This window comes from Tachyglossus aculeatus, chromosome 21 (assembly GCF_015852505.1).
Source record: "Tachyglossus aculeatus isolate mTacAcu1 chromosome 21, mTacAcu1.pri, whole genome shotgun sequence".
Taxonomy (NCBI): domain Eukaryota; kingdom Metazoa; phylum Chordata; class Mammalia; order Monotremata; family Tachyglossidae; genus Tachyglossus; species Tachyglossus aculeatus.
The window spans coordinates 60,106,899-60,226,964 of record NC_052086.1 but is presented as its reverse complement, the minus strand read 5'-3'; the positions used below and the strand labels follow the sequence as shown (position 1 = coordinate 60,226,964).

General features: G+C 47.5%; 2 protein-coding genes and 1 pseudogene across 2 annotated transcripts; 2 read left to right on the top strand and 1 right to left on the bottom strand.

Moving 5' to 3' along the window:
* Positions 1-12,162: 12,162 nt before the first annotated feature.
* BRAT1 (BRCA1 associated ATM activator 1) lies at positions 12,163-33,081 on the top strand. Its single transcript, XM_038762873.1, has 14 exons — positions 12,163-12,222; positions 17,876-18,019; positions 18,989-19,143; positions 22,401-22,548; positions 24,051-24,423; positions 24,780-24,899; positions 25,825-25,916; positions 27,038-27,150; positions 27,263-27,449; positions 27,757-27,830; positions 28,994-29,096; positions 29,340-29,438; positions 29,746-29,921; positions 31,563-33,081. The coding sequence occupies exons 2-14, from the start codon at positions 17,893-17,895 to the stop codon at positions 32,298-32,300; spliced, it is 2,505 nt and encodes an 834-aa protein (XP_038618801.1). The 5' UTR covers positions 12,163-12,222; positions 17,876-17,892; the 3' UTR covers positions 32,301-33,081.
* LOC119942140 lies at positions 32,735-64,349 on the bottom strand (annotated as a pseudogene).
* Positions 64,350-89,426: 25,077 nt separating this feature from the next.
* On the top strand, positions 89,427-119,303 carry AMZ1 (archaelysin family metallopeptidase 1). The gene is given in 8 exon segments (XM_038763192.1): positions 89,427-89,507; positions 104,344-105,050; positions 106,293-106,460; positions 107,997-108,125; positions 109,163-109,326; positions 112,620-112,796; positions 118,253-118,504; positions 118,506-119,303. Coding segments are annotated over 7 exon segments (1,512 nt in total). The 5' UTR covers positions 89,427-89,507; positions 104,344-104,746; the 3' UTR covers positions 118,824-119,303.
* The last annotated feature ends 763 nt before the right edge of the window (positions 119,304-120,066 follow it).

The window sequence follows — 120,066 nt, the reverse complement described above, 5'->3', positions numbered from 1 at the left end:
GGCCTCCCGCCGCCATGGCAACCCAACGGGCACGCGCCGCCACTTCCGGCTTCCCGCCGCCATGGCAACCCAACGGGCGCTCGCCGCCACTTCCGGTCTCCCGCCGCCATGGCAACCCGACGGAAGCGCGCCGCCCCTTCCGGCCTCCCGCCGCCATGGCAACCCAACGGGCGCGCGCCGCCACTTCCAGCCTCGCGCAGCCACTTCCGGCCTCCCGCCGCCATGGCAACCCAACGGACGCGCGCCGCCACTTCCGGCCTCGCGCCGCCACTGCAGCCCAACGGGCACGCCACCACTTCCGGCTTCTCGCCGCCATGACAACCCAACGGGCGCGCGCCGCCACTTCCGGCCTCCCGCCGCCATGGCAACCCGACGGGCGCGCGCCGCCACTCCCGGCCTCCCGCCGCCACGGCAGCCCGACGGGCGCGCGCCGCCACTTCCGGCCTCCCGCCGCCATAATAATAATAATAATAATGGGATTTATTAAGCGCTTACTATGTGCAAAGCACTGTTCTAAGCGCTGGGGAGGTTACAAGGCGATCAGGTTGTCCCATGTGGGGCTCCCAGTCTTAACCCCCATTTTACAGATGAAGGAACTGAGGCGCAGGGAAGTGAAGTGACTCGCCTAAAGTCACCCAGCTGACATGTGGAGGAGCTGGGATTTGAACCCATGACCTCTGACTCCAAAACCCGGGCTCTTTCCCACTGAGCCACGCTGCTACTCTACTCATGGCAACCCGACGGGCGCGCGCCGCCACTCCCGGCCTCCCGCCGCCATGGCAACCCGACGGGCGCGCGCCGCCCCTTCCGGCCGCGCACCGCCCCTTCCGGCCTGCCGCCGCCATGGCAACCCAACGGGCACGCGCCGCCACTTCCGGCCTCGCGCCGCCACTTCCGGCCTCCCGTCGCCATGGCAACCCAACGGGCGCGCATGCGCGCCCGAGGAGGAGCGGGAGTCCCCTTCATTCAGTCCTATTTATTGAGCGCTCACGGTGCGCAGAGCACTGCACTAAGCGCTTGGGAAGTACAATTAATCCATCAATCAATCAATCAATCAATCAATCGTATTTATTGAGCGCTTACTGTGTGCAGAGCACTGTGCTAAGCGCTTGGGAAGTCCAAGTTGGCAACATCTAGAGACGGTCCCTACCCAACAGTGGGCTCACAGTCTAGAAGGGGGAGACAGGGAACAAAACCAAACATACTAACAAAATAAAATAAATAGAATAGATATGTACAAATAAATAAATAGAGTAAAAAAAAAAACAAAAAACATATACAACATATACAACATATACAACCTATAGAGACGGTCCCTACCCAACAGTGGGCTCACAGTCAAGAAGGGGGAGATAGAGAACAAAACCAAACATACTAACAAAATAAACAGATATGTACAAGTAAAATAAATAAATGGAGTAATAAATATGTACAAACATATACATATATACAGGAATACATATATACAACGACCTACAGCAGCGTGGCTCAGTGGAAAGGGCCCGGGCTTTGGAGTCAGAGGTCGTGGGTTCAAATCCCGGCTCTGCCCCTTGTCAGCTGTGGGACCTTGGGCAAGCCACTTCACTTCTCTGGGCCTCAGTTCCCTCATCTGTAAAATGGGGATGAAGACTGTGAGCCCCCCGTGGGCCAACCTGATTGCCTTGGAACCTCCTCAGTGCTCAGAACAGTGCTTTGCACATAGTAAGCGCTTAATAAATGCCATCATCATCATCACATAGCGTTTAACAAATACCATCATTATTGTTAGTATTATTATTCATTCAATCGTATTGATTTTAGACTGTGAGCCCACTGTTAGGTAGGGACTGTCTCTATCTGTTGCCAACTTGTACTTCCCAAGCGCTTAGTACAGTGCTCTGCACACAGTAAGCGCTCAATACATACGATTGATGATGATGATTAAGCGCTTACTGCGTGCAGAGCACTGGACTAAGCGCTTGCGAAGTCCAAGCCGGCAACATATAGAGACGGTCCCGACCCAACAGCGGGCTCACAGTCTAGAAGGGGGAGACAGACAACAAAACAGATTAACAAAATAAAATAAATATGTACACATAAAATAGAGTAATAAATCCGCACAAACATATATACATATATACAGGTGCTGTGGGGAGGGGAAGGAGGTAAGGCGGTGGGGATGGGAAGGGGGAGGAGGGGGCTCAGTCTGCTGCATCAGCTGTGTGACTTTGGGCAAGTCACTTCACTTCTCTGGGCCTCAGTTACCTCACCTGTAAAAATGGGGATTAAAACTGTGAGCCCCCCGTGGGACAACCTGATCACCTTGTAACCTCCCCAGTGCTTAGAACAGTGCTTTGCACATAGTAAGCACTTAATAAATGTCATTATTATTATTATTATTATTATTATTATCCTAAAGAAAACTGGGACAGATGGCATTCCCAGTGGAATCTACTGGAGCAGAACCCAGCAACTGACATCTGTGGTTTTAAAGCAAATGTAGGCCTAGCGTCATCCAGTGGCCACGGAATAATTGTCTTTCAAGGTTGCAAGCCTCCCTTTTCTTTTCCATCCTTTAATAATAATAATAATAACAATAATAATAAATAATTATGATAGTTCTGAAGCACTTACTATGTGCCAAGCACTGTTCTAAGCACTGGTTTTAAAACAAATGTAGGCCTAGCGTCATCCAGTGGCCATGGAATAATTGTCTTTCAAGGTTGCAATCCTCCTTTTCTTTTCCATCCTTTAATAATAATAATAACAATAATAATAATAATAAATAATTATGATAGTTCTGAAGCACTTACTATGTGCCAAGCACTGTTCTAAGCACTGGTTTTAAAACAAATGTAGGCCTAGCGTCATCCAGTGACCACAGAATAATTGTCTTCCAAGGTTGCAAACCTCCTTTTCTTTTCCATCCTTTAATAATAATAATAATAATAAATAATTATGATAGTTCTGAAGCACTTACTATGTGCCAAGCACTGTTCTAAGCACTGGTTTTAAAACAAATGTAGGCCTAGTGTCATCCAGGGGCCACGGAATAATTGTCTTTCAAGGTTGCAAGCCTCCCTTTTCTTTTCCATCCTTTAATAATAATAATAATAATAATAATAAATAATTATGATAGTTCTGAAGCACTTACTATGTGCCAAGCACTGTTCTAAGCACTGGTTTTAAAACAAATGTAGGCCTAGCGTCATCCAGCGGTCACGGAATAATTGTCTTTCAAGGTTGCAAACCTCCTTTTCTTTTCCATCCTTTAATAATAATAAATAATAATAATAATAATAACAATAAATAATTATGATAGTTCTGAAGCACTTACTATGTGCCAAGCACTGTTCTAAGCACTGGTTTTAAAACAAATGTAGGCCTAGCATCATCCAGTGACCACAGAATAATTGTCTTTCAAGGTTGCAAGCCTCCTTTTCTTTTCCATCCTTTAATAATAATAATAATAATAATAATAAATAAGTATGATAGTTCTGAAGCACTTACTATATGCCAAGCACTGTTCTAAGCGCTGGGGGAGATACAGGGTAATCAGGTTGTCCCACGTGGGGCTCACAGTCTTAATCCCCATTTTACAGATAATAATAATAATGGCATTTATTAAGCGCTTGCTATGTGCAAAGCACTGTTCTAAGCGCTGGGGAGGTTACAAAGTGATGAGGTTGTCCCACGGGGGGCTCACAGTCTTCATCCCCGTTTTACAGATGAGGGAACTGAGGCCCAGAGAAGTCAAGTAATGTGCCCAAAGTCACACAGCTGACAATTGGAGGAGCTGGGATTCGAACCCATGACTTCTGACTCCAAAGCCCGGGCTCTTCCCACTGGGCCACGCTGCCGGAGAAGTTAATAATAATGATAATAAAAAATAATGGTATTTGTTAAGCACTTGCTGTGTGCCAAGCACTGTTCTAAGCGCTGGGGGAGAGACAGGGTAATCAGGTTGTCCCACGTGGGGCTCACAGTCTTAATCCCCATTTTACAGATAAGGTCACTGAGGCATGGAGAAGTTAATAATAATGATAATAATAGTATTTGTTAACCACTTGCTATGTGCCAAGCACTGTTCTAAGCGCTGTGGTGTTTACAGGGTAATCAGGTTGTCCCATGTGGGGCTCACAGTCTTAATCCCCATTTGACAGATGAGGTAACTGAGGCTCAGAGAAGTGAAGTGACTTACCCAAGGTCACACAGCTGACAAGTGGCGGAGCCGGGATTCGAACCCATGACCTCTGGCTCCCAAGCCCGGGCTCAAGCATTCCGTTTCCCGTAAAAATCCCATACTTGTTTTTTCTTCACTTTGAACGTCGCTTAAATGCCCATCCCCATTCTCGGGATCGAGTTCATTACATAGAGAAGCAGCGGGGCTCAGCGGAAAGAGCCGGGGCTTTGGAGTCAGAGGTCGTGGGTTCAAATCCCGGCTCTGTCAATTGTCAGCTGACTTCGGGCAAGTCGCTTCACTTCTCTGGGCCTCAGTTACCTCATCTGGAAAATGGGGATGAAGACTGTGAGCCCCCTGTGGGCCAACCTGATCAGCTTGGAACCGCCCCAGCGCTTAGAACAGTGCTTTGCACATAGTAAGCGCTTAATAAAGGCCATTATTATTATTATTATCATTATTATTATTATTATTTCCACTGAGCCACACTGCTTCCCTAACTGATTTGCCCAACATTACGCAGCTGACAAGTGGCCGAGCCGGGATTAGACATTTGTCTGCTGTGTGACCTTGGACAAGTCACTTCACTTCTCTGTGGCTCAGCTTCCTCGTTCGTTTCCTCATTTCCTCAGGGGACAGGGCCGGTGTCCAGCCTGATTTCCTTGTATCCAACCCGGCGTCTGGTACAGTGTCGGGCACACGGTAAGCACTTCACAAGCACCATTACAATTATTATTAAAATGGCGATTAATCAATCAATCAATCGTATTTATTGAGCGCTTACTATGTGCAGAGCACTGTACTAAGCGCTTGGGAAGTACAAGTTGGCAACATATAGAGACGATCCCTACCCGACAGTGGGCTCAGACCATGATAATCAGACCATGATAATCATGATATCAGACCATGATAATCAATCAATCAATCAATCAATCGTATTTATTGAGCGCTTACCGCATGCAGAGCACTGTACTAAGCGCTTGGGAAGTCCAAGTTGGCAACTTACAGAGACGGTCCCTATCCAACAGTGGGCTCACAGTCTAGAAGCGGGAGACAGAGAACAAAATGAAATAAATAGAATAGATATGTACAAGTAAAATAAATAGAGTAATAAATATGTACAAACATATATACATATCAAGCAGCGTGGCTCAGCGGAAAGAGCCCGGGGTTGGGAGTCAGAGGTCACGGGTTCTAATCCCCGCTCTGCCAAATGTCAGCTGGGTGACTTTGGGCAAATCACTTGACTTCTCTGGGCCTCAGTTCCCTCATCTATAAAATGGGGATGAAGACTATGAGCCCCACGTGGGACAACCTGATCACCTTGTATTTCCCCCCGCCAGCGCTTAGAACAGTGCTTGGCACATAGTAAGCACTTAACAAATGCCAACAGAGAAGCAGCGCGGCTCAGTGGAAAGAGCCCGGGCTTTGGAGTCAGAGGTTATGGGTTCCAATCCTGCCTCAGCCAATTGTCAGCTGTGTGACTTTGGGCGAGTCACTTACTTTCTCTGCGCCTCAGTTACCTCATCTGTAAAATGGGGATTTAGACTGTGAGCCCCCACCGTGGGACAACCTGATCACCTTGTAACCTCCCCAGCACTTAGAACGGTGCTTTGCACACAGTAAGCGCTTAATAAATGCCAGTATTGTTATTATTATTATCACTATCCCCACTGCTGGGCAGGGACCGTCTCTATATGTTGCCAACTTGTACTTCCGAAGCGCTTAGTACAGTGCTCTGCACACAGTAAGGGCTCAATAAATACGATTGAATGAATGAATGTTGCAAACTTGTACTTCCCAAGGGCTTAGTACAGTGCTCTGCACACAGTAAATGCTCAATAAATACAATTGAATGAATGAATGAATGTTGCCAACTTGTACTTCCCAAGCGCTTAGTACAGTGCTCTGCACACAGTAAGCGCTCAATAAATACAATTGAATGAATGAATGTTGCAAACTTGTACTTCCCAAGCGCTTAGTACAGTGCAGCATGGCTCAATGGAAAGAGCCCGGGCTTTGGATTCAGAGGTTATGGGTTCAAAGCCCGGCTCCACCAATTGTCAGCTGTGTGACTTTGGGCAAGTCACTTCACTTCTCTGGGCCTCAGTTGCCTCATCTGTAAAATGGGGATGAAGAATGTGAGCGCCCCCCCCCCCTCCCTTGGGACAACCTGATCACTTTGTAACCTCCCCAGCGCTTAGAACAGTGCTTTGCACATAGTAAGCGCTTACTAAATGTCATTCTCATCATCATCATCACAAAGTAAGCGCTCAATCAATACGATTGAATGAATGAATGTTGCCAACTTGTACTTCCCAAGCGCTTAGTACAGTGCTCTGCACACAGTAAGGACTCAATAAATACGATTGAATGAATGAATGTTGCCAACTTGTACTTTCCAAGTGCTCAGTACAGTGCTCTGCACACAGTAAGCGCTCAAAAAATACGATTGAATGAATGAATGTTGCAAACTACTTCCCAAGTGCTTAGTACAGTGCTCTGCACACAGTAAGCACTCAATAAATGTGATTGAATGAATGAATGTTGCCAACTTGTACTTCCCAAGTGCTTAGTACAGTGCTCTGCACACAGTAAGGGCTCAATAAATACGATTGAATGCATGAATGTTGCCAACTTGTACTTTCCAAGCGCTTTGTACAGTGCTCTGCACACAGTAAGCGCTCCATCAATATGATTGAATGAATGAATATGAATGTTGCAAACTACTTCCCAAGCGCTTAGTACAGTGCTCTGCACACAGTAAGCGCTCAATAAATGTGATTGAATGAATGAATGTTGCCAACTTGTACTTCCCAAGCGCTTAGTACAGTGCTCTGCACACAGTAAGTGCTCAAATACAATTGAATGATTGAATGAATGTTGCCAACTTGTACTTCCCAAGCGCTTAGTAGAGTGCTCTGCACACAGTAAGTGCTCAAAAAATACGATTGAATGAATGAATGTTGCAAACTACTTCCCAAGCACTTCGTGCAGTGCTCTGCACACAGTAAAAGCGCTCAATTAATGTGATTGAATGAATGAATGTTGCCAACTTGTACTTCCCAAGCGCTTCGTACAGTGCTCTGCACACAGTAAGCGTTCAATCAATATGATTGATTGAATGAATGAATGTTGCCAACTTGTACTTCCCAAGTGCTTAGTAGAGTGCTCTGTACACAGTAAGCGCTCAAAAAATATGATTGAATGAATGAATGTTGCAAACTACTTCCCAAGCGCTTTGTACAGTGCCCTGCACACAGTAAGCACTCAATAAATGTGACTGAATGAATGAATGTTGCCAACTTGTACTTCCCAAGCGCTTAGTAGAGTGCTCTGCCCACAGTAAGCGCTCAAAAAATACAATTGAATGATTGAATGTTGCAAACTACTTCCCAAGCTTTTAGTCCAGTGCCCTGCACAGTAAGCGCTCAATAAATACGATTGAATGAATGTTGCCAACTACTTCCCAAGCGCTTCGCACAGTGCTCTGCACACAGTAAGCGCTCAAAAAATACGATTGAATGAATGTTGCGAACTACTTCCCAAGCGCTTCGCACAGTGCTCTGCACACAGTAAGCGCTCAAAAAATACGATTGAATGAATGAATGTTGCAAACTACTTCCCAAGCTTTTAGTCCAGTGCCCTGCACACAGTAAGCGCTCAATAAATACGACTGAATGAATGTTGCGAACTACTTCCCAAGCGCTTCGCACAGTGCTCTGCACACAGTAAGCGCTCAAAAAATACGATTGAATGAATGAATGTTGCAAACTACTTCCCAAACTTTTAGTCCAGTGCCCTGCACACAGTAAGCGCTCAATAAAGACGATTAAATGAATGTTGCCAACTACTTCCCAAGCGCTTAGTCCAGTGCTCTGCCCACAGTAAGTGCTCAAAAAATACGATTGAATGAATGAATGTTGCCAACTACTTCCCAAGCTTTTAGTCCAGTGCCCTGCACACAGTAAGCGCTCAATAAATACGATTGAATGAATGAATGTTGCCAACTACTTCCCAAGCTTTTAGTCCAGTGCCCTGCACACAGTAAGCGCTCAAAAAATACGATTGAATGAATGAATGTTGCCAACTACTTCCCTAGCTTTTAGTCCAGTGCCCTGCACACAGTAAGCGCTCAGTAAATACGATTGAATGAATGTTGCCAACTTGTACTTCCCAAGCACTTAGTAGAGTGCTCTGCCCACAGTAAGTGCTCAAAAAATACGATTGAATGAATGAATGTTGCCAACTACTTCCCAAGCTTTTAGTCCAGTGCCCTGCACACAGTAAGCGCTCAAAAAATACGATTGAATGAATGAATGTTGCCAACTACTTCCCAAGCTTTTAGTCCAGTGCCCTGCACACAGTAAGCGCTCAGTAAATACGATTGAATGAATGTTGCCAACTTGTACTTCCCAAGCACTTAGTAGAGTGCTCTGCCCACAGTAAGTGCTCAAAAAATACGATTGAATGAATGAATGTTGCAAACTACTTCCCAAGCTTTTAGTCCAGTGCCCTGCACACAGTAAGCGCTCAATAAATATGATTGAATGAATGAATGTTGCCAACTTGTACTTCCCAAGCGCTTAGCACAGTGCTCTGCACACAGTAAGCGCTCAATCAATACGATTGAATGAGTGAATGAATGTTGCCAACTTGTACTTCCCAAGCGCTTCGTACAGTGCTCTGCACACAGTAAGCGCTCAATAAATGATTGAATGAATGAATGTTGCCAATTTGTACTTCCCAAGCGCTTAGCACAGTGCCCTGCACACAGTAAGCTCTCCATAAATACGATTGAATGAATGTTGCCAACTTGTACTTCCCAAGCGTTTAGTCGAGTGTTCTGCCCACAGTAAGCGCTCAAAAAATACGATTGAATGAATGAATGAATGTTGCCAACTACTTCCCAAGCGCTTCGTGCAGTGCTCTGCACACAGTAAGCGCTCAATTAATGTGATTGAATGAATGAATGTTGCCAACTTGTACTTCCCAAGCGCTTAGCACAGTGCTCTGCACACAATAAGCGCTCAATCAATACGATTGAATGAATGAATGAATGTTGCCAACTACTTCCCAAGCGCTTCGTACAGTGCTCTGCACACAGTAAGCGCTCAATAAATATGATTGAATGAATGAATGTTGCCAATTTGTACTTCCCAAGCGCTTCGTACAGTGCCCTGCACACAGTAAGCGCTCAATCAATACGATTGAATGAATGAATGAATGAATGTTGCCGACTTGTACTTCCCAAGCGCTTCGTACAGTGCTCTGCACACAGTAAGCGCTCAGTAAATATGATTGAATGAATGAATGTTGCCAATTTGTACTTCCCAAGCGCTTAGCACAGTGCCCTGCACACAGTAAGCTCTCCATAAATACGATTAAATGTTGCCAACTTGTACTTCCCAAGCGCTTAGTAGAGTGCTCTGCCCACAGTAAGCGCTCAAAAAATACGATTGAATGAATGAATGTTGCCAACTACTTCCCAAGCTTTTAGTCCAGTGCCCTGCACACAGTAAGCGCTCAAAAAATACGATTGAATGAATGTTGCCAACTACTTCCCAAGCGCTTAGTAGAGTGCTCTGCCCACAGTAAGCGCTCAAAAAATACGATTGAATGAATGAACGTTGCAAACTACTTCCCAAGCTTTTAGTCCAGTGCCCTGCACACAGTAAGCGCTCAATAAATACGATTGAATGAATGTTGCCAACTACTTCCCAAGCGCTTAGTCCAGTGCTCTGCCCACAGTAAGCGCTCAAAAAATACGATTGAATGAATGAATGTTGCCAACTACTTCCCAAGCTTTTAGTCCAGGGCCCTGCACACAGTAAGCACTCAAAAAATACGATTGAATGAATGAATGTTGCCAACTACTTCCCAAGCTTTTAGTCCAGTGCCCTGCACACAGTAAGCGCTCAGTAAATACGATTGAATGAATGTTGCCAACTTGTACTTCCCAAGCGCTTAGTAGAGTGCTCTGCCCACAGTAAGCGCTCAAAAAATACGATTGAATGAATGAATGTTGCCAACGACTTCCCGAGCTTTTAGTCCAGTGCCCTGCACACAGTAAGCGCTCAATAAATATGATTGAATGAATGAATGTTGCCAACTTGTACTTCCCAAGCGCTTAGCACAGTGCTCTGCACACAGTAAGCGCTCAATCAATACGATTGAATGAGTGAATGAATGTTGCCAACTTGTACTTCCCAAGCGCTTCGTACAGTGCTCTGCACACAGTAAGCGCTCAATAAATATGATTGAATGAATGTTGCCAATTTGTACTTCCCAAGCGCTTAGCACAGTGCCCTGCACACAGTAAGCTCTCCATAAATACGATTGAATGAATGTTGCCAACTTGTACTTCCCAAGCGTTTAGTCGAGTGCTCTGCCCACAGTAAGCGCTCAAAAAATACGATTGAATGAATGAATGAATGTTGCCAACTACTTCCCAAGCGCTTCGTGCAGTGCTCTGCACACAGTAAGCGCTCAATTAATGTGATTGAATGAATGAATGTTGCCAACTTGTACTTCCCAAGCGCTTCGTACAGTGCTCTGCACACAGTAAGCGCTCAATCAATATGATTGATTGAATGAATCAATGTTGCCAACTTGTACTTCCCAAGCCCTTCGTCCAGTGCTCTGCACACAGTAAGCGCTCCATCAACACGATTGAATGAATGAATGAATGTTGCCAACTACTTCCCGAGCGCTTCGTCCAGTGCTCTGCACACAGTAGGCGCTCCATCAATATGATTGAATGAATGAATGAATGTTGCAAACAACTTTCCAAGCGCTTCGTGCAGTGCTCTGCACACAGTAAGCGCTCAATAAATGATTGAATGAATGAATGTTGCCAACTTGTACTTCCCAAGCGCTTAGCACAGTGCTGTGCACACAGTAAGCTCTCAATAAATACGACTGAATGATTGAATGAATGTTGCAAACTACTTCCCAAGCGCTTAGTCCGGTGCTCTGCACACAGTAAGCGCTCAATAAATACGATTGAATGAATGAATGTTACAAACTACTTCCCAAGAGCTTCGTACAGTGCTCTGCACACAGTAAGCGCTCAATAAATGATTGAATGAATGAATGTTGCCAACTTGTACTTCCCAAGCGCTTAGCACAGTGCCCTGCACACAGTAAGCTCTCCATAAATACGATTGAATGAATGTTGCCAACTTGTACTTCCCAAGCGCTTAGTAGAGTGCTCTGCCCACAGTAAGCGCTCAAAAAATACGATTGAATGAATGAATGAATGTTGCCAACTACTTCCCAAGCGCTTCGTACAGTGCTCTGCACACAGTAAGCGCTCAATCAACACGATTGAATGAATGAATGAATGAATGTTGCCAACTACTTCCCAAGCGCTTCGTCCAGTGCTCTGCACACAGTAAGCGCTCCATCAATATGATTGAATGAATGAATGAATGTTGCCAACTACTTCCCAAGCGCTTAGTAGAGTGCTCTGCACACAGTAAGCGCTCAATACATACGACTGAATGAATGAATGTTGCAAACTACTTCCCAAGCGCTTAGTACAGTGCTCTGCCCACAGTAAGCGCTCAATAAAGACGATTGAATGAATGATTGACTGACTAGTAAGGCGGGAATACATGAGGCGCGCTGATTGGCCGTCCGCCTGATTGACGGGCCCACGCACCAATCAGAGCGCCCCGCGCCGCGCAATCCCACTGCGCCGGGAGTGGGGGGGGGATCTCGGCCTGTTCCATTAGGGTCCGTCCGGCGGAGGGGGGGGGATCTTTCCGAGAGAGGCGGTTAAAAGTGGGAAAACTGGGATGCAGATTTCCAATAAATGGATGAGAAGTCGTTATAAATGATGGATAAATCGTTCTCCATCTATAGAATCGGATTTGGCGGGGGAGGAGGGGGGGGATGTAGTTGGTGGAGGGGGTGGCGTCCCTTGGTGGGAGATGGTTTGGGCGGAGCGCTGGGGACAGCACCGAGGGGCCGCTTCCATCCCTCTCCCCATTCCCAATCCTTTTCCCTATCCCATTCCCGATCCCGATTCCCCGCCCGGCCCCGGCTCCGAGGCGGGGGTGAGCAGCGGGACGAGCCCCACAACTCCTCCGGGGGCCGGGGGGTGGGCCCAGGACAGCACTGGGGTGGACGCCCCCCCCCAAAAAGGCGCTCACTACGTGCCCAGCACTGCTCTAAGCGCTGGGGAGGATGCAGGGTGATCAGGTTGGCCCACGTGGCGCCCACAGTCTTCATCCCCATTGGACAGATGAGGTCACTGAGGCCTAGAGAATAGTAATAATAATAATAATAATAATACTGGCATTTGTTAAGCGCTTACTAGGTGCCAAGCACTGTTCTAAGCGCTGGGGAGGATGCAGGGTGATCAGGTTGGCCCACGTGGCGCCCACAGTCTTCATCCCCATTGGACAGATGAGGTCACTGAGGCCTAGAGAATAGTAATAATAATAATAATAATGGCATTTGTTAAGCGCTTACTAGGTGCCAAGCACTGTTCTAAGCGCTGGGGAGGATGCAGGGTGATCGGGTTGTCCCACGTGGCGCCCACAGTCTTCACAGATGAAGTCACTGAGGCCCAGAGAAGAGTAATAATAATAATAATGGTGGCATTTGTTAAGCGCTTACTAGGTGCCCAGCACTGTTCTAAGCGCTGGGGAGGATGCACAGATGAGGTCACTGAGGCCCAGAGAATAGTAATGATAGTAATAATGGTGGCATTTGTTAAGCGCTTACTAGGTGCCCAGCACTGTTCTAAGTGCTGGGGAGGATGCACAGATGAGGTCACTGAGGCCCAGAGAAGAGTAATAATGATGGTATTTGTTAAGCGCTTACTAGGTGCCCAGCACTGTTCTAAGCGCTGGGGAGGATGCACAGATGAGGTCGCTGAGGCCCAGAGAAGAGTAATAATAATGGCATTTGTTAAGCGCTTACTAGGTACCAAGCACTGTTGTAAGTGCTGGGGAGGATGCAGGGTGATCAGGTTGTCCCACATGGGGCTCACAGTCTTCACAGATGAAGTCACTGAGGCCCAGAGAATAGTAATAATAATAATAATAATAATAATAATAATAATAATAATAATGGCATTTGTTAAGCGCTTACTAGGTGCCCAGCACTGTTGTAAGCGCTGGGGAGGATGCACAGATGAGGTCACTGAGGCCCAGAGAATAGTAATAATAATGGCAAATGTTAAGCGCTTATTAGGTGCCAAGCACTGTTGTAAGCGCTGGGGAGGATGCAGGGTGATCAGGTTGTCCCATGTGGGGTGCCCAGTCTTCACAGATGAAGTCACTGAGGCCTAGAGAATAGTAATAATAATAATAATGGTGGCATTTCTTAAGCGCTTACTAGGTGCCCAGCACTGTTCTAAGCGCTGGGGAGGATGCACAGATGAGGTCGCTGAGGCCCAGAGAATAGTAATAATAATGGCATTTGTTAAGCGCTTAGTAGGTGCCAAGCACTGTTGTAAGCGCTGGGGAGGATGCACAGATGAGGTCACTGAGGCCCAGAGAATAGTAATAATAATGGCATTTGTTAAGCGCTTAGTAGGTGCCAAGCACTGTTGTAAGCACTGGGGAGGATGCACAGATGAGGTCACTGAGGCCCAGAGAATAGTAATAATAATAATGGCATTTGTTAAGCGCTTACTAGGTGCCAAGCACTGTTGTAAGCGCTGGGGAGGATGCAGGGTGATCAGGTTGTCCCACGTGGCGCGCACAGTCTTCACAGATGAAGTCACTGAGGCCCAGAGAATAGTAATAATAATAATAATGGCATTTGTTAAGCGCTTACTACGTGCCAAGCACTGTTCTAAGCGCTGGGGAGGATGCAGGGTGATCAGGTTGTCCCACATGGGGCTCCCAGTCTTCACAGGTGAGGTCACTGAGGCCCAGAGAATAGTAATAATAATAATAATGGGATTTGTTAAGCACTTACTATGTGCCAAGTACTGTTCCAAGCGCTGGGGAGGTTGCAAGGTGATCAGGTTGTCCCACGGGGGGTTCATAGTCTTCATCCCCATTTTACAGATGAGGTCACTGAGGCCCAGAGAATAATAATAATGATGATGGCATTTGTTAAGCACTTACTATAGGCCAAGCACTGTTGTAAGCGCTGGGGAGGATGCAAGGTGATCAGGTTGTCCCACGTGGGGCTCATAGTCGTCATCCCCATTTGACAGAGGAGCAAACTGAGGCACAGAGGATAATAATAATGATGGCATTTGTTAAGCACTTACTACTACTACTACTACTACGAATAATAATAATAATAATGATGGTATTTGTTAAGCACTTACTACGTGTGAAGCACTGTTCTAAGCGCTGGGGAGGTTACAAGGTGATCAGGTTGTCCCATGGGAGGCTCACAGTTTTAATCCCCATTTTACAGCTGAGGTAACTGAGGCCCAGAGAAGTGAAGTGACTTGTCCAAAGTCACACAGCTGACAGTTGGCAGAGCCAAGATTTGAACCCACGACCTCTGACTCCAAAGCCCGGGCTCTTTCCACTGAGCCACGCTGTACTATGTGCCAAGCACTGTGCTAAGCACTGGGACGGATGCAAGATGATCAGGTTGGCCCACGTGGGGCTCACAGTCTTTATCCCCACTTTAATAATAATAATAATGATGGCATTTGTTAAGCGCTTACTATGTGCGAAGCACTGTTCTAAGCACTGGGGAGGATACAAGGTGATCAGGTTGTTCCACGTGGGGCTCACAGTCTTAATCCCCGTTTTGCAGATGAGGGTACTGAGGCCCAGAGAAGTGAAGTGACTTGCCCAAAGTCACACAGCTGACAGTTGGCGGAGGCGGCATTTGAACCCACGACCTGTGACTCCAAAGCCCGGGCGCTTTCCACTGAGCCCCGCTGCCCCTGCTCACGTTAGGCACCAAGCCTTGATGACTTGGCCCAGCCCCACAGGGAACCATCGCTCTCCCTCCCTGGTGCCCAGCCAGGCCGCAGACAGACCTCCCCACCCCACAGGGCCAGAGGGGTTCGTTCATTCACTCAATCCTATTTATTGAGCGCTTACTGTGTACAGAGCACTGTACTAAGCGCCTGGAGAGTACAATTAGAGAAGCGGCGTGGCTCAGTGAAAATAGCATGGCCTTGGAAGTCAGAGGGCATGGGTTCTAATTCCGTTTCCGTCGCTTGAGCCCACTGTTGGGTAGGGACTGTCTCTATATGTTGCCAGCTTGTACTTCCCAAGCGCTTAGTCCAGTGCTCTGCACACAGTAAGCGCTCAATAAATACGATTGATTGTCAGCTGTGTGACTTTGGGAAAGTCACTTCACTTCTCTGAGCCTCAGTGACCTCATCTGGAAAATGGGGATTAAGACTGTGAGCCCCACCTGGGACAACCTGATCACCTTGTATCCCCCCACCCAGCGCTTAGAACAGTGCTTGGCACATAGTAAGCGCTTAACAAATGCCATCATTATCATTATCTTTACAATTTGGCAACGGATACAGGCAGTCCCTACCCAACAATGGGCGCTCAGTCTAGAAAGCGCTAGGGTAGATACAAGGTGATCAGGTTGTCCCACGTGGGGCTCACAGTCTTAATCCCCATTTTACAGATGAGGGAACTGAGGCACAGAGAAGTGAAGTGACTTGCCCAGAGTCACACAGCTGACAAGTGGCAGAGCCGGGATTAGAACCCAAGACCTCTGACTCCCGAGCCCCTGCTCTTTCCACTAAGACAGGCTGCTTCTCACAGGTTCTGCTCCTGTGGGCAGTGACACGTGTCTGCTTAGAACAGTGCCTTGCACATAGTAAGCGCTTAATAAATGCCATTATTATTATTATTACCAACTCTGTTATCTATTGGGCTCTCCCAAGCGCTTAGTACAGTGCCCTGAAAGATGGATTCATTCAATTGTATTTATTGCTAATCATCTACGAGGAAGGGACACCACTCACTCGACAGAATATTTTCCCATCTGAATCTCTGTTGCCCAATTGTACTTTCCAAGCGCTTAGTACAGTGCTTGGCACACAGTAAGCGCTCAATAAATACGATTGAGTGAAGCACTTGCAGGACCCAGGCTCTGTAGATAGTAGATGGGCAAAGCACTGTACTGATAAGGCCCTCCCACCGTATTTTGTTTGTTTTCTTCGAATGGTACTTGTTAAGCGCTTACTATGTGCCAGGCACTGTACTAAGCGCTGTACAAGCAAGTCGGGTTGGACACGGTCCCTGTCTCACATGGGGCTCCCAAGCCTCGACCCCCATTTTCCAGACGAGGTCACTGAGGCACAGAGAAGTGAAGTGACTTGCCCAAGGTCACACAGCAGACAAGTGGCGGAGCTGGGATTAGAACCCATGACCTTCTGACTCCCAAGCAGGCTCTCTGTCATCATCAATCGTATTTATTTAGCGCTTACTATGTGCAGAGCACTGTACTAAGCGATGCCTTGCTGCTTCTCATCTCCATTATATATCGAACGCTCCCAAGTGCTCAGTACAGTGCTTGGGGCACAGCGGGCTCTCGATAAATACCGCTGGACGATTGATTTACTGATGAAGCCCTTCCATTTCCCAGGCTTTTTGACCAGCACTCAATCACAATAGTTATTATCGCGGTATTTAAGCGCTTACTATGTGCCCAGCACTGAACTAATCACCTAATGGACTGGTAGAAATTCGACGAGCTCCCGCCCAACAGGACAGGGGGCCGGGGATTTTCATCATTTGGGGAGAGTTTAGGGAAATGCCTCGGATCTATCGCCCACAGATCATCATCATCATCATCAATCGTATTTATTGAGCGCTTACTATGTGCAGAGCACCGTGCTAAGCGCTTGGGAAGTACAAATTGGCAACGTATAGAGACAGTCCCTACCCGACAGTGGGCTCACAGTCTAAAAGGATCAAAGATCAAACCAAAGATCAAACCAGCTCCCGTAAATTGGAAGGTCCCACTAGTAGACGACGAGCTCCCGCCCGGATTTTCATCATTTGGGGAGGAGTTTAGGGAAATGCCTCGGATCTATCGCCCACAGATCATCATCATCATCATCAATCGTATTTATTGAGCGCTTACTGTGTGCAGAGCACTGTACTAAGCGCTTGGGAAGTACAAATTGGCAACGTATAGAGACAGTCCCTACCCAACAGTGGGCTCACAGTCTAAAAGGATCAAAGATCAAACCAAAGATCAAACCAGCTCCCGTAAATTGGAAGGTCCCACTAGTAGACGACGAGCTCCCGCCCGGATTTTCATCATTTGAGGGAGGAGTTTAGGAAAATGTCTCGGATCTATCGCCCACAGATCATCATCATCATCATCAATCGTATTTATTGAGCGCTTACTGTGTGCAGAGCACTGTACTAAGCGCTTGGGAAGTACAAATTGGCAACGTATAGAGACAGTCCCTACCCAACAGTGGGCTCACAGTCTAAAAGGATCAAAGATCAAACCACAGATCAAACCAGCTCCTGTAAATTGGAAGGTCCCACTAGTAGAACAACCTGAATTTATGCCGTGTCTTTTTATGGCATTCGTTAAGCATTTTTACCATATGTCAAACACTGTTCTAAGCGCTGGGGTAGGTGCAAGTTAATAAGGTCTGCCTCGCCCGGGGCTCGCAGAGTAAATCTAAATTACACCGTTGTTGAGAGGGTCCTGCGCGGTTTTCCGATCGATAGATGTGCTTGTCTTGCTTCGGTATTCAGGTGGAAGGATCTGTTTGTCTCCTTTCATTACCAGGGACCGTCGTACACATCATGGACATCGAATGCGCCCGACTTTTACCTCACGTGTGTTCCGTTCTTGCGGATCCAAGGTGGCCTGGGGCAGATGACACTTGCTTGGAGAAACTACTGGACTGGTTTAAAACAGTATTAGAAGCAGGTAACTTTGGGGTTGGCTGTCTCTTGTTCCTCTCCCCCTCGTCCCCCTCTCCATCCCCCCCTTCTTACCTCCTTCCCTTCCCCACAGCACCTGTATGTATGTATATATGTTTGTGCACATTTATTGCTCTATTATTTGTACATATCTATTCTATTTATTTCATTTTGTTAGTACGTTTGGTTTTGTTCTCTGTCTCCCCCTTTTAGACTGTGAGCCCACCGTTGGGTAGGGACTGTCTCTATATGTTGCCAATTTGTGCTCCCCAAGCGCTTAGTACAGTGCTCTGCACATAGTAAGCGCTCAATAAATATGATTGATCGGTGAGCCGCTGATTTTGCCGCTACAGGAGTATTTAGAGAGTTGTGAGTGGGTTGAAATAAATGAATGAATGTGGACGCTGCACCGGGGGTGATTCCAAGCAGTTCGGCAGAAGCAGCTGAATCTGTGGGACAGAAACGAAATGCTCGCCGGACTCCTTTTCAGTTTGTCGAAGGTGACGAATCCAGTTGTGGATAGACTTGCTATCAATCAATCAATCAATCAATCGTATTTATTGAGCACTTACTATGTGCAGAGCGCCTGGGAAGTACAAATTGGCAACGCATAGAGACAGTCCCTACCCAACAGTGGGCTCACAGTCTAAAAGGGGGAGACAGAGAACAGAACCAAACATACAACAAAATAAAATAAATAGGATAGAAATGTACAAGTAAAATAAATAAATAAATAAATAGAGTAATAAATATGTACAACCATATATACATATATACAGGTGCTGTGGGGAAGGGAAGGAGGTAAGATGGGGGGATGGAGAGGGGGATGAGGGGGAGAGGAGGGAAGGGGCTCAGTCTGGGAAGGCCTCCTGGAGGAGGTGAGCTCTCAGCAGGGCCTTAACGTCGCAAGCCAAAGAAGAGCTCCGAGAGGGAGGTTGGGTGTGATCCCATCCCGTGACTGATGTTTCTTCCGCAGAATCTAGCCTGGTGGTGTTGCAAGAGAACCCGTGCCTAACAGAGCTGCTTCTCCATGTGCTGAAACAACAGGATGCGAGGTGCAGCATCCTCTCGTTCAGTCTGCGGCTCGCAGGGATGTTTGCGGCCTCAGAGAGCTGTTTCCAATACTTTCAGGTGAGTTTCTGGACCTTTGGGCATGCCATACGATCGCACAATCCGATCCAATCAGTAGTCTGTCCTGATTGAAACACCGTTATGATCCATGTCCTCAAGAACTTCATAGACCAGACCAGTGTGACCAGCAAAGCACCTGATTTAAAACAGGGCTTCTAAACTCAGGTTTCCCACAGCACAGGGATTCTGAGTTTGTAAGTGGGAAAGACGTATTTCCCAAAAGGGATTTGGGGGGAACTGGCATCGAACGTGTCCAGTGTGACTGCTGGAACCAAAGGGATTCCGATGCAGGGGGTTGGCGGTGGGGGGAGGAAGGGAGATGGAATAAATAAAGAAAAGGACATCATTCATTTATGCAGTCGCATTTAGAGTGCTTACTGTATGCAAAGCTCTGTATTAAGTGCTTGGGAGAGTACGCTACAACAATAAACGGACACATTCCGTGCCCACAACGAGCGTTCAGTCTAGAGGACGAGCTTATCGATGAGGTGTGTCGCACCCATCTCTCATTAAGTCCCTGCACCTCTTCCAAATGGTGTCGGTTAGAGAAATGAGGACTTCAGAATCCGGACGGAGACGCTTTTAGAGAAATTAACGGTAGTTTGTGACCAGTGGTGTGGGGATCAGAAACCATCTGTAGAGCCTCTGGTTTGGGAGGGAGGAGAGCTTCAAAAATGGGATTAAAAGCAGCGTGGTCTAGTGGAAAGGGGGCTTGAGTGTCAGAGGGCTTGAGTAATAATAATAATAATAATGACATCTATTAAGCGCTTACTATGTGCAAAGCACTGTTCTAAGCGCTGGGGAGGTTACAAGGGGATCAGGTTGTCCCACGGGGGGCTCCCAGTCTTAATCCCCATTTTACAGATGAGGTAACTGAGGCCCAGAGAAGTGAAGTGACTTGCCCAAGGTCACACAGCAGACATGTGGCGGAGCTGGGATTCGAACCCCTGATCTCTGACTCCAAAGCCCGGGCTCTTTCCACTGAGCCATGCTGCTTCTCTAATCCCTACTCTGCCACTTGCCTGCTGAATGACCCTGGGCAGGTCACTTCATTTCTCTGTGCCTCTGTTTCCCCATCTGCAGAATGAGAATTCAATACCTGTTCTCCCTCACTCTTACATTTTGAACCCCGTGGGTAAGACTGAGACCGTGTTGTCTGATCTGATTGTTTTGTATCTACCCTGGTGCTTAGTACAGTGCTTGGCACATAATAATAATGGTGCTTACTATGTGCAAAGCAGTGTTCTAAGCCCTGGGGAGGATACAAGGTGATCGGGTTGTCCCACGGGGGGCTCACAGTCTTAATCCCCATTTTACAGATGAGGGAACTGAGGCACAGAGAAGCTCAGTGATTTGCCCAAAGTCACACAGCTGACAATTGGCGGAGCGGGGATTTGAACACTGGACATAGTAAGCATTTAACAAATGCCCCAATTATTGTTAGTGTCTTTTAAAAGGGGTAGGCTGAGAAAGATTCCCTTTCCAGGACTTGATAGAATAGAGTAGTACAGGCAGCCCTCCTGATAGCTTCAGTTCATCAAAGTTGACAGCAACCCTAATCCTGTTGTTCACTAGGTTTGACCCAACCCTTAATTTGTAATTTCCAGCATCTGCTCATTTCTTTCTTCATGTAGGGCCTATAATCTCTCTTAATAGTCATTTTGGCATTTGGGGTAGATGCCATTGTTAGAGACAATGGATGTATTAGGTCACCTAAATTAATCAGAATCGCAGAATTCCTCTGCCCCACAGCCCAGTTTCTAGATTGGATCCCCGAATAGGGGTGAAACAATGAACAGTTGTTCAATTGATATTCATTAATTATCAAATATCAACTGATATTAATACGAACAATTTAAGGGAAGGAAAAGGCCACTTGGGTACCCTTCTTCAAGTTCCATTAACCCATCAGGGCTTGGACATCCAAGCATAGTGTAGAGAAGTGTTCGTAGATCTTTCGTGTCCGTTATTATTACAGATGCCCCTGTGTAGTTTAGCCATCACATTTAATCCTTCATCATTAAGTAAAGGACATGTGCTTTGAAGAAAAGAAAAGGAATGTGATGTGCAAAACATTATCTTAGAAGCACAACCTATAATGGAGATAGATGTAAAAGCAGCGTGACATAGTGGAAAGAGCGTGGGCTTGGGAGTCGGAGGTCTTGAGTTCTAATCCTAGCTCTGCCACTTGTCAGCTGTGTGCCTTTGGGCAAGTCACTTAACTTCTCTGTGCCCTCAGTTACCTCATCTGTAAAATGGGGATGGAGACTGTGAACCCCACGTGGGACAACCTGCTAGTCTCGTATCTACCCCAGTGCTTAGAACAGTGTTTGGCACATAGTAAGCGGTTAACAAATACCATCATCATTATCATCATCATCAATCGTATTTATTGAGCGCTTACCGTGTGCAGAGCACTGGACTAAGCGCTTGGGAAGTCCAAGTTGGCAACATATAGAGACAGTCCCTACCCAACAGTGGGCTCACAGTCTAAAAGGGGGAGACAGAGAACAAAACCAAACATACTAACAAAATAAAATAGACTAGATATGTACACGTAAAATAGAGTAATAAATATGTACAAACATATATACATATATACAGGTGCTGTGGGGAAGGGAAGGAGGTAAGATGGAGGGATGGAGAGGGGGACGAGGGGGAGAGGAAGGAAGGGGCTCAGTCTGGGAAGGCCTCCTGGAGGAGGTGAGCATTATCATTATATACATCTGAGGGAATGGCTGTTTTGCAGTGAAGTTTAACGCACTTTATAGTTCCCTTCCCCAAAGCTTCTCTCTACCTGTAAGAAGGTAAAGTTAGCCGTGGAAGGGCAGTTTGCAGTTTGGTTTGTGTAAATAGGTGATGATGATGATGATGATGATGGCATTTATTAAGCGCTTACTATGTGCAAAGCACTGTTCTAAGCGCTGGGGGAGGTACCAGGTGATCAGATTGTCCCACGGGGGGCTCACAGTCTTCCTAGTTCATAGTACAGTATGTTTACTATACTATGTAATGTTTACGTTTACTATATATGAAGCACTGTTCTAAGCGCTGGGGGGGATACAAGGTGATCAGGTTGTCCCATGAGGTGCTCCTCTTCAGAGTGAGAGGTGCATTTGTGTTCTCTCAGCCACGATAAAGACAGTTTTCGGGGTTGCTGAAGCCAGCAGGTTGTCAAGGGGCCACACCTCAATTTCGCGCATGCTCCTGCGATTTCGGGGCTGACCGTCTCGTCTTTGCTCCGGTTTTCGAGTCAGCAGGGGGACCTGCTCGTCAGCCTCTTCGGAGCGCCGGGGCCGCTCGGCAGGCCCGCCTGGGATGACCCCTCCGTCCGCAGCGGCTGGATTCAAGGCGTGCGCAGCATGGTCCGGCATCCCAGCGCCCTGCCTTTCCTCTGCGACTCTGGTGAGTCCGCCGTCGCTCCTTGAGAGCTTGAAGTGGGGTCCGGTCGTGTCCCCGAGAGCGAGCGGCTCGTGAGAGGACGGCTGTTTGAACTGGAAGGGCGCTGCATGAGTTGTAGTAATTAGCGGAGGGCCGTACACCTAGTTCTATGGGATTAAGCGCGTTCGAGGGGTCAAACACCGTTGGAAGCGCTGGGGTAGGTGCAAGTTAATTAGGTCGGACACAGTCCCCGTCTCGCAAGGGGTTCACAGTCCAAGAAGGAGGGAGAACAGGTATTTAATCCCCTTTTTACAGCTGAGAGGAAATTGAGGCCCAGAGAAGCCAGGTGACTTACCCAAGATCACACAGCAAGCAGTTAGCAGAGCTGAGATTAGAACCCAGGTCCTCTGACGCCCAGGCTTGTCATCATCATCATCATCAATCATATTTATTGAGCGCTTACTGTGTGCAGAGCACTGCACTAAGCGCTTGGGAAGTCCAAATTGGCAACATATAGAGACAGTCCCTACCCAACAGTGGGCTCACAGTCTAAAAGGGGGAGACAGAGAACAAAACCAAACATACTAACAAAATAAAATAAATAGAATAGATAGGTACAAATAAAATAAATAAATAGAGTAAAAAATATGTACAAACATATATACAGGTGCTGTGGGGAAGGGAAGGAGGTAAGATGGGGGGGATGGAGAGGGGGACGAGGGGGAGAGGAAGGAAGGGGAGGGGGAGAGGAAGAGCTACTCTCTTCACTAGGCCACACTGCTTCTGTTGAACGTATTTAGCAGTAAAAAGGAATGTGATGTGCAAAACATTACCTAAGTATCTGACGATACTTAGACTCTAGACTGTAAGCTCGTTATGGACAGGGAACGTGTCTGCTAATTCTTTTGTACTGAAATGGTAGCCAGATGGGACCTCTGGGCCTTATTTTTGGCCCACCCACGCCAAAGACACTCCAGGTGTCTTTAAGACGCTGGGATACCTGGACTCGGCTGCAGGAGGCTGGGAGCGTTGTGGGAGAAAAGGAAACGGCCATTCACTCCCAAGAGTAGGATGAGGGAGAAGGGGTTTCCCAATGAAAAATTTAGAGTCAAACAATAGTCGATGGCAAGATCCGGAAAGGTAGTGAAGTGGATTGCCTCCGTAGAGCAGAATTAGGACAGTTGTATAAAACAATCAAATTGTATAAACTTTAGGATTTCAAAGTAGAAATCCAAGGTGTTATAAAATTCCTAGGCTGCCACTTCTCGAGGTAATGGCAGTATGTGGGTACATGAGAAATTGCATCATTAATTAACAATTTGGTTCTCCACCTATCTTGTGCTGTTTATATTGTTGAAATGCTTTTCTTTCCCTTTTTAACCCAGTAATTCCAGTATTTATGCCTCCAGTTTTCACAGAGAAGCCAGAGATTAGGACCCTATTTATTGGTTTCAGTTTAACATTCTCTTGTTTTTCTTTGTTGTTTTTTTTTCCTCCTCCCTCCTCCCCTCTTGCCTTGCACTCAGGCGCAATCGACGTGATCTTCTCATTGCAGGGAGATCCCAGCCTTTTTGTTGCTTCAGCTGCCAGTCAGCTTCTAGTTCACATCCTGGGCTTCTCCATGCAGTCAGCAACATCCGAACCTCCCAGCCAGCAAGACGCCGACTGGCCAGTATGCGTTCAGATGATCACGGGTCACGTAGAAGAATCGCTACGCTCCAGCGCTTCGTCCCGGATCACACAAGCGTTGAATATGCTAAGCACGATGTTTGGGCGCTGTCACGATCCATGGACGGAAGTACTGTGGTTGAGGATGAATCCACTGGTGGTGTCTCTGCTGGAGAAACAGCCTCCCCCAGCCCCTCATTCTCTGGTGGATCTGTTCCTTAGCGTGGCACGGTAAAAGCTTTAAGAGTTAGGCACCCCGGGCCCTCGTAAATACGATTAAAATTGACCAGTTGCAGCGGCCGAACCCACCCCCGTGAGCTTCAGCTAGTGAACCACCCTCACCTGGGCATCTTCAGCAGGAAGCTCTAGGCTGAGGTGGTAACCTCAGAAAAAACCTGCCAGAAAATGAAACTTCCAAATTTTTTTTTTAAGTGAACATAATTGAAAGCTCTGGCTCGAAAATTGAAATACTTTTTATCCATTCAAAATAAGGATCTCTGGATACAGGAGATTTTAAAAAAAATGTGTTTTACTCATCTCTGTAGAGAGAGAATGAGTTAGGCTCTCCTCTCTTTCTCTCCTTGCAGCTCTCCTGTGTTTAGTCACTCAGAATGTGACCTGTGGCCATCGGCAACACGAGCCCTGAGCCGTTTACACCCCACACAAGCGGGACCGTTGGCATTAGGGATCCTGAACCTCAAAGAGTGGTAATGATTATGTGGTTTATTCTTCTTATATCCTTTTATCTAACGGAGTTCCTCACAGTGCGAATCCAGGGTCTAGAGAGTGACCACTCCTGCTTTAGTGGGAAGCGTGACAGAGTTTGCACTCTCCCTCAGACAACGAATTTCGGGAAGGTGACGGGGAATTTTCACATTTAAGTAATCCAAGGATGAGCGACAAAAGTAAATCAAAAGACCAGAAAATTCATCCTCTCTGGGAAGTGCTGGAGGAAGGGATTTCTAACTTCAACAAGAGAAAACTTAAAGGATGACAAGTCTAATGAAGTACATAAAGTGTCATCACAAGGAGGAAGCTGACAAGGTGTTCTGCATCTCTTCGGAGGTGTGAACAACAATAAATGGAAAGTGTTTGGCTAGACTTAGGAAGAAGGTTTTACTTATAAGGACAGTGTCTTGGACTGGTTGTGGAGGGAGCCCTCCATTCCAGGAGGGCTTAAAAACAATAATAATAATTGTGGCATTTGTTTAGGGTTCGCTTTGTGCCAAGCACTGCACTAGGTGTTGGGATAGAGGTGGGGTGATCAGGCAGGGATACAGTCCCTGTCTATATGGGGCTCAGTCTAATGGGGTGGGAGAACAGATACTTCACCCCCATTGTACAGATGAGGAAACAGGCACGGGAATGCCAAGTAAATTGTCCAAAATCAGATAGCAGGCAAGTGGCAGAGCCAGGGTTAGAACTCAGTTCCTCTGACTCTTGGGCCCAGGCCCTTTCCACTCGGTCACACTAGGTCATCAGTCTTGGGTGGTTTAGGCATTTACTAACCTGGGGTGAACCAGATAATTTCTTCAGGACCCTTCCCGTTCTGTAATACCAAATTGTTCCGAGGTCATTCATTCAACGGTCGGTGACAGAGTATATTTTTAGTTGTCGTTTTGTTTCTGAAAGCCCATCGTCATTGAAGAGCCAAGCCCTTAGTGTCCTCCTTCAGCCACTGGCCTGTGTTTTGAAAGCCACCGCTCAGCCGTCTGGTTACTCAGGTATGCTCTGAGGGGAAGCGGACATAGAATACTCTGGGAGGCAGATGTAGCCAGAAGGGCAAAAAATGCACCGCAATGGCAGACTGGCAGATAATGGGAAAGATTTGGGGGAAACGCAATGTCGTGGAATTTGAAATATCAGAACAAGCCAGACCATATCATTCAGGTTACATTACATGCATATTGAGAAGGGCATACTTTCAGAAGTGCTGCTGGAAAGCCTTTGGGCTAATAATGATAATTGTGGTATTGAAGCACTTAACACGTGCAAAGCACTGGCACCAAGTTTATGTACTAAGCCCTGGGGAAGATGCAATATTAACAGATCCGACAGAGTCCCTGTACTCCATGGGGGTACATCCAGTCTGATGAGGGAGAGTGACCCTCAATTTACAGATGAGGAAATCAAGGCCCAGCCAAGTGAAGTGACTTGCCTGAGGTCACACAGCAGGTAGGTCTCCTGGCTCCCAGTCCCATACTCTTCTCAGAAGGCCACAAAGCCACAGGGGGATGTTGGGAATGAATCCGAGAAGGTGGGATTTTAGGAGGGCCCCGAAGGTGGGGAAGGCTGTGGTTGGGAAGGGTGTTTCCGGCCCAGGGAATTGTGTGAGCAAGGAGGAGGGGGCAGGTGAGCAGAGGGAACGGTTAGAAGGTGAGCGGAAAAGGAATGAAGAATAATTTCAAGTGTGTGAGATGGAGAAACTTGTGGAGCACCTTAAAGTCGAGGGTTAGGGGTTTCTGTTGAGGTGGAGGAAGATGGGCAGCCACTTGAGGTTTCAGGGGAGTGGAGAAAGGTAAGGAGGTGGATGGACCTTTGATTTGACTTGGTAATGATATTTCCTTTAGATCTGATTTCAGTTTTTGATTCAACAAGAACCTGGGATAAACTACTTTATCTGTGCGTTGATTCCCTGGTCTGTTCAAAGGGATTGTACCTGCCTCTTCTCTGAGGTACAGTGACGGTAATGCTCTTTGAGATAAGTTAGTCTCAAGCTTTTTATGATAAGGGGTGGCGTACTTTTCACAGGGGCAGTGTACACTTCTGCCTTCTCTTTTGGGTCAGGAACAATGGCCATCTTTCAATCTTAGCTGATGGTGTTTTCCTTTCCTCCCCACCCAAGGTTTCCTGGATGAGACTGTGTGTGATCCCACTGATACACTTCTTTCCTCCAAGTCAGCTTGTGCCGGTCTCTTGTGTCAAACTCTGGCTCACCTGGAAGAACTCCAGCCCCTGGTATGAGATTCAGGGAATTGGTTCATAAAAAAGGGGTAAAGATTCATGTTTACGATAAAATCCACATTTGTGCCAGAAAGCGCTAATAGGAACTTTCTCCTGCCTACTTCAGGCCCACTTGACAGGGGACTGGCCTCAGGTCCTCTTGCTAAATGCAACGGTGACAATCTTACAGTTCTGCAGTGGCCTAGCAGCCCCAGCTTCCAGTGTGGGAGGCAGGCTCTGTGGGATCCTCATCGGTTGCTTCAGAGTTCAGAGGTCGGCGCTTGATTTCCTGGGAACTCTTTCTCAGGGAGCAAGTAAGTGAGCTTTTCCTCTTCATTACCCGGCTAAACACACCTCCCTTCTTCTGTGACCCTGCTGGACTTGAACCCAAACGTAATCCTTTTGCTCACCCCTTACCTCCGCCTGAGTCACAGATCCCCAAGTGACTTTTGTTGAGTTTCTTCTCTGCTTTTTATCATCTGGTAGCCAGCAAGAATTGGGCTGAGTGATCGGAAGTGCGAGAAGGCACTTGGTTAAGACTGCACCATCTTACGACGGTGTGATTGGGGGGAGGGAGGATCTGGCCCGTTGATCCGTTTCTAACTTAATTGTCTCTTTTAGGCCCCAATGATTTGGTGAGACAAGTGTTTGACATTCTTCTTGTGTACCTCAAGAGTCCAGATTCCAGCCCTACAGTAAGTGCAGGATATAAGGACAGAGCTAAGGGGAAAAAGAATCCAGAAAACTCTGGATTCTGGTAGGGTGGTTATGTGGGCAGCTTTCTCGAGCAAACTAGTTGCAGACCAAACTCAGACACAGTCTACAAAACACACTTCTTTAGTGTTAAAGAATCTCTCCTACCAACAGCTCTGAAAAGAAAGTACAAGAGCACATGCCACCGGGGATTTAATGTTGACCCCTTTCTGGGTTTTCCAAGGCAAATTAAGCTGGAGCCATGAAGCAATAGAGAGCAGAATATAGTATAAATTCACTATTCCCCTGAAGAGCAGTCCTGAAGCTACATATCCATGTGGGGGATATTAAAATGGCAGGGGCGGGGGGAGTAGAAATAGGTTTCCAAGAGTCTTCTGCATCATTAATTTGTGGGGCCAGGGTTCACTCCAGAAGACTACTGCACAGCAGCTCTTTTGGCCTTGTTGCTTCTTGAAACATCTTTGGCTGAAACAGCTTTCCATTTGGTGCCAAATGGAAAGGTTTCAAAATAGAAAAAAAACCAAGTGAAAGATTCTACATTTGGGCTAGGAAACTGGAACAGAGGTTCTAGAATTGTCTTCAGCCCCACCTCATTTTCACAGAAGACGCGGCGGGGAGCGTGGCCGACCGGAAAGAGCACGGGGCTGGGAGACGGGAGATCCGGGTTGTAGCCACCGAGCCGGCCATGAGACCTTAGGCAAATCACTTGTTCTCCCTGGAGCTCGGTTTCCTCCGCTGTAAAACGGGGATTGTGAGCCCTGTGCGGGGCAGGGATTGCATGGGATCTGATTATCTTGTATCTCCCGCAGCGTTTAGCACAGAGGGAGAGCTTAAATGCTGTAAGAATTTGAGGTGGGAAGGGATACGTTAAGGTCTGATTCAGAAAAAAATGACCTGTCTGTAGGCACTTGGGTGGGCTTTGTACGAATTGGCATTTATTCTCCCTCTGCCTTTCCGATCTTCCGTCCCTCACTGCCAGATCCAGTTCCTTCCGCTTATAAGGGGAAGCGAGAGCCCCCGCTTCACTTCCAAACCACAACTGAAAACCAGCTGCACAGGGGAGGCCCCTGGAAGTGCAGCGTAAAACAGCAGAACAGCATGTCCCTTGGAGTCTCTGGTACAGCCACACTTTCCCCTCTTCTAGGTCCTGAAGAAGGCATTTCAAGCCACACTCAAATGGCTCCTCAGTGTGTCGGAAACCTCCTCCTCCAGCAACCTCTGCCCACAGACTCAACATTTCCTCAGAGGTAAAGAACCGGTTCGTCGTTCGTGGGGCCGGGACCTACAGAGTTGAGTAGTGCCGAATGATATCAGCCCACCTGCTTGACCAGTACCACCCACTTTGAATTCCGGGAGGTGTGGACTGGGCCGGCGTGGGGTTTAAAGGGGCGGCGATCCGAAAAGGCGGAAGGGGTGAGGGTTCTGGCGGGGGTCTAGAGCTGTCTCACCCCCAGGATCCCGTCCTCCAGCGTGGGTTCTTCTCCTTGCAGCTCTCTTCCCGGTGCTGCAGAAGCGCCTGTGCAGCCCTTGCTGGGAGGTGAGGGACTCGGGGCTGGAATTCCTCACCCACCTCACCAAACACTGGGGAGGTAAGTGCCAAGGGGACGTTTAACCTTTCGATGCCAAGTGGCGTTTCCGCAGCGGGACGTTTAGCCCGAAGTGCACGTTGAGCCCGCTCTGAAAAATCAGCCCTTGGACTGAGGTTTCACCCGGTTTAGCCTCAAGCCCCACGGAGCTGCATGCCGGGGCCAGCCGCCGCGCAACTTGGCTTCCGGGCAGCTGAGCCCGCCGTCCGGAGGGAGTGTCCGTGAGGGTCAAGAGCCTGTTTGCGTTGGAAGCCGCGTGGGCGGGTGGCCCAGTAAGCCCCTGTGCCCCTGGCTGGCTGTGTATTTACAGAGCAGGCTGGATTCAGACAAGCCGTCCTGTCTTCGGAGGTACCGGAGCTGGCAGAAGCGCTGCTCCGAGACCCGGAGAGTTACGTGCGCGCGAGTGCCGTGACCGCCGCGGGGCAGCTGGCCCTCAGAAACCTGCATTCCAACCCCACTGGCACCGGGTTCGGAAAGGATGAAAAGGTAAGCGCCATCCAAGCGAAGCACAGGGAGACCTCGCCTAGCCCACAGACATCCAGCCCACCCCAGCTGAATGGCCGCTTGTTTCTCCTCACCTCGTTGCAGAAGCAGCGCGGTCCAGTAGATAGAGCGCGGATCTGGGATTCAGAAGGACCTGGGTTCTAATCCCGGCTCCGCCGCACATCTGCCGGGTGACCTTGGGCAAGTCACTTAAATCCTCTGGGCCTCAGTTACCTCATCTGGAAAATAGGGATTAAGACTGCGAGCCCGTGTGGTGCCAGGACTGTGTCCAACCTTGGCTCGGTGGAAAGAGCACGGGCTTTGGAGTCAGGGGTTTGAATCCCAGCTCTGCCAGTTGTCAGCTGTGTGACCTTGGGCAAGTCACTTAACTTCTCTGTGCCTCAGTTCCCTCATCTGTAAAATGGGGATTAAGGCTGTGAGCCCCCCCATGAGACAACCTGATCTTGTAACCTTCCCAGCGCTTAGAACAGTGCTTTGCACATAGTAAGCGCTTAATAAATGCCATTATTAGAGAAGCAGCGTGGCTCAGTGGAGAAGAGCACGGGCTTTGGAGTCAGAGGTCACGGGTTCAAACCCCGGCTCTGCCGATTGTCAGCTGTGTGACTTTGGGCAAGTCACTTCACTTCTCTGGGCCTCAGTTCCCTCATCTGTAAAATGGGGATTGAGACTGTGAGCCCCACATGGGACAACCTGATCGCCTTGTAACCTCCCCAGCGCTTAGAACAGTGCTTTGCACATAGTAAGTGCTTAATAAATGCCATCATTATTATTATTACTCCAGCGCTTAGAACAGTGCTTGGCACATAGTAGGTGCTTAACAAATACCATCATTATTATTAAGTTGCTGGCCAGTGTCAGCTGGGAAGCGACAGTGGGTGGTACCAGGGCTGTTCTGTTGCTGTCTATAAACCAGACCACTTAGCAGGAATCTGCTCCAGGGCCTCCGACCAGGTTGGCTGTTAGCCTAAGCCGATCTCTGACTGGACTGTCCCCGATCTTGTACAAATAGGGTACCAGAAGCCTCTGGCCCCGGCATTTTATTTGAAACGCCCCGTCTCCCTCCCCTTCAGCCCCCGTGGTGTTCCTGTTTACGGGGAGGGGGATGCGGCAGCTCCCGAAGTAAAGGAGGGCGTTTGGGGTCGGCCTGCCCACCTGGAAAGCATGCTGGGGTTGTGGACAGAGCATGGCTTCTAATCCCAGCTCCACCTCTTGTCCGCTGTGACTTTGGGCAAGTCACCTGCGCCTCAAAAGGACCTCATCTGTAAAACGGGGATCGAGACTCTGAGCCCCACGTGGGCTCCTTTTAGACTGTGAGCCCACTGTTGGGGAGGGACTGTCTCTATATGTTGCCAGTTTGTTCTTCCCAAGCGCTTAGTACAGTGCTCTGCACACAGTAAGCGCTCAATAAATACGATTGATGATGATGATGACAGGGACTGTGTCCATCTCGATTTACTTGTATCCACCCCAGCGCTTAGTACAGTGCCTGGCACAGAGGAAGCGCTCAACAACTACCATTATTATCATTCTCTAGAATCTGCCAGTTTCTTCAAGGAGGTCTTTTTGTGACCTATCAGGTACCCTGCATCGTGTTCATAATGTAACTTACGCTGCTCATTTTAGAAAAACCTGGTGCTGGAGCTCCTGGACATCCTCTCGGCCGACTCGGAAGGTTTCCCTAGGAGGGCCGTGATTCAGGTCTTCACCGAGTGGCTGAGGGAAGGCCACGCTGACGTGGCCAAGGACGCCGAGCCGTTTGTTACCCAGGTGCTCCAGATCGTGAGCCGTGACTTGGATTGGGAGGTTAAAGTTCACGGACTGGAACTGGCCCTGGTCTTCGTCGTCCAGACCCTCGGGCCGCGCGAGGCCGACTGCCCGTATGCCGCCGCGACATCCTCCGCCGTCCCCTCCGTCCCGATCGCTCGCTCGCTGCAGCCGCTCTGCCGCGCGAGGCTGTTTGAGTTTGCGTTCGGCGCCTTGTGTGACTGTGACAGGCCCGTGGCGCGGAAGGCCTGCGATCTCCTCCTCTTCCTGAAAACGAAACTGGCTCTCCACCCGCCAGGCCACGAAGGGAAGGAAGCCACAGCCGCAGCTCTGGACACCCGTGGCTTAGCCTGGCTTGAAGCAACTTTGAGGGGGTGGAGGTCGGGTGAGCAGGCTCCGGCGGGAGGGGATGCCACCAGAATTGGTCCCCAAGAGCCGGACGGCGTGCTGGCTATCTTGGGGACGATGGACCTGGAGGGTCTGCGAGGGACGCTAGCCGAGAGCAGCGACCACATCGAGAAAAGTCCCCAGTCCCTCTTGCAGGACATGTTAGCCACCATGGGGGCTGATGAGGAAAATGAGGCCGATTGCTATTAACCACCGCAGGAAATAGCCTCTCCCATGCTGAGCAAACAGTAGTCAAGCCTCCCCACAGCCAGGTGCAAGCCACGTTCCAGTTGCTCGCAGCTAGGAGAGGCGGGACTCCAGCCGGATCCCCGGAGTAAGCCCACCGTCCTGCTGCCGCAGGGAAGCTTCAGACTCAGACTTTACACAAGCCATGAACTGAACCTTCCTGCAGAAGAGGAAGGAAGCACCTCCAAGGCAGGGACCAAAGGGAAGAGAATTAAAAAAAAACGCCAGAAAGATGCAAAAATCCCAAAGTGTAAAAATTTTCGACTTTTGCCATCGAAATAATTCTTTTGAAAACAAAATAAGGTCTTATTACGTATAACTGCATTGCTGTCAAAAGCACAAGACTTGCCCTTCTCGATCCAGTTTGCATCGATGACTTTCTTGATCGAGATTCATCTTCACGGGTAATGGTGTGGGGCTCATAAAAGGCCATAGGTGCGAAGAAGTGCATCTGGGGAGGGGTCGCGACCTCTGAACTTACGGAATACCTCCTGTGGGGAAGTGCTGCCTCCCAAAAAGCTCAGGACTGTATCTCTGTACCTAGGAGCAGAGGTGCACGTTAGCACACTTTCATTTTGTTACATTGTAGTACTGCAAGCTGGAAGAAGCTATGTCCTCTTTTTTTTTTTTTTCCAGCCCCCGGAGGGAGTTGGGAAGTAGAGAAGCAAATCAGATTAATGCTGTTGATTAGTACAGGCATCTTTGATATTGGGCAATATTAAATCGTGTTCTTGTGTTCATTAAACCCTTGTTTCCAGCCAGATTTAACACAACTCCCTTGGGGCAGAGAAATGAGCCTAAGTGCTCCCTCCCTCCTCAGGACTGGGGGGGATCTGGGTTGCGGGGGAGAGGCGGGGAGCCACCACATGAAGCACAATCAATCAATCAATCAATCAATCAATCGTATTTATTGAGCGCTTACTATGTGCAGAGCACTGTACTAAGCGCTTGGGAAGTACAAATTGGCATCACATAGAGACAGTCCCTACCCGATAGTGGGCTCACAGTCTAAAAGGGGGAGACAGAGAACAGAACCAAACATACCAACAAAATAAAATAAGTAGGATAGAAATGTACAAGTAAAATAAATAAATAAATAAATAAACAGAGTAATAACACAACCAAAGCTAGTTATCTGTTCTAAGTCCTGAGCATCTGAGCAGAGTCATCTGGCTTCGACCACCTCTTCCTCTAGGAGCCAGGCGTAGGGATAGCTCGAAAGAGTTCAGAGAAAAAAGGCGTCTCCTCCCCAATGACATAAGCATTCTAAAGCAGTACTGAATTTAAATGCATAAAGTTGGCAAAGCCATACAGCTGCAGCAGGGCTTCTTTGCCCACAGCCCTTCCCAGGCCCAGGATTAACCCTCAGCTGTTGTTACATGTTCCATCTCCCCGCAACCCTATACCAGAGATGCAGTGTCCTTGGGGAGCCAGGTAGAGATTCTCCTCTTTGCTATACTATCTGAAAGTGGATGTGGCCAGACTTCTTTCTAAAACACTAGAAACATCATTTTGAGTGGCTGTTGGCGGTACTTAGGGTAATCCCAACTATTGTAAAACGGGCCCTTGTGCTCTACTTCTGTTCTTGGAATAGGTTTTTTGTCTTGAGCCATAGGTAGAGGGTTGGGGTTCCCTTCCCCAGGTAGAAGCCACAACTCAAGAACCTAATGCATTCTTTCCTCACGCTCATGAAGGTGGGGAAGACTGACTGTGCCCGGCTCCAGTGCGGCCCAGCCACGGAGGTTGTAGGAAGTGGGGTGCCCCATAACACCCAAATGGTATCCGGGTTTAACCGGGATCACGTACCACCACTCTCACCCCACCCGCTCCCTTCTAACTCTCCCCTCTGAGCTATAAGGAGGCAACAGATGAACTAGAGTTGCTCCCTTCCCACCCCCAAGATGAGTCACTTAATACCTCCGTGCCTCAGTTTCCTCATCTGTAAAATGGAGAATCAATACCTGTTCTCCCACCTCCTTAACGTTTGAGTACCATGGTGGGGCAGAGACTTTGTCTGACCTGGTGATCTTGTATCTACCTCAGCACTTAGTACACTGCTTGGCATCTAGTAAGCGCTTAAATATACCAGTTATTATTACCAGTTACATATTGAGAGAGAAATTGAGGTTATTCATTCCCAGCACCTTCCTTGGAGCTATCAAGCATCTTTAAGATACACTATCCATGGACCCCTTTGATTCACCTAGGGATAAAGACCTAGATCTCCAGAGAACTTTCACTTTGTACTTTGAAGATGGCAATCTTGCATAACAGGCCTCTACCGTCTTCACACCCCAGGCTGAAGCCCTGCTGCGAACTAACAGCTATCATTTTTCCTGCTACTTCCACTTGTGAGGTTGGCCTCCGGCACTGCCCAGAGACGACGGCTTTCACGCCCTAGTTTTTGTACCCGCGTCCCACCTTGGCGCGCCTTTCTCGGTTTCGTAATCCAACTTCCGTGAAGGCCTCAAACTCGTCCTGAGCCGGCAACTCTGCCCACATGTAAGAATAATATCCCGCGGCATAGGAGTCGTCCCCAAAGATGCGGGTGAAGGTACACAGGATTCAGTCCTCCTGGGGAGCAGAATCGGGGAGAAAATGCATTGACTGGAGACTGGAACAGAGTCTCCTTTCAGGCAGGGCCTGCTCTGTGTTCAAGCAGTAATGCCCACCGGTCTAACTGTGAACTATGGAAGAGCAATCAGGGGGCTGAGGTCCTCCCTCTTTCCAGGGACTACAGACCGATACCGTGGTCACCGTGATGGTTTATGTCTCTGGAGACCCAAGCTAAGGGTTGATTTCTGAGCAATGGCTGTGGGACAAGAATCTGCCAAGTTACCAAATTCACTGTGGGATTGTAAATGGTGTCAGTAACGTTTAGGTGATTTTCAATAAAGATACCAAAGCGTTGCTTGAGTTTTTGTTGGTTTGTTTGGAGGAGGATCTGTACTTAAATCCAGGACCTAGGTTTCAGGGACTTTGTCAGAGGCTGATGGCACACATTTAGGACAAAACTCAAGTAAAACAGCCCCTCTGGTGAAACCGCTGCTGGAAACAAAATGAAAGGTTCTATCGGCCGCAAGGGAGACGACAATTACCGAAAACGGTGGTTAAAACTGACAAAACAGTATTCTACAGGGGCCTCTCCGGGAAAGTCGTGAAATGAAGTGACGTCTGCTCCCACTAGAAAGCAGCAACTTCCACTTAAAACGTTTACCTCTAACTTGTTTCCTAAATAAGCCATTTTCAGTCAATCAGCCCCCTGTGCAAGACACTCTCAGCCCCATTAAATCAGAATCAGCAGTGAGAAAGAGAGACCAGACAGACACATAGGAACAAAAAGTGCCCTTTACTGAGTCAGATCAGTGTTCTACACACTGAAAATCCTGTCACAATGGCAACTGGTCAGCACTTGGGAAGTACAACAGTTAGCAGACAGGTTCCCTGCCCACAGCTGACAGTCTAGACATCCATCCTAATGGGTAGAGATGTACCATCTCAGCCCTACTGAGAGCTCACCTCCTCCAGGAGGCCTTCCCAGACTGAGCCCCTTCCTTCCTCTCCCCCTTGTCCCCCTCTCCCCCCCACCATTTTACCTCCTTCCCTTCCCCACAGCACCTGTATATATGTATATATGTTTGTACATATTTGTTACTCTATTTTACTTGTACATATCTATTCTATTTATTTTATTTTGTTAGTATGTTTGGTTTTATTCTCCGTCTCCCCCTTTTAGACTGTGAGCCCACTGTTGGGTAGGGACTGTCTCTATATGTTGCCAACTTGTACTTCCCAAGCTCTCAGTACAGTGCTCTGCACACAGTAAGCGCTCAATAAATACGATTGATGATGATAATACTGATACTAATGGAATGTGGTAAGTGCTTATGGGCCAAGCACTATCCTACACACTGCGTAGACACAAGATAATCAGGTTGGACAGAGTACTTGTCTCACACGGGGCTAACAGTCTAAGCCGGAGGGAGAATACATATTGAATCTTGTCGTGGGCAGGGAATGTGTCTACCAACTCTGTTTTGTTGTACTCAGTAAATACCACTGATTGATTACCCGAATCCCCAACATGCCTCATATTTCCCTCTGCCTCCCTAACTTTCCTTTCACTACATTAACTGCTCCTCATCCCAAACCTCGTAGTGGGAGTGGTTTGCAGAAGCAACTCCACTAAACAAGGATCGCCCCTAAATTCAAGAACTGTATAAGGACCAAAAAACCCAGTCACATTAGTAGTGGCAAACCAGAATACAAATCTTACAGCAGAAACAGGAGGGATGATCAGCCCAAAGGACAAAGGAAATCCTACTTAGACCTGTGAACCCCATGTTGGGGCAGGGACTGTGTCCATCCTGATTATCTCATCCTATTCCACCTTGTTTATTGTATCAGCCTCCTTGCTGACCTCCCTGCCTCCTGTCTCTCCCCACTCCAGTCCAAACTCCACTCCGCTGCCCGTATTATTTTCCTTCCAAAACGTTCAGACTGTTTCCCCACTCCTCAAGAAATTCCAGTGGTTGCCCATCCACCTGTGCATCAAATAAAAACTACTCACCACTGGCTTTAAAGCACTCAATCACCGGACCCGCTCCTACCTAATCTCCTAATCAGAGAAGCAGCGTGGCTCAGTGGAAAGAGCACGGGCTTTGGAGTCAGAGGTCATGGGTTTGAATTCCGACTCCACCGCATGTCTGCTGTGTGATCTTGGGCGAGTCAGTTAACTTCTCTGGGCCTCAGTTACCTCATCTGTAAAATGGGGATTAAGACTGTGATCAGGACAACCTGATCACCCTGTATCCTCCCCAGCGCTTAGAACAGTGCTTTGCACATAGTAAGTGCTTAACAAATGCCAATTATTATTATTATTATTACCTCACTACTCTCCTACTACAACACAGCCCGCACAACCTTCTCACTGTCCCACAATCTCATCTATCCCACTGTTGACCTCTTGCCCAAATTCTCTCTCTGGCCTGGAACACCCTCCCTCCTCATATCAGACAGATAATTGCTCTCCCCCAATTCAAAGCCTTATTGAAGGCACATCTTTTTCAAGAAGCCTTCCCCGACTAAGCCCTCCTCTTCTCCCTTCTGCATCGCCCAGACTTGCTCCCTTCACTCATCCTCCCTCCCACCCCTACAGCACACCTCGGTAACTTATTTACTTCTTTATGTTTATTAATGTCTGTCTCCCGCTCTAGACTTGTGAGCTCGTTATGGGCAGGGACTGTATCTGCTGTTGCACTGCACTCTCCCACACGCTTAGTGCAGTGCTTTGCACACAGTAAGCAATCAATAAATACACTGAAATCTTGTAGCTACCCCAGCGCTTACAACAGTGACACATGTTGCTTAACAAATGGCATAAAAAGAGGCAGTCCTGACTCCCAAGTTAGAATCAGAGAGTCCTAAACAGTGGTGGGAAGCTTTAAAATTCCAGTTTAGTTCTCAGAAATTCTAGCTGAGAGAGAACTAGCTCAATTTCCTGCTCAAGCAATGCCGCCTATCTGCACTCCAGCTCCTTGGAGAGGCGGAGTAGTACGAACAGATATACAAACTGGTGATGAGGACACCGCATAGGCCGACTTACCACTAAAGGTTTTCGGACGGTAAACTTCTCTGCCACTCTGCTCTTCACGGCTGTTGGAATAAGAGATTTAGTTATATGCCCAGTGACTCCGAGCCTGTTGTTGGGTAGAGATTGTCTCTACTTGTTGCCGAATTGTACTCTCCAAGCATTTAGTACAGTGCTCTGCACACAGGAAGTGCCCAATAAATAATAACTCAGAATCCCTTCCCCTGTTACCCTAGTGAGGAGAGAATCCCTGGCAAATCATGGACTAGAGAGTGGTGACAAACCCTGAGGGGAAAAGGAGGAGGTAAATCATTAGGAAAGGAGTGCAGAAAGTCAAGCTAAATCTTCACAGTTTTCTCCCAGAACCACGAGCCAATTCCCAGACACAGGCAGGCAAAGTAACGAATGAGTGGCATTTATGGAGGCCTTCCCAGACTGAGCCCCTTCCTTCCTCTCCCCTTCGTCCCCCTCTCCATCCCCACCATCTTACCTCCTTCCCTTCCCCACAGCACCTGTATATATGTATATACATTTGTACATATTTATTACTCTATTTATTTTACTTGTACCTATCTATTCTATTTATTTTATCTTGTTAGTATGTTTGGTTTTGTTCTCTGTCTCCCCCTTTTAGACTGTGAGCCCACTGTTGGGTAGGGACTGTCTCTATATGTTGCCAACTTGTACTTCCTAAGCGCTTAGTACAGTGCTCTGCACACAGTAAGCGCTCAATAAATACGATTGATTGATTTATGGAGTGCGTACGGTGCAGAACACTGTATAATGCGCCTGGGAGAGTACAATACATTAGAACTGGTAGACAAGAAATAACAATAATAATACCAGCAGAGGCACCCCTGCCTGCCTAGCAGTTTGTTGCCAGACAGAACATGAGTGGCAGGAATGAGAGTGGGCAAATGGCTTTGCGCAGATCACTAGCCCTTGAATCAATTCCTTCGCCCAGGCTCTCAGGCCTGAAGTGTCAGGAGAGAAGCTCATCTGTCACCCCCGACAGAAAGGCTCCAGCATCCTCAACAATGAGCTAACTTGATCAGGAAAGGGGCAGACTGAGTTGGTCTCCAGCCGATGGTATCACTGAACCCTAAAGGGCATGTGACAAGTACGCCCTTGCTGACTTGCCGTGTGGCCCATAGCCACAGTGTGACTTCAGCACAGGAAAAGTAAAAAGAGAGCCCCCCAAATGGCCTCTAAGACGCACCAAGCACCTGTAGTTCATATACTTGCTCTCCCATATACTCCGTGGCTGGGTCTAACCAGCCAGAACAGCGCTGAGGGATAAGTGTACAGTGCCTGGCACAGGATAAGCGCTTAACAAATACTATTATTATTATTAATGATAATAAATGATTACCTGATGGAATTGGAGCATCTAGTCAGGTATTCTGACTGTTTAAATAAAAGCAAGGGGATTCCTTGGATTGGCTGGGTGGATACCACCCTCCTCCGGCTGGGTGGATTCAGTGTTGGTCGAGGGCATTCTTGTACTAATCACAATAATAACTGTGGTACTTGTTAAGCGCTATGTGCCAAGCACTGTTCTAAGCACTGAGATATATATAAGTTGGACACAATCTCTGTTCCACATGGGGCTCACACTCAATCCCATTTTAGGCAACTGAGGCCCAGCGAATTTAAGTGGCTGGCCCAAGGTCACACAGCAGATGTGTGGCGGAGCTGGGATTAGAACCCAGGTCCTCCTGCCTCCCAAGCCTGTGCTCTAAAGTCACAATGCTTCTCTGGATAATAAAAATAATAATAATGACGATGGCATTTATTAAGCGCTTACTATGTGCAAAGCACTGTTCTAAGCACAGGGGAGGTTACAAGGTGATCAGGTTGTCCCACAGGGGGCTCGCAGTCTTAATCCCCATTTTACAAATGAGGTAACAGGCCCAGAGAAGTTAAGTGACTTGCCCAAAGTCACACAGCTGACAACTGGCAGAGCAGGGATTTGAACCCATGACCTCTGACTCCAAAGCTCGTGCTCTTTCCAGGGAGCCACGCTGCTTCTCTGGATCCCCAGCCACTGATTAGGTCTCAAAAGGGCTTAGGCCTCCAGGAAAGCTTACCTGCTGTGCAACTCCATATCTAAAGCAGCCAGGTACAGGTGGAAGAGCACGGTAGAGCCACTCAGGTAACGACGGGCTGCAAAGCAAGAGAGGGGGCTTCAGATCCAATGGTGTGGCCATGTCAGCGAGCCTCCTGGGCCCAGGACATCACAAGTTTATCGGCCCTTCATTCTTCCCGCTTCCTGAGATTCCATCCCGCAATACACCACTGGACTTTTATGAGAAAACAGAGTCAAAAACAGCTCCAACGGGCCTCTGAAGGAGCATTGGGATAGGTGGGCCGTGCCGCTGTTCCTCCCTCGTTCTCTCCCAGTCACCTTTTAGACTGTGAGCCCACTGTTGGGTAGGGACCGTCTCTATATGTTGCCAACTTGTACTTCCCAAGCGCTTAGTACAGTGCTCTGCACACAGTAAGCGCTCAATAAATACGATTGATGAGGATGACTTCACGTAGCGGTGCTTTCCCCAGTCTCGCACCCTGATAGGTGCCCAGCACCCCAGCCACCCTGGCTTAGCCACCACGGGAGTGTACCTCTGAGCATCTCCTGAAACAGTCTTGCTGGAAGCCGCCGTTCTCCAGTGTGGTAGTGGCGGCTCAGGGTGACGAGGGTGTTCCAGTCACACAGCCAGTTCTCCAGAAACTGGGAGGCCGCCTCCACCACGTCCCACTCTACGTTGTTGATGCCCGAGGCCTCAGCGTAGGGAACGGTGCTCAGCGTGTGCTGGAGGACGTGGCCAAACTGGGTGGTGGAGGGAGAGAACGTGGGAGGGACATGGGCACCACAGTCAATGCTGATTTCTCAGCCTCAGAGGTTCCCGCTTCAGCCCAGGTATCTCCCAGGCACATTTCCTAAGTGGATTGGAGGGTGGGTTGAGCTGGAACCAACTTTTCTTTTCTGAAACGCTTGTTTTTGAGTTAAAAACAATTGTTTCCTGTGACACTGCTACCCACAGACCCTCTCTCTGGTGAGGTCTTAGTCTTCCCAGATTCCAGCCTCCAATGGGAATGAGCTCAGAGCACCAGTTTCTGGCTTTCGCTAGTCCCACCTAGTTACCCCATTGAACAATCACTGTCTATTCCTGGCCCTGGAACCCAAGCATCACCCCCGCACCAGATCAATCAATCAATCAATCGTATTTATTGAGAGCTTACTGTGTGCAGAGCACTGTACTAAGCGCTTGGGATGTACAAGCTGGCAACATATAGAGACAGTCCCTACCCAACAGTGGGCTCACAGTCTAGAAGGGGGAGACAGAGAACAAAACCAAACATACTAACAAAATAAAATAAATAGAATAGATAGGTACAAGTAAAATAAATAAATAAATAAATAGATGATCCTGATGACACATTAGTTCAGTTTTTAACCGATTTCCCCTTATTTCCAACATTACCATTAACCCCCCGCCCCACCCCGAACCTGGAAAATGCCATTTGTGTTACGTTTTTCTTTATGTTTTCACCGTCAAAGATGATCTAAGTCAATTTACAAAGCCACCCTAATTCTGTCACGGCTGACAAGGGCAATCTAACATCCTTGGACGACACCTTCGCTGTCAACGGGGGACTTAAGTCTCAGAGGGGCCCCAACTGTGGGATCGGTTTTTGCTTATCTCTTGTATGAGGCTCACCATTCTTCTCCCTCCAAAAGAGAACCCTCGAGTCAAAAACCAACATACTAATACAATGGTTAAGTTCTGAATTGATGCTGAGGGTACTGGACCCCAACGTCAATTTCCCACCGAATTAAAAACCCCTAAATTACTTGGGTAAAACCTTCTTGGCCCGGGCAATAATTAATAAAGGATCCAAAGTGCAACAGAATCAACTTCCGAGAGCTTTTCCACATGAGGGGGTGAAAAACAGTATCCTCTTGTGCGAGTGGTTCTTCCTGAGACTCAGACCGAGTCTCTCTACGAGTCCCCTCTGTGGAGGGCGAAAATGGGCTCCCACCTCATGGAAAAGTGCTAGGACTTCGGTGAAGGACATCAGGGAGGGTGCAGATCCCACTGGGGGAATCTGGTTACAGACCATGAAAGCCACAGGTGAAGGAGACGGCTCCTGGCTGAGAGGAGAGATGGATCAGGTGCGAGACTGGTTCTCACCGACCCCCGGTGCCCCAGGCCTCTGGCTCCTAACCTACCCACCAGGCCCCAAGAAGAAGGAGAACATCTATGACAGGTTTTGAGTCGCTGGGAAACAAACACACTCGGCTCTGCCCCTCTGAGTTCTGGCCAGGATGTAGGGCAGGGGATTAATCAATCAATCAATCAATCGTATTTATTGAGCGCTTACTATGTGCAGAGCACTGTACTAAGCGCTTGGGAAGTACAAATTGGCATCACATAGAGACAGTCCCTACCCAACAGTGGGCTCACAGTCCAAAAGGGGGAGACAGAGAACAGAACCAAACATACCAACAAAATAAAATAAGTAGGATAGAAATGTACAAGTAAAATAAATAAATAAATAGATAAATAGAGTAATAAATATGTACAACCATATATACATATATACAGGTGCTGTGGGGAAGGGAAGGAGGTAAGACGGGGGGATGGAGAGGGGGACGAGGGGGAGAGGAAAGAAGGGGCTCAGTCTGGGAAGGCCTCCTGGAGGAGGTGAGCTCTCAGCAGGGCCTTGAAGGGAGGAAGAGAGCTAGCTTGGCGGATGGGCAGAGGGAGGGCATTCCAGGCCCGGGGGATGACGTGGGCCGGGGGTCGATGGCGGGACAGGCGAGAGCGAGGTACAGTGAGGAGATTAGTGGTGGAGGAGCGGAGGGTGCGGGCTGGGCAGTAGAAGGAGAGAAGGGAGGTGAGGTAGGAGGGGGCGAGGTGATGGAGAGCCTTGAAGCCCAGGGTGAGGAGTTTCTGCTTGATGCGCAGATTGATCGGTAGCCATTGGAGGTTTTTGAGGAGGGGAGTAATATGTCCAGAGCGTTTCTGGACAAAGATAATCCGGGCAGCAGCATGAAGTATGGACTGAAGTGGAGAGAGACACGAGGATGGGAGATCAGAGAGAAGGCTAGTGCAGTAGTCCAGACGGGATAGGATGAGAGCTTGAATTAGCAGGGTAGCGGTTTGGATGGAGAGGAAAGGGCGGATCTTGGCAATGTTGCGGAGCTGAGACTGGCAGGTTTTGGTGACGGCTTGGATGTGAGGGGTGAATGAGAGAGCGGAGTCGAGGATGACACCAAGGTTGCGGGCTTGTGAGACGGGAAGGATGGTAGTGCCGTCAACAGAGATGGGAAAGTCAGGGAGAGGACAAGGTTTGGGAGGGAAGACAAGGAGCTCAGTCTTCGACATGTTGAGCTTTAGGTGGCGGGCGGACATCCAGATGGAGATGTCCTGAAGGCAGGAGGAGATGCGAGCCTGGAGGGAGGGGGAGAGAGCAGGGGCAGAGATGTAGATCTGGGTGTCATCAGCGTAGAGATGATAGTTGATTAGGTAACTTGTATGACAACACGGACCTGATAGGTTACCGTGTGTAGTGGTGTTGGAAGAATCGGCTTGGGGGCGAGTGTGCGGTGTCAGAATGAGTGAGTTCCACAGCCAAATATTCCCGGATGCAGAGGTTTGGTAAAAATGCCACCCTTCCCGTGCAGGAGAACTAGGTGCAGAGTTCTCAAATGACCCTACGCTTGCATCCTTTCAAATGATAGTGGAACATTACCACTTGGGTAAAATCTGGGTTTACCATGGGGTCGTGGGGGAAAGGGAGGGGTTTTTTGCCCCTTCCAGGGGTAAGGAAGAAGGAAAAGGGAGAAGAGAATTAAAGAGAAGGAAATCAAGTTCTGGTAACACTAGCAGGGGACAGATAGAATTGAGTGAAGCACCAGGAAGGAGAAGGGAAAAGTAAACATCAAACTTACGGATAAAATTCAGCATCCAGGCCCCTTCCTTCTTCTCCTGGGGGCGAGAATAAGGGTCCAAATAGAAGGAGGCGAGGGGAGTCCCTGCAACAAAAGCAGACCAGATCCTTCCCACTGACGGTTCCTGATGGTTCTTGTTCCAAAACCCAACGAAATGATGGCTTAAGTGCCCCAAACTTTTCAGGAAACACAAGGGTGTGGCATTTGTTAAGTGCTTACTATGTGCAGAGCACTGTTCTAAGCACTGGGGAGTTTACAAGGTGATCAGGTTGTCCCACGGGGGGCTCACAGTCTTCACCCCCATTTTACAGATGACGGAATTGAGGCATAGAGAAGTTAAGTGACTTGCCCAAAGTCACACAGCTGACAAGTGGCAGAGCCGGGATATGAACCCATGACCTCTGACTCCAAAGCCCGGGCTCTTTCCACTGAGCCACGCTGTACCTTGCACAACCTGTCACCAGAAAGTTTGTGCAGTCATCTCCCTCAAAGTGCAAGTACAAGAAACAGCAGGACGAAGAATTGGGCTTTCACACCAGAACCCCTATCGAAGGCCCAGAAAATGGAAATGGAAACACATGGCTGCTGCTTTCCCCTACTTGTAATCTGAGGTCTGTCGCCCCAACTAGAATTTAAGACCCTTAAGGGCAGGAATCATAACTACTAACTCTATTATATTACTAAGCTCTGCACAGAATAAGAGCTCAATAAGTACTACCGATGGGGGCTTAAACCTCAAAGGAACCCAGTCAGGAATCTCTAACCCTCCCAGCTGACTCACCTTTCTCATCTTAGACGTAGAAGAAGCGGACAGAGGATGCCCATACTTCCGCAGCTCCGTCGGCTGGTTGGACTGGGACCTCAAAGACATCAGTGTACAGTTTAAAAAGGTCAGACAGGACTCTGCCAGGGAAGAAGAAGAGGGCTCTGGATAACACTGACAAGAAGGCAGATGGAGTCACCTCTTCTTGACAGTGTCTGATGACCTTTGGACATGAGGAGTTGGGAAGGGGGGGCTTGAACCAACTTCTCAGGTCCCGCCCTGCCAATTAATAATAATAATGATTCATTAAGCATTTCTTAAGCGCTTTCAATGTGCAAAGCACTGTTCTAGCAATGGGGAGGATACAAGGTGATCAGGTTGTCCCACATGGGGCTCACAGTCTTCATCCCCATTTTACAGATGAGGTAACTGAGGCACTGAGAAGTTAAATGACTTTCCCAAAGTCACAAAGCTGACGAGCAGTGGAGCCGGGATTAGAACTCATGATCTCCCAAGCCCGGGCTCTTTCCACTGAGCCACACTGCTTCCCGATTAGGAAGAACACTTACCGTTCCAGTGGGAAATAGTCTCACTTCTTCGTCTTTCAGCCTAGAGGAAACACAGGCGAGGAGAATGCAGAATGTGACTTTGGTTTAACCGTATGTATTGAGTGCTTACTGTGTGCAGAACACTGTACTAAGCGCTTGGGAGAGGACAATACAACAATAAACAGACACATTCCCTGCCCACAGCCCTGTTCTAAGCGCTGAGAGAGTTCAAGAGAAGTAGGAGACACTGTCTGTGCCTTCGAGGAGCCCACTTTAGGAAGAGCAGTTTTGGGAGAGGGGAAAATACCTGTGCCCTCGTGACAAGGTCAGGAGGAACCTGAGGCTCAAGGGCTGCGTGAGCTCATTGTGGGCAGGGAATGTGTCTGTTTATTGTTATATTGTACTCTCCCAAGCACTCAGTACAGTGCTTTGCACACAGTAAGCACTTAATAAATACGACTGAATGAATCGAATGGGTGCTGGATGCTTGCACTCATTCATTGTCGTATTTATTAAGGGCTTACTGTGTGCAGAGCACTGTACTAAGCCCTTGGGAAAGTACAATACAACAATGAAGAGTGACATTCCCTGCCCATAATGAGCTCATAGTCTGTGGGGGAAGACAGCCATCAATACAAATAAATAAAATGACAGATATGTACATAAGTGCTGTGGGGCTGGGAGTACGGGGGAAGAGCAAAGGGAGCAAGTCAGGGTGAGGCAGAAGGGAGTGGGAGATGAGGAAAAGTGGGACTTAGTCTGGGAAGGCCTCTTGGAGGAGATGTGCCTTCAGGGGGGAGAGGAATTGTCTGTGGGATTTGAGGAGGCAGGACCTTCCAGACCAGAGGCAGGACGTGGGCCTGGAATGCCCTCCCTCTGCCCATCCGCCAAGCTAGCTCTCTTCCTCCCTTCAAGGCCCTGCTGAGAGCTCACCTCCTTCAGGAGGCCTTCCCAGACTGAGCCCCTTCCCTCCTCTCCCCCTCGTTCCCCCTCTCCATCCCCTCATCTTACCTCCTTCCCTTCCCCACAGCACCTGTATATATGTATATATGGTTGTACATATTTATTACTCTATTTATTTATTTATTTATTTATTTTACTTGTACATTTCTATCCTATTTATTTTATTTTGTTGGTATGTTTGGTTCTGTTCTCTGTTTCCCCCTTTTAGACTGTGAGCCCACTGCTGGGTAGGGACTGTCTCTATGTGTTGCCAATTTGTACTTCCCAAGCGCTTAGTACAGTGCTCTGCACATAGTAAGCGCTCAATAAATACGATTGATTGATTGATTGATTGACGTGGGCCAGGAGTTGGCGGTGAGACAGGCGGGACTGAAGCACTGTGAGTAGGTTAGCACTAGAGGAGCGAAGTATGGGGGCTTCCTTTGGTCTCCCTGGTTCCCCAGCTCCCTGACTTTCTGGTCCCTTTGCTTCTTCTAACATCATTTTCTTCCCTGGGCTCTAGCTCGCCTAGCGGTCCTGAACTTGGCACCAGCCAGCGACACAAAGACAAAACGGAAAAAGGTGTTGGGCCCGGCACAGGGGTGGGAGAAACACAATCCATCAAAACTCATCAACAATCCCCTTTCAAACTCTTCCCCGGAGAGGGGATTGCACCACAGTAAATTCAATTTCTTTTTCTTGAACCACCAAGGTCAAGTTCTGATTTGCAAGCCAAGATAGTAATTCTAAACCCAAGCCCCATCTGAGCCAGAAAAGGAAGAATGCTCTTCCAATAATGCTGAGAAGCGGCATGGCCTAGTGGATAGAGCACAGGACTGGGAGTCAGGAGGACCTGGGTTCTAATCCTGGCTCTGCTATGTGTCTGCTGTGTAACTTTGAGTAAGTCACTTAACTTCTATGTGCCCCTCCTTCCTCTCCCCCTCCTCCGCCTTACCTCCTTCCCTTCCCCACAGCTCCTGTATACATGTATATATGTTTGTACGTATTTATTACTCTATTTATTTATTTTACTTGTACATATCTATTCTATTTATTTTATTTTGTTAATATGTTTTGTTTTGTTCTCTGTCTCCCCCTTCTAGACTGTGAGCCCATTGTTGGGTAGGGACTGTCTCTATGTGTTACCAACTTGTACTTCCCAAGCACTTAGTCCAACGCTCTGCACACAGTAAGTGCTCAATAAATATGATTGATTGATTGATTGTGCCTCAGTGGGGATTAAGACTGTGAGCCCCATATGGGACATGGACCGTGCCCGACCTGATCGCTTTGTATCTACCCCAGGGCTTAGAACAGTGTCTGGCACAGAGTAAGTGCTTAACAAATATCTTCCTTCCCCACAATAAAAGGGGATGGTGGAGCAAGCTGGGAGACTCTGGTAAGAATTGCAACTGCATTCAGTACATTTCTTTAATACCTGCACTGAGCGGAGCTCAAAGCATCAGGCTCACTGTTCCTGTTCTTTATGTTACTGGGGAGAAAAAGGGAGCAATGTTCACTTTGGAGAGATAACGCTCTCCCCAAAACACGGAGAAGTAGCGTGGCCTAGAGGAGAGACCACAGCCTTGGGAGTCAGAAGGACCTGGCTTCTAATCCAAGCTCCACCTCTTAACTGGTGTGAGACTGCGGGCAAGTCACTTCACTTCTCTGGGCCTCAGCTAGCTCATCTGTAAAATGGGAATGAAGACTGTGGGCCCCATGAGGGACATGGACTTTGTCCAATCTAGTTACCTTGTATCTACCCCAGCACTTAGAAGAGTGCTTAGGACAACTAGAGAGAAGGGAGAGTTGCTTGTTTGCCAGAGATAGAAGTACCCCATTCTCCTGATTCCCAGCTCTCTGCCCAGTTGCCCCTGAAGCCCTGCTGGACTCTCCAACCCTTCCTCACCCCAAATTACCTGAACAAGTCTTCTTGCTGCCTTTCCGCCCAGAATGCCACATCCCAGTGCTCCAGCTCCCCAGAGTGGCCCTGACTTTGGGCAAACTTCTGTAGAGACTCTTGCTCCGCCTTGGCCACTGAAAGAAAGCGGAAATTTCAGTTTTATAGTCACATCGTAAATTTGTAGAGCCTTTTTCTATTTCTACATAAATATATTTTATCTTCGCAACATCCCTATAAAGGGAAGGCGAGGCAACTACAATTATGCCCGTTTTACGGATGAGGGGCAAGAAAGGCACAGCGAGGTTATGTGACTTCCTTGAGGTCACATGGTCAGCCAGTGGCAGAGCTGCAACTGGAGTCCAAGGATCCTATCAAGTCCATGCTTTTTGCACTGGCCCACACTGCTTCTCTCTTTATAGGGCTAGGTCTACACAATTGCAAAGGGAGGGAAGAGCAAGGGTAGGCCTGGACGGGCAAGAGAGCTCTCGGGTCGATCAGAACAGCCTGTTTCTGACCATGCCCTCTAGGGTGGTGGCATCAGGAGGAAGACAAGGAGGGAGGGAGAGACCTTTATCTACCCATGGAGCCAAGCCTTGAGAAGCCACCCTGGGGTTTGGGGCGAGAAGAGAAGTCAGAGAAGAGATTACCTTCATAAAGGTAAGGGTGCCCATTCTCACCATGATAACTCTTGTTGTGAAGATAATTCAGAAATGTCCACACGGTTTCCTTCTGCACTGCCATTTTGGAAACCAAAGAAAGGTCTGCGTAGCTCTGCTGCTTCTTGCCTGAGAAAATCCAAAGCCCCTAATAGTTCTGTCTCTTGGGATACATACCCATCTTTCCTTAGCTTCCCCACACACCTCCAACTCTCCAAAAGACCCTTGCAGAGAGGAAAGCTTATTCAGAAATGAACAGTTCTGCACTAATCAAAATACAAGGTAAAATATATGGGTGCCTAGAAATCAAAATGGGAAACAGAGATGTGGAAGCCTTGATGGTGTCCGGCCCACACAGCTTTCAAGTCATCTCATTCCCTCCCTGGGAGTAGTGAGTCTGGAAGGGCAGGCACCAACAGAGACCACCAACTTCCCAAGTAAGTGTCCTAAAGGGTCAATGCCATGTCGAGCATTGTCACTTACTTCCTGGAATTCCCTCCCCAGACCCAGATCCTCTCCGGCAGTAGCAGTCACGGTATATGAACATCCACTGGGTACAGTGAGCCGTACTGAGCACTTGGGAAGTTCAGAACAGAGAAGTGACATGGTCTCTACCCACAAGGGGCTTCAGATTGGATGACTCTCCTCTCCTGCAGCACCAATCCCTAAAGCCCATGGCAGGAAGGATGGGTGATATGGGAGCTGAGCACCTCCACTGAGGGGAGCCTGGGTGGTACCGACCCAGAGAAAGATGGTTAGTGGGATGAGGGAAGGGGCAGAAGGGCGAGTCTTTTTAACCCAATAGGAACTTTTGAAGAAGGAAGGTACTGGTGCTGCTGCCCGGATTATCTTTGTCCAGAAACGCTCTGGGCATATTACTCCCCTCCTCAAAAATCTCCAGTGGCTAAAAATCAATCTGCGCCTCAGGCAGAAACTCCTCACCCTGGACTTCAAGGTTCTCCATCACCTCGCCCCCTCCTACCTCACCTCCCTTCTCTCCTACAGCCCAGCCCGCACCCTCCGCTCCTCCACTGCTAATCTCCTCACCGTGCCTCATTCTCGCCTGTCCCGCCATCGGCCTCCGGCCCACGTCATCCCCCGGGCCTGGAATGCCCTCCCTCTGCCCATCCACCAAGCTAGCTCTCTTCCTCCCTTCAAGGCCCTACTGAGAGCTCACCTACTCCAGGAGGCCTTCCCAGACTGAGCCCCTTCCTTCCCCTCCCCCTCGTCCCCCTCTCCATCCCCCCATCTTACCTCCTTCCCTTCCCCACAGCACCTGTATATATGTATATGTTTGTACATATTTATTACTCTATTTTAGTTGTACATATCTATTCTATTTATTTTATTTTGTTAGTATGTTTGGTTTTGTTCTCTGTCTCCCCCTTTTAGACTGTGAGCCCACTGTTGGGTAGGGACTGTCTCTATATGTTGCCAATTTGTACTTCCCAAGCGCTTAGTACAGTGCTCTGCACACAGTAAGTGCTCAATAAATACGATTGATGATGATGATTGATGGTGGTGGGGCGATAAGGGTATGGCCGGACCTACCTGAGTGCCCAAATCTCATCAACCAGGTCTCTATTGCCAGGAGAACGGATGACCCGGGCTCAGTACAGTTGTTGGCGCAACTCGCGTTTGGGGCTGTGCTTCATCACGGCTTCGTAGCTGGGAGCATCCAGGGTTGCTCGCCACGGACCGGCGTCGGGGTCGGGGCTGCTGGGAGGGAATCAGGGAGGGGGAGAAAGGACACCCCAGCAGGAGCTGGCTCGAGAGGCTCCATTTCCCCCAGGCAACCCTGTGATGTCTTGGGCAGAGCCTGTCGGAGAAACCTAAGATGCTGCGGTGCCACTGAAAGCTGGGGAGCAGTTTGGGAAGAAGCCCCCGGCTCCTGGGCATTTAGGAGTCCGAGCATCAGCACCGCACGCCTGAGGGAAAATTAACTCTTTACCCAAAATCATATATGGTTTCTTGGGGCTTTGCTTGTCATGTGAGGAAAACAACTAACTCTCCCAGGTGAGTAGATCCTCAGGCTTCTAAGGAAACACAGGGAGGGAGAACTCAAGGATACTACCCCTTTTCCTCATCCTAACAATTACAGTAAGAATCCTTTAGGTCTTTGGAAATGCTTTAGGGTGTAGTGGAAAGAGTAAGGGATTAGGAGTCGGGAGACCCTGGATATAGTCCCAACACTGCCACTTCCCTGCTGTGTGACCTTGGGCAAGTCATTTCACCATCCTGTGCCTCAGTTTCCTCATCTGTAAAATGGGGATGTAACTTGCTCTTCCTACCTTTTAGCCTGTGAAGCCCATGTGGAGCAGGGTCTGTGTCCCCTTTGATTATCCTGCATTTGCCCCAGTGAGTAGTACGTGCTTAAAAATATCATTATTATTATTATTATAACCTGGCTCCAAATAAAAAAATACATAAAACCCGCTCACCGATCCTACCTTTGGTTGGTCCCAGCCACAGCATTGGTGGCCAGTACCATGCGAGCAAATGTGGGGAGCCCCTCCACGCTGTCAATGTCTCTAGGCAGCAGTGAGAAGGCTTTGGTGGCATCCAAGACCCTGTATCTGGAAGAGATGAATTGAGTTTGCCATGAGGTGCCCAGGGAAACAGACATACCCACAGGCCGGGCAAGGCTCTGGGGCTGCAGTTATAACCACCTCAGTCAATCAATCAAATGTATTTACTGAGTGTTTACTGTGGGCCGGGCACTGTACTAGGCATTTGGGAAGGGTACAGTATAATAGACATGATAGATCCGTTCCCTGCCCTCAAGGAGCTTACAGTCTAGAGGAACCTCGTTCGGGTCTTACCATTCACTAAGGAAACCAAGGCCCTGCTGCTGTTGAAAGACTAAGGCTATGTGTGAGGCCACTTGGAAATGGCTGGGAGGGATGGGCCCAACCCCCAAATCACCGGCCAAAACATCCGTGTTCTCTTTAGCATCCCCCAGGCTGCCTTGAGGGGTTAGCATCCTAGCCTAATCAACCTGAGGCGATATGGGACCATATTATTTGGAAAGTTAAGAGTGTAGTGTGCCTGGGGACCCAAAACATGGAGAGGCCAGGAGGAGGTTGAATCCGCTTATTTTGAATCTCTCGATTTGAACTATATTCCTCCTGGCTTGCTTATTTTGTTGAAATCAAAGATCTGTCTCCATGGAAACCTCTTGGCAAAGCCAGCCCGCACAGAGGCTATAAACTGTCAGCTCCTGATTACCATTTCTCCAACGAAGACCTGGAGATGAGACAGAGAAGCAGAGAGGATGGGTACCAGTGTGTGCCTGGTGTGTGGGAAGGTGGAGAACGTAGCTGAGGGTTTATGCTAATCTGCATGGGAGGCAGGTGAGCAGACAGAGGCCTCTGAGTAACCCCTGTCTGGCTGTGTGCCTAATTCCTGGGGCCACGGGTTTCGCAAAAAAGCCCGAGGATTGGAAGAGACAGGCTGAGGGGTGTCCTTGTGGTCGAGGTGAGACATTCAGAGGTTATTGATACATAAACTCGATATTCCAATGCTGGTGTCCATTGAAGGCCGGAACTGCCACAGATTCAGCATCCTCTCAGCCACTGGGAGACCCTCTTCTTCCATTTCTAGGCCTCTCCTGACCAAGGAGTCACTTTGGCACGGTCTGGGAACACTGGGTAGGAGAGCTCCCCTGCTTCGCCCAGGTCTGCCAGTGCGTCTGGGGCCCCCCGGGTTAGGCAGCGAGATGGCCCATAGTCACGTACACAAAGGTGGTGGAGAGGTTGGTGAGTCTCAGGCTGACGGCGTTGAACCGCTCTCTGTGTGGCCGGGCCAGCTCGGCACCTATCTGGTGGGCGGCCCTCAGGAACCCAGCCAGGATCCGGCGCTGGGCCTCGACCAGCCCAGGGAGTCGGCTCAGCTCCCGACAGCCAGGGCAACGTTTGGGGTTACAAAGGAGGTTACAGTGAATTCTGGAAGCTATCACCAATGATGATGATGGTATTTGTTAAGCGCTTACTATGTGCCGAGTACTGTTCTAAGAACTGGGACAGATACGAGGTTATCAGATTGTCCCACATGGAGCTCATAGTCTTAATCCCCATTTTCAGGTGAGGTAACTGAGGCAGAGAGAAGTGACTTGCCCAAAGTCACACAGCTGACAAGTGGTGGAGCCGGAATTAGAACCCACAACCTCTGACTCCGAAGCCTGTGCTCTTTTCCACTAAGCCACGCTGCTCACAAAGCTTCAGTCACAGCCCACAACCCAGCTTGGTGAGGCAACCCATTCTTTAAAATCAAGCCAAAAGAACGCCTGGGTTTTAAGTGTCAATTTCTTTCCGAATGGGCCCTCCTCTATGTACTGTGATCCTTGGATCCAGAGAAACCAGACTTTAGTGAAGTCAGTCTAATGATCTGGGAACAGGATACAGTGCCCGGTTCAAAAATACCATGAAATAGCCCTGAGAGACAGGAACCGCTCAGGTGGAATTGAAGGGGATCTCATTGGCTACTAAGTGCTCAAGTGGAGATTAATTAAGCACTTAGTACAGTGCTCTGCACGTAGTAATCATTCAATAAATGCCATTGATTGATTGATCAGTACAGTTCTTGCTAGTGCTGGGGCCCGGCCCAAACTGAGCTGGGTCTCTGGGGACTCTTCCTGAGGTAATCCCCATCCCAACACCCCCCACTTCTCCAACATCATAATAGCAAGGCTCCCAAGAACAAGGGCAGGAGACCGGAGCTTTTGGCTAACACACTGGAGTAGCCAGAGGAAAGAGCAGCCTTTCCGTTCTGGAGAGCCGAAATCATCATCGTGGTAATTATTGAACATGACATCAGGTGCTTGAGGGCATATAATAAAAAATAGAAGACACGGTCCCTACCCAGAAGAGTTTACAACCTAATGGGGGAGACAGCAAGGACAGTACAAACACGAACACACACACTCTCTCTCCCCTGCAAATAGGAACAAAAGGGGAAATGTATAAACCCTTTGTCTCATCCAAAATGTGGCAACATCTCAACAGAGCCTCCTAAAGTGCCAGTCCATTACCCCACTGCAACCTCTACCTCTCACACGGTCACATTCGTTCCCCCCGGGCTGCAGTGATGACTGGCCATCAGAGCAGCATCATACAATGTTAGAGTTCAGACAAACCCCGCTGAGACTTTGACCTGAGGATATGAAGCAGTTTCAGTTTGGAGAACGGAACCGGTAGGGACCCAGTACATGCCATCCCCAAGTTCCCACCGAGGACCAATATCCACTCTGACCATCCTCACTACCCCATCTGTTGCCATTAGAATCCAGTGACTCAACACCCACTAAGGGCTTTTGGCCTAAGAGTTGAGTCCTGTTTCATTGGATTTACTATGCCTCTGATGTGCTTTGCTCCTTCCCACACCCAAAGAGTTGTTTGGGTCTTTGCATAAATTAGGAGTCAGTCCCTGCAAGTTAACTGTGTAAAAAGAGGTCGCTTTGGAGTAGAGGGGATGCAGAGATGAGGGGGAAAAGGAGCGTTTCAGATAGCTTTTTACAATAAAGCTGGAGTACAATTTGTGCTCAAAGGAACTGAGCAGAAGAGCCCAGCAGACTCAGAAAATGCTGAGTTTCGAAATGTCTTTCATTCAGATTTGCGGTGCGGCGTTTGCAAAGACCCAGGTGCAAATACAGCCTAGGTCCCGGACAAAATGAATCCAAGGTTCCACCACTAATCTCCCAGCAGGTCAGCTCTACCCAACAGTCCCAGAAAGCTGGGCAGGGCTACGACATTTCCAGACCCAGAATCGTCCCAGCTGGCAGGGCAGTCAATAATAATAATAATGTTGGTATTTGTTAAGCGCTTACTATGTGCAAAGCACTGTTCTAAGCGCTGGGGGGAACACAAGGATATGAGGTTGTCCCATGTGGGGCTCACAGTCTTAATCCCCATTTTACAGATGAGGGAACTGAGGCACAGAGAAGTGAAGTGACTTGCCCAAGGTCACACAGCAGATATGTGGGGGAGGTGGGATTCGAACCCATGACCTCTGACTCCCAAGCCTGCACTCTTTCCACTGATCCACGCTGCTGCTAATTCTCAGTCAATCAATGGGACGTACCAGTATTGGAATACCACGGTGCTTTTCCCAAGACGTCCTTTTTTTATTAAAATGATTTAATTCTCGGTCAATCAATGGGACATACCAGTATGGGAATACCATGGTGCTTTTCCCAAGACGTCCTTTTTTTTATTAAAATGATTTAATTCTTGGTCAATCAACGAGACGTACCAGTATGGGAATATAGGCCAGAGAGTGGGGAGATGGTGCTGGGGCGACTGCCTATGGTGGGTTTCTGGCAAAGCTTGGTAAATTTCCCTGAGGATTTTCCCCAGGGCACGACTCCAAGGGAGAAAATCCCCAAGAACCAACTTTTAACTTTTAGAAGGCCCTTCATTTCCCCGCAGCCAATGATTGCCAGGGGTGAAGGAGCGGTGGGGACTGCTCCCTCGACGAGGAACTGTCAGGGATTCTCAAAGTGGGCTGAAGAGGAGCACGGGTCCAAAGGATGGCAGGAAAGACTAAGCAGGTCAGAGGCGCAGCATCTCATTAATTACATCATAGGGAGTCGCCAGCGACAGTGGCAGGCCGAGCAGGGAGCTAATGCAGCTTGCCATGATCCCGACACTGAGGATTCTGCAGAGATAATGCCCCAACCACCTCCACGGCTGTAGGAAACACAACTGATGCCTACTCTTCCTTTCCTCCCTGTACCCAGCTTGTAAGACATCAGGTTTCTTCACAGGCAACTTGTAAAAACACAAATGAAGCAAAGGAACTGTTCCCGCTGGGCCCCCTCTTGCCTGGGGTGGTCTCCAGGAGACTTGCTCTGGTTTAAGAAGTCTCTGAGGAAGCCCGGGGCAGGACTGTAATTAGACTGAACAGCAAGAGAGCCTCCCACTGGTCTAAATGGAAGGAGGGTGAAGTGAGCTTTGGCGAACAGTCCCACAGGCATTCTGACGCCCGGCTTCCTTCCTCAACCCCCAATCCTGGGCTCTTCCTGACCCTGCAGCCTGGAGAGGTGACTGCAAAGATGGGCTGCGGGCCAGCCCTACGGACCCAGCCGACCAGGCATGAGTACGACACACAGGTTTGACCTTTACCTGAAGAAAAAAGGGGGCGGGGGAGGAGAATTCCCTCCTGGGAATTCAATAACTATTCATATGTTTGCACTCACAGAGGGAAATCTGCCAGAACCCCTCCAACCTCAGTCTCCGAGACATGTCCTGTGCCAAGCCCCAGGATGGGACAGGGTGAATGTATTCCCATTTATAGCCCCTTTTCTCACCACAATTCAACTTCATCTGTTTCCTGGGAAGTGTTCCACCCCCACTTTATCCACAGACCCACTTCCCTCCTATCCCTTCTCACTTCTTCTACTGCTCTTCACCTTCAGTTCAGAGAACCTGCCTGCACCCAGCCCAGTTTCCCACGAAAAGGCACCAAAAGGAACTGAAAGGAAAAGGAGAATATATCCATCCATAAATACACTCTAACCTTTGGCCCAATTTCCATTACCTCCACCCTAATTTCTTGGAGGGCCAATACTTATTTTCACAGCTACAGTGGCCTCAGCTGCAGACTCCATAGGGTCCTAGGAATAAAGTTTGAAGGAAAAACAAGTTTTCAGCCCCACACTCACCCTCTTGGAAGAGCAGCATATTGATACATCCCACCACTGGCCGGCAGTACCAAGGAAAAGAGAAATCCTCAAGACTCACTTTAAAGGAGTTGTAGATGGGGAGGCTCTGAGCTATCTGCGTTGTGAGGTTCATCATGAGAGGCTGAACCTGAAAAAAATCCAAAAGAGGCAGCTAAGAACATGCTGGGTTGGAGAATGGGAAAGGTCCCTAAATGCAGCCAGGAGCCCACAGGAGAAAGAGAACGCTACACCCTGAATCCACATTCAACCCTCCATTTTCTCTGACAACAGGGACGAGCACCGAAACCCACAGGAAATCCTTAAACTTCATTCTAACCACTAGATTCACATTCCTTCCCCTCCAAACCTGTTTGGCAGAGTTGCAGACAAGTACCAAAATGTTTTTTTTTTCCCTTTGGGAATCTGTTAAGTGCTTACTACGTGTCAGGCACAGTACTAAGCACTGAGGCAGTTGCAAGCTAATCAGGTTGGACACATTCCATGTCCCACATGGGGCTCACAGTCTTTATTCTCATTTTACAGATGAGGTAGATGAGGCACAGAGAAGTGACTTCCCCAAGGTCACACAGCAGACCTTGGGAAGGGATTTAAGTGAGTTTCACCCCTTTAATCTGGGCAGAGGCCTTGGAGCGGTGAAATGAGCACCAAGAGAGAGAAGAGAAGGTAGGCCGCTGGAGAAGATGCATGCTAGATTAAGAGGTACTGGAAGATCAAGTGCTGTTAGCTGATGGATGGTCCCCAGTTCCACCTCCTTTCAGAGAAGCACTTTGAAAATAATCTGCTCAGTTCGTGTCTCTTGGAAACTGGTTTCTGTCCCTTTGGTCCACTCAATGAAACAAACCCATAGCCTCCCATCAAGCCTCCCTCTCCAGAAACATAGTTCGCGAACGTCCTCAGGACGAGAACGGAATTTATCAGCATAAGAATTTACGGGACCGGATCGTTCTGACAGAGAATTTCCTAAAAGGAGAGCCCGGGTGTTAGGTAGGCCTGAGCATCACGATCAAATGCCCTCAGCGCCATCCCGGGATCTTGCTGGGTTCATCTGCACTAATGAGTCAAGTTTCCCTCAGAGGAAAACTCTTGCAGCTTCTTGCTTCAGATGAGACCGGTGCCCAGCCTCTATATGCATGAACTAGAAGCACAGACATACCCGCCCTTCTCTTAACCTGCTGATGCGCTTCTCTGAGCTCAGGTGAGTTCTTCACCATCAGCAGGTGGTTCACAATCTGCCAGCTGTAGGAAATGGGGAATTCCAGCTTCTCCAATGGCTCCTCCACAGATTCCCAGGTCCCTGACCCATTTTCTTCAGGAAGCAATAAGGCAAAGAGTTCTGGGAGGCAGCTACCGGCCTGACCCCTCCCGGAAAAGCCCGGGTGGCTCTGATACCCAGTCTTCCGCAATCTGCCAGCCCTTCTGTGGAAGATTAAGATCATCCCAAAAACATACAGTTCCGGCCTATTTTTATTTTCCATTGTGCTACATGTTCTCCACTCAGATATGAAAATAGCTCATTTTTTTTTCTGTTACCGATCATTGTGTTCCAGAGGAAAGACAGTGTCATCACCGTTGGTGTCGGCATTGAGCTTAACTTCGCTCTGCTGACTTGGTTCGGATCGACATCTTTAGATATTGCTGCAAGCCCTGAACAGGTGTCTAAATGTTTATTGCTAACAGGTAATGCCCACAAAAAAATTTACCTTTTGGCAACTTTAAGGCCAAACGGGCAGTGAGTTAACAGAACTCGCTGAGCACCAACTGTTCTTAGGTGGTGTGGGGGTTTCGGAGGAAAGCAAGGCAGAGACGAATGCAGAATTCCAAACACAGACAATAAAAAATGAGAGTAATCCAAAGGCCCAGATTAACAGGAAAAACAGCTTCGGAAGGAAACGCGGCCTTTCGCCGCACCCTGGAATAAAGTACTGCAGGCGCCTGATTGAAGCTCGGATGCTGCTGTGAATACTAATTATTCCTTACAAAGCTGGGCAGTCAGGCCTGGGATGGGCACTCTACCAACTCAACCAGGCCCTTTCCTCCAAAGTGACTCACAAATGTCCACCTCCCTGGCTAATCCTGCTGTTGGCTGGGGGCGGGAGGGGAGTGTTTTGGAGCCCTCCTTTAGGCAACAACTCTGCAAGGACCAGAAACTTTCAATTCATTCAATTGTATTTATTGAGTGCTTACTGTGTGCAAAGTGCTGTACTAAGCACTTGGGAGAGTACAATACAACAGACACATGCCCTGCCCACAACGAGCTCACAGTCTGGAGGGGGATAGATATTGATATACATAAATAAATGAATTACAGATATATATACGTGTGCTGTGGGGATAAGAGGGAGGATGAACGAAAGTCAGGGTGACGCAGAAGGGAGTGGGAGAAGAGGAGAGTGGGGCTTAGTCAGGGGAGGCTTCTTGGAGAAGATGTGCCTTCAATAAGGCTTTGAAGTGGGGGAGAGAAATTATCCGTTTGATATGAGGAGGGAAGGCATTCCAGGCCAGAGGCGGGATGTGGACGAGAGGTCGGCAGTGAGATGGATGAGATCAAAGTACAGTGAGGAGATTGGGATTAGAGGAAGGAAGAGTGCAGGCTGGGTTGTAGTAGGAGAGTTGCGAAGAGAGGCAGGAGGGGGCAAGGGGGTTGATTGAATGTTTTAAAGCCAAAGATGAGGAGATTTTGTTTGATGGGGAGGTGGATGGGCAGCCACTGGAGTTTCTTGAGGAGTGGGGAAACATGGTCTGAATATTTCTGAAGGAAAATGATCTGGGCAGCAGAATGGAGTATGGACTCCAGTGGGGAGAGACAGGAGGCAGGGAGGTCGGCAAGGAGGCTATTCTAGGTCCACCCCAGGCCTACCTCAGGTCTAGCCCAAGTACCACGCCAAACTGGCAGTGAATCTGAGCTCAGCCAGATTCATTAAAGGCGGGTCCAAGCCTCCCTTCTTGACGGGGAGGCTGCTGTCAGGGTGCATTTGCCTTGGAGACAAGCACAGGCAGGAGAGGCTGCACAGTAATAATAATAATAATTGCGGTATTTGTTAAGCGCTTACTGTGTGCCAGACACTGTACTGGGTGGATACAAGCAAATAGGGTTGGGCACAGTCCCTGTCCCACATGGGGCTCCCAGTCTCAATCCCCATTTTACAGATGAGGGAACTGAGGCGCAGAAAAGTGAAGTGACTTGCTCAAGGTCACACAGCAGACGAGTGGAGGAGCCGGGATTAGAACCCACAACCTTCTGAGTCCCAGGCCTGTTCTCTATCCACTAAGCCATGCTTCTTCTCCTACCTAGCCTGCTAGGCTACCTGCTTTTCTCAGACACCCTAGAGGCCTGAAACTGGGGAGCTATGGGAGGCATTTGAAACTACCTCACCCGAGGCAGTCCAGCTTCGGGCATGCTCTACGTGGCCCTTCATGATCAGGTTCTATGGGCTGGGACTGGCCTATCCAAGGCTTTATTTTTTTGTTTCTCAATCAATCAATCAATCAATCGTATTTATTGAGCGCTTACTGTGTGCAGAGCACTGTACTAAGCGCTTGGGAAGTACAAGTTGGCAACATAGAGAGACAGTCCCTACCCAACAGTGGGCTCACAGTCTAAAAGGGGGAGACAGAAAACAAAACCAAACATACTAACAGAATAAAATAAATAGAATAGATATGTACAAGTAAAATAGAGTAATAAATATGTACAAACATGTATACAGGTGCTGTGGGGAAGGGAAGGAGGTAAGATGGGGGGGATGGAGAGGGGGAAGAGGGGGAGAGGAAGGAAGGGGCTCAGTCTGGGAAGGCCTCCTGGAGGAGGTGAGCTCTCAGTAGGGCCTTGAAGGGAAAGGCCCTCTCAGCCCTACTCACTTCCTCAAGGGTATTTAGAGAGCACTTACTGTGTGCAGAGCACTCACTGTGTGCAGAGCACTCACCTAAGCACGTGGGAGAGTATAATGCAATAGAGTTGGTAGATCCTGCTCTCAGGGAGCTTAGAGTCTAGTGGAGTGTACCGTAGTGCAGTCCTATAACAAATATTGTTGAATGGTCCTCTGCTGCACTCACTCCAGCCCAGCCCAACTCCAAGCAGCAAGACTTCTCCTCTAGATACTCTCTGCAAAAGCTCTGAAACAACCCTACCCAAGTATTGAATGGATAGAAATTCTTTTTCTCCGTCAGGTCATTTCGGATAGGCCCACACCACCTCCCTTGCCCCCCGAAAGGGGAGCAGGGCAATTCTCACAAAGCCAAACCCCCAATATGAAACTAAAACAGCCTAGAGGAACCATTTCTTTCCATGCCTCGGGGCCAGGCCTGGAATTCTCTGCACATTAATTCTGCTCCCAACCATCACAAGGGGCCAAATGTTTCCTCCCTCGCTTGTTATCGGAACTCATCTGTGAGATCCATATATTCAGAGGGGGATTTGGTCTCGGCTTTGGCGAGTCTGGCACCTTTGACGAATACACCTTCCCTGTTGTGGGTATGTGTGAAGGAGAATGGAGGGTGCTGAGAGGTATAAGCTATCCAGAGGGTTAAGGTCAGGACACAAGCTTTTCCAATTTAAACTTGCTAAATTGGCAGAACTGAAAGGTCAGGGAGAAGATGTCATTACAGGCTTAAAAAGTAATTACTATTTCAATTGTTCAAGTCCCTTCCGATTTACAGCAGTGGGCTAGAGGAACCCCTGCGGCTTCTCTAAAGATTGTTTCCCTTCATTTCTCTGAAATCAAAGCCTTTCCGGAGCCCTTGCATTTTTCCTCACCTCCCACAAAAGTAAACACTAAGAGCAGTGCACACTAATCACTGATATACCCAGGAGCTGGGACAGGGCAGGAATTACAGATATATAATTTCTCTGTATTAAAGTCTGTCTCCCCCTCTAGACTGTAAGCTCCTTATGGGCAGGGAATGTATCTGTTTATTGTTATATAGTACTCTTCCAAGCACTTAGTACAGTGCTCCGCACTCAGACAGTGATCAATAAATACGGCTGAATGAATGAATGAATGAATGAAAGGAAAGACTGGAGGAGTCAGAGACAAAGTCAAGGGATATTTGAAAAACAGAAAGAAAACAATTGGCGTGAAAGATTCTTTTCCCCAGAGTTGAGAGAAAGAAAGGTGGACTTGGAAAAATGGCATAACATAAGGGGCTTGAGTAATGATTGCGCCATGCACAGTTACGATGACAAAACCTCCTATCCAGAGTCAGCGGCAGAGTGAGTATGACTCAATACATTATGGTATTTGAAAAGCGCCCGCTATGTTACAGATGCTGTTTGAAGCACTGGGGAAGGCGCAAGATGATCAGGATGGACAAAGTACCTGTTCTACACGAGGCTCACGGTGTAAATAGGAAAAACAGGCATCGACTACCTGACTTTGCTACTTCACACAGTGGTGGACATAGTCAACTCCGCCAGCGGGAGGGGAGAGGCCGAAAGGAGAAAGAAAGAAATCTTCTCACTGATCTGTAGGGACCAGGGAATCGGGAATTGGCTCCAAGAGAAGGGGGTGACCTGAAGGTGATGTCTGAGTTATTACTTTCCGGGAGAGACGGGGAGACCCTGGATTTACTCCCACCCTCCCATTGCTTTATCAAACGGCCAAGACAACTGCCCACAGTGACCACTCAGGATAGGTGGGCAGTTTGTGAGGTCAAAGAAAGGAAGCCACGCTCAAAAACGTAAAACCCAACTCGAAAATTTGATGTTTTGACGCCTCTGCCTCTAATTCAGCCGATGACTTTGGGCAAGTCACCCAACCTCCTTCATTCGTTCATTCAATCGTATTTACTGAGCATTTACTGTGTGCAGAGCACTTTACTAAGCACAATTCAGCAACAGAGACAATCCCTGCCCAACAGCAGATTCACAGTCTAAAAGGGGAGAGAGAGACATCAAAACACGTAGACAGGCATCAATATAAATAAATAGAATTATAGATATATACACATCATGAACAAAATAAATAGAATAATATGAACATATATACACAAGTGACATCCGTCCTCTCCTCAAGAGCCTTCTGTAGTTGCCCATATACAAACAGAAACTACTTACCATCGGCTTTAAAGGACTCAATCAGCTCAGCCCCACCTTACCTCACTAATTTTCTACTACAACCCAGTCCGCACACTTTACTCCTCTAACAAGTCACCGTACCTTGATCCTTGATCTTGTCTATGTCATCATCATCATCATCATCAATCGTATTTATTGAGCGCTTACTGTGTGCAGAGCACTGTACTAAGCGCTTGGGAAGTACCAATTGGCAACATATAGAGACAGTCCCTACCCAACAGTGGGCTCCCAGTCTAAAAGGGGGAGACAGAGAACAAAACCAAACATACTAACAAAATAAAATAAATAGAATAGATATGTACAAGTAAAATAAATAAATAAATAGAGTAATAAATATGTACAAACATATATACAGGTGCTGTGGGAAAGGGAAGGAGGTAAGATGTCATCTATAATTGAGAGCTGTAGCATGCTAGCCTTCAGGTGACGGCAGCAGAGAGAAAAATAATTCACTAGGCAGACCCTCAGTCTCCAGGTACCCAGTCTCCCACACTTCTAAAGAATAAGAAAAAACGGAGGTCTGCTTTGAGACCCTCCTTTGGAAGGGCGACAAGCTGTCATTAAAAGCACCACAGACCAACAGACTGACAAATCAGAGTGGCACACGGCCAAAGCTGCCCACCTGTCCCAAGTAAATGTGCTCCATAGTCTTCCAGCGCCTTCTGAAGCTCCTTGGCAGCCTGCAGGATCCCAGGAACGACGGGAGCTGGCCTAATTCACGGAAAAGCGAGGGGGACCGGAGACATCAAGAAGTGGGTTGGGTTCCGGTTCCAGAGCAGGGAGCTCATCCAAAAGCAGCCCTCCCCTAAGAGAAAACCAGAAAGGGGACAGTTACCCAAACGACTGTAGGCCACACACAAAATATCCATCCTTTAAATACAACCCGACTCACCTGATTGGAAAAATGCAAGGAGAAAATGAAAGAACTCTACCTTCCAAAAGACAAGAGCATCCATTTCCAAAGCAAAAAGAGGGCAGCTGCCAGGAGGCCCCACCTGCAATCAAAATCCAAAGATCAAACATCAGGGACCACTGAAATATTAATAACAATAATGATGGTATTTGTTAAGCACTTACTATGTGCCAGGCACTGTGCTAAGCGCCGGGGTGAAACCAAGCAAATTGAGTTGGGCACAGTTTCTGTCTCACGTGGGGCTCACAGTCTCAATCCCCCTTTTGCAGATGAGGTAACAGAGGCACAAAGAAGCAAAGTGATTTGCCCAAGGTCACACAGCAGACAAGAAGCGGAGTCAGGATTAGAACGCATGACCTCTGATTCCCAGGCCCATGCTCTATCATTCATTCATTCAATCGTATTTATAGAGCACTTACTGTGTGCAGAGCACTGTACTAAGCGCTTGGGAAGTACAAATTGGCAACATATAGAGACGGTCCCTACCCAACAGTGGGCTCACATCCACTATGCACCCCTTTACATCTTCATCCACCTACTTTCCTAACTCCCTCAACCGAGGACGTGGCACAATGCACGGCCCCGAGCAAAGCCAGAAGACTTTTTGAGTGGGTCCAGGGCAGAAGACAAATGATTTCCCAGGCCAAAATCTCCTCTTTTTCAACTCCCCAGGGTACACCTGGGTGATTCATTCATTCAGTCATATTTATTGAGCGCTTACTGTGTGCAGAGCACTGTACTAAGCGCTTGGGAAGTACAAATCGGCAACATATAGAGACAGTCCCTACCCAACAACAGGCTCACAATCTAGAAGGGGGAGACAGACAACAAAACAAGTAGACAATCAATCAATCGTATTTATTGAGCGCTTACTGTGTGCAGAGCACTGTACTAAGCCCTTGGGAAGTACAAATTGGCAACATATAGAGATGGTCCCTACCCAACAGTGGGCTCACATCCACTATGCACCCCTTTACATCTTCATCCACCTACTTTCCTAACTCCCTCAACCGAGGACGTGGCACAATGCACGGCCCCGAGCAAAGCCAGAAGACTTTTTGAGTGGGTCCAGGGCAGAAGACAAATGATTTCCCAGGCCAAAATCTCCTCTTTTTCAACTCCCCAGGGTACACCTGGGTGATTCATTCATTCAGTCATATTTATTGAGCACTTACTGTGTGCAGAGCACTGTACTAAGCGCTTGGGAAGTACAAATCGGCAACATATAGAGACAGTCCCTACCCAACAACAGGCTCACAATCTAGAAGGGGGAGACAGACAACAAAACAAGTAGACAATCAATCAATCAATCAATCGTATTTATTGAGCGCTTACTGTGTGCAGAGCACTGTACTAAGCCCTTGGGAAGTACAAGTTGGCAACATATAGAGACAGTCCCTACCCAACAGTGGGCTTACAGTCTAGAAGGGGGAGACAGAGAACAAAACCAAACATACTAACAAAATAAAATAAATAGAATAGATATGTACAAGTAAAATAAATAGAGTAATAAATATGTACAAACATATATACATATATACAGGTGTTGTGAGGAAGGGAAGGAGGTAAGATGGGGGGATGGAGAGGGGGACGAGGGCAAGAGGAAGGAAGGGGCTCAGTCTGGGAAGGCCTCCTGGAGGAGGTGAACTCTCATCAAACCATCAGAATAAATAGAATTACAGCTATAATTATACTTTTTACAGATGAAGTAACTGAGGCACAGAGAAGGTAAGTGATGTGCTGAAGGTCACACAGCGGACAAGGAGCGGAGCCGGTACTAGAACCCACTGCTTCTTCCTGCTTCTTCTCTAAATTCAATCACAAATCTCCAGAAAACATGGCATAGCATCACAAGTCATAACGGAGGGAGCCGTGAGGTCTAGGGAGTTTTTTTTTAGGTTAGGGGACACATGGGCACGTTTGAAAGCAGTGGGGGAAAAGCTACTGGAGAGTGAACAGTTGAAGATGGCAGTGGGAAAGGGAGAAGAGAAGGGGGCAAGTATTTTGATACGGTGCAAAACGATGGGGTCGGATGCTCACGTGGAGGGGATGGATTTTGAGAGAAGGCAGGACATCTCTTGAGATACTGCTGGGAAGGATAGGAGAGTTGAAGGAAGGGCTGGAGGAAGGAGAGACTGTTGGAGGGGCAGGGGAGATTTTAGGGAGATCACGCCTGATAGTTTCGATTCTCTCCGTAAAGGAGGTGGCCAGGTCACTAGGGGCAAAAGATGGGAGAGGAGGGGGGACCGGGGGTTTGAGGAAGGAGTTAGACATCTGGAGCAACTGGTGAGGGCACTGGACATGAGTGTCAGGAAGGATGGAGAAACAATTCTGCCGGTTAAAGCACTTCAGGATAAACTTATAGTGGACGAGGTCGGCCTGATATCTAGATTTGCTCCAGCAGCGCTCTGCGGCTCATGCACGAGAGTGAAGGAAGCAGCCTGTGGAGGTGATCCCGGGCTGCGGATAGTGGTAAGAGTTCGACAGAGGGCCAGGGGAGCAAAGTAGCTGAGTTCAGTAGAGAGGGCAGTGATGAGAGCGTCAATTTGGTCATCAAGGGAAAGTAGTTTGTGTATGGAGGCCAAATGGGGCGTGATGAGCTGAGACAACTCTATGGGGTCAAAAGATTGGTGATCTCTGTGGGGGAAGAGCCCAGATGTGTGGGAGAGAAGGCAGGTGAGGAGGTTGGGGTCAGACAGAGGGGACCCACAGATAGACTGTATAGATTGGATCCTCCAATTGCAGTTAATTGTGAATCATCATCATCATCATCATCAATCGTATTTATTGAGCGCTTACTATGTGCAGAGCACTGTACTAAGCGCTTGGGAAGTACAAATTGGCAACATATAGAGACAGTCCCTACCCAACAGAGGGCTCACAGTCTAAAAGAGAACAAAACCAAACATACTAACAAAATAAAATAGAGTAGAATAAATGGAACGTTCACACATTTTCAGATTCATATAAAAAGGAAGCCTGACAAAGCAGCAACTGGGGGTAAAGGAACATTCCTTCTTCTTGAGAAGAAATTTAGAAGAGTTTTGAGATACACTCTTCCAGAGAATCTTTAAATCGGGATGAGCATTTGAGAATCGGGTATTTAATCAATCAATCATATTTGAGTGCTTCCTGGGTGCAGAGCACTGTACTGAGCACTTGGGTCCCCACCTATGGGCACATACTCCACTCTCGGATCCTAATGGGTGCTCCTTGCGGCCCAGCAAATGGCCACGGAGGAGATGAGTGGGGTGCTTGCAGTTTGGGGTGACTACAGGTGGGGAGACTCCCGCGGGGGTGATGGAGCTTTTCTGACAGTGATGAGCTTAGGGCAGCTGCCCCTTTAACCGAACAGAGAGGCTCTGATCTCAGGCATCTCTTGTCGGCAGCGTGGCTCAGTGGAAAGATCACGAGCCCGGGAGTCAGAAGTCATGGGTTCTAATCCTGGCTCTGCCACTTGTCAGCTGCGTGACTTTGGGCAAGTCGCTTCACTTCTCTGGGCCTCAGCTACCTCATCTGTAAAATGGGGATTAAGACTGTGAGCCCCATGTGGAACAACCTGATTACAGAACAGTGTTTGGCACATAGTAACTGCTTAACAGATGCCATCATTATTATTATTATAAAAAATCCTCCCTTCGGGTTGCCATTTTCTCTATTCATATTTGCTTCCCGTCTTCCTGTTTCTCTTCCCAGACTGTAGTATTACATACTAACTGATGCTTCAAAATAAACACGAATGCCCTGTTTTCAATTTTCCAGACTGCATGTCTGATGGGGGTGGGTGGAGTTGCTAATCTGGGAGAGTTTGCTCCACCCTACCACCTTGGTTCCGGCTGGATCTATATCCTAACATCTGTTTCCATAAACAGAAAACTGAGATCAGTTCCCCTTAGACCTGACATTACAGGGCCTGTTGGGGGGCTCATTGGAGACTGGCACACAAAATAAACCTCTCATTCAAATAGTATGTTCCAACACAGAGGAATACACACCCAGATGTGAGCTCCCTTGTCAGGAATGAACACAATGTTTGAAAGATTAGGCTTGATTTTCCAGTGAACCAAAAGCGTTCCACCCTACCCTAACCGTGCTCTATATCCACTCCAAAAAAAGACATACAAGTAACAGGTCCTAACACAGGGGGGAAAAAAGCTACACATTGTTTTCCTTCCTTCTGATTCAGACTTTCCATTTGCTGGAATGAAATATCTGGTTCGCTAGCCTCATCCTCACCCGTTCATCATTTAATCGTCAAGTGTGCTAGGGAGTATACAGCATAAAATACATAAAAATAATATTTCCTGCCCTTGAGGAATTTATAATCCGAATGACTTGTTCGACTGAAACCAATCCCCCCTCCCTGCCCCCCGACCAATCATCAGGAAAAGCACGCAAAATCTCCCCATATCAAAGACCTCTAACCTCTTGGTATTGATATTTTTCTTCTTTCAAGAATCACTGAGTTTTAACAGCCCCAGCAGTTTCATTCCTCAATGAACATTATATAGCTAACGTGACTTCTGGATAATTCAATGGAGTACACTACACTAAGTATAGTGTATATACTAACTTTTTAGTGTATCCATCCCCATTCTTTGCAGAACAAAGTTAACAGCCTCATTCTTTGTTTTCCGGAGCTTATTTTAAAACTCTAGGGTTGGTAACTTAGTTAGATTTCTTTAAAGATGTTTCCAGAACACTCAGCAGTTGCATTTCTATCCCTTTCTCCCGGGCTTTTCCAACACAAGGGAGATTGAAGACAAAGAAGAATAACTTTCTGCTTGGTTTCCTGTTCAAAAATTTAGCTACGAGCTTATTGCAGACTATGAGCTTATTGTAGACTCCAGGCTATATTGGCACCATCAGGAAGAGGGGTTGATCATTTCCATTTTTGTTGCAGGAGAATTAAGATCTGGTCTCTACATTCGGACACAGAACATTTAGTGTGCCTATCATTGTTACCCTTACTAGATTTTAAACAACCAGAGGTAGGGAGCTGTGTCTGCTTAACTTCAGGTGTTCTGCATTCAGTACAGAACACAGGCAAAAAAGGCACCTAATCAATGCTTTCAGGGATGCTGCTGCTGATATTGACAGGGAGGTGGACTGACTTTCAAAATGATGATAGAGGTTGGATCGGCTGCTGGTTGGAAGCAGTAGGATTTTACTGTAAGTAATATGTGGAGAAGGTGGAGAATTCTAAGTTAGAATAGTGAACAAATGGCATATATTGCTGGTTTTCCAAAATCGGCTATTTGCAAGGACCTCTGTTTTCAAACCCCATAAATCTGGCTGAAATGAGATAATACAAGATCAAAATTTAGTTCTAATGAACAGCAGCAGGGCTACAGTAATATAGTAGCTCCGCAGCACGCACACGATGAAATATTTGGAGTGAGGGTAGGGAAAGAATCTCTTGGTTAGATCAATCAATCAATCGTATTTATTGAGCGCTTACTGTGTGCAGAGCACTGGACTAAGCGCTTGGGAAGTACAAGTTGGTAATATATAGAGACAGTCCCTACCCAACAGTAGGCTCACAGTCTAGAAGGGGGAGACAGAGAACAAAACCAAACATATTAACAAAATAAAATAAATAGAATAGATATGTACAAGTGAAATAGAGTAATAAATATGTACAAACATGTATACATATACTTCTAGACTGTGAGCCTTCATGCTGCTGCCCGGATTATCTTTGTCCAGAAACGCTCTGGACATATTACTCCCCTCCTCAAAAACCTCCAATGGCTACCGATCAATCTGCGCATCAAGCAGAAACTCCTCACCCTGGGCTTCAAGGCTGTCCATCACCTCGCCCCCTCCTACCTCACCTCCCTTCTCTCCTTCTACTGCCCAGCCCGCACCCTCCGCTCCTCCACCACTAATCTCCTCACTGTACCTCGCTCTCGCCTGTCCCGCCATCGACCCCCGGCCCACGTCATCCCCCGGGCCTGGAATGCCCTCCCTCTGCCCCTCGGCCAAGCTAGCTCTCTTCCTCCCTTCAAGGCCCTGCTGAGAGCTCACCTCCTCCAGGAGGCCTTCCCAGACTGAGCCCCTTCTTTCCTCTCCCCTCGTCCCCCTCTCCATCCCCCCGTCTTACCTCCTTCCCTTCCCCACAGCACCTGTATATATGTATATATGGTTGTACATATTTACTACTCTATTTATTTATTTATTTATTTATTTATTTTACTTGTACATTTCTATCCTACTTATTTTATTTTGTTGGTATGTTTGGTTCTGTTCTCTGTCTCCCCCTTTTAGACTGTGAGCCCACTGTTGGGTAGGGACTGTCTCTATGTGATGCCAATTTGTACTTCCCAAGCGCTTAGTACAGTGCTCTGCACATAGTAAGCGCTCAATAAATACGATTGATTGATTGATTGATTGACTGTACGTGTTGCTGACTTTACTTCCCAAGCGATTAGTCCAGTGCTCTGCACACAGTAAGCGCTCAATAAATACGATTGATTGATTCCCAAGCGCTTAGTAGAGTGCCCCACACACAGTCAGCTGTCAATAAATATGACTGCATGAATAAACAAATACCACAATGGTTATTCTTAATAATTTTGTTAATCTGTTTGGTTTTGTTGTCTGTCTCCCCCCTCTAGACTGTGAGCCCGCTGTTGGGTAGGGACTGTCTCTGTATGTTGCCAACTTGGACTTCCCAAGCGCTTAGTCCAGTGCTCTGCACACAGTAAGCGCTCAATAAATACAATTGATTGATTCCCAAGCGCTTAGTAGAGTGCCCCCACACAGTCAGCTGTCAATAAATACGACTGCATGAATGAACAAATACCACAATGATTATTCTTAATAATTTTGTTAATATGCTTGGTTCTGTTCTATGTCTCCCCCCTCTAGACTGTGAGCCCACTGTTGGGTAGGGGCTGTCCCTATAAGTTGCCAACTTGTACTTCCCAAGCGCTTAGTCCAGTGCTCTGCACACAGTAAGCGCTCAATAAATACGATTGATTGATTGATTGATTAATATTAAGTGGAGGAGCGAGAATTGGAACTCGGGTCCGCCTGACTCTCAGGGAGGCCTTGGGGCAAGGCTCCTCCCTGAGGGCCGCGGCCCCTTTAAGGGAGGCCGGGCTCCTCCCTGAGGGCCGCGGCCCCTTTAAGGGAGGCCGGAAGTGCCCCTCCCAACCCGCAACTTACGGCGGCGGCCACAAGGGCGGGAGTCCCGCGGCCCCACAGCGCGCACGCGCGCACAGCGCCCTCCACCTCATCCTGCTGAAGGGGCCTCGCGCCGCCGGCGGCGAGGCCCGCCCCGATGACGTCATCGCCGTGCGACGCTCCCGCCTTAAAGGGGACGCAACGCCCCCACCCCACCCAAGGCCCACTTGAGGCCAGCCATAGGCTTGGGGCCTGCCTGAGTGAATCTGTTTAATCAATCAATCAATCGTATTTATTGAGCGCTTCCTGTGCGCAGAGCACAGTACTAAGCGCATGGGAAGTCCCAGTTGGCAACATATAGAGACAATCCCTACCCAACAGAGGGCTCAATCAATCAATCGTATTTATTGAGCGCTTACTGTGCGCAGAGCACTGCACTAAGCACTTGGGAAGTACAAGTTGGCAACATATAGAGACGGTCCCTACCCAACAGAGGGATCAATCAATCTATCAATGATATTTATTGAGCGCTTACTGTGCGCAGAGCACTGTACTAAGCACTTGGGAAGTCCATGTTGGCAACGTTTAGAGACAATCCCTACCCAACAGAGGGCTCAATCAATCAATTAATCAATCAATCAATCGTATTTATTGAGCACTTACTGTGCGCAGAGCACTGTACTGAGCGCTTGGGAAGTCCAAGTTGGCAACATATAGAGACAGTCCCTACCCAACAGAGGGCTCAATCAATCAATCAATCAATCGTATTTATTGAGCGCTTACTGGGCGCAGAGGACTGTACTAAGCGCTTGGGAAGTCCAAGTTGGCAACATATAGAGACAATCCCTACCCAACAGAGGGATCAATCAATCAATCGTATTTATTGAGCGCTTACTGTGCGCAGAGCACTGGACTAAGCGCTTGGGTAGTACAAGTTGGCAACATCTAGAGACAGTCCCTACCCAACAGAGGGCTCACAGTCTAGAAGGGGGAGGCAGAGAACAAAACCAAACATATTAACAAAAGAAAATAAATAGAATAAGAGAAGCGGCGTGGCTCCTTGGAAAGAGCCCAGGCTTTGGAGTCAGAGGTCACGGGTTCAATCAATCAATCAATCAATCGTATTTATTGAGCGCTTACTGTGTGCAGAGCACTGTACCAAGCGCTTGGGAAGTCCAAGTTGGCAACATCTAGAGACGGTCCCTACCCAACAGCGGGCTCACAGTCTAGAAGGGGGAGACAGAGAACAAAACCAAACATATTAACAAAATAGAATAAATAGAATAAGAGAAGCAGCGTGGCTCATTGGAAAGAGCCCGGGCTTTGGAGTCAGAGGTCATGGGTTCAATCAATCAATCAATCAATCAATCAATAGTATTTATTGAGCAATTACTGTGTGCAGAGCACTGTACTAATCAATCAATTGTATTTATTGAGCACTTACTGTGTGCAGAGCACTGTACTAAGCGCTTGGGAAGTCCAAGTTGGCAACATATAGAGACAGTCCCTACCCAACAGCGGGCTCACAGTCTAGAAGGGGGAGGCAGAGAACAAAACCAAACATACTAACAAAATAAAATAAATAGAATAGATATGTACAAGTAAAATAAATAAATAAATAGAGTAATAAATATGTACAAACATATATACATATATACAGGTGCTGTGGGGAAGGGAAGGAGGTAAGATGGGGTGCCTCAGTTAACTCATCTGGAAAATGGCGATTAAGACTGTGAGACAACCTGATCACCTTGTAACCTCCCCATTGCTTAAAACAGTGTTTTGCACATAGCGCTTAATAAATGCTTTCATTATTATTATTTCCTGATCACCTTGTAACCTCCCCATTGCTTAGAACAGTGCTTTGCACATAGTCAGCGCTTAACAAATGCTTTCATTATTATTATTATTATTATTCCCTGATCACCTTGTAACCTCCCCAGTGCTTAGAACAGTGCTTTGCACATAGTCAGCGCTTAATAAATGCTTTCATCATTATTATTATTATTCCCTGATCACCTTGTAACCTCCCCAACGCTTAGAACAGTGCTTTGCACAAAGTGCTTAATAATGCTTTCATCGTTATTATTATTCCCTGATCACCTTGTAACCTCCCCATTGCTTAGAACAGTGCTTTGCACATAGTCAGCGCTTAATAAATGCTTTCATTATTATTATTATTATTATTATTCCCTGATCACCTTGTAACCTCCCCAGCGCTTAGAACAGTGCTTTGCACATAGTCAGCGCTTAATAAATGCTTTCATCATTGTTATTATTATTCCCTGATCACCTTGTAACCTCCCCAGCACTTAGAACAGTGCTTGGCGCATAGTGCTTAATAAATGCTTTCATTATTATTATTATTCCCTGATCACCTTGTAACCTCCCCAGCGCTTAGAACAGTGCTTGGCACTCTGTCTCCCCCTTTTAGACTGTGAGCCCACTGTTGGGTAGGGACTGTCTCTATGTGATGCCAATTTGTACTTCCCAAGCGCTTAGTACAGTGCTCTGCACATAGTAAGCGCTCAATAAATACGATTGATTGATTGATTGATAGTCAGCGCTTAATAAATGTTTTCATTATTATTATTATTATTCATTCAATCGTATTTATTGAGCGCTTACTGTGTGCAGAGCACTGTACTAAGCGCTTGGGAAGTCCAAGTTGGCAATGTCTAGAGACAGTCCCTACCCACCAGCGGGCTCACAGTCTAGAAGGGGGAGGCAGAGAACAAAACATATTAACCAAATAAAATAAATAGAATAAATATGTACAAATAAAATAAATAATTAGAGTAATAAATACGTACAAACATATATACATATATACAGGTGCTGTGGTGGGGGAAGGAGGTAAGGCGGGGGGATGGAGAGGGGGAAGAGGGGAAGAGGAAGGAGGGGGCTCAGTCTGGGAAGGCCTCCTGGAGGAGGTGAGCTCTCAGTAGGGCCTTGAGCTCTCAGTAGGGCCTTGTTCTAAGCGCTGGGGAGTTTACAAAGTGATTAGGTTGTCCCACGTGGGGTTCACAGTCTTAATCCCCATTTTACAGATGAGGTAACTGAGGCACAGAGAAGTGAAGTGACTTGCCCAAAGTCACACAGCTGAAGAGTGGCGGAGCTGCGATTTGAACTGATGACCTCTGACTCCAAAGTCTGTGCTCTTTCCACTGAGCCACGCTGCTTCCCCCGCCACTTGTCAGCTGTGGGACTTTGGGCAAGGCACTTCACTTCTCTGGGCCTCAGTGCCCTCATCTGTAAAATGGGGATTAAAGACTGTGAGCCCCACGTAGGACAACCTGATCACCCTGTATCTCCCCTGGTGCTTAGAACAGTGCTTGGCACATAGTAAGCGCTTAATAAATATCACTCTGCCATTTGTCAGCTGTGTGACTTTGGGCAAGGCACTTCACTTCTCTGTGCCTCAGTTCCCTCATCTATAAAATGGGAATTAAAGACTGTGAGCCCCACGTGGGACAACTGATCACCTTGTATCTTCCCCAGTGCTTAGAACAGTGCTTGGCACATTAGAGAAGCAGCGTGGCTCAGTGGAAAGAGTATGGGCTTTGGAGTCAGAGATCATGGGTTCAAATCACAACTCCTCCAAGTGTCAGCTGTGTGACTTTGGGCAAGGCACTTAACTTCTCTGTGCCTCAGTTGCCTCATCTGTGAAATGGGGATTAAGACTGTAAACCCCCCCATGGGACAACCTGATCACCTTGTAACCTCCCCATCACTTAGAACAGTGCTTTGCACATAGAAAGCGCTTAATAAATGCCATTATTATTATTATTATTATTATTATTCTTGTTGTTAACAAATACCACTCTGCCACTTAGCAGCTGTGTGACTTTGGGCAAGTCACTTCACTGCTCTGTGCCTCAGTTACCTCATCTGTAAAATGGGGATGAAGACTGTGAGCCCCACGTGGGACAACCTGATCACCTTGTAATAATAATAATAATAATGATGGTGTTTATTAAGCACTTGCTATGTGTAAAGCACTGTTCTAAGTGCTGAACAATATCCACCCCAGTGCTTAGAACAGTGCTTTGCCCATAGTAAGCACTTAATAAATGCCATTATTATCATTATTATTATTATTATTATTATTATTATTATTCTGTCAGACACTGTACTACATGCTGGGGTAGGCCCACACTAATCAGGTTGGACACAGTCCGTGTCCCACGTGGGTCTCACAGGCTGAATCCCCATTTTTCAGATGAGGGAACCGAGGCCCAGTGAAGTGAATTGCTCGAGGTCACCCAGCAGACGAGTGGCACTGCCATTCATTCATTCATTCTTTCAGTTGTATTTATTGAGCGCTTACTGGGTGCAGAGCACTGTACTAAGCGCTTGGAAAGTCCAGTTCAGCAACAAAGAGAGACAATCCCTGCCCGCAACGGGTTCACGGTCTAGAAGGGGAGAGACAGACATCAAAACAAGTAAATAGGCATCAGTAGCATCAATATAGATAAATAGAATTATCGATGTATACCCATCAAAACAAGTGAACAGGGTTAATTATGAATAAATAGAATTATAGCTATGTACATATATAAACAAGTGCTGGAGGGGATGGTAGAGCAAAGGGAGTGAGTTGGGGCGATGGGGACTCCCCCTCGTCCCCCTCTCCATCCCCTGCATCTTACCTCCTTCCCTTCCCCACAGCACCTGTATATATGTATATATGTTTGTACATATTTATTACTCTATTTATTTATTTTACTTGTACCTATCTATTCTACTTATTTTATTTTGTTAGTATGTTTGGTTTTCTTCTCTGTCTCCCCCTTCTAGACTGTGAGCCCACTGTTGGGTAGGGACCGTCTCTAGATGTTGCCAGCTCGTACTTCCCAAGCGCTGAGTACAGTGCTCTGCACAAAGTAAGCGCTCAATAAATACAATTGATTGATCGACTGATTGAAGAAAAAAGGGGGGCTTAGTCAGGATTGGAACCCATGACCTTCTGAATCCCAGGCCCCTGCTCTATCCACCAGGCCACACTAGTTGTCTAGATCCCAGTTCATCTTCCTCCACACTTGTGCTCTTTCCACTATGCCATGCTACTTCCTATTCCAAATTTCAGCTCTCGCTTACATCTACCTATAGAGCCAACCCTTGTATGCCCTCTTATATACCCCGTCCCGCTCCCCAATATTTATGTAAATATTCTTTTACTCAACTATGTCCCCTATCCTTTTTTTAAAAATGGTATTTATTAAGCACTTACTATGTGCAAAGCACTCTTCTAAGCGCTGGGGAGATTACAAGGTGATCAGGTTGTCCCACGGGGAGCTCACAGTCTTAATCCTCATTTTCCAGATGAGGGAACTGAGGCCCAGAGAAGTGAAGTGACTTGCCCAGAGTCACACAGGTGACAAGTGGCGGAGCCGGGATTTGAACCCATGACCTCTGACTCCAAAGCCCGGGCTCTTTCCACTGAGCTACGCTGCTTCTCCTTAATCTGCCACCCCTTTTAGACTGTAAGCGCTTAGTGGCAGGAATCACATCTACCAACTCTGCTAATAATAATAATTAGTACATATTTATTACTCTATTTTATTTGTACTTAGTATGTATTTATATCTCCATTTATTTATTTTATTTGTACATATTTATTCTATTTGTTTTATTTTGTTAATATGTTTCGTTTTGTTCTCTGTCTCCTCCTTCTAGACTGTGAGCCTGCTGTTGGGTAGGGACCGTCTCTCTATGTCGCCGACTTGTACTTCCCAAGTGCTCTGCACACAGTAAGTGCTCAATAAATATTCATTCATTCACTCAATCGTATTTATTGAGCGCTTACTGCATGCAGAGCACTGTACTAAGCGCTTGGGAAGTCCAAGTTGGCAACATCTAGAGACAGTCCCTACCCAACAGTGGGCTCACAGTCTAGAAGGGGGAGACAGGGAACAGAACCAAACATATTAACAAAATAAAATAAATAGAATAGATATGTACAAGTAAAATAAATAGAGTAATAATAAATAAATAGAGTAATAATGGATGGGGAGGGGGAGAGGAAGGAGAGGGCTCAGTTATTGAGCGCTTACTATTCATTCATTCAACTTGTACTTCCCAATGAATGAATGAATAGTATTAGGCATATACTATGTGGCAAGCTCTCTTCTAAGCACTGGTGTAGATACAAGGTGATCAGGTTGACCCACGTGGGGCTCACAGTCTTAATCCCCATTTTCCAGACGTGGTAACTGAGGCACAGAGAAGTTAAGCAAATTGTCTAAGGTCACACAGCAGACAAGTGGCGGAGCAGGGACCTGTCGACATGTTTTGTTCTGTTGTCTGTCTCCCCCTTCTAGACCGTGACCCCATTGTCGGGTAGGGACCGTCTCTGTATGTTGCCGACTTGTACTTCCCAAGCGCTTAGTCCAGTGCTCTGCACATAGTAAGCGCTCAATAAATAATAATAATAATAATAATAATAATAATGATGGCATATATTAAGTGCTTACTATGTGCAAAGCACTGTTCTAAGCGCTGGGGGGATACAAGGTGATGAAGTTGTCCCACGTGGGGCTCACAGTCTTCATCCCCATTTTGCAGATGAGGGAACTGAGGCCCAGAGAAGTTAAGTGACTTGCCCAAAGTCACGCAGCTAAGTGGCAGAGCTGGGATTTGAACCCTTGACCTCTGACTGCAAAGCCCGGGCTCTTTCCCACTGAGCCACGCCGCTTCTCTATTTATTTACTGCTTTTCAATAAATAAGATTGAATGAAAGAATGGATTAGAATCCACGTCCTCTGACTCCCAATCCTGTGCTCTTTCCATTAAACCACGCTGCTATCGCATTTTTAGACGGTGAGCCCACTGTTGGGTAGGGACTGTCTCTATACAGAGAAGCAGCTCTATGCAGCTCTCTATGCAGAGAAGCAGCGTGGCTCAGTGGAAAGAGCCCGGGCTTTGGAGTCAGAGGTCATGGGTTCGAATCCCGGCCCCGCCCCATGTCTGCTGTGTGACCTTGGGCAAGTCACTTAACTTGTCTGAGCCTCAGTTCCCTCACCTGTAAAATTAAGACTGTGAACCCCACATGGGACAACCTGATCACTTTGTATCCCCCCCAGTGCTTAGAACAGTGCTTTGCACATAGTAAGCGCTAAACAAATGCCAACATTATTATTATTATACGTTGCCAACTTGTACTTCCCAAGCGCTTAGTACAGTGCTCTGCACACAGTAAGCGCTCAGTAAATAAGATTGATTGATTTTACTTTCCCAAGCACCTCAAACAAGTGCTCTAAACACAGTTGTGGTCAATAAATACCAATTGATTGATTAACAGAGTTGGCCTTCATGCTTGAAGGCAACTCCCCGATTGGGAGGACCATTTATGGGTGCATGCAGCACAGTAGGCGCTCAGTAAATACAACTGATTGATAGGTGGCTGCATAGTGCAGACACAGTGAGGTCCCTTACAATGAGGAATCCCGATGTGGGGCTGGTGGAGAAGAGGAGTTGTTCTCTTCTCTCTCGGGGACCGACTGGGATCAGGTCCAGACCGGAGAGTTTCCGGAAATCCATGGTGGAAAGACTAGAGGACTGGATGTCAAGAGATCTCCGTTCTAATCCCCGCTGTGTGACCTTGGGCAAGTCTCTTCTCCGTCCCTCAGTTTCTAAGGAGCGCGGCTTAGTGGAAAGAGTCAGAGGATCTGGGTTCTAATCCCAGCTCCGCCACTTGGCTGCTGTGTGACCTTGGGGAAGCCACTTGACTTCTCTGTGCCTCAGTTACTGTCTCTAGATGCTGCCGATTTGTACTTCCCAAGCGCTATGGGATAGCAGCATGGTTTAAGTCCAGTGCTCTGCACATAGTAAGCGCTCAATAAATACGATTGATTGATTGATTGATTGATCTGTCAAATGGGGATTAAGACCGTGAGCCCCCCGTGGGACAACCTGATTACCTTGTATCTACCCCAGTCCTTAGAATAGTGCGTGGAATATAGTAAGTGCTTATCAGATACCATAGTTATAATTATCGTTCACCTGTGAAATTGGAATTGTTCTCCCTTCCCTTTAGATCGGGAGTCCTATGTGGTATAGGACTGTGTTCAATCTATGTTGCATCCACATTCGCACAATGCTTGCCACCAATCAATCAATCAATCAATCGTATTTATTGAGCACTTACTGTGTGCAGAGCGCTGTACTAAGCGCTTGGGAAGTCCAAGTTGGCAACATCTAGAGACAGTCCCTACCCAACAGGGGGCTCGCACTCTAAAAGGGGGAGACAGAGAACAAAACTAAACATACTAACAAAATAAAATAAATAGAATAGATATGTACGGTAAAATAAATAAATAAATACAGTAATAAATATGCACATCATCATCATCATCATCATCAATCGTATTTATTGAACGCTTACTGTGTGCAGAGCACTGTACTAAGCGCTTGGGAAGTACATGTACATATGTACATATGTAAATATGTATCACAGTAAATGCTCAAAATAATAATAACGATAATAAATCCAGCCAGGCCGCAGGTAGTGGCTAGGGTCATTCTAGAGATTTGAAGTAGGATGGATTCAGTCAGCCCCCAAAATGGCAGGTTGGGCTGGGCTTCTGACCCTAGAATCTCAGCCTGGTTCCCCATATTGTATATATGTATATATACATATCCTGTATATATGTATATATGTTTGTACATATCCTCCCTTCAAGGCCCTGCTGAGAGCTCACCTCCTCCAGGAGGCCTTCCCAGACTGAGCCCCTTCCTTCCTCTCCCCCTCGTCCCCCTCTCCATCCCCCCATCTTACCTCCTTCCCTTCCCCACAGCACCTGTATATATGTATATATGTTTGTACATATTTATTACTCTATTTATTTATTTATTTTACTTGTACATATCTATTCTACTTATTTTATTTTGTTAGTATGTTTGGTTTTGTTCTCTGTCGCCCCCTTTTACACTGTGAGCCCAATGTTGGGTAGGGACTGTCTCTATGTGTTGCCAATTTGCACTTCCCAAGTGCTTAGTACAGTGCTCTGCACATAGTAAGCGCTCAATAAATATGATTGATTGATTGATTGATTATTACTCTATTTATTTATTTATTTATTTATTTTACTTGTACATATTTATTCTATTCATTTTATTTTGTTAGTATGTTTGGTTTTGTTCTCTGTCTCCCCCTTTTTGACTGTGAGCCCACTGTTGGGTAGGGACCGTCTCTATGTGTTGCCAATTTGTACTCCCCAAGCGCTTAGTACAGTGCTCTGCACACAGTCAGCGCTCAATAAATACGATTGATGATGATATTGAGTCAGGAGAATAAAGCATCGTTGTTGTCGTCTTATGCCGTCGAGTCGTGCCTGCCCCATAGCGACTCCACGGACACATCATCATCATCATCATCAATCGTATTTATTGAGCGCTTACTGTGTGCAGAGCACTGTACTAAGCGCTTGGGAAGTACAAGTCGGCAACATATAGAGACAGTCCCTACCCAACAGTGGGCTCCCAGTCTAAAAGAACTTGCTGATACAAGATACAAGAGATACTAGAGCTGATTTTGTATCTCCTCTGGGAATGAGCACAGAGTGCTTCACAATCATAATTATTAATTAGGGGGAAGCGGGGTTTAATAATAATAATAATAATGATGGCATTCATCTCTCCCAGATCGCCCCACCTCCGCCTGCAACCGTTCTGGTAGTGTAGCCGTAGAGTTTTCTCGGTAAAAAATATGGAAGCGGTTTACCATTGCATCCTTCCGTGCAGTAAATAATAATGATGGTATTTGTTAAGCGCTTACTATGTGCAAGGCATTGTTCTAAACCCGAATCTCCACCCTCGACTCTCTCCCGTGATGCTGCTGCCCGGCACAGGGGAGTTTTTACCATGTAGCATATGAGTGGAAGTCCCCATTTGCCATCCACAGTGACAACTACAGCACAAGCCCGGGGGTCAGAAGGTCATACCGCTTGTCTGCTGTGTGGCCTCGGGCAAATCACTTCACTTCTCTGTGCCTCAGTTACCTCCTCTGTAAAATGGGGACTAAGACTGTGAGCCCTGTGTGGGACAGAGACTGTGTCCAACCTGATTTGCTTTGCTACAGCGCTTGGCATGTAGTAAGCGCTTAACAAATACCATATTCATTCATTCATTCAGTCAATTGTATTCATTAATAATAATGATGATGGCATTTATTAAGCGCTTACTATGTGCCAAGCACTGTTCTAAGCGCTGGGGAGGTTACAAGGTGATCAGGTTGTCCCACGGGGGGCTCACAGTCTTCACCCCCATTTTACAGATGAGGGAACTGAGGCACAGAGAAGTGAAGTGCCTTGCCCAAAGTCACACAGCTGACAATTGGCAGAGCCGGGATTTGAACCCATGACCTCTGACTCCAAATCCCGCGCTCTTTCCACGGAGCCACGCTGCTTCTCTATTTATTGAGCGCTTACTGTGTGCAGAGCGCTGTACTAAGCGCTTGGGAAGTACAAGTTGGGTAATTATTAGAGAAGCAGCGTGGCTCAGTGGAAAGAGCCCGGGCTTTGGAGTCAGAGGTCAGGGGTTCAAATTCCGGCTCTGCCAAATTGGCCGTGTGACTTTGGACAAGTCACTTGACTTCTCTGTGCCTCAGTTACCTCATCTGTAAAATGGGGATTAAGACTGTGAGCCCTCCGTGGGACAACCTGATCACCTTGCAACCTCCCTAGCACTTAGAACAGTGGTTTGCGCATAGTAAGCGCTTAATAAATGCCATCATTATTATTATTATTACTTTGCTGCCCACGCCAGCAGTGAGGTTGGGCTCACACTCTAAGGACCCTCGGTGTTGTGCAGGACTCTAATAATAATAATAATAATAATTATAATGTTGGCATTTGTTAAGCGCTTACTATGTGCAAAGCACTGTTCTAAGCGCTTGGGGGGATACAAAGTGATCAGGTTGTCCCACGTGGGGCTCACAGTCTTAATCCCCATTTTACAGATGAGGTAACTGAGGCTCAGAGAAGTTAAGTGACTTGACATCCGAAACTTGTACTAGAATAGCCTCAACCCCCGCCACGTAGCCTCCAAACCAGGTGTTGGACAGGTCTGTGGCCCCGGAGAAGTTCATAAACAGAGTGTCCAATCAATCAATCAATCAATCGTATTTATTGAGCGCTTACTCTGTGCAGAGCACTGTACTAAGCGCTTGGGAAGTACAAATTGGCAACACATAGAGACAGCCCCTACCCAACAGTGGGCTCACAGTCTAAAAGGGGGAGAATCAGTCAATCAACTGTATTTCTTGAGTGCTTATTGTGTGCAGAGAACTGTACTAAGCACTTGGAAAAGTACAATATAGCCATATAGCTGAGTTGGTGTACACTATTCCCTGCCCACAAGGAGTTTACAGTCTACCAAGCAGATGGCCACCTCCCTCCCCTGGGAGCTGAAGAGATGGTACTGTCTACCAGGCAGATCTCCCCAGTTCCCAAAGGGCTACAGAAGCAACTTCAAACCTTCTGTAGCAAGTGAGTGGGGATGGGGAGTTCTGGGAATCAATCAATCAATCAATCAATCGTATTTATTGAGCGCTTACTGCGTGCAGAGCACTGTACTAAGCGCTTGGGAAGTCCAAGTTGGCAACATCTAGAGACGGTCCCTACCCAACAGTGGGCTCACAGTCTAGAAGGGGGAGACGGAGAACAAAACCAAACGTATTAACAAAATAAAATGAATAGAATAGATATGGACAAGTAAAATAAATAAATAGAGTAAGAAACATGTATAAACATATATACATACACACAGGTGCTGTGGGGAAGGGAAGGAGGTAAGGTGGGGGGGATGGAGGAGGAGTTCTCTTGTCCTCTCCCAAGCGCTTAGTACAGTGCACATACTGAGTGCTCAACAAATACCCCTGATTGATTGCCCCCTCCACCACGTGTCGGCGTGTGTGTTTGCGTGTCGGGGTGGCTGAGGGTTCGACGGGGAAAGTTGGGGGGGGGGGAGGCACTTAGTACAGCGCTCTGCACACAGTAAGCGCTCAATAAGTACGACTGAATGAATGAATGAATGAAGAGGGGTTGTTGGGAAAACGTACAAACATATATACGTATATACAGGCGCTGTGGGGAAGGGAAGGAGGTAAGATGCGGGGGGGATGGGGAGACCACAGACCTCCACTTTGCTCATGAGAACCGTCGTTCCTGATGTAACCGGGACAACTGAAGTATTGGAGAGACTCCAGGTTGTGTCAGACTAGGAGTTAGAACAGACTGTTGGCGGGCCACTGCAGGTAACAGCCCAAAGGATCCCGACCTCCAGCGCAAATGTTGTCTCTGGAGGAGTCTAGTTCCATGTTGGCTCCTTGCGCTAGAGCAATCAATCTATAATAATAATAATAATGGCATTTATTAAGCGCTTACTATGCGCAAAGCACTGTTCTAAGCGCTGGGGAGCTACAAGGTGATCAGGTTGTCCCACGGGGGGCTCACAGTCTTAATCCCCGTTTTACAGATGAGGGAACCGAGGCCCAGAGGAGTGACTTGCCCAAAGTCACACAGCTGACAATTGGCGGAGCCGGGATTTGAACCCATGACCTCGGACTCCAAATCCCATGTTCTTACCACTGAGCCACGCTGCTTCTCCTAAGCAGCCTCCTCCAGCTGCATCCTTGCTCATCCTTTCCAGGAAGAGCAGAAGCAGCTCTTACAAGACTGGCTCTCTAAACAACAAGAAAAGGGGAATATGCCCACTGTTCCACTTCCTTATCATCATCATCATCAATCGTATTTATTGAGCGCTTACTATGTGCAGAGCACTGTACTAAGCGCTTGGGAAGTACAAATTGGCAACACATAGAGACAGTCCCTACCCAACAGTGGGCTCACAGTCTAAAAGGGGGAGACAGAGAACAAAACCAAACATACCAACAAAATAAAATAAATAGGATAGATATGTACAAGTAAAATAAATAACCAGTGCAGTCAGCATTGAGGGAGCAATTGACTACTCTTTGCAGAGCACTGTTCTAAGACCCTTGGGAGCATACAAGAAAAATAGAAGACTTGGACATGCCCTCTAGACTCTAAGCTCACTGTGGGCAGGGAACGTGTCCACTAGTGCTGTTTTTCTGAAATAATAATAATAATGATGACACTTGTTAAGCGCTTACTATTGGCAAAGCACTGTTCTAAGTGCTGGAGGGGGATATTTTGTTAATGATGCGCATGTATCAATCAATCAATCAATCGTATTTATTGAGCGCTTACTGTGTGCAGAGCACTGGACTGAGCACTTGGGAAGTACAAGTTGGCAACATATAGAGACGGTCCCTACCCAACAGTGGGCTCACAGTCTAAAAGGGGGAGACAGAGAACAAAACCAAACATACTAACAGAATAAAATAAATAGAATAGATATGTACAAGTAAAATAAATCAATAAATAAATAGAGTAATAAATATGTACAAACATATATACATACATACAGGTGCTGTGGGGAAGGGAAGGAGTTAAGATGAGGGGGATGGAGAGGGGGACGAGGGGGAGAGTAGCTTTAATTCTATTTGTTCTGATGATTTTGACACCTGTCTACATGTTTTGTTTTGTTGTCTGTCTCCCCCTTCTAGATTGTGAGCCCACTGTTGGGTAGGGACCGTCTCTATATGTTGCCGACTTGTACATCCCAAGAGCTTAGTACAGTGCTCTGCACACAGTAAGCGCTCAATAAATACGATTGAATGAGTGAATGAATATAAGGTGATCAGGTTGTCCCACGTGGGGCTCACAGTCTTAATCCCCATTTTACAGATGAGGTAACTGAGGCTCAGAGAAGTGAAGTGACTTGCCCAAAGTCACAGAGCAGACAAGTGGCGGAGTCGGGATCAGAACCCACGACCTCTGACTCCCAAGCCCGGGCTCTTTCCCGGAGTCACGCTGCTTCTCTAGCCACGCTGCTTCTCTGTCCTCTCCCAAGCCCTTAGTACAGTGCTCTGTACACTGTAAGTGTTCAATAAAATATAATTGATTGATAGATTGATACCCTTGAGGTGCTTACAACCTAATAATAATATATACAAAAGGAAGAAGATACTGATACAAGCGATTTTAAAAATGTGTGCAAAAAATGAATGGAACGAACATACGTAAACTGGAATTCCAAGGGTGACTGATGGGATCAATCAATCAATCAATCAATCGTATTTATTGAGTGCTTACTGTGTGCAGAGCACTGTACTAAGCTCTTGGGAAGTACAAGTTGGCAACATATAGAGGCAGTCCCTACCCAACAGTGGGCTCACAGTCTAAAAGGGGGAGACAAAGAACAAAACCAAACATACTAACAAAATAAAATAAATAGAATAGATATGGACAAGTAAAATAAATAAATAAATAAATAGAGTAATAAATATGTACAAACATATATACATATTGAGGCAGAGATTAGTTAGGCCTAGCGGCAAGAGCACAGGCTTGGGAGTCAGAGGTCGTAGGTTCTAATCCCGGCTCTGCCACTTGTCTGCTGCGTGACCTTGGGCAAGTCACTTAACCTCTCTGTGCCTCAGTTACCTCTTCTGTAAAATGGGGATTAAGAGTGCAAGCCTCATGTGGGACAGGGACCGTGTCCAACCTGATTACCTTGTATCTACCCCAGTGCTTAGAGCAGTGCTTGGCACATAGTAAGGACCTAACAAATACCATTATTATTACCGTTATTATTATTAATTTGGGGATGCCTACTGTGAGAGTAATTCCCAGGGTAAATACACTACATGAGGTCCAAAGCCTCAGGCAAGTGCTAACAGAGAGCCTTTTCCTGTAGCCCAGTTATTGATGGTAATTGTAAACTATAGCTGACAAATACCATTATTATTACTGTTATTATTATTAATTTGGGGATGCCTACTGTGAGAGTAATTTCCAGGGTAAATACACTACATGAAGTCCAAAGCCTCAGGCAAGTGCTAACAGAGAGCCTTTTCCTGTAGCCCAGTTATTGATGGTAACTGTAAACTATAGCTGTCACCTTTCTGAGAAGAGCGGTGGTACAAAAAGAAGACTAAATAATAAACTATGTTCTAGATTCCTGCAAATCTATTTTTTACCAGTGCTTAGATCAGTGCATTAGAAAAACTATTACTAGGACTACTACTGCAATATGTAGCGCTCTGCAACTGTTACGGAATGATGGGGTTGACACTTTCAGATGTATAGGCAATGCTCCCTCATTTCTAGACTATAAGCCCGGTGTGGGCGGGATTGTCTCTATTGACGAATTGTATTTTCCAAGCCCTTAAGTGCTCTGCACACAGTAATCGCTCAATAAATATGATTGAATTAATAAACTGATTGAATGATATGAGTTGTGTCTTCCCTGATTCTGGCCATATACCTGCCCTTCACCTGGCAAGTGGTTTCTTGCTGAGTGTCCTATCAACTATTCCTGTCAATGGCATTTTCCCCCAGGGACAAAGTGAGTGAAAGGATAATAATAATAATAATTTTGGTATTTGTTAAGCGATTACTATGTGCCAAGCACTGTTCTAAGCGCTGGGGGAGATACAATAATAATCAGGTTGTCCCACGTGGGGCTCACAGTCTTAATCCCCATTTTCCAGATGAGGTCACTGAGGCACAGAGAAGTTAAGCGACTTGCCCAAAGTCACACAGCTGATCGGTGGCGGAGCCGGGATTAGAACCCATGACCTCTGACTCCCAAACCCGCGCTCTTTACATTGAACCACGCTGCTTCTCTCCCTTACTCCCACTATTTGCAATTCCAGTCCCAGCCTGGCTCCTCCAGCCTCTTTTCTTTCATCCCCTTCTTCCCCACCACAAAGCAGATCCTAAATCTGAGTTGAGGATGCAGGTTCAATCAATCATTCGTGTTTATCGAGTGCTTATTATGTGCGGAGCACTTTATTAAGTGCTTGGGAAAGTGCCATATAATAGAGGCGGTAGACCCGTTCCCTGCCCACAATGAGCTTACAATCTAGAGAGTAAGAGAGGCATTAAGATAAATAAATAAATTACCGACATGCTATTTAAATTATGGATATGGACACAAGTGCCGTGGGGCTGAAGGAAGGGTGAATAAAGGGTGAAAATCCAGCTGCAAAGGTGATGCGGAAGGGAATGAGAGAAGATGAATAGCCAATATTTATATAGTACTTGCTTTTTCAGCCCTGATAGCTGGAAAGCTGGGGAGGGGCGGGGGGTTGAGGTGGAGACGAGAGGGAGATATACTCAAAGCCCTGGAGTAACAACCTTAGCCTCAGTGTTTCTAGCTGCTTTGAATGACTGGAATCCAAGAGAAGCTTGACATGGGCATGGAAATCAGGGGACTTGCGTTCTAATCCCAGTTCTGCCACTTGTTTGCTGTATGTCCCTAGGGAAGTCAATCAATCAATCAATCGTATTTATTGAGCGCTTACGGTGTGCAGAGCACTGTACTGAGCGCTTGGGAAGTACAAGTCGGCAACCTATAGAGACAGTCCCTACCCACCAGCGGGCTCACAGTCTAGAAGAGGGAGACAGAGAACAAAACCAAACATACTAACAAAATAAAATAAATAGAATAGATATGTACAAGTAAATAGAGTAATAAATATGTACAAACATACATACATATATACAGGTGCTGTAGGGAAGGGAAGGAGGTAAGATGGGGAGGATGGAGAGGGGGATGAGGGGGAGAGGAAGGAAGGGGCTCAGTCTGGGAAGGCCTCCTGGAGGAGGTGAGCTCTCAGTAGGGCTTTAACTGAGTCACTTAACTTAAGTCACTTAACTGCTGACTTCCCACCCAAACCCTGTCCTCCCCCTGACGTTCCCATCACTGTAGACAGCACCACCATCCTTCCTTTCTCACAAGCCCACAACTTAGGCGTTATCCTTGACTCCTCTCTATCATCCAACTCACAAGTTCAATCCATCACTAAATTCTGTCCGTCCCACTTTCACACCATAGCTGAAATCTGCCCTTTCCTCTCCATCCAAGCTGCTACCATATTAATACAATCACTCATCCTATCCTGCCTGGATTGTTGCATCAGCCTCTTTGCTGACCTCCCAGCCTCCTGTCTCTCCCCACTCCAGTCCATACTTCACTTTGCTGCCTGGGTCATTTTTCTACGTTCAGGACCTGTCACCCGGTTCCTCAAAAAACTCCAGTGGTGGCCCATCCACCTCCGCATCAAACCAAAACTCCTCACCATCGGCTTTAAAGCACTCCATCACCTTGCCCCCTCTTACCTCACCTCACTTCTCTCCTACAACCCAGTCTGCACACTTCGCTCCTTTAGTGCTAGCCTTCTCACTATGCCTCCATCTCACCCATCTCTTTGACCACGTCCTGCTTCTGGTCTGAAACACCCTCCCTCCTCAAATCCGACAATTACTCTCCCCACCCTCAAAGCCTTATTGAAGGCACATCTCCTCCAAGAGGCCTTCCCTGACTGAGCCCCACTTTTCCTCATCTCCCACTCCCTCATTTTCTGCTCTTCCCCCCTCCCAGCCCCACAGAACTTATATCCATATCTGTAATTCTATTCATTTGCATTGATGTCTGCCACCCCCATTCTAGACTGTGAGCTTGTTGTGGGGAGGGAATGAGTCCGTTTATTGCTTTATTGTACTCTCCCAAGCTCTCAGTACAGTGCTCTGCACATAGTAAGCGTTCAATAAATACGATCGAATGAATGAATGCACACGGACTGCGTACAACCTGATTATCTTGTATTTATCCCATCGCTTAGTACAGTGTCTGGCACATAGTAAGCGCTTAACAAATGCCATTTTTTAAAAAAGCTAAAGGTGGAGCCCCGGGACCCTTTCTGTGTGTATCAGCCTGAGAAAGCTATGGTCTTGCTGGGGTGAAGTAAGGTTTGATCTAGATTTCCCCAGCCCTCTCCCTGAAAACAATGAAATCCCCTCTCAACAATTGCAGCCCTAGATAAATAGATCACTTCTCTTCCTCTGAAGCGAATTGCCTTCAGAGTTGACAACTCTTGAAGCTCAATTACACCTGCCTCCCCAGAAGCTGAAACTGCTACCCCGCATTCTCGGGCCGAAGGGGAGAGGGAAAAGGGGAGGGATGAATAAGACTCCGCAAAGAACCGGAGGAATGCACGAAGAGAGAGAACCAAATCGTCTGGGGCTGGTGAGACTATTTGAGCATCAAGTGGCTAGCTTCCCGAGACATTTCATCCTTCTTAGCTTTCGATGCTGGATGCCCCTTCCCGAAGGTTACAGGCACAAGCGGCCAAGACAAAATTTCTCCAAGTCCCAGTTCATCTCTTGATGAGATGTGAAAAGGTGCCTCCCCCCCCTCCCCATCCCCACTCTCCATGGAAACATGTTGTTCCATTGCTGCACAATCTCCTCGCACTTGGATTGTTATATTTTTCCTCCCTCTCCCTGGACTGCCCCTCTTTTTTCCCCTCTGATCACCCTGTTTATTCCCCCACCCCTTCGGCCTCTGTCACTGCCCCTTGTCTTTTCTGATCTTGTCTCCGGGTGTGCTGACGTCACATCGAAACCTCCCTGATTTTCATTTCCCATCCCAACTCCACACGTTTCTCCAACCCCCAAGACAGCTTCAGCCTCTGCAAAAAAAAAAAAAAGGACAGCCCAGCAGCTGCTCCCAAGGTAAGCCGAGAGAACAACGCGTTTGGGGGAGACCAGCCGGCCGGAATCACTTTGCAACTTCTCTACCTGGCTGCACGTTGCATCAGGAGAGGAGAGACCAGGAGGGGGAAGATTTGGCTTCCCAAATGTGGACAGGAGGGAAGGGAGAAGTGGGAAGAGAGGGAGGGAGGGCAGAAAAGGACAAAATAATAATGATGGATGTGTTTGGAGAAGCAGAGATTCCGAGCCCCAGGAGGAGAAAAGCAGGCAAGGGAGAGAAAGAGTTGAGCCTGGGGTGGGTGGGTGGGTTGACTCTAGAAGAAGAGGACCCCTTTGCTTCAAAGGGAAAGGAAATCACTGAAGTTTCGACCTGCCAGATGTGCAGAAACTCCGCACTGGGGACCACGCAGAGCCAGGAATAAATGGTGAGGGGCTGGGGGGAGGGAGATGTAGAAAAACAACCTTGCCAGCATCTTGCCCAGAGGAGGCATCCTGGGGGGAGCTGGTCTTTCTTTCCTTAACGGGGCTGGCACCTGGAGCTAGGCGAGTTGGGTGAAGTCTGGAAGGGATGCGATTTGGAGTAGGGATGCAGCTGGAGGAGTTTTTTGTGTTTTTTTTTTTTCCTGGGGATTGGAGCTGCCAACGCTTCCCCTGGAAGAGGCTAGGCCAGGGGGAAACTGATCCCTTTGTGACTCGGATTTGCTCGTCTGGGGGTGGGGGCGTCCTGCTAGGAGATGCCACACTTTTAGGGGGCGATGCCCTTTGCGAAACCGGCTGAGCCGTTGTAGCTAACTGCTGCATCTTCAGACTGGACTCTTATACACACTGAATTATAAAAAGGGGGTGGGGCAGCCAATTCCAGGATCCGGGCAAAGTCGGGACCCCCGCTTACTTGGGAGCACACCCCTGGATGGAGGGAGTCTCAGAAAACGAAAAAACCCTTTACACAAGTCCCTAGATGAAAATGAAATACTCCGGGTAGGAGGGAAGTGGGATTTCTGAAACAAGCTGGCCGGGAATGGGAGGATTTTGGTGCAGTGCCGTTGTAGCAGAGCACCTCGAATGAAAAGGCTGGGGTTGGTGGGGGAAACCTTGAGCAGGGAGAATTCAAAAGGATGTAGCCTCTGAAGGGGGAGGCTTGTTTTGTCTAGTGATCTCTCTCGGTCCCTGGATTTTTACTGTGGCAGAGGTGTGCCGAGAGAGGGCCCGCCTTCAACTTTAAGGGCCAGGGAATAAAAAGCGCAGCCTCCAACAGAAAAAGGGGAAAGCCCTGTGAAACTATGTAGAATAATGGGTGTAGGGAAGACATAAGGAAGAATCTCCTTCATGGTGTGGGTGGTTGAGGGAAGAGGAGGAATCTCCTTCTCCGGAGGTCATTAAAATGGGATAAACTACCATCTGTTTGAGATGGTTTAGGTGTAGCCCTGAATAAGAGGAAAGCCGCTGTAATTATGTAGAGTAAGGGGTTTAGGGGAGACATAAGGAAGAATCTCTTTCCTGGTGTGGGTGGCTGAGGGGAGAGGAGGAATCTCCTTCTCTGGAGGTCATTAAAATGGGATAAACCATCATCTGCTTGAGATGGTTTAGGTGTGGCCCTGATTGGAGGCGTTGGGAGGGGCCTTGGGGGAGAGACTGGATGATTTATCGCTCTAGTTCTCTTCGGTCCTAGGGATTACGGGTTGTCAAAGCCAGAAGCACATTTTAAATTCGGTTGGTTTTGAAGGTTAGGTGCCCAGAGGATGCCTATAAAGAAAAAATCATTAAAATAAATGAGCGGTAGATTCGTTTAAATTAAAAATCAAACTTTTGGAATGATCTAAGACAACCAGATGTACAGCGGGTGTATTCCCTTCCTTTGGTTGTAATAACACTGCAGAATTTAGAACGAGGTGACCAGTTTCTCTGGAATGAAAAGGGCAGGAGGGGAACAGAAGCATGATGTGGTGGGATGGGGAGTGTGTGTGTGTGTGTGTGGCGGGGGGGGAAATGTGCTCTGGAAGAATGAAGGGTGGATAGAGATAGGGGAAGTTCATTCATTCATTCATTCATTCATTTATTCAATCGTATTTATTGAGCACTTACTGTGTGCAGAGCACTGTACTAAGCGCTTGGGAAGTACAAGTTGGCAACATATAGCAACGGTCCCTGCCCAACAGTGGGCTCACAGTCTAGAAGGGGGAGACAGAACAAAACAAGAGAGAAGAGGAGACAGAAAGAAGAGGCATCATTCACTCATTCAGTCAGTCAGTCATATTTATTGAGTGCTTACTGTGTGCAAAGCACTGGTACTAAACACTTGGGAGAGTACAATATAACTATAAACGGACACATTCCCTGTCCACAACAAGCTCACAGTCCAGAGGGGGAGACAGACATAAATAAAAATAAATACTTTAATAAATAAAAGATATACAAGTGCTGTGTAGCTGGGAGGGGGGAATGAATGAAGAGGGCAAGTCAGAGCAAAGCAGAAGGGAGTGGAAGAAGAGGAAAGGATGGCTTAGTCAGGGAAGGCTTTTTGGAGGAGATGTGCCTTCATTAAGGATTTGAAGGGAGGGAGAGCAATTGTCTGTCTGAAACGAGGAGGGAGAGCATTCCAGGCCAGAGTCAGGATGTGGGCGAGAAGCCACGGTGAGACAGACAAGATTGAGGTATAGTTCAGAAGGTTAGTGTTAGAGGAGCAAAGTGTGCAGGCTGGGTTGAGGTAGGAGAGTAGCAAGGTGAGGTAGGAGGGGGCAAGGTGATTATTGAGTATTTTAAAGCCCGTGGTGAGGAGTTTTGGTTTGAAGCGGAGGTAGATGCCACTAGAGTTTCTTGAGGAACTCATCAGAGAGAGAAAGGAGAAAGGCAGAAAGAGGAAGAGAAGAGGCGAGAGGTGAGGACCGAGGGTGACTCACCCGGTCATCATCCTGCTTTTCGGCTGCCACGGCTCAGATCCAGCTATAGATGGTAAGCAAGAAAGGCTACTGCCTCGGAACTCATCCTTTAAGGGGTGGGGAGGAGTGGCAGAAAATTGGAAAACTTTTCAACTGTGGAGTCCTTAAGTTTGAAATGGTGCCTGTAAAAAAGGAGGGCTCTGGGAGGGGAACACAATGGCTCTGGACCCAGGGCAGGTGGCCAGTGGTTTCCTCAGAGAAACCCTCTAGACTCAGCTGGACTTCTGTATGCTACCATTACATACACTGTGTGCCCCCATGTAACACCCAGAACATCAGGGGAAGCAGCATGGTCTAGTGGATAGAACTCAAGCCTGGGAGTCAGAAGGAACCGAGTTCAAATCCCAGCTCAACCGTTGCCTGCTGTGTGACCTTGGACAAGTCACTTCACTTCTCTGTGCCTCAATTGCCTCATCTGTAAAACGGGAATTAAGACTGAACCCCCCTGTGGGACAGGGACTGTGTCCAACTTGATTATCTTGTACCTACCCCAGTGCTTGACACATAGTAAGTGCTTAACAAATACCATAATAATAATTATTATTATTGTGTGTGTCTTGGGGGTCTGGTATCCAAAATCAAGAGTCGAGACTGCTACCTAAAGAGGAGGCTGCAGTTTTACTTTTCTGCTTCAGGGTGGCCAAGTGTCTGAAGCCCGTCCCACACTGGCCCTGCCTGCCACAGATCCCACCACTGTCCCTGCCACTTGGTTTGGTGACCATCAGTGACCATCACCCACTGCTAGCATAACTGGATCTTCCTAGCAACCGTAGCTGCCTGAACCCACCACACCGGGCCCTTTCCAGGCAGTTCCTGGGAGTGTCCAATGCAGCTGGTTGATGGGTTTCTAATTGCACGGGAACACCCAGGAATATCTGGAACCAGGGCCCAGTTCAGCTGCAGGGTGTTGTGTTGTTTCTCCTTCATTTCTTCTCTCCTCTGCTGCTACGCCCCCTCCATTGCTCCCATGACTACTGGGTCCCTGCCCACAATTGTGGCTGAAAGAAGAACCATATGTCTCCCCCTCCCCATCAGTCAACTGGATGGAGGGACTGAACCTCAAATAGCAAGACTTTCCAGCCTGCAACAGGATGTCTGATCACCTTAACTGAGTCCAAAGCACCATGGATTCCAGGCTCTCTAATAATAATAATAATGCATTTGTTATGTGCCAAGCACTAAGTACTGGGTAAATACAAGGGAATAAGAATAAGAATGGCATTTATTAAGTGCTTACTATGTGCAAAGCACTGTTCTAAGCGCTGGGGAGGTTACAAGGTGATCAGGTTGTCCCACACGGGGCTCACAGTCTTCATCCCCATTTTACAGTTGAGGTAACTGAGGCCCAGAGAAGTTAAGTGACTTGCCCAAGGTAACACAGCTGACAATTGGCAGAGCGGGGATTTGAACCCATGACCTCTGACTCCAAAGCCCGGGCTCTTTCCACTGGGGCTCACGGTCTTAATTTCTCGGTGCTTCATTTACCTCATCTGTAAAATGGGGACTAAGTGGCCTGCCCAAGGTCACACAGCAGACAAGTGGCGGAGCCGGGATTAGAACCCACGTCCCCGACTCCCATATAATAATAATAATGATGGTATTTGTTAAGCACTTACTACGTGCAAAGCACTGTTCTAAGCGCTGGGGAGATACAAGGTGATCAGGTTGTCCCACGTGGGGCTCACAGTCTTAATCCCCATTTTACAGATGAGGGAACTGAGGCACAGAGAAGTTAAGTGACTTGCCCAAAGTCACACAGCTGACAATTGGCGGAGCTGGGATTTGAACCCACGACCTCTGACTCCAAAGCCCGTGCTCTTTTCACTGAGCCACACTGCTTCTCGCTTCTCTCTTGAAATGAATGGGATTCTGCTGTTACATGAGTGACTCTGGGAAGCCGATGGCCACTCCTTTCTTTTCTATCAATCAATCGTATTTTTTGAGAGTTTACTGTGTGCACAGCATCATACTAAGTGTTTGGGAGAATGCAGTGTAACAGAGTTGGTAGACGTGATCCCTGTTCACAAAGAACATGCAGTCCAGAGGGGAAGGCTACTCTCCTACTACAACCCAGCCTGCACACTTGGTTCCTCGAATGTTAACCGTCTCACTCTATCTCTATCTATTTCTTTTACTTGTACATATCCATTCTATTTATTTTATTTTGTTAGTATGTTTGGTTTTGTCTCCCCCTTTTAGACTGTGAGCCCACTGTTGGGTAGGGACTGTCTCTATATGTTGCCAATTTGTACTTCCCAAGCGCTTAGTACAGTGCTCTGCACACAGTAAGCGCTCAATAAATACAATCGATGATGATGATGATGATCTCGATCTCGCCTATCTCGCACCAACCTCTCCCCCTCATCCTGCCTCTGTTTTGGAACACCCTCCCTCCTCATATCTGACAGACAATGACTCTCCCCCCTTCAAAGCCTTACTGAAGGCACATCTCCTCCGAGAAGCCTTTCCTGATTAAGCCCTCCTTCCCTCTTCTGATTAAGCCCACTCCCTTCTGTGAGCCCACTGTTGGGTAGGGACTGTCTCTATATGTTGCCAATTTGTACTTCCCAAGCGCTTAGTACAGTGCTCTGCACACAGTAAGCGCTCAATAAATACGATTGATGATGATGATGATGATGATGATGATGATCTCGATCTCGCCTATCTCGCACCGACCTCTCCCCCTCGTCCTACCTCTGTTTTGGAACACCCTCCCTCCTCATATCCGACAGACAATGACTCTCCCCCCTTCAAAGCCTTACTGAAGGCACATCTCCTCCGAGAAGCCTTTCCTGATTAAGCCCTCCTTCCCTCTTCTGATTAAGCCCACTCCCTTCTGTGAGCCCACTGTTGGGTAGGGACTGTCTCTATGTGTTGCCAATTTGTACTTCCCAAGCGCTTAGTACAGTGCTCTGCACATAGTAAGCGCTCAATAGATACGATTGATGATGATGATGATCACCCTGACTTGCTCCTTTTATCCATCCCCCCGCAGTCTCTCTGTAATGTATTTGTTTATATTAATGTCTGTCTTCCCTTCTAGACCATAAACTCATTATGGGCAAGGAATATGTCTGTTTATTGATATACTGTACTCTCCCAAGCATTTAATACAGTGTTCTGCACATAGTAAAGTGCTTAATAAAGACGACTGACTGACGGACATTGATGTTAATAAATTACAGGTCATAATAATGGTATTTGCTAAGCACTTACTATATGCCAAGCACTATTCTAAGTGCTGGGAGAGATACAAGGTAATCAGATTGTCCCACACAGGGCTCATAATCTTAATCTCCATTTTACAGATGAGGTAACTGAGGCATGGAGAAGTTAAGCCACTTGCACAAAGTCACACAGCTGACAAGTGGTGGAGCCAGGATTAGAACCCACAACCTCTACTAAGCCATGCTGTTTCCCTTAATATACACGTACATTACATGCTTGTACATATGTACATATGTACATGTACTTGTACATACTGATATGTACATAAGTGCTGTGGGGCAAATAAAGGGTGTAATCCAATTGCAAGGGCCATGCAGAAGGGAGAGGGAGGAGAGGAAATGAGGCTGAGTGGGGAAGGTCTCTTGGAGGAGATGTGATTTTAAGAAGGCTTTGAAGGTGAGGAGAGTGATGGTCTCCCAGACTGAGCCCCCTTTTTCCTCTCCCCTTCCCCATCCACCCCCGCCCTACTTCCTTCCCCTCCCCACAGCACTTGTATATATGTTTGCACAGATTTATTACTCTATTTATGCTACATGTACATATTTACTATTCTATTTTGTCAATGATGTGCATCTAGCTTTACTTCTATTTATTCTGATGACTTGACACCTGACCACATGTTTTGTTTCGTTGTCTGTCTCCCCCTTCTAGACTGTGAGCCTGTTGTTGGGTAGGGACCGTCTCTATATGTTGCCAACTTGTACTTCCCAAGCACTTAGTACAGTGCTCTGCAATCAGTAAGCGCTCAATAAATACGATTGAATGAATGAATGAATAATATGAAGGGGGAGGGAGTCCCAGCCAGAGGCAGGATTGAGTGCTGAGGATATAGGGGTATTCATTCATTCAATCAGTCGTATTTATTGAGCACTTACTGGGTGCAGAGCACTGTACTAAGCTCTTGGAAAGTACAATTCAGCAACAAAGAGAGATAATCCCTGCCCACAATGGGTTCACAGTTTAGAAGGGGGGAAGCAGACGTCAAAACAAGTAATCAGGCATTAATAGCATCAATATAAATACATAGAATTATAGATATATATACACACCAGAAGAAATAACCAGGCTATAATATAACTAGAATTATAGCTATGTACATAGATACACAACAGCTGTGGAGTGGGGAGCGGGGCTAAAGTTAAGGGAGGTACAGTTACAGGTCATCCTACCGCCCTCTCTCTAAGCAGGAATTTTCAGAGAAATGTTGCCACTGTTTAGGTTCCTGAAAGCACTTTGAGATCCCTTCACTGCACCTGCACAAATATTTCCATGGTTTATTAAGAATACATTTCAAAAATGAAACAGATTGTGGCCTCTTTATCGGAAGGCTAAGGCATCTGGCCCATCAGATGGAGAAGAGCAAAGTGCTTCTAGCTATGGAGATTTAGTGACCTGGCCTTGACTACTTGCCAGCGATACATTAACTTTATTGGGAGTTGCTGTTCCCTTGCTCAGTTCATACTTCACTGAGGATCTGGAGAAACTGAAGGGAATAAGGACATGTATCCCCAAGTCTCTGTAGAAATGGGAAGGGATGGAGAAGATCTCCCAGCACAGTGGTAAGGATTGATTGATTGATTGATAGGGACCGTCTCTATATGTTGCCCCCCGCCCCTGACCTCCTTCTCTTCCCCACAGCACCTGTATATGTGTTTTTTAGACTGTGAGCCCACTGTTTGGTAGGGACTGTCTCTATATGTTGCCAACTTGTACTTTCCAAGCGCTTAGTACAGTGCTCTGCACACAGTAAGCGCTCAATAAATACGATTGATTGATTGATTGATTAACACAACTAGTGATACCTCCCAAGATGTCACCCCCACAGCCAAAAGAGGGGCGACAAGGAAGAAAAGTTCTGCAAGTTCATTCATTCAATCATATTTATTGAGCACTTACTGTGTGCAGAGCATTTATTTATTTATTTATTTATTTATTTATTTATTTATTTTACTTGTACATATCTATTCTATTTATTTTATTTTGTTAGTATGTTTGGTTTTGTTCTCTGTCTCCCCCTTTTAGACTGTGAGCCCACTGTTGGGTAGGGACCGTCTCTATATGTTGCCAACTTGTACTTCCCAAGCGCTTAGTACAGTGCTCTGCCCACAGTAAGCGCTCAATAAATACAATTGATTGATTGATTGATTGCAGAGCACTGTGCCAAATGCTTGGGAAAGTACAATGTAACAATAAACAGACACATTCCCTGCCCACAGCGAGCTTACATTCTCACCCCCTCAACACTCCCATTCACCAATTTTCCCATACAAGTGACCCTGGCTGATTTTAAGAAGATGGCTAGAGCAATCATACCCTTCCTCCTGTTTGGAACTCCCTCAATCCATCCATCCATCCATCAATTAATTGCATTTATTGAGGGCTTACTGTGTGCAGACCACTGTACTAAGCGCTTGGGAGAGTGCAGTATAACAGAGTTGGTAGACCCATTCCCTGCCCACAATGAGCTTATCCTCCCCTTTCACATTCATTCATTCATTCAAGCGTATTTATTGAGCGCTTACTGTGTGCAGAGCGCTGTACTAAGTGCTTGGGAAGTACAAGTTGGCAACATATAGAGACGGTCCCTACCCAACCGTGGGCTTACAGTCTAGAAGGGGGAGACAGACAACAAAACAAAACATATTAACAAAATAAAATAAATATGTACAAATAAAATAGAGTAATAAATATGTACAAACATATATACGTATATACACGTGCTGTGCGGAGGGGAAGGAGGTAAGGCGGGGGGATGGGGAGGGTGAAGAAGGGGACTCAGTCTAGGAAGGAAGGGGCTCAGTCACATCCTACAGCCCCCTGTTCTCCCCATCTTCAAAGCTGTACTAAAGTCGCATCTCCTCTGGGAAGCCCTCCCTGACTAATCCCTCATCTCCCCACCCTATTTTCCCTCCTTGTTGTGTCACTTATGTACTTCGTCCTGCCCACTAAGTACTTAGGTACTCACTCCACTCCTACCCACAGCACTGGTACTCTGGTCGCTTTCCCTATCTGTAACTTAGTTTATTGATTGCTTCCCCTGCTAGATTGTAAACTCCTTGAGGGCAGGGTTCATGTCTATTTACTCTACTGAACCCTCCCAAGAGCTTAGTACAGCACTCTGCAGTCAGTAGGTACTCAATCAATATTCTCGATTGATTGATTTACCCAAACCTAACTGCTCTTTGTAAATTGGCTCCGAGGGTTCACGATGGACCCTGCCGTGACCATCAGTTTCCTCTCCCCAAAGAAAACTGTCTTCTGAGAGAGGGGCTTTCTGAAAGGAACATGGAGAAGCCCTGGTCTATGGGGAATTGGCCTAAAAAACAAATGATGAAACATAAACATACACTTTGGCAAGGGCTTAAACCAACAGATGTAAATGACATGAGAGTATTAGAAAGGGTCGTTTCTACCGACCCATATGTAATAAGAGAGGAAATTTTAAACTTCTGGCAAAACAACAAATCATCAAAAACATAGATCTGCAGAGGGGAGCTACATGTTGGAAATCCCGGTGTTCCAGTTTTTCTTTCCAATACAAACACCATTCTTTCACAGCCATTTCCAAGACAAATAGGCTGGCACGGAGAAGAGACAGCAGGTAAATTGTCCTAGCACTAACTGCACTCGCACAAATACGGACCCCAAGGGACCCCTGTAGTCCCAGAATGCTGTCTGCCGATAACAGACTTTATATTTCGACCAAATCCAGCATCTGCTACAGGCTGAAAAACAGTTTTCCGGAGAAATGACCCAGCAAGACGGAAGAACCGGAGAGTGACCGAGGAGAAAGGGTGAGGGGCCGGGGGTGGGAAAGATTCATCGCAGGGACATAGCTTCCTTCGAAGGAGTCGTCATTGAGATGGATTCCCAATTCGCTCTCTCCCAGCAGTGGCATTAACCCCCGGCAGATGCACTGGCCCTTTGCCTATTTAGCCCAGAATCAGACCTGGGGAGGGAATGGCTAGCTAGGGGGGAATAGCTTGATTGCTTGGGTTGCCTGTGACACATGCCTGCATGGCCTGTGTGCACGTGTGCACATGCACGCACACACACACACTTTCCACGCGGAGCTCTGTCAAAAAAATTTCTTCACAACATGTCAAGAAAGAAATGGAAACAATTGCCTCTAGCTTTAGATTCTCTTTAAAAAAACAACAGAGTCACCCGAAAGCCAGGGGAGCCCACATCCCTTTAAAATCCCAGGAGCGAGCCAGCGACTTGCGTGACATTTCCCCATAATGACCTGATGCTTCTTCCGACAAAGCCTCTGGGTGTTTCATTTGGATCAACAGAATAGGGTTTTTTAATTTTTTTTAAAATTTTTTGTTTAACCCTGGGACTCGATCATCAGAGCAGAGGATTTAGATGAGCAGATTCACCCATTTTTTTTTACTGAGCTTGAACATTTCTAATTGTCATTTGGGAATCTCACACTCTGAAGACTAACATGCATTTTGATGCCAAAAGAGGCCAAAAAGAATCTAAAAAGAACAACCATAATTTCATTCTAGGATGTAGTGTACTCTCCCAAGCACTTAGTACAGTGCTCTGCACATAGTAAGTGCTCAATAAACAATAGTGATTAATTGATTGAGAAGAAAAATTAATCCGGGAAGGCTTCCTAGAGGAGGTGGGATTTCAGAAAAGCTCTGAAGATGGGGAGAACTGTGGTGTGGCGGATTTGAAGGGGAAAGATCAGCACATTTGACCATGATTATTCTAATGAAAAATGAAAAATACTTACTCTATCACCACATCACTTATGTAAAGACCAAAAGACATGTTGGAGATGTGTCCAGTGGCCCGGAGGTTTTGATCAGCTATGGGTGCCACAGTGGTTAAGTTTCATTGTTATCCTTTGTTTGGAAATCTATTCCAGTGCCAGAGGCAAGAGAGGTGGTCAGGCTCAAATGTTTCCCAACAAATCTGCTTCATATCCTGTTTATTATCCAGTGAATAACTGTGGTCTTGTCATCCCAAAGTCTGGTTATCCTAAGGAATAATGTTGTCATGACTAGGAGACTCAGTGACGGCAAGCTAGTACTTAGAATAATTTATACGTAACAGTTACCTAGAGAATAATTTATACAGAGTTAAAATGCAAAGAAAATCATTTAAGTAAACTGTCAATTGTAAAGAGAATATCCAGTCAAGTCCCATAAGATGGAATTTTAATTGCAGATTTCAGGGACTACTCTAGCAGAAATCAGGTGAGCAGTGTTCACCAATCAGTCAATCAATTGTATTTATTAAGCACTTATTGTGGCAAGAGCACTCTACTAAGCATTTGGAAAAGTACAACAGGGTTGGTGGATGCGATCCCTGCCCACAAGAAGCTCACTGTCTATAGATGTTAAAATGAAGTACAGAGAGGAAATAATAGAGCATAAGGAGATTTACATAAGTGATGTGGTGATGGGATAAGTATTATTCATTTTTCATTAGAATAATCATGGTCAAATGTGCTGATCTTTCCCCTTCAAATCCGCCACACCACAGTTCTCCCTGTCTTCAGAGCTTTTATGAAATCCCACCTCCTCTAGGAAGCCTTCCCTGATTAATTTTTCTTCTCAATCAATTAATCACTATTGTTTATTGAGCACTTACTATGTGCAGAGCACAGTACTAAGTGCTTGGGAGAGCACACTACATCCTAGAATGAAATTCTGCTCGTGGCATATCAGTAGTTTTATAGCTATTATAGGAGATAAGAAGCCTCATATTTGGGTAGGTCAGTCAAACTTGGTGAGAGTCAAAGGAGTCCTAGAAAAAAGCTCGTAGAGCTGACTTTTGGTTCAAAGATGGTATGCCCACAGGGAGGTTACATCCATGAGTGCAAATGCTTCTGCAGAAGAATCTTTGTGCGTTTTTTCAGGCCTCCTGTCTTTCTGGTGAGCAGCGCTCTATCACTGGTGTATTAGGAGGAGGAAAGTGTGTCCCACAGCCAGCGGGACATGCATGTCAGTAGCTTTTTCAGAAGCAGCGGTGGCTTTGCGCTGAGCCATCCACACTCTCTAGCCCAGTCCCTCCTGTGCCCAGAAGCAGGCATTGATTGCAAGATGGTTGGTCCCAGAAGAGAATACCTCTAAGACTGTAATGGCAGCAGACACCACCGTGGACTCACCCATTTGGTGCCATTGTAGAGTAGACCTAGAAGAACATGCTTAAAGGAAACTCCTTCTTGGCAGAAAGCATGCTCATGGACCATGTCTTGTTCTAGTCTCTCCCATTTCTGACTCTTTGCTCACAACCTCTCTTCTGCCTGGAACTCTCTCCCACCTTCCAGCTGGCAGAGCACAGCTCTCCCCATCTTCAAAGCCCTTCTGAAGTCAAGGAGCCCTAGGAATGTGTCTGTTATACCGTTATATTGTACTCTCCCAAGCGCTTAATATAGTGCTGTGCACACAGTAAATACAACTGACTGACTGATTGATTAATCCGTCATCTCCCTACCCTATGTCCCGACTAACTGCCACTTCAGCCTTCCAATTCCACCCAGGCATTTGGGCTTTCACTCCCCTTCCCTTCACCCCTAGCACTTATGTACATACTTTTATGCTCTATTTGGTTCCTCTTACCTGTAATTTATTGTAGTGTCTGTATTCCTCACTAGTTTGTAAACTACTTGAGGGCAAGGATCGTGTCTACTAAATGTACTGTACTCTCACAAGGCATTAGCAAAGTGCTCTGCATACAGCAGGCGTTGAGTAAATACTATTTGTCTCTAAAAGCCCTCCCCTCAACTACAAATAGGGATTTTGTGGGACAAATGTCCTGGGCCTCTGGGATCTAAGGACTAATCAATCGATCAATCAATGGTATTTATTGAGCACTTACTCTCTGCAGAGCACTGTACTAAGTGCTTGGGAGAGTATGGTATAACAGAATTACCAGACATGATCCGTGCCCATAACGAGTTTACAGTCTAATCTAAACCAGCTTTGGATGCATATCACTAACACACCCAATTATTCTTCAATTCAGATAATTAGGGATTACTGTGTGGCTAAGATTACTCCTGTCCTCTTGACAAGTCACTTGGTTCTCTGGAGTTCCACTTTTTAATCTGTAAAATCAGTAGCAAAGATCTAAGAATTTGTACTAAGATCTTCCATTCTTAAAATAAGAAGTTCTTGACTCAGATTTTGTCTTCCATGTTCTTCATTTTTAATTTTTTCTCCATCTCTCAGTTTCTTCCTCATCCTCTCCCTCTTTCCAACATTTTTGTCCTTTTTGAAAATTATTATTATTATATTTGCTAAGGGCTTTCTATGTGTCAAGCACTGTTCTACGCACTTGGGTAGATACAAGTTAATCACGTTGGACACAGTCTCTGTCCCACGTGGGGCTCAGAGTCTAAGTAAGAGGGGGAACAGTTATTTAATCTACATTTCACAGTTGAGGAAACTGAGGCCCAGAGAAATTAACTTGCTCAAGGTCATATGTACTGGAGCTGGGATTAGTACAGCGCTTAGTACAGTGCTCTGCACACAGTAAGCGCTCAATAAATACGATTAAATGAATTAGAACCCAGGTCCTCTGACTCCTAGACCCAAGCTCTTTCCACTAGGCCATGCTGCTTTTCAAGCTTCTCACTGTTTCTTCCTATCTTCCCCATTTCTCTTCTAAAACAATTAAAGCCCACAAATAATAATAATAATGATAAAAACGATAATTGTAGCATGTGTTAAGCACTTACTATGTGCCAAGTATTGCACTAAGCACTGGGGTAGATACAAGATAATCAGGTCAGGCACAGTAGTTGTCCCAAATGGGACTCACAGCCTAAGGGGGAAGGAGAAAAGATATTTAACCTTATCTCACAAATGAGGAAACTGAGGCACAGAAAAGTTATGTGACTTGCCTAAGGCCACACAGCAGACAAGTACTGAGCCGGGGTTAGAACTCAGGTCCCCTAATTCATGGGCCTGTCCTCTTTCCACTAGACTCTGGTGTTTCTCAATAGATCACTGTCATTAGAAATAGACTATTTACAGTCTCGTTTCCCTTTTTCAGTAATTTTCCTCTTCTGTTTAGAACACAGGCATCCCAGGCTCCTTTCCTGAATTGGAGGCATACTTTTAAATGTTCCGCAAATTCTCCACCATTCTTCCATTCTGCTCCACCCTATGGCTCCACTCCTAGTCTAATGTATTTCCACAGAGCTGACAACATGCCCCGTTTTCTTCCTTGGATCATCCTATTTATAGCTTGCAGTCGTTGGCATGTATTCATGGCTCTGACTATTTAATTTATATCCATGGCTGCTCTCATATGCCTTGGGAAACTTTTGAGCTTGTTCACTTGTTTGGTAGCAGGGTTGCTACTCTTTGGAAACTGTCTGCTCCTTCCCCGCCCCCTGCCCCCATCCTTCCGCCTCCCTGGACCTTTTTCCCTCCTTCCCCATCTCTTCATCTTGTAAATGCCACAAAATCAACACCCGGGTCCATTGTGATCCTGTGATGGCCATTTCTACCAATCTTGATGTAAATACCCGATTGGGACCAGCGCCAGAAAGCCTTGTAATTCAGATAATGAAAAGGTGTCCCGGACCTGGGGAGAATCATGGAGGACGCACTCTGTAATTACAAATTAGATAGGGGAGATGTGTCGGATTTAAAGTAGCCCCCACTGAATTTCCAGTTACTAAACAAAGCCAGGATAGCATTCCCTCCCACCAGATGGCTGCCAGGAGAATCAGATCCCACATGGCAGAGGAAATGTATGCTAGGAGAAAGAGAAAATGATTTACCCATACATCTTCGGCCGACGCCCTACTCTGTATGGATACAGTGGAGTCTCGAGTACTGAGGGGTTCCATGGAAACACACTTGCCTGATGCAAATTCCCAGGCAGCCGGGGAAAAAATGTTCCTCTACGTTCAATTTTTAAAATGGGAAGTCTTCCCCCTGTCTGAGCCCAAGCCGTGGTCAACGTCCCCTGTTTTCGGATAGGCCCTAGGAATCAGTGCCCAGTCACTGAGGAAATGTGTCACTTGGCTTTTCCTGGTCCCCAGTGGGTGCATTTGGCAGATCGAATAATGGAAATAATAACAAAGCTAACGGTACTTCCTTACGTTTCTTCCTCCTCGCAGGGCCAGCGGGGTGAGCCCACAAGCTTGCTCTTTGTCCCTTGCTAGAGGCCAATACATCAACATGGCCCCCGGAAAGCATGGCTCCCCCCGAGCTGGGAGAGACGTGCCCCTCACCTTCTGCCCTCAGTGACCTCCTGGCGACATCTGACCTCGGATCGGCTCTTGAAGACCCATATTAGCGTGTCACGGCTCTCTAGCGTGGTGGTGACCTGCGGCAGAGCAAACTGTGTGGCTTCTCTCTTCCCCTTGGTGACCCTAACCTCCAGACGGCCTTTCCCCGAGAAGAAATCCCGGGCGAAGTTCCAACAGGACCTCTGGGCTCCCAAGGAGCCGTAGCTGCTGATGTCGGTTTCTTAATCCACCCCCTGGCTGGCTGGGCTACCATTCCAAGGGCCCATCAATCATGCTACAGTGCAGGCATGCTCAGGAGTTCAGCTTTGGCCCGAGAGCCCTGAAGGATGCTCTCATCTCCACCAACCCCGCCCTGCAGGACCTCTATGCCAAGGCTTTCTCCAAGACCGAGAGACTGTTCCTCTCTGAGGCCTACAACCCTCAGAGGACCCTCTTCTGCACCCTGCTCATCAGAACAGCTTTTGACTGGCTCCTGAGCCACCCTGACGCCCCAGAAGACTTTGAGACCTTCTACTACTCCTCGCTGAGGCGGAAACAGAGCGTCTTCCGAAAGCACATCTACCTGCAGCCGATAGGTAAAGGAGCTCTGTAGAGTCACTTCGTTGATTACGGTGGGGCCAGGCTGGGCTCTCCCTGCTCTCCTTTGGGGTTGCTGTAGTGATCAAAGCCCGACTTTGAGCAAAGCCTCTGTGTGTCTGTGCCTTGGCAGCATAAAGAAACATGATTATTTGGCACGAAGAGTGTTCTAGAGGCTGAAGAGAGCAGTTTGAAATAGGCCCTGTCCCGCTCTCATGCTAGAGCAGAACTAGAAAGAGTGAGGAGAATCAATCAGTGGTATTTATTGAGCACTTACTGTGTGCAGAGCTCTGAGCACTTGGGAGACTACAAGAGAGTTGGTAGATGTGATCCCTGCCCTCAAATTGCGTACAATCTAACGGGAGTGGGCTTTGTTTAGTGGAGGGGCGGATATGCTCTCAGTCTTAGTTAGGGGTCAGTTAGTCTCAGAGGTCAACTACCAGTCTAATTTAGGGGTCAGCTACTCCAAGCTTCTATCTAGGCTGAGTCATAGGCTCCAGAAGCTCACAAGAAGCAGCGCGGTGATGTGTGGCAAATGAAATCAGTACTCTCTGCCTTTTTGGGGAGGTAATTGTTAAGCACTTATAATAATAATAATAATAATGGCATTTATTAAGCGCTTACTATGTGCAAAGCACTCTTCTAAGCGCTGGGGAGGTTACAAAGTGATCAGGTTGTCCCACGGGAGGCTCACAGTCTTCATCCCCATTTTACAGATGAGGGAACTGAGGCACGGAGAAGTGAAGTGACTTGCCCAAAGTCACACAGCTGACTAGTGGAGGAGCCGGGATTTGAACCCATGATCTCTGACTCCAAAACCCGGGCTCTTTCCACTGAGCCACGCTGCTTCTCTGGTGATCATTATTCACCTTTATTGGTGCCGGGGGGCAAGACCGGCCGAGTCCACGGCCTGAGGGGTGGGCAGCATCCGGCACTGTGTCAGGCACTGTACTAAATTCAGGGGTGAATACAAGATAATCAGGCTAGACCCAGACCATGTCCCACATAGGTCCCACAGTCTTAATTCCCATTTTAGAGATGAGGTAACTGAGCAGAGAAGTTAAATGACGTGTCCAAGTTTACACACAGGCAAGGGGCGGAGCCAGGATTAGAACCCAGGTCCTTCTGACTCCCAAGGCCATGTTCTATCATTAGGCCACGCTGCTTCTCTCCTCGCCTGGCACAAGTCACTCATTGCCCCACACATCACCGAACACTGAGCATGCTGCTTCTGTTCCCAGATCTGAGCGAGGGCCCTTTGGGGAGCTCCCTGCTAGGCTGCCTTAGGAGCTGCGTGGAGTCTTTTTTCCTGGGTCTGCATGTGAAGTGCCTTCCCTCCATCCCAGTCTCCTCCATCCCCTGCTGCTTTCGCCACAACCGGGACTCCGACAGGATCCAGCTCCATGCAGGTGAGAGTGGGGCGGATGGGCAGAGGGCATCAGCTCCTGAACACTTGGCTCCTCTAGTGCCAACCTTCTCACTGTGCCTCAGTCTCGCCTGTCTCGCCGCCAACCCCTCGCTCACGTCCCGCCTCTGGCCTGGAATGCCCTCCCTCCTCAAATCTGACCGACAATTACTCTCCCTTCACCCCCCCTCCACCCCTTCAAAGCCTTACTGAAGACTCATCTCCTCCACGAGGCCTTTCCAGACTAAGCCCCACTTTTCTTCATCCCCAAATCCCTTTTGTGTGGCCCGCTCAGGAAAAAAATGCCCACTCTCAGCTCTCCCTTGGGAAGGAGAGAGGCAGGAGGGAGAAATCCTGTTTTTGTGGAAAAAAAGCCAAGCCCTACGTAGTCAGTTGGAGAGAAGGGAACTTTAGCAGCAAGACTGATGAAGCTCATTTCCCTGCCCTCTGGCTGTTAGTCAGAATGGCTCTGAACAGACCGGCCTCCACAGTCAGTCAGTCAGTTAATTGTATTTATTGAGCGCTTACTGTGTGCAGAGCTCTGTTCTAAGTGCTTTGGAGATTACAATGTAATGGATACATTCCCTGCCCACAACGAGCTTACAGTCTAGAAGGGGACACAGACATTAATACAAATAAATAGATTACAGATATGTAAATAAGTGCTCTAGTCAGCTCACTGCAGGAAGAAGTGGGATTAGGAAAAGGGGGCTAAGTCTGGGAAGGCCTGTTGGAGGAGATGAGCCTTCATTAGGGCTTTGAAGGGGGGAAATGTGATTGTTTGATGGATTTGAGGCGGAAGGGCATTCCGGGCCAGAGGTAGGATGTGGGCCAGGGGTCAATAGCGGAACAGGTGAGAACGAGGCCCAGTGAGAAGGTTCGCACCAGAGGGTGTGCGGGCTGGGATGCAGAAGAAGAGAAGGGAGGTGAGGTAGGAGGGGGCAAGGTGATGGAGAGCTTTGAAGTCAATAGTGAGGAGTTTTTGCTTGATACAGAAGTTGATAGGCAACCACGGGAGACTTTTGAAGAGGTGTGCGACATTCCCAGAATGTTGCCATAGGAAGATAATCCGGGCAGCAGAGTGAAGTATAGATTGAAGTGGTGAGGGACAGGAGGTTGGGAGGTCAGAAAGGAGGCTGACAGAGGGCCAGGCTCCAGTGCCCATGGAACTTCTTATGGCATTTATTAAGTGCTATGTCCTAAACACTGTGCACAGCACTGAGGAAGATACAAGTTAGATTAGAAACAGTCCTTGTCCAAAATGGGGCTCACTTTCCAAGAGGAAAAACAGATATCTTATCCCCATTTTACAGATATGGAAACTGAGGAACCGAGAAATTAAGTGACTTGCCTGTTGTGTGACCTTGGGCAATTGGCAGAGCTGGGAATTGAACCCAGGTCTCCTGACTCTCAGGGCTGCGCTGTTTTTACTAGGTCACACTGCCTCTGGTGTTTAGGATTCAGTAATAGTGTCCAGGTGGGTTTCCCAAGTCACCTCACGGAATCTCCACGCCTCTTCCTCTCACTCTTTCTTCTCCAGATGGCATCCTGACCTTCCTGAAAAACAACAAGCCCATGGATGCCCTATGTGTCCTGGGTCTCACCCTCATCGACCTGTACCCTTGTGAGGCCTGGAGCTTCACCTTTGGCAAATTCCTGCCTGGGCAAGGTGAGGTTTCGGGCTCTCGCTGATTACCCTGGGGATAGGAGGGTTTTCTCTAAGTCTTTACCCCTGACAATTTAGGCTGCAAACTTCTAACTGGGTGGAGAAATGGGCTCCAGAGACATGTTGTCCTGGGGAAGTCAGACTGGGGAAGGGAAATGCCCAAGCGCAAATGGTATCCCACAGGGTTTCAGATCTCATCAGCTTTGAGATCTAGTGCCATGGTTTGGTGGTCCTGGCACTAAAGTGCGGGAAGAAGGGGTAAACCTTCAGATGTGGTGGTAGAGGCCTTGAAAATTCAGTCATCATCATCAATCATCAATCGTATTTATTGAGCGCTTACTGTGTGCAGAGCACTGTACTAAGCGCTTGGGAAGTACAAGTTGGCAACATATAGAGACAGTCCCTACCCAACAGTGGGCTCACAGTCTAAAAGTTGGCACCAAGACCCTACCAAGCCCACACCCAGGTTGACCCTTGATGCCTTTCCTCCCCCTTGCCCTGGAAGTAATGTCAGTATTGTAGAACCTGAATAGCTCTTCTCATTCATTCATTCATTCAACTGTATTTATTGAGCACTTACTGCGTGTGGAGCACTGTACTCAGCGCTTGGGAAGTACAAGTCGGCAACATACAGAGACAGTCCCTACCCAACAACAGGCTCACAGTCTAGAAGGGGGAGACAGACAACAAAACAAAGCCTCGACCTCCCTCGTGTTGGACAAGTAGAGCGGCTATTTCCAAGGCTGGGTTACATCCCTTGCTTGGGGGAGGGGATGGGCAACCACCACAGTGGGAAAAGGGGCAGAATGCGAGTTCTCATTGGGACTGAGAGTTTTAGGCCTGGGAAACCCTCTGGGAGCAGCTTTGGGGTGCTCAGTAAATACAACTGATTGATTGAGCTTCTCCTTTAACCTTCTAAGAAGAGTTAGAAGCTTTGGGCTTCCTGATCTCAGAGCTGTGGGATCCAATCCACTCTTCCCCATTGGCTCCCCAGTTCCATCTTCACCTAACCAAGTCGTTGTCTCTGCTTCTTACCCTAGAAGTAGGTGTCTGCAGCTTTGCCAGGTTCTCAGGCAATTTTTCCCAGGCAGATCCCGGTACCTCAGAACCGGCCCCGGGCACCAAGGATGTTCCCGAGGTTACCTCGAGGGAGAGGGACCGGACGCTGCAATTCGGCATGGTAGAAATGGTCCAGTGCTGCAAGGTGAGGACGTCATCAACGTCAGCCTTCATTGCTGTACTGAGCGCCGACTGGGTGCTGGCTGCTTGCCTGCAAACAAATAGGAGACACGGGTCCCAGTTCAGGCTCCATTACTTGTCTGCTACATAGCCCTAGGCAAGTTTCTTAACTTCTGTGCCTCACTTTTCCCATCTGTAAAATGGGGATTATATATCTGTTCTCCCCTTAAGACTGAGCTCTATGCATGACTAGGACTGCGTCCCATCTGGTTACATTGTATCTACCTCAGAACTTGGCATTTAGTAAGTGCTTGGTATAATGTTCTGCACACAGTCAGCGCTCATTTATTATCGTCATCATCATCGTAATTATTATTGCTAATAAACATGTCCACGGCCTTGAAGAATTCACAGTTTGCTGGGGATTTCAAACTACAGTTTGGGCTGAGGTGTTCAGGGCTCTTTTGAGACAGATTCAGCCAAAGCACCCAGAAATGACTGGAATTCACACCGATTCTGGTCCTGGAGGTGGGCTGGATGATGGTGTGGGTGGGGTTGCTACCTCTCTAGATTCGGGGTATATTTTTCAATCAAGGACTGAGGCTAAATGCTTAATATATTGAGATGTTTGTGCTTTACATGGTTAGAGAGATTGAACAACTGTTTTGGGACTGCGTGTTTTTCAGAGTTACAAAGTGTAACCACAGGCTGAACATCAGGTAGGTTTGCTCCTGCCTTTCTAACCAACAGCCCTCATTCCTGACCTCTCTGTGCCCATTTCTCTTCTAAAAATGGAGATTGTTCGCAAATGTTTAGAGGCTCTTCCCGATCTTTAGTCTCTGATGTTAAGTTTGACAAAGAGGCTGGCTGGGACACAGTGTTTCAGAATTTTAACGCTCCTCTGTTCCATACTCAGTTCTTTTACCTAAAGCTCCCCAGGGAGACCAAAGGCTCAGGCCCAAAGTGAGGACTGGGGCCTTTCCTCTCTGCTGCTGGGTGAGCAGAGGGAGGATAGTCATTGTGGTACTGAAGTGCTTACTATGGCCAAGCAGTGGTCTAAACGGTCACGGGTTCTAATCCCAGCTCTGCCACTTGTCAGCTGTGTGACTTTGGGCGAGTCACTTAACTTCTCTGTGCCTCACTTACCTCCTCTGTAAAATGGGGATTAAGACTGTGAGTCCCATGTGGGACAACCTGATTACCTTGTATCTCCCAAGCAGCGTGGTTCAGTGGAAAGAGCCCGGGCTTTGGAGTCAGAGGTCATGGGTTCAAATCCCGACTCTGCCAATTGTCAGCCGTGTGACTTTGGGCAAGTCACTTAACTTCTCTGTGCCTCAGTTACCTTATCTGTAAAATGGGGATTAAGACTGTGAGCCCCCGTGGGACAATGTAATCACCTTGTAACCTCCCCAGCGCTTAGAACAGTGCTTTGCACATAGCAAGCGCTTAATAAATGCCATCATTATCATTCGAACATTGCTTTGCACATAGCAAGCGTTTAATAAATGCCATCATTATCATAAGAACATTGCTTTGCACATAGTAAGCGCTTAACAAATGCCACCATTATTATTATTATTATATGGTGGGGTACATACAAGATAATCAGGTCACAAACTGTCCCTATCCTATCCTACCTGGGACTCATAGCCTAAGGGAGAAGGAGAAGAGGTACCGAATCCCCACTTTACAGATGAGAAAAAGAGGCACAGAAAAGTGGCTAGGCTAGAGTTGCCCAGCAAACTAATGGCAGAGCCAGGATTAGAATCCAGGTACTCTGACACCCAGGCACTCTGTGTTTTTTCCACTATATCACACTGCTTTTCCACTCTTTGAGAGTGGCTGTGCAGAAGGAGGGTTGGTGGGGGGAATCTCATCTCTGCTGATGGGTATGCCGAGGGAGGATGGAAGCCCCATCTTAGCCCATGGGTATGGAGATGCTGGCCCTTCGCGTCTCCTTATTCATGTGCTGAGGCAGGGCTGGTTCTGAGCACAAATGGACTGCCACCATCTTGACTCTTCTTAGAAAGTTAAAGGAGAAGCTCAATCAATCAGTCAGTTGTATTTACTGAGCACTGGCTGTGTGCAGAGCACTGTACTAAGCACTTGAGAGAGCTGGTAGACACATTCCCTGCCTATCGCGAGCTCCTACATCTCCACTGTTTCTGGGGGTGCGGTCTCCAGAAATACTGTTTTGATTCTAAGTAGGGACAAACGATTCATTGATTTTGCCATGACAAGTAGCATCTTTGGGGCGCACTGCTTTTCAGACCAGACTTTTGCTAGCTTATGCTACTGAGCTTTGCCAGGGGCTTGGGAGCAACAACCAGAGGATTGAGCACTGACAAGAGAGTGCAGCTAAGCAAGGGAAAGGAACAAGTCAGGCCCACAGAGCCCTGCAGGGAAGAGGAACTCCAACAACAGCAAGATGGAGTTGTCCAATGGAGTTAAATCTCCCTCTAGAGTGTGAGCTCCTTTAGGGCAGGGATTGTGACTACCAACTCTGTTGTACTATACTCTCCCAAACCCTTAATCCAGTGCTCTGTGTGCCTTAAGGGCTCAATAAATGCTATTGATGCCTGTCTACTTGCTTTTTTTTGTTGTCTTCTCCCCCCTTCTAGACTGTGAGCCCGTTGTTGGGTAGAGATTGTCTCTATCTATTGCCAAATTGTACTGTCCAAGTGCTTTCTAGACTGTGAGCCCACTGTTGGGTAGGGACTGTCTCTATATGTTGCCAACTTGTACTTCCCAAGCACTTAGTACAGCACACAGTAAGCGCTCAATAAATACGATTGATTGATTGATTAGTACAGTGCCCTGCACACAGTAAGCGCTCAATAGTAAATACGATTGAATGACTGACTAAATACCACCGATTGATGGCTTAACTGAGCTTCCCATTTCACCTGTTCCTCATCCAGCCTTGCCCTGGGAAATGGGTTTTACCTCAGGAGTCTCAGGGCTAGGAGAAAAGTCACAGGAATAAGAGGATGCACATGCTCGTCTGGGGCTGGGAACAGCCTGTAAAGAGGCCTTTGGCTCTTTCATCATGCTGCAGTCCCACACACAGCACTAGCAGGAATGGCTCAGCTTGGGGAAACAGGTTGGGGAATCTGGAAGAAGGAGGAAGTTGTGGGTGCATCTGTATGAAGGAGAAATGACGGGCAGATTGAGCTCATGTGGCCAGGGAATGTGTCTGCAGTCTCCCAGGCACTTAGGATGGTGCTCTGCACACAGTAAGTGCTCGCTAAATAGGATTGAATGAATGAAGGGGGCCAGCCCCCCAGAGTTGGCCAAGTCACTCTGTGTCCCTGACAGGTCACGTGCCACGAGATCTGCCATTTGATGGGCTTGGGGAATTGCCGCTGGCTGCGTTGCATCATGCAGGGAGCCCTGAGCGTGGACGAGGCACTGGTGCGGCCCCTGGAACTCTGCCCCATCTGCCTGAGGAAACTGCAGTATGCCGTCGGCTTCAAGCTCATCGAACGCTACAAGGTGAGTTAAGTCAGTTTGGTGCCTGGAGGCAGGCAGGTCGGACAGCAGTTGGAAGGAGGAGAGGCTATAGGGAGGTGTAGCGGGGAGATTTTGTGTGCGGGTGTGTGTCCTTTAATAATAATAACGATGATGGCATTTGTTAACAGTGCTGAGCACTGTTCTAAGCACTGGGGGAGATACAAGGCAATCGGGTTTTCCCAGGTGGGGCTTACAGTCTTAATCCCCATTTTCCAGATGAGAGAACTGAGGCACAGAGAAGTGAAGTAACTTGCCCAAAATCACACAGCTAAGTGGCAGAGCCAGGATTAGAACCCACAGCTTCTGACTCCTAAGCCTGGGCTCTTTCCACTGAGCCATTTGCTATGCAGGTCACACACACAAAAAAGGAAAGCTCCCTTTTTTTTTTTTAGTTCCTTAGTCAATTGGGTAACACCAGGGTGGCAGTTGTCAAAAGATACACTCTTCCAAAACCGAGTGGCCAAAATTATGTTTACTTGGGAAGTTGTGGCCCTGCAGTAAGGTATCTGAGTGGCAGTAGAACCATATCTTTAATTTGTTTTTCCCAGAAGATCTGAGCCATTCTCCTCTCTAGCCTGCCTCCCCCAATGGTCAACTCCTGCACAGTGAGATGGCTGTCCAGGGGAGCAGGAGCTGCCTGGAGTTGAAAGGAAGCAGTGTGGCCTAGTGGATCAAGTGTGGGCCTGGGAGTTAGAAGGACCTGGGTTCTAATCCTGACTCCGCCACTTGTTCGCTGTGTGATCTTGGGCAAGTCATTTTACTTCCCTGTGCCTCAGTTACCGCATCTGTAAAATGGGGATTAAGACTGTGAGGCCCATGAGGGAGATCAACTGTGTCCGACCTGATTAGTTTGTATCTACCGTAGCGCATAATGCAGTGCCATAGCTTGGTACAGTGCTGTGCACACAGTAAGCACTCAATAAATAATGATAGAGTGAATTAATTAAAAAAAGGAAAATCTCTGGGATATCCTCTGGGGCCCATGTCCAGGTTCCCACCTGTTTCCAAAGCAACTCCTAAGTGCGGCAGCTCTGAGAGTGGTTGGGGAATAAATAACGGTCTTGATGACCACTTAGGGTCATCAGTGGGAAGGAGCCCTTGGCCTAAGTGAAGTTGTCCTATTCTGGAAACAGGCATGAATTTTGTAGGGATGGAAACCAACATTATCTGGAGTGTTTGAGTAGAGAGGTGAAGGGAAAAACAAAACCTCAAGAAGAAAAACTCATCTTCCCAAAGAGGAAGAAATGAGGCTCCACAGCCACAATTTTTCAGTAGCACAAATGTCCAGGTAGCTTAGTACAGTGCTCTGCACACAGTAAGCATTCAATCAATCAATCAGTGGTATTTATTGAGTGCCTGCTACATACAGAGCACTGTACTACATGCTTGGGGGAAAGGAAAGAGGAAAGGAAAGGAAAGCCCGGGCTCTGGAGTCGGAGGTCATGGGTTCGAATCCCAGCTCTGCCAATTGTCAGCTGTGTGACTTTGGGCAAGTCACTTCGTTTCTCTGGGCCTCAGTTCCCTCATCTGTAAAATGGGGATTAAGACTGGGAGCCCCATGTGGGACAACCTGATCACCTTGTATCCCCCCAGCGCTTGGAACAGTGCTTTGCACATAGTAAGCGCTTAACAAATACCATCATTATTATTCCCAGACTGAGCCCCTTCCTTCCTCTCCCCCTCGTCCCCCTCTCCATCCCCCCCATCTTACCTCCTTCCCTTCCCCACCGCACCTGTATATATGTATCTATGTTTGTACATATTTATTACTCTATTTATTTATTTTGCTTGTACCTATCCATTCTATTTATTTTATTTTGTTAGTACGTTTGGTTTTGTTCTCTGTCTCCCCCTTCTAGACTGGGAGCCCACTGTTGGGTAGGGACTGTCTCTAGATGTTGCCAGCTTGTACTTCCCAAGCGCTTAGTACAGTGCTCGGCACACAGTAAGCGCTCAATAAATACGATTGATTGATTGATTGATGGAAAGGAAAGGAAAGGAAAGGAAAGGAAAGGAAAGGAAAGGAAAGGAAAGGGAACTAGCCAAAACATGGCTTACGAACAAACAAACAAAAAAACCCACCCTGTGTAATGATACTTTGGGTTTAGATACCACAAAAATGTAGAGTTGCTGCCCTCTCCTGTCACCACAGCAGAACCACTAGAATCGAAATACTCCCTAAAATTCCGTGACATATGATAGTAATAATAACAATATTCGTTAAGCGCTTACTATGTTCCCAGCACTGTTCTAAGCCCTGAGGTAGATGCAAGGCAATCAGGTTGTCCCACGCGGGGTCCACAGTCTTAGTCCCCGTTTTACAGCTGAGGGAACTGAGGCACAATCAATCAATCAATCCATCGTATTTTTTGAGCGCTTACTGTGTGCAGAGCACTGGACTAAGCACTTGGGAAGTCCAAGTTGGCAACGTCTAGAGACAGTCCCTACCCAACGGTGGGCTCACAGTCTAAAAGGGGGGAGGCGGAGATCGAAACCAAACATACTGACAAAATAAAATAGATAGAATAAATGTGTACAAGTAAAATAAATCAATCAATAAATAGAGTAATAAATATGTACAAACATATATACATATATACAGGGAAGTTAAGGAAGTTCCTTACACAAGGAAGTTAAATGACTTGCCCAGTGTCACAGAGCTAAGTGGCAGGGCAGGGATTTGAACCCACAGTCTCTGACTTCCAAGCCCAGGCTCTTTCCACTAAGCCACGCTGCTTCACTTCATCACTGGTGACATATAATAATAATAATAATAATAATAATAATAATGATGATAATAATAATGGCATTTATTAAGCACTTACTATGTGCAGAGCACTGTTCTAAGCACTGGGGAGGTTACAAGGTGATCAGATGTCCCACGTGGGGCCCACAGTCTTAATCCCCATTTTACAGATGAGGTAACTGAGGCACAGAGAAGTCAAGTGACTTCTCAATTGTCACACAGCTGACAATTGGTGGAGCCGGGGTTTGAACCCCTGACCTCTGACTCCAAAGCCCGTGCTCTTTTCCACTGAGCCACGCTGCTTCTCTATATCACTATATATCACTGCACCCACCAGACATGGCCATTTTACATCCTAGCAATTTCCAAAAAGATGGTTAAAAGTGAGAACGCTCTCTACAACCTTCCCAAAGATGGCAGCCCTCCTGACACTATGACTTGGAAGTTGGAGTTTATTCCCAGTGACGCATGACTGTAAAGGGAATCCATCAACAGAATTTATTGAGCTCTTACTGTGTGCAGAGCATTGTACTAAGCATTTGGGAGAGTACAATATAACATAGTAGGCATGGTCCTGGCCCACAGTAAGCTTACAGTACTGAGGGACGATTGGGAGAACCGTTACCAAAGTGAGGGAGAAGCTAAGAACATCAGCATAACAGGAAACTCGAGGTCATTCTAGATGGTACCATTATTGTGAACCCTATTGTCAAGAAGTGTCAGGATTAGGGTTTGTGGAGTTGTGTTGTAATTTCGTCACTGAAACGCGAGTGTGCTTTGCGCAATGCTTGGCCCAGAGTGTGTGGGTGCCTAATGCCTACTAAATTCACCATCATGCCAGATTTTCTGGTTGAGTACTTCCACTTGAAATGTACTTCCACATCCCACTTCTTCCGCTGGGTTGGGGGCTGCTATTCTTAAGGCTTAGGCATGAAGGAGTTGCCCCTAGATAATAATAATAATAATAATAATAATGATAGCATTTATTAAGCGCTTACTATGTGCAAAGCACTGTTCTAAGCTCTGGGGAGGTTACAAGGTGATCAGGTTGTCCCAAGGGAGGCTCACAGTCTTTATCCCCATTTTACAGTTGAGGGAACTGAGGCCCACAGAAGTTAAGTGAATTGCCCAAAGTCACACAGCTGACAAGTGGCAGAGCCGGGATTCGAACCCATGACCTCTGACTCCAAAGCCCAGGCTCTTTCCACTGAGCCACGCTGCTTCTCTAGATTCCTTGGTTCTCATATCTCCAGGCCTCAGAATGCTGTTGTCCACAGTCCTGGGGAGCCAATGGGTGTCCCTATGGTAGGATTTTGAAAATAGAAATTGGGCACACCTCGTGGGCCTTGAGAATGGGATATTGCAAGGGTGACTGCTGGACAAGGTCCCACCTTTCTGTCCCTTCAGTCCCTGGGCACTCCCAAACTCTTCGTTCCATCCAGCGAGTGGCGGTGAAACATACGGAACTCAGAAATGGAGGGCTTGGTTTACCCCTGCCCCACAGGAGAACATTAGAGGAAAATGTTGCAGCTGTTCCATCCTAATCTCTACTAGGAGGGGCTGCTGGCTTTTACAAAAGCAGTGTGGCTCAGTGGAAAGAGCATGGGCTTGGGAGTCTGAGGTTGTGGGGTCTAATCCCCGCTCCGCCACTTTTCAGCTGTGTGGCTTTGGGCAAGTCACTTGACTTCTCTGTGCTTCAGTTCCCTCATCTGTAAAATGGGGATTAAGATTGTGAGTCCCATGTGGGACAACCTGGTTACCTTGTATCTCCTCCAGCGCTTAGGACAGTGCTTGGTAAGCGCTTAAATACTCCTTCTACTGCCCAGCCCGCAACCTCCGCTCCGCCGCTGCTAATCTCCTCACTGTACCTCGTTCTCGCCTGTCCCGCCATCGACCCCCGGCCCACGTCATCCCCCGGGCCTGGAATGCCCTCCCTCTGCCCCTCCGCCAAGCTAGCTCTCTTCCTCCCTTCAAGGCCCTGCTGAGAGCTCACCTCCTCCAGGAGGCCTTCCCAGACTGAGCCCCTTCCCTCCTCTCCCCCTCGTCCCCCTCTCCATCCCCCCATCTTACCTCCTTCCCTTCCCCACAGCACCTGTATATATGTATATATGGTTGTACATATTTATTACTCTATTTATTTATTTATTTATTTTACTTGTACATTTCTATCCTACTTATTTTATTTTGTTGGTATGTTTGGTTCTGTTCTCTGTCTCCCCCTTTTAGACTGTGAGCCCACTGTTGGGTAGGGACTGTCTCTATGTGCAGTGCTCTGCACATAGTAAGCGCTCAATAAATACGATTGATTGATTGATTGATTGATTGATACCATCACTATTCTTCTAGGAGCTGGGTCTCAGTAGAAAGGGGAATAGGAAAGGTGTGGGGGCCACACAGGAATCACTTTGGATCTGGGATGGAGAATCGAGGCACTCCAGGGATGGATGGATGCTCAGAGACCCACCTGGGTTTCTGGGAAATTGCCGGCCTTGGCTCTCACCCTTCCGTTGATGCCCATGGCAAGCTGAATGGAAGGGAAAGCCCCAGTGGGCCCAAGGGAAGCACTTAGTACAGTGCTTTGCGCACAGTAAGCGCTCAATACATACGAATGAATGAGGGAAGCGTTGGGGCAGGGAGGGATGAAGTTGTCAGGCTCTTGGAGAAAATTTAGTAATGTCTCCTCCCCTTATAGAAACTCTACGAGTGGCTACAAACTCTGGCCACAACATGGACCGGGCGGGAGTCGGCTGACCTGTCGGTGTCTGAGGACAACCTCCCTTTTAGCGCCGACTCCGGGATGTGCTGCGAGATCGATTCTGAAGCCGTAACGAGCCTGTCGGAGCCTCTCACCCCGGATGCGAGCAATCACGCCTTCTCCATGGAGCCTGAGCTGGAGCCGGAGGAGGGGCTGAGCTCGCTGGCAGAGCTGGACAGCCAGCAGCAGCTTGGGGGGGGCCGCCAAGTCCCCCGAGATCATCAAAGAGTATGAACTCTGGCTGACGGCTTGCATCGCAGCCCTGGAGCGCGATGTCTCGGAAGAGGAGCTGGCCCAAGTGGATGGGGAGGTGGATGCCTTGGCGAGGTGGGAGATGTTCACGGGGCAGCTCCCTGCCACCAGGAAGGACCTGAACTTCAGCAGAGATAGCGTAGGACTCCGGAAAGTCTTGGGGGACAAATTCTCCTCCTTACGCCGGAAGCTGAGCACAAAAAAACTATCCAAAGCCGAGCCTTCACCTCGTGGTTGGGGATGGGAAGACCATTAGCTCGGAGCGGCGGCCTCCCATTCCCAAGCCAGTCCTTCTTTCTCTCTGTCTCTCCCTTCCTCCTCCCCATTTCCAAGGTGACACCCACATCCGGAATCAAGCTAATGGGGAACCGAGGGCTCTGCGGATCCAACGGGGGGGATTAAAGGAAGTTTCCTCAGTAGTTTACAGTGTTGATTGGATTTCAATCATTCGAGCCCACTGAGCTTTCTCTCCAGACCCCGCCCTAGGCCTCATTTGACGTTTCCTCAGCTTCGATCCCACAGCCGGCCGGCTGGCCCGGGAGATGCGGATGGTTCTTAACCTCAGAGAGTCTTGCAGGGCTGTGGTTCCCTAACCACACGGCGCTCTCCGGGTCAATCAATCAATCAATCAATCGTATTTATTGAGCGCTTACTATGTGCAGAGCAGGCAGGCAGAGAGTTTTCAGCACCCGGCAAGCAAAGGGTTGGCCTGGGGTCTCATTTCCCGCTCTGCAGAAGCGTCAGTGATGCCACCCCACTGCGGGTCGACGTCCCTGTTGACTTTCAGAGAGAGAAAACCACATCTGCTCCTCACCGCCCCATCCTTGGCTCCCGCAACTGGAAACCTGGAATCCCCTTGTGGGTGGGCCCCGGGGTCTGCCGCTCACAGCCGCATCTGGGCCTGCAGGGAGAGGAGGAAGGAAGCGGCGCAGCCTGTCTCTTGTTCCAGGCTGGGACCCGAGTGTTGGCTGGGTCTCTCTGGTTATTTATAGCTGGGAGCTCTAGAGGCTGACAGGATTTCAGGCAGGGAGGGACAGAGGGAGCGCACCGACCCTCTCTCTGCCACAGACAGACTTGCCATTCCCAGGCTGATAACAAGCCTCCCCCCACACCCACGGCAAATGGGGAGACCCGTCTTTAAAAAAAAACCCTCTAAAATGTTGCAAAAGACCCTTGCCCTCTGCAAGCCAAACCGGTGCAAACTTGGAGGATTTTAATGGTAAAACACGTCGACTAAGAAAGTGGATCATTTCTACCTCCCCCAAATACAGAAGTGGAGATTGCCTGTTTCTGTCTAATTTTAGTTCACATACTATTGCAGAGGAGGGTATCCTGAGTAGGCTAGCTAGTATCGAAGGTAGAAAAACTTTCCTTTCTCTACTCCCTTTAGGCAGACATAAGCAGTAGCTGGTGTAGCTCAAGGGCTTGCAGGAAAAGGAGACCACGGAAGACTTAAGCTCTGATAGCCTAAGCAGCTGCATGGGGTGAAGGACAGGAGG

Bases quoted from the DNA above. Each gene is read 5' to 3' on its own strand.
- BRAT1 (XM_038762873.1), top strand. From the start codon at position 17,893: ATGGACATCGAATGCGCCCGACTTTTACCTCACGTGTGTTCCGTTCTT. The intron at 27,151-27,262 runs GTATGAGATTCA...TGCCTACTTCAG, and splicing joins TGGAAGAACTCCAGCCCCTG to GCCCACTTGACAGGGGACTG. The intron at 29,097-29,339 runs GTAAAGAACCGG...TTCTCCTTGCAG, and splicing joins GACTCAACATTTCCTCAGAG to CTCTCTTCCCGGTGCTGCAG.